The following is a 144,179-nucleotide window of genomic DNA, read 5'->3' on the forward strand; positions in this document are numbered from 1 at the left end:
TTGAAATAGAGGCTTCTGAGTAGTAGAAAAAGACTGCAAAAAATGCCAATTTTGGTCACATTGAGGCTTTAAAAAGTAGTTATTCAACATGAGGCACAATCCAAATGACATTTTGAATCAATTTTTCTACAGTCCAAAAAATCAATTTTCTGATGAAAAACGATGACCCGTGACCTGTCGAACTTTCTCCAGATGGTCAAAAATGGTAAATTTTTAATATTTAATTTTTTGACAGTAAATGACTATTGCATGTGAATTATCACTTTTGGAACTAATATAAGTGTGTTTAGAGTCATTTTAATGCCTGAAATTGGTTGAAATAGAGGCTTCTGAGTAGTAGAAAAAGACTGCAAAAAATGCCAATTTTGGTCACATTGAGGCTTTAAAAAGTAGTTATTCAACATGAGGCACAATCCAAATGACATTTTGAATCAATTTTTCTACAGTCCAAAAAATCAATTTTCTGATGAAAAACGATGACCCGTGACCTGTCGAACTTTCTCCAGATGGTCAAAAATGGTAAATTTTTAATATTTAATTTTTTGACTCAAAATGACTTTTGCATGTGAAATATCACTTTTGGAACAAAAATAAGTGTGTTTAGAGTCATTTTAATGCCTGAAATTGGTCGAAATAGAAGTTTCTGAGTAGGAGAAAAAGTCTGTAAAAATGCCAATTTTGGTCACATTGAGGCTTTAAAAAGTAGTTATTCAACATGAGGCACAATCCAAATTACATTTTGAATCAATTTTTCTACAGTCCAAAAAATCAATTTTCTGATGAAAAACGATGACCCGTGACCTGTCGAACTTTCTCCAGATGGTCAAAAATTGTAAATTTTTAATATTTAATTTTTTGACTGTAAATGACTTTTGCATGTGAAATATCAATTTTGGAACTAATATAAGTGTGTTTACAGTCATTTTAATGCCTGAAATTGGTCAAAATAGAAGCTCCTGAGTAGGAGAAAAAGTCTGTAAAAATGCCAATTTTGGTCACATTGAGGCTTAAAAAAGTAGTTATTCAACATGGGGCACAATCCAAATGACATTTTGAATCAATTTTTCTACAGTCCAAAAAATCAATTTTCTGATGAAAAACAATGACCCGTGACCTGTCGAACTTCCTTCAGATCGTCAAAAATGGTAATTTTTTAATATTTAATTTTTTGACTCAAAATGACTTTTGCATGTGAAATATCACTTTTGGAACAATAATAAGTGTGTTTAGAGCCATTTTAATGCCTGAAATTGGTCGAAATAAAAGTTTCTGAGTAGGAGAAAATGTCTGTAAAAATGCCAATTTTGGTCACATTGAGGCTTTAATAAGTAGTTATTCAACATGAGGCACAATCCAAATGACATTTTGAATCAATTTTTCTACAGTCCAAAAAAACTATTTTCTGATGAAATTGATGACCCGTGACCTGTCGAACTTTCTCCAGATGGTCAAAAATGGTAAATTTTTAATATTTAATTTTTTGACTCAAAATGACTTTTGCATGTGAAATATCACGTTTGGAACAAAAATAAGTCTGTTTAGAGTCATTTTAATGCCTGAAATTGGTCGAAATAGAAGTTTCTGAGTAGGAGAAAAAGTCTGTAAAAATGCCAATTTTGGTCACATTGAGGCTTTAAAAAGTAGTTATTCAACATGAGGCACAATCCAAATGACATTTTGAATCAATTTTTCTACAGTCCAAAAAAACTATTTTCTGATGAAAAACGATGACCCATGACCTGTCGAACTTTCTCCAGATGGTCAAAAATGGTAATTTTTTATTATTTAATTTTTTGACAGTAAATGACTATTGCATGTGAATTATCACTTTTGGAACTAATATAAGTGTGTTTAGAGTCATTTTAATGCCTGAAATTGGTTGAAATAGAGGCTTCTGAGTAGTAGAAAAAGTCTGCAAAAAATGCCAATTTTGGTCACATTGAGGCTTTAAAAAGTACTTATTCAACATGAGGCACAATCCAAATGACATTTTGACTCAATTTTTCTACAGTCCAAAAAATCAATTTTCTGATGAAAAACGATGACCCGTGACCTGTCGAACTTTTTTCAGATCGTCAAAAATGGTAATTTTTTTATATTTAATTTTTTGACTCAAAATGACTTTTGCATGTGAAATATCACTTTTGGAACAATAATAAGTGTGTTTAGAGCCATTTTAATGCCTGAAATTGGTCGAAATAGAAGTTTCTGAGTAGGAGAAAATGTCTGTAAAAATGCCAATTTTGGTCACATTGAGGCTTTAATAAGTAGTTATTTAACATGAGGCACAATCCAAATGACATTTTGAATCAATTTTTCTACAGTCCAAAAAATCAATTTTCTGATGAAATTGATGACCCGTGACCTGTCGAACTTTCTCCAGATGGTCAAAAATGGTAAATTTTTAATATTTAATTTTTTGACAGTAAATGACTATTGCATGTGAATTATCACTTTTGGAACTAATATAAGTGTGTTTAGAGTCATTTTAATGCCTGAAATTGGTTGAAATAGAGGCTTCTGAGTAGTAGAAAAAGACTGCAAAAAATGCCAATTTTGGTCACATTGAGGCTTTAAAAAGTAGTTATTCAACATGAGGCACAATCCAAATGACATTTTGAATCAATTTTTCTACAGTCCAAAAAATCAATTTTCTGATGAAAAACGATGACCCGTGACCTGTCGAACTTTCTCCAGATGGTCAAAAATGGTAAATTTTTAATATTTAATTTTTTGAGTCAAAATGACTTTTGCATGTGAAATATCACTTTTGGACCAAAAATAAGTGTGTTTAGAGTCATTTTAATGCCTGAAATTGGTCGAAATAGAAGTTTCTGAGTAGGAGAAAAAGTCTGTAAAAATGCCAATTTTGGTCACATTGAGGCTTTAAAAAGTAGTTATTCAACATGAGGCACAATCCAAATTACATTTTGAATCAATTTTTCTACAGTCCAAAAAATCAATTTTCTGATGAAAAACGATGACCCGTGACCTGTCGAACTTTCTCCAGATGGTCAAAAATGGTAAATTTTTAATATTTAATTTTTTGACTCAAAATAACTTTTGCATGTGAAATATCACTTTTGGAACAAAAATAAGTGTGTTTAGAGTCATTTTAATGCCTGAAATTGGTCGAAATACCAGTTTCTGAGAAGGAGAAAATGTCTGTAAAAATGCCAATTTTGGTCACATTGAGGCTTTAAAAAGTAGTTATTCAACATGAGGCACAATCTAAATGACATTTTGAATCAATTTTTCTACAGTCCAAAAAATCAATTTTCTGATGAAAAACGATGACCCGTGACCTGTCGAACTTTCTCCAGATGGTCAAAAATTGTAAATTTTTAATATTTAATTTTTTGACTGTAAACGACTTTTGCATGTGAAATATCAATTTTGGAACTAATAAAAGTGTGTTTAGAGTCATTTTAATGCCTGAAATTGGTCAAAATAGAAGCTTCTGAGAAGGAGAAAAAGTCTGTTAAAATGGCAATTTTGGTCACATTGAGGCTTTAAAAAGTAGTTATTCAACATGAGGCACAATCCAAATGACATTTTGAATCAATTTTTCTACAATCCAAAAAATCAATTTTCTGATGAAAAACAATGACCCGTGACCTGTCGAACTTTCTTCAGATCGTCAAAAATGGTAATTTTTTAATATTTAATTTCTTGACTCTAAATGACTATTGCTTGTGAATTATCACTTTTGGAACTGAAATAAGTGTGTTTAGAGTCATTTTAATGCCTGAAATTGGTCGAAATACCAGTTTCTGAGTAGGAGAAAATGTCTGTAAAAATGCCAATTTTGGTCACATTGAGGCTTTAAAAAGTAGTTATTCAACATGAGGCACAATCTAAATGACATTTTGAATCAATTTTTCTACAGTCCAAAAAATCAATTTTCTGATGAAAAACGATGACCCGTGACCTGTCAAACTTTCTCCAGATGGTCAAAAATTGTAAATTTTTAATATTTAATTTTTTGACTGTAAATGACTTTTGCATGTGAAATATCAATTTTGGAACTAATATAAGTGTGTTTAGAGTCATTTTAATGCCTGAAATTGGTCAAAATAGAAGCTCCTGAGTAGGAGAAAAAGTCTGTAAAAATGCCAATTTTGGTCACATTGAGGCTTAAAAAAGTAGTTATTCAACATGGGGCACAATCCAAATGACATTTTGAATCAATTTTTCTACAGTCCAAAAAATCAATTTTCTGATGAAAAACAATGACCCATGACCTGTCGAACTTTCCTCAGATGGTCAAAAATGGTAATTTTTTAATATTTAATTTTTTGACTGTAAATGACTATTGCTTGTGAATTATCACTTTTGGAACTGAAATAAGTGTGTTTAGAGTAATTTTAGTGCCTGAAATTGGTTGAAATAGAGGCTTCTGAGTAGTAGAAAAATTCTGCCAAAAATGGCAATTTTGGTCACATTGAGGCTTTAAAAAGTAGTTATTCAACATGAGGCACAATCCAAATGACATTTTGAATCAATTTTTCTACAGTCCAAAAAAACAATTTTCTGATGAAAAACGATGACCCGTGACCTGTCGAACTTTCCTCAGATGGTCAAAAATGGTAATTTTTTAATATTTAATTTTTTGACAGTAAATGACTATTGCATGTGAATTATCACTTTTGGAACTAATATAAGTGTATTTAGAGTCATTTTAATGCCTGAAATTGGTCAAAATAGAAGCTTCTGAGAAAGAGAAAAAGTCTGTAAAAATGGCAATTTTGGTCACATTGGGGCTTTAAAAAGTAGTTATTCAACATGAGGCACAATCCAAATGACATTTTGAATAAATTTTTCTACAGTCCAAAAAAACTATTTTCTGATGAAAAACGATGACCCATGACCTGTCGAACTTTCTCCAAATGGTCAAAAATGGTAATTTTTTATTATTTAATTTTTTGACAGTAAATGACTATTGCATGTGAATTATCACTTTTGGAACTAATATAAGTGTGTTTAGAGTCATTTTAATGCCTGAAATTGGTTAAAATAGAGGCTTCTGAGTAGTAGAAAAAGTCTGCAAAAAATGCCAATTTTGGTCACATTGAGGCTTTAAAAAGTACTTATTCAACATGAGGCACAATCCAAATGACATTTTGAATCAATTTTTCTACAGTCCAAAAAAACTATTTTCTGATGAAAAACGATGACCCATGACCTGTCGAACTTTCTCCAGATGGTCAAAAATGGTAAATTTTTATTATTTAATTTTTTGACAGTAAATGACTATTGCATGTGAATTATCACTTTTGGAACTAATATACGTGTGTTTAGAGTCATTTTAATGCCTGAAATTAGTTGAAATAGAGGCTTCTGAGTAGTAGAAAAAGTCTGCAAAAAATTCCAATTTTGGTCACATTGAGGCTTTAAAAAGTACTTATTCAACATGAGGCACAATCCAAATGACATTTTGAATCAATATTTCTACAGTCCAAAAAATCAATTTTCTGATGAAAAACGATGACCCGTGACCTGTCGAACTTTCTTCAGATCGTCAAAAATGGTAATTTTTTAATATTTAATTTCTTGACTGTAAATGACTATTGCATGTGAATTATCACTTTTGGAACTGAAATAAGTGTGTTTAGAGCCATTTTAATGCCTGAAATTGGTCGAAATAGAAGTTTCTGAGTAGGAGAAAATGTCTGTAAAAATGCCAATTTTGGTCACATTGAGGCTTTAATAAGTAGTTATTCAACATGAGGCACAATCCAAATGACATTTTGAATCAATTTTTCTACAGTCCAAAAAATCAATTTTCTGATGAAATTGATGACCCGTGACCTGTCGAACTTTCTCCAGATGGTCAAAAATGGTAAATTTTTAATATTTAATTTTTTGACAGTAAATGACTATTGCATGTGAATTATCACTTTTGGAACTAATATAAGTGTGTTTAGAGTCATTTTAATGCCTGAAATTGGTTGAAATAGAGGCTTCTGAGTAGTAGAAAAAGACTGCAAAAAATGCCAATTTTGGTCACATTGAGGCTTTAAAAAGTAGTTATTCAACATGAGGCACAATCCAAATGACATTTTGAATCAATTTTTCTACAGTCCAAAAAATCAATTTTCTGATGAAAAACGATGACCCGTGACCTGTCGAACTTTCTCCAGATGGTCAAAAATGGTAAATTTTTAATATTTAATTTTTTGACAGTAAATGACTATTGCATGTGAATTATCACTTTTGGAACTAATATAAGTGTGTTTAGAGTCATTTTAATGCCTGAAATTGGTTGAAATAGAGGCTTCTGAGTAGTAGAAAAAGACTGCAAAAAATGCCAATTTTGGTCACATTGAGGCTTTAAAAAGTAGTTATTCAACATGAGGCACAATCCAAATGACATTTTGAATCAATTTTTCTACAGTCCAAAAAATCAATTTTCTGATGAAAAACGATGACCCGTGACCTGTCGAACTTTCTCCAGATGGTCAAAAATGGTAAATTTTTAATATTTAATTTTTTGACTCAAAATGACTTTTGCATGTGAAATATCACTTTTGGAACAAAAATAAGTGTGTTTAGAGTCATTTTAATGCCTGAAATTGGTCGAAATAGAAGTTTCTGAGTAGGAGAAAAAGTCTGTAAAAATGCCAATTTTGGTCACATTGAGGCTTTAAAAAGTAGTTATTCAACATGAGGCACAATCCAAATTACATTTTGAATCAATTTTTCTACAGTCCAAAAAAACTATTTTCTGATGAAAAACGATGACCCATGACCTGTCGAACTTTCTCCAGATGGTCAAAAATGGTAATTTTTTATTATTTAATTTTTTGACAGTAAATGACTATTGCATGTGAATTATCACTTTTGGAACTAATATAAGTGTGTTTAGAGTCATTTTAATGCCTGAAATTGGTTGAAATAGAGGCTTCTGAGTAGTAGAAAAAGTCTGCAAAAAATGCCAATTTTGGTCACATTGAGGCTTTAAAAAGTACTTATTCAACATGAGGCACAATCCAAATGACATTTTGACTTAATTTTTCTACAGTCCAAAAAATCAATTTTCTGATGAAAAACGATGACCCGTGACCTGTCGAACTTTTTTCAGATCGTCAAAAATGGTAATTTTTTTATATTTAATTTTTTGACTCAAAATGACTTTTGCATGTGAAATATCACTTTTGGAACAATAATAAGTGTGTTTAGAGCCATTTTAATGCCTGAAATTGGTCGAAATAGAAGTTTCTGAGTAGGAGAAAATGTCTGTAAAAATGCCAATTTTGGTCACATTGAGGCTTTAATAAGTAGTTATTCAACATGAGGCACAATCCAAATGACATTTTGAATCAATTTTTCTACAGTCCAAAAAATCAATTTTCTGATGAAATTGATGACCCGTGACCTGTCGAACTTTCTCCAGATGGTCAAAAATGGTAAATTTTTAATATTTAATTTTTTGACAGTAAATGACTATTGCATGTGAATTATCACTTTTGGAACTAATATAAGTGTGTTTAGAGTCATTTTAATGCCTGAAATTGGTTGAAATAGAGGCTTCTGAGTAGTAGAAAAAGACTGCAAAAAATGCCAATTTTGGTCACATTGAGGCTTTAAAAAGTAGTTATTCAACATGAGGCACAATCCAAATGACATTTTGAATCAATTTTTCTACAGTCCAAAAAATCAATTTTCTGATGAAAAACGATGACCCGTGACCTGTCGAACTTTCTCCAGATGGTCAAAAATGGTAAATTTTTAATATTTAATTTTTTGACAGTAAATGACTATTGCATGTGAATTATCACTTTTGGAACTAATATAAGTGTGTTTAGAGTCATTTTAATGCCTGAAATTGGTTGAAATAGAGGCTTCTGAGTAGTAGAAAAAGACTGCAAAAAATGCCAATTTTGGTCACATTGAGGCTTTAAAAAGTAGTTATTCAACATGAGGCACAATCCAAATGACATTTTGAATCAATTTTTCTACAGTCCAAAAAATCAATTTTCTGATGAAAAACGATGACCCGTGACCTGTCGAACTTTCTCCAGATGGTCAAAAATGGTAAATTTTTAATATTTAATTTTTTGACTCAAAATGACTTTTGCATGTGAAATATCACTTTTGGAACAAAAATAAGTGTGTTTAGAGTCATTTTAATGCCTGAAATTGGTCGAAATAGAAGTTTCTGAGTAGGAGAAAAAGTCTGTAAAAATGCCAATTTTGGTCACATTGAGGCTTTAAAAAGTAGTTATTCAACATGAGGCACAATCCAAATTACATTTTGAATCAATTTTTCTACAGTCCAAAAAATCAATTTTCTGATGAAAAACGATGACCCGTGACCTGTCGAACTTTCTCCAGATGGTCAAAAATTGTACATTTTTAATATTTAATTTTTTGACTGTAAATGACTTTTGCATGTGAAATATCAATTTTGGAACTAATATAAGTGTGTTTACAGTCATTTTAATGCCTGAAATTGGTCAAAATAGAAGCTCCTGAGTAGGAGAAAAAGTCTGTAAAAATGCCAATTTTGGTCACATTGAGGCTTAAAAAAGTAGTTATTCAACATGGGGCACAATCCAAATGACATTTTGAATCAATTTTTCTACAGTCCAAAAAATCAATTTTCTGATGAAAAACAATGACCCGTGACCTGTCGAACTTCCTTCAGATCGTCAAAAATGGTAATTTTTTAATATTTAATTTTTTGACTCAAAATGACTTTTGCATGTGAAATATCACTTTTGGAACAATAATAAGTGTGTTTAGAGCCATTTTAATGCCTGAAATTGGTCGAAATAAAAGTTTCTGAGTAGGAGAAAATGTCTGTAAAAATGCCAATTTTGGTCACATTGAGGCTTTAATAAGTAGTTATTCAACATGAGGCACAATCCAAATGACATTTTGAATCAATTTTTCTACAGTCCAAAAAAACTATTTTCTGATGAAATTGATGACCCGTGACCTGTCGAACTTTCTCCAGATGGTCAAAAATGGTAAATTTTTAATATTTAATTTTTTGACAGTAAATGACTATTGCATGTGAATTATCACTTTTGGAACTAATATAAGTGTGTTTAGAGTCATTTTAATGCCTGAAATTGGTTGAAATAGAGGCTTCTGAGTAGTAGAAAAAGACTGCAAAAAATGCCAATTTTGGTCACATTGAGGCTTTAAAAAGTAGTTATTCAACATGAGGCACAATCCAAATGACATTTTGAATCAATTTTTCTACAGTCCAAAAAATCAATTTTCTGATGAAAAACGATGACCCGTGACCTGTCGAACTTTCTCCAGATGGTCAAAAATGGTAAATTTTTAATATTTAATTTTTTGACTCAAAATGACTTTTGCATGTGAAATATCACTTTTGGAACAAAAATAAGTGTGTTTAGAGTCATTTTAATGCCTGAAATTGGTCGAAATAGAAGTTTCTGAGTAGGAGAAAAAGTCTGTAAAAATGCCAATTTTGGTCACATTGAGGCTTTAAAAAGTAGTTATTCAACATGAGGCACAATCCAAATGACATTTTGACTCAATTTTTCTACAGTCCAAAAAATCAATTTTCTGATGAAAAACGATGACCCGTGACCTGTCGAACTTTTTTCAGATCGTCAAAAATGGTAATTTTTTTATATTTAATTTTTTGACTCAAAATGACTTTTGCATGTGAAATATCACTTTTGGAACAATAATAAGTGTGTTTAGAGCCATTTTAATGCCTGAAATTGGTCGAAATAGAAGTTTCTGAGTAGGAGAAAATGTCTGTAAAAATGCCAATTTAGGTCACATTGAGGCTTTAATAAGTAGTTATTCAACATGAGGCACAATCCAAATGACATTTTGAATCAATTTTTCTACAGTCCAAAAAATCAATTTTCTGATGAAATTGATGACCCGTGACCTGTCGAACTTTCTCCAGATGGTCAAAAATGGTAAATTTTTAATATTTAATTTTTTGACAGTAAATGACTATTGCATGTGAATTATCACTTTTGGAACTAATATAAGTGTGTTTAGAGTCATTTTAATGCCTGAAATTGGTTGAAATAGAGGCTTCTGAGTAGTAGAAAAAGACTGCAAAAAATGCCAATTTTGGTCACATTGAGGCTTTAAAAAGTAGTTATTCAACATGAGGCACAATCCAAATGACATTTTGAATCAATTTTTCTACAGTCCAAAAAATCAATTTTCTGATGAAAAACGATGACCCGTGACCTGTCGAACTTTCTCCAGATGGTCAAAAATGGTAAATTTTTAATATTTAATTTTTTGAGTCAAAATGACTTTTGCATGTGAAATATCACTTTTGGACCAAAAATAAGTGTGTTTAGAGTCATTTTAATGCCTGAAATTGGTCGAAATAGAAGTTTCTGAGTAGGAGAAAAAGTCTGTAAAAATGCCAATTTTGGTCACATTGAGGCTTTAAAAAGTAGTTATTCAACATGAGGCACAATCCAAATTACATTTTGAATCAATTTTTCTACAGTCCAAAAAATCAATTTTCCGATGAAAAACGATGACCCGTGACCTGTCGAACTTTCTCCAGATGGTCAAAAATGGTAATTTTTTAATATTTAATTTTTTGACAGTAAATGACTATTGCATGTGAATTATCACTTTTGGAACTAATATAAGTGTGTTTAGAGTCATTTTAATGCCTGAAATTGGTCAAAATAGAAGCTTCTGAGAAGGAGAAAAAGTCTGTAAAAATGGCAATTTTGGTCACATTGAGGCTTTAAAAAGTAGTTATAAAGATGTCGAACTTTCTCCAGATGGTCAAAAATGGTAATTTTTTATTATTTAATTTTTTGACTCAAAATGACTTTTACATGTGAAATATCACTTTTGGAACAAAAATAAGTGTGTTTAGAGTCATTTTAATCCCTGAAATTGGTCGAAATAGAAGTTTCTGAGTAGGAGAAAATGTCTGTAAAAATGCCAATTTTGGTCACATTGAGGCTTAAAAAAGTAGTTTTTCAACATGAGGCACAATCCAAATGACATTTTGAATCAATTTTTCTACAGTCCAAAAAATCAATTTTCTGATGAAAAACGATGACCCGTGACCTGTCGGACTTTCTCCAGATGGTCAAAAATGGTAATTTTTTAATATTTAATTTTTTGACAGTAAATGACTATTGCATGTGAATTATCACTTTTGGAACTAATATAAGTGTTTTTAGAGTCATTTTAATGCCTGGAATTGGTCAAAATAGAAGCTTCTGAGAAGAAGAAAAAGTCTGTAAAAATGGCAATTTTGGTCACATTGAGGCTTTAAAAAGTAGTTATTCAACATGAGGCACAATCCAAATGACATTTTGAATCAATTTTTCTACAATCCAAAAAATCAATTTTCTGATGAAAAACAATGACCCGTGACGTGTCGAACTTTCTTCAGATCGTCAAAAATGGTAATTTTTTAATATTTAATTTTTTGACTGTAAATGACTTTTGCATGTGAAATATCAATTTTGGAACTAATAAAAGTGTATTTAGAGTCATTTTAATGCCTGAAATTGGTCAAAATAGTAGCTTCTGAGAAGGAGAAAAAGTCTGTAAAAATGGCAATTTTGGTCACATTGATGCTTTAAAAAGTAGTTATTCAACATGAGGCACAATCCAAATGACATTTTGAATACATTTTTCTACAATCCAAAAAATAAATTTTCTGATGAAAAACAATGACCCGTGACCTGTCGAACTTTCTTCAGATCGTCAAAAATGGTAATTTTTTAATATTTAATTTTTTGACTGTAAATGACTTTTGCATGTGAAATATCAATTTTGGAACTAATATAAGTGTGTTTAGAGTCATTTTAATGCCTGAATTTGGTCAAAATAGAAGCTCCTGAGTAGGAGAAAAAGTCTGTAAAAATGCCAATTTTGGTCACATTGAGGCTTAAAAAAGTAGTTATTCAACATGAGGCACAATCCAAATGACATTTTGAATCAATTTTTCTACAGTTCAAAAAATCAATTTTCTGATGAAAAACAATGACCCGTGACCTGTCGAACTTTCTTCAGATCGTCAAAAATGGTAATTTTTTAATATTTAATTTCTTGACTGTAAATGACTATTGCTTGTGAATTATCACTTTTGGAACTGAAATAGGTGTGTTTAGAGTAATTTTAGTGCCTGAAATTGGTTGAAATAGAGGCTTCTGAGTAGTAGAATAATTCTGCCAAAAATGGCAATTTTGGTCACATTGAGGCTTTAAAAAGTACTTATTCAACATGAGGCACAATCCAAATGACATTTTGAATCAATTTTTCTACAGTCCAAAAAATCAATTTTCTAATGAAATTGATGACCCGTGACCTGTCGAACTTTCTCCAGATGGTCAAAAATGGTAATTTTTTTATATTTAATTTTTTGACTCAAAATGACTTTTGCATGTGAAATATCACTTTTGGAACAATAATAAGTGTGTTTAGAGCCATTTTAATGCCTGAAATTGGTCGAAATAGAAGTTTCTGAGTAGGAGAAAATGTCTGTAAAAATGCCAATTTTGGTCACATTGAGGCTTTAATAAGTAGTTATTCAACATGAGGCACAATCCAAATGACATTTTGAATCAATTTTTCTACAGTCCAAAAAATCAATTTTCTGATGAAATTGATGACCCGTGACCTGTCGAACTTTCTCCAGATGGTCAAAAATGGTAAATTTTTAATATTTAATTTTTTGACAGTAAATGACTATTGCATGTGAATTATCACTTTTGGAACTAATATAAGTGTGTTTAGAGTCATTTTAATGCCTGAAATTGGTTGAAATAGAGGCTTCTGAGTAGTAGAAAAAGACTGCAAAAAATGCCAATTTTGGTCACATTGAGGCTTTAAAAAGTAGTTATTCAACATGAGGCACAATCCAAATGACATTTTGAATCAATTTTTCTACAGTCCAAAAAATCAATTTTCTGATGAAAAACGATGACCCGTGACCTGTCGAACTTTCTCCAGATGGTCAAAAATGGTAAATTTTTAATATTTAATTTTTTGAGTCAAAATGACTTTTGCATGTGAAATATCACTTTTGGAACAAAAATAAGTGTGTTTAGAGTCATTTTAATGCCTGAAATTGGTCGAAATAGAAGTTTCTGAGTAGGAGAAAAAGTCTGTAAAAATGCCAATTTTGGTCACATTGAGGCTTTAAAAAGTAGTTATTCAACATGAGGCACAATCCAAATTACATTTTGAATCAATTTTTCTACAGTCCAAAAAATCAATTTTCTGATGAAAAACGATGACCCGTGACCTGTCGAACTTTCTCCAGATGGTCAAAAATTGTAAATTTTTAATATTTAATTTTTTGACTGTAAATGACTTTTGCATGTGAAATATCAATTTTGGAACTAATATAAGTGTGTTTACAGTCATTTTAATGCCTGAAATTGGTCAAAATAGAAGCTCCTGAGTAGGAGAAAAAGTCTGTAAAAATGCCAATTTTGGTCACATTGAGGCTTAAAAAAGTAGTTATTCAACATGGGGCACAATCCAAATGACATTTTGAATCAATTTTTCTACAGTCCAAAAAATCAATTTTCTGATGAAAAACAATGACCCGTGACCTGTCGAACTTCCTTCAGATCGTCAAAAATGGTAATTTTTTAATATTTAATTTTTTGACTCAAAATGACTTTTGCATGTGAAATATCACTTTTGGAACAATAATAAGTGTGTTTAGAGCCATTTTAATGCCTGAAATTGGTCGAAATAAAAGTTTCTGAGTAGGAGAAAATGTCTGTAAAAATGCCAATTTTGGTCACATTGAGGCTTTAATAAGTAGTTATTCAACATGAGGCACAATCCAAATGACATTTTGAATCAATTTTTCTACAGTCCAAAAAATCAATTTTCTGATGAAAAACGATGACCCGTGACCTGTCGAACTTTCTCCAGATGGTCAAAAATGGTAAATTTTTAATATTTAATTTTTTGACTCAAAATGACTTTTGCATGTGAAATATCACTTTTGGAACAAAAATAAGTGTGTTTAGAGTCATTTTAATGCCTGAAATTGGTCGAAATAGAAGTTTCTGAGTAGGAGAAAAAGTCTGTAAAAATGCCAATTTTGGTCACATTGAGGCTTTAAAAAGTAGTTATTCAACATGAGGCACAATCCAAATTACATTTTGAATCAATTTTTCTACAGTCCAAAAAATCAATTTTCTGATGAAAAACGATGACCCGTGACCTGTCGAACTTTCTCCAGATGGTCAAAAATTGTAAATTTTTAATATTTAATTTTTTGACTGTAAATGACTTTTGCATGTGAAATATCAATTTTGGAACTAATATAAGTGTGTTTACAGTCATTTTAATGCCTGAAATTGGTCAAAATAGAAGCTCCTGAGTAGGAGAAAAAGTCTGTAAAAATGCCAATTTTGGTCACATTGAGGCTTAAAAAAGTAGTTATTCAACATGGGGCACAATCCAAATGACATTTTGAATCAATTTTTCTACAGTCCAAAAAATCAATTTTCTGATGAAAAACAATGACCCGTGACCTGTCGAACTTCCTTCAGATCGTCAAAAATGGTAATTTTTTAATATTTAATTTTTTGACTCAAAATGACTTTTGCATGTGAAATATCACTTTTGGAACAATAATAAGTGTGTTTAGAGCCATTTTAATGCCTGAAATTGGTCGAAATAAAAGTTTCTGAGTAGGAGAAAATGTCTGTAAAAATGCCAATTTTGGTCACATTGAGGCTTTAATAAGTAGTTATTCAACATGAGGCACAATCCAAATGACATTTTGAATCAATTTTTCTACAGTCCAAAAAATCAATTTTCTGATGAAATTGATGACCCGTGACCTGTCGAACTTTCTCCAGATGGTCAAAAATGGTAAATTTTTAATATTTAATTTTTTGACAGTAAATGACTATTGCATGTGAATTATCACTTTTGGAACTAATATAAGTGTGTTTAGAGTCATTTTAATGCCTGAAATTGGTTGAAATAGAGGCTTCTGAGTAGTAGAAAAAGACTGCAAAAAATGCCAATTTTGGTCACATTGAGGCTTTAAAAAGTAGTTATTCAACATGAGGCACAATCCAAATGACATTTTGAATCAATTTTTCTACAGTCCAAAAAATCAATTTTCTGATGAAAAACGATGACCCGTGACCTGTCGAACTTTCTCCAGATGGTCAAAAATGGTAAATTTTTAATATTTAATTTTTTGACAGTAAATGACTATTGCATGTGAATTATCACTTTTGGAACTAATATAAGTGTGTTTAGAGTCATTTTAATGCCTGAAATTGGTTGAAATAGAGGCTTCTGAGTAGTAGAAAAAGACTGCAAAAAATGCCAATTTTGGTCACATTGAGGCTTTAAAAAGTAGTTATTCAACATGAGGCACAATCCAAATGACATTTTGAATCAATTTTTCTACAGTCCAAAAAATCAATTTTCTGATGAAAAACGATGACCCGTGACCTGTCGAACTTTCTCCAGATGGTCAAAAATGGTAAATTTTTAATATTTAATTTTTTGACTCAAAATGACTTTTGCATGTGAAATATCACTTTTGGAACAAAAATATGTGTGTTTAGAGTCATTTTAATGCCTGAAATTGGTCGAAATAGAAGTTTCTGAGTAGGAGAAAAAGTCTGTAAAAATGCCAATTTTGGTCACATTGAGGCTTTAAAAAGTAGTTATTCAACATGAGGCACAATCCAAATTACATTTTGAATCAATTTTTCTACAGTCCAAAAAATCAATTTTCTGATGAAAAACGATGACCCGTGACCTGTCGAACTTTCTCCAGATGGTCAAAAATTGTAAATTTTTAATATTTAATTTTTTGACTGTAAATGACTTTTGCATGTGAAATATCAATTTTGGAACTAATATAAGTGTGTTTACAGTCATTTTAATGCCTGAAATTGGTCAAAATAGAAGCTCCTGAGTAGGAGAAAAAGTCTGTAAAAATGCCAATTTTGGTCACATTGAGGCTTAAAAAAGTAGTTATTCAACATGGGGCACAATCCAAATGACATTTTGAATCAATTTTTCTACAGTCCAAAAAATCAATTTTCTGATGAAAAACAATGACCCGTGACCTGTCGAACTTCCTTCAGATCGTCAAAAATGGTAATTTTTTAATATTTAATTTTTTGACTCAAAATGACTTTTGCATGTGAAATATCACTTTTGGAACAATAATAAGTGTGTTTAGAGCCATTTTAATGCCTGAAATTGGTCGAAATAAAAGTTTCTGAGTAGGAGAAAATGTCTGTAAAAATGCCAATTTTGGTCACATTGAGGCTTTAATAAGTAGTTATTCAACATGAGGCACAATCCAAATGACATTTTGAATCAATTTTTCTACAGTCCAAAAAAACTATTTTCTGATGAAATTGATGACCCGTGACCTGTCGAACTTTCTCCAGATGGTCAAAAATGGTAAATTTTTAATATTTAATTTTTTGACTCAAAATGACTTTTGCATGTGAAATATCACGTTTGGAACAAAAATAAGTCTGTTTAGAGTCATTTTAATGCCTGAAATTGGTCGAAATAGAAGTTTCTGAGTAGGAGAAAAAGTCTGTAAAAATGCCAATTTTGGTCACATTGAGGCTTTAAAAAGTAGTTATTCAACATGAGGCACAATCCAAATGACATTTTGAATCAATTTTTCTACAGTCCAAAAAAACTATTTTCTGATGAAAAACGATGACCCATGACCTGTCGAACTTTCTCCAGATGGTCAAAAATGGTAATTTTTTATTATTTAATTTTTTGACAGTAAATGACTATTGCATGTGAATTATCACTTTTGGAACTAATATAAGTGTGTTTAGAGTCATTTTAATGCCTGAAATTGGTTGAAATAGAGGCTTCTGAGTAGTAGAAAAAGTCTGCAAAAAATGCCAATTTTGGTCACATTGAGGCTTTAAAAAGTACTTATTCAACATGAGGCACAATCCAAATGACATTTTGACTCAATTTTTCTACAGTCCAAAAAATCAATTTTCTGATGAAAAACGATGACCCGTGACCTGTCGAACTTTTTTCAGATCGTCAAAAATGGTAATTTTTTTATATTTAATTTTTTGACTCAAAATGACTTTTGCATGTGAAATATCACTTTTGGAACAATAATAAGTGTGTTTAGAGCCATTTTAATGCCTGAAATTGGTCGAAATAGAAGTTTCTGAGTAGGAGAAAATGTCTGTAAAAATGCCAATTTTGGTCACATTGAGGCTTTAATAAGTAGTTATTTAACATGAGGCACAATCCAAATGACATTTTGAATCAATTTTTCTACAGTCCAAAAAATCAATTTTCTGATGAAATTGATGACCCGTGACCTGTCGAACTTTCTCCAGATGGTCAAAAATGGTAAATTTTTAATATTTAATTTTTTGACAGTAAATGACTATTGCATGTGAATTATCACTTTTGGAACTAATATAAGTGTGTTTAGAGTCATTTTAATGCCTGAAATTGGTTGAAATAGAGGCTTCTGAGTAGTAGAAAAAGACTGCAAAAAATGCCAATTTTGGTCACATTGAGGCTTTAAAAAGTAGTTATTCAACATGAGGCACAATCCAAATGACATTTTGAATCAATTTTTCTACAGTCCAAAAAATCAATTTTCTGATGAAAAACGATGACCCGTGACCTGTCGAACTTTCTCCAGATGGTCAAAAATGGTAAATTTTTAATATTTAATTTTTTGAGTCAAAATGACTTTTGCATTTGAAATATCACTTTTGGACCAAAAATAAGTGTGTTTAGAGTCATTTTAATGCCTGAAATTGGTCGAAATAGAAGTTTCTGAGTAGGAGAAAAAGTCTGTAAAAATGCCAATTTTGGTCACATTGAGGCTTTAAAAAGTAGTTATTCAACATGAGGCACAATCCAAATTACATTTTGAATCAATTTTTCTACAGTCCAAAAAATCAATTTTCTGATGAAAAACGATGACCCGTGACCTGTCGAACTTTCTCCAGATGGTCAAAAATGGTAAATTTTTAATATTTAATTTTTTGACTCAAAATAACTTTTGCATGTGAAATATCACTTTTGGAACAAAAATAAGTGTGTTTAGAGTCATTTTAATGCCTGAAATTGGTCGAAATACCAGTTTCTGAGAAGGAGAAAATGTCTGTAAAAATGCCAATTTTGGTCACATTGAGGCTTTAAAAAGTAGTTATTCAACATGAGGCACAATCTAAATGACATTTTGAATCAATTTTTCTACAGTCCAAAAAATCAATTTTCTGATGAAAAACGATGACCCGTGACCTGTCGAACTTTCTCCAGATGGTCAAAAATTGTAAATTTTTAATATTTAATTTTTTGACTGTAAACGACTTTTGCATGTGAAATATCAATTTTGGAACTAATAAAAGTGTGTTTAGAGTCATTTTAATGCCTGAAATTGGTCAAAATAGAAGCTTCTGAGAAGGAGAAAAAGTCTGTTAAAATGGCAATTTTGGTCACATTGAGGCTTTAAAAAGTAGTTATTCAACATGAGGCACAATCCAAATGACATTTTGAATCAATTTTTCTACAATCCAAAAAATCAATTTTCTGATGAAAAACAATGACCCGTGACCTGTCGAACTTTCTTCAGATCGTCAAAAATGGTAATTTTTTAATATTTAATTTCTTGACTCTAAATGACTATTGCTTGTGAATTATCACTTTTGGAACTGAAATAAGTGTGTTTAGAGTCATTTTAATGCCTGAAATTGGTCGAAATACCAGTTTCTGAGTAGGAGAAAATGTCTGTAAAAATGCCAATTTTGGTCACATTGAGGCTTTAAAAAGTAGTTATTCAACATGAGGCACAATCTAAATGACATTTTGAATCAATTTTTCTACAGTCCAAAAAATCAATTTTCTGATGAAAAACGATGACCCGTGACCTGTCAAACTTTCTCCAGATGGTCAAAAATTGTAAATTTTTAATATTTAATTTTTTGACTGTAAATGACTTTTGCATGTGAAATATCAATTTTGGAACTAATATAAGTGTGTTTAGAGTCATTTTAATGCCTGAAATTGGTCAAAATAGAAGCTCCTGAGTAGGAGAAAAAGTCTGTAAAAATGCCAATTTTGGTCACATTGAGGCTTAAAAAAGTAGTTATTCAACATGGGGCACAATCCAAATGACATTTTGAATCAATTTTTCTACAGTCCAAAAAATCAATTTTCTGATGAAAAACAATGACCCATGACCTGTCGAACTTTCCTCAGATGGTCAAAAATGGTAATTTTTTAATATTTAATTTTTTGACTGTAAATGACTATTGCTTGTGAATTATCACTTTTGGAACTGAAATAAGTGTGTTTAGAGTAATTTTAGTGCCTGAAATTGGTTGAAATAGAGGCTTCTGAGTAGTAGAAAAATTCTGCCAAAAATGGCAATTTTGGTCACATTGAGGCTTTAAAAAGTAGTTATTCAACATGAGGCACAATCCAAATGACATTTTGAATCAATTTTTCTACAGTCCAAAAAAACAATTTTCTGATGAAAAACGATGACCCGTGACCTGTCGAACTTTCCTCAGATGGTCAAAAATGGTAATTTTTTAATATTTAATTTTTTGACAGTAAATGACTATTGCATGTGAATTATCACTTTTGGAACTAATATAAGTGTATTTAGAGTCATTTTAATGCCTGAAATTGGTCAAAATAGAAGCTTCTGAGAAAGAGAAAAAGTCTGTAAAAATGGCAATTTTGGTCACATTGGGGCTTTAAAAAGTAGTTATTCAACATGAGGCACAATCCAAATGACATTTTGAATAAATTTTTCTACAGTCCAAAAAAACTATTTTCTGATGAAAAACGATGACCCATGACCTGTCGAACTTTCTCCAAATGGTCAAAAATGGTAATTTTTTATTATTTAATTTTTTGACAGTAAATGACTATTGCATGTGAATTATCACTTTTGGAACTAATATAAGTGTGTTTAGAGTCATTTTAATGCCTGAAATTGGTTAAAATAGAGGCTTCTGAGTAGTAGAAAAAGTCTGCAAAAAATGCCAATTTTGGTCACATTGAGGCTTTAAAAAGTACTTATTCAACATGAGGCACAATCCAAATGACATTTTGAATCAATTTTTCTACAGTCCAAAAAAACTATTTTCTGATGAAAAACGATGACCCATGACCTGTCGAACTTTCTCCAGATGGTCAAAAATGGTAAATTTTTATTATTTAATTTTTTGACAGTAAATGACTATTGCATGTGAATTATCACTTTTGGAACTAATATACGTGTGTTTAGAGTCATTTTAATGCCTGAAATTAGTTGAAATAGAGGCTTCTGAGTAGTAGAAAAAGTCTGCAAAAAATTCCAATTTTGGTCACATTGAGGCTTTAAAAAGTACTTATTCAACATGAGGCACAATCCAAATGACATTTTGAATCAATATTTCTACAGTCCAAAAAATCAATTTTCTGATGAAAAACGATGACCCGTGACCTGTCGAACTTTCTTCAGATCGTCAAAAATGGTAATTTTTTAATATTTAATTTCTTGACTGTAAATGACTATTGCATGTGAATTATCACTTTTGGAACTGAAATAAGTGTGTTTAGAGTCATTGTAATGCCTGAAATTGGTCAAAATAGAAGCTTCTGAGTAGGAGAAAAAGTCTGTAAAAATGGCAATTTTGGTCACATTGAGGCTTTAAAAAGTAGTTATTCAACATGAGGCACCATCTAAATGACATTTTGAATCAATTTTTCTACAGTCCAAAAAATCAATTTTCTGATGAAAAACGATGACCCGTGACCTGTCGAACTTCCTTCAGATCGTCAAAAATGGTAATTTTTTAATATTTAATTTTTTGACTCAAAATGACTTTTGCATGTGAAATATCACTTTTGGAACAATAATAAGTGTGTTTAGAGCCATTTTAATGCCTGTAATTGGTCGAAATAAAAGTTTCTGAGTAGGAGAAAATGTCTGTAAAAATGCCAATTTTGGTCACATTGAGGCTTTAATAAGTAGTTATTCAACATGAGGCACAATCCAAATGACATTTTGAATCAATTTTTCTACAGTCCAAAAAATCAATTTTCTGATGAAATTGATGACCCGTGACCTGTCGAACTTTCTCCAGATGGTCAAAAATGGTAAATTTTTCATATTTAATTTTTTGACTCAAAATGACTTTTGCATGTGAAATATCACGTTTGGAACAAAAATAAGTCTGTTTAGAGTCATTTTAATGCCTGAAATTGGTCGAAATAGAAGTTTCTGAGTAGGAGAAAGAGTCTGTAAAAATGCCAGTTTTGGTCACATTGAGGCTTTAAAAAGTAGTTATTCAACATGAGGCACAATCCAAATGACATTTTGAATCAATTTTTCTACAGTCCAAAAAAACTATTTTCTGATGAAAAACGATGACCCATGACCTGTCGAACTTTCTCCAGATGGTCAAAAATGGTAATTTTTTATTATTTAATTTTTTGACAGTAAATGACTATTGCATGTGAATTATCACTTTTGGAACTAATATAAGTGTGTTTAGAGTCATTTTAATGCCTGAAATTGGTTGAAATAGAGGCTTCTGAGTAGTAGAAAAAGTCTGCAAAAAATGCCAATTTTGGTCACATTGAGGCTTTAAAAAGTACTTATTCAACATGAGGCACAATCCAAATGACATTTTGAATCAATTTTTCTACAGTCCAAAAAATCAATTTTCTGATGAAAAACGATGACCCGTGACCTGTCGAACTTTTTCAGATCGTCAAAAATGGTAATTTTTTTATATTTAATTTTTTGACTCAAAATGACTTTTGCATGTGAAATATCACTTTTGGAACAATAATAAGTGTGTTTAGAGCCATTTTAATGCCTGAAATTGGTCGAAATAGAAGTTTCTGAGTAGGAGAAAATGTCTGTAAAAATGCCAATTTTGGTCACATTGAGGCTTTAATAAGTAGTTATTCAACATGAGGCACAATCCAAATGACATTTTGAATCAATTTTTCTACAGTCCAAAAAATCAATTTTCTGATGAAATTGATGACCCGTGACCTGTCGAACTTTCTCCAGATGGTCAAAAATGGTAAATTTTTAATATTTAATTTTTTGACAGTAAATGACTATTGCATGTGAATTATCACTTTTGGAACTAATATAAGTGTGTTTAGAGTCATTTTAATGCCTGAAATTGGTTGAAATAGAGGCTTCTGAGTAGTAGAAAAAGTCTGCAAAAAATGCCAATTTTGGTCACATTGAGGCTTTAAAAAGTAGTTATTCAACATGAGGCACAATCCAAATTACTGGACTCCGGCCTCACCTAGTGATACAATCTGCCTAGGAGCTCCATTGGGAACATTGGGGAGCAACATTATCATAAAGCAACAGAACTGTGGGACCTCTTTAGTTAAGTGGTTATCCCCCCCTGGGGAACGACAGGGCGCGCTTTTGCCTGTAGCGGGCAAACAGTTTTACCTGTGTTCTGGTCTCCCAGCAGCAGTTTCTTGGAGGGCCCACGCCAGCAAGCTACGGTGTTCTTCTGCCGCTGCCACGGGTTGAATCCTCGCGGCCGCAGTGAGCAGACTACACATCCCAGCAACCTTAGCGGGAGACACCCGCCCACGTCAGCAACATCGCGCTCGAAGGCGCATAAATTAGCCGGGAGCCCCCGCGACGCGGGATCGCGCGCGGGTCGGCGCCGGGAGAAGCCCGGGACAAGGGCGGGACCGTTTGTGGCCGTTAGTGGCCGGAAGAGGCTGGGCTGGTCCATCCCTTTGAGTCCCACTCCCTTGAGCTCTGACAGTCTGAAAGGTTTGCCTAACTATTCGTAAATTCTGGCCATTGGTGTAGTACCTATATTCTGTGCTATAGCAAATTGTGATAGGGGAGTGGCTAATATCATATTGTAATTTATTTGTTGTGTATATGTATATGGTTATTTAGCTGGTTCACCATCCTGTATAATACGCTTTAGGTTTGTACTCTTTAATAGAACTTGCACAATGAGAAAGCGTAATACCCATAAAACCTTACTTGCTCACAACCAAAATGCGATTACACCACAGCTTCCTAGCTTAACAGCGATAGACCGTATGTTACAAAAGACGATTGGCGTGGTGGCAAACGCCATTGAAAGTACGGAACGTCGCTTATCATTGCCCATGGGTTGTGTCCCTCCCCTCCCCCATCCTGATCTGTCACTACTTACTACCAATTCTCAGGATTCTACCCTATTAGCTTCCTTTGTATTGCTTCCAATGACTCGTCAGGTTCCTGACACCGTAGTTGTGTCTTCTATGGATAATCATGTGTCCCCTAACCCTCCCCCTTTGCCATCCCACTCAAGGCTATCCCAGTCGCCGATCATATCAGCATCCCCTCCAGGTGGTTCCCAATTAATTACCAATTGTTCAAGGTCACTTAATTTGTCTGGGACCTCAGAGGATGCCCAAATCATGAGCTCGCCTCATGTAATTACCCGAGGTCAGTCTGCTAGGCTTAGATCTGAGTTATCTCATGGGGTAAATCCCTTTGACCAAAGATCTAGTGGGGGTAGGGGAAATGCAAAAAATAAAAAGTACCAAAAATCCAAGAAGCGCAAGATATCTCTTGAAAATTCTGATGTTAGTCATTTATCTGACAACCCTATTATAATACCAGAAACTGGTGGTGTTATTCCTGGAGACTCACCCTCACATAGGCTTGAAGCACTAGCAGGAAGACTCCCGGTACAACCCAACAACGAAACTATTAATACTAGTCCCACATTACTCCAGAGTGACGCTTCAAACCGGAAACATCCCCTAAGCCGTGCTCAAGAGGTTCCTCTAATTGACTGTATTGAAAAAACTATGAAGTCTCTTTTACTTCCGGTCAATGAGAGGCTTAAAGCTTTATCTACTAGGTTGGATAAGCTTGAGCAAGATATCCTTGACAACTTCTTCTCCTTAAAATCTCTTATTAAATTGCACGCAAAAAATAGTTCTATCTCACAGGAGCAGAAGTCACAAGATCCATTGCTAATGCATACTGTTGCTATCTTAGAAAATAATAATGTTACCCCGGGTAATGTGGGTAGTGACAACTCTTCTGCATTAAGCTCGAAAAAAGGAAATAAAACGAGCAAAAGTTTAGCAACAAAAACCAATAAGGTGTTCAGAGCCGACCAAGCTTCCCAACCTAAGGCCACCCTCAATATCCCTAACAATGGAGCTATTGCGGGAAGTGAGAGAGTCGGTCCTGCCACATCTTTACAAAATTCTGGTGATAAATCCACTCCTGAGAATGCAATTGCAGTGAGGGCAAAATTGTTAAATGGTGTAGGCAGGGGTGACAATGAACAGTCTAGTCCCCCTAATATTGACCTACCTTCAGCCAGCATGCCTTATGTAGTAGTATTGGTAGGAGTCCCTCAGCTGCCATCTGGTAAGATTGAAGCATACTCGGAATTGAAAAATAAAACTATTTATCACTTGAACAAAACCTGTCCTCTCCCTCGACAGCTAGATGGGAAGGTCCTGTTTGTTAGAAGGGTTGGCTGGTTAGGCAACAGACGCAAGGAGGTCCTTGGTGACTGTATTATAGTCAATTTTCGTGATGCTCAGGCCGTGAAGTTTATCTGTAACCACCAGAATGAGTCCTCTAGCAGCACAATCAGAGTAGTTGGTTTAGATTTCTTTTATCCCTGTCAAGCTTCCCAAATACCATGGCCAGTACAGGGCAATAGATTTCGGGTTAGGCATATGAATGAGCACCACCCTTGTGCTACTTCTACCTATGGCTATAAGGGGGAATTTTTTGACCACAACTTAGGGTTTTGACGTATCCATCAGTCCCCCTCGTATTTACAAATCAACCCTATTGATCCCTTCTCTTTGGTGTCCCATTTAGTGGATATAAGTAGCACTCTGGATCTGGAAACCTCTTCCCATTGTACTCCCACTCTCATTCAAACCAATGTAGTGGTTAACTCCCCTAGAGATCAATCCGATCCAACATTGAATTGCATTAGTCCTACCCTGGAACCACTTAAAATTATTAGTTGGAACTTGGCTGGCATAAATAGGAAGTTGGGCCTGCCAGAATGGAACTCTCTGGTAGAAGATCATAAGATCTGTATTTTCCAGGAGACCTGGAGTCTGAAGCCCCTCCACAGAGTCGGGTATGCTACCTTCTTTCTGCCCGCAATACCCTCAAGTACAGGGAAGGGCCGCCCATCCGGGGGTCTCCTTATATGGGTAAGCGTTACGCTTGGATGTAATATCTCGCAAAAAAATACCAATTGCCCGGATATAATGAGAATTTTACTGAGAGGTCCCAATAGGGGGAGAGCACTGGAAATAATCAATGTTTATGCCAGGGGTCCTAAAAATGGTTCCATTTCCCCTACAGTAACTCTCCTCGAAAATGAGCTCAGAGCCGGCAGTGATGGGGCTCAGGTGTTGGTCGCGGGAGATTTTAATTGCTCATTTGAGCCCCTTGCGACCAAAGATATTTTGGACCTGGTGGAAGATGATCTAAAAAGAGGCATACCACCATTAACCATTAAACCAATTAAAAAGTGGTCCCAAAGGGTGATACAACTAAACGCGTTGACTATGGAGTTCAGATTGAGAGCTGTAAATGGCCGCACTGTCTCAGACTCAATGGGTGCAGACACCTACAATAGGGTGAATTGCTCCTCACGGATCGATTATATCCTACTGGATTTCTCACTTTGGAACTCGGTTCAGGATATGACGGTCCTATCTACTATTGAGAGTGATCATAACCCGCTGTCTCTAACCCTTAATGATCTATGGCTCAGTAAGACAAATGGATTGAGTCATAAGCCTGCCCCTAAAGTTTTACTATCCAATTGTGGGCGGCGTCTAAAGTGGAACAAAATAGCTTTAGACGAAACTCAATCTTATAGACCAGACCTTGTTGACCTCTCAAACAGAGCTTGATGCTATTTCTCAAAGTCCCCTTGCAATAGGTAGGGTAACCCTAATCTTTGAAGAAGCAATCAAAACTATAGGGGAGATTTTCTTTAAACAAGTGCCCCGGGGCAAAGCCATAACAAATCCACAGCTGAAGGGCACCCACGATTGGTTTACCCCTGCATGTAGGCAGGCAAAAACAGCATTAATTAAAGCAATTAAGGGTAAAACACAATCCCTAATACAGTCCAATAGGACGAATTACAAACGGGTGATAGCTAGTGCCAAAAAGGATTGGGAGGATGAGTACTGGTATACCCTGAAGAAGGCTAGCTCTGCTAAGGATCCTAGACTTTTTTGGGATACTATCAGAGCTAGGAATAGACCTGATAGTAACCATATCACATGCAGTATTACTGGACAAGCATGGTTTACCCATTTCTCCCAACTGTATACTTGCCCACAGGGGTCTAGCATTGGAGCACCATTTGACTACTCTGATTTGGAGGGTGATATGACCGAGCCCGATTATACAACTAAAGAAGTAGAGTCTGCTATTAAAACTATCTTGCCCCAAAAAGCGGCAGGGCGTGACGGTATTCCTGGCGACTTGCTCCGCTATGATATTCCAACGTGGGGGAAGCTTATACATTCCCTGCTTGTTGCCATCCATAAAGGTGCGGCAGTCCCGGAATCATGGAAGGGCGCAGAGGTAGTCCCTATTTTTAAAAAGGGTATAAGGGACGAGCCTTCTAACTACCGCCCTATAAGCTTATTGGATACAACCCAGAAGGTAGTCGGGAAGGTCCTATTGGGGAGGATCCAACAATGGATTGAAGACAATGATATCCTCTCCAATTACCAAGCGGGGTTCAGAACAGGCACGGGAACAATTGAGCAAGTATTTAGATTAATGCTGATCTATTGGAAGGTCGTGGTTATAGGCAAAGGCAGTCTTTATCTCGCTTTTATTGACTTAAAGACTGCCTTTGACCTTGTGCCTAGGGAGATCCTATGGGAGGTCCTCTATAAAATGGGCCTCCCACGCTATATTCTTTCAATGTTGATGAGGCTCCACGATGGTAATTTTGCCCAAATTAGATGGGGTACACAGGGCGAGAAAACAAACAAAATCCCGGTGAATAGAGGGGTCCGTCAGGGATGTGTTCTTGCTCCCACCCTTTTTTCTCTATATGTCAACGGTGTGGTTGAGCATTTGTTAAAAGACCCTTCAGACGAACCATCCCTGGCGGGCGAGCGTGTTCCAACTCTCCTATTTGCGGATGACATGCTGTTGTTATCCAAATCCCCAATGGGCCTTCAGAAGCTCCTTAACAACTTTCAGACCTTTTGCTTGGAGCGGGGATTGGTCATTAATACTGACAAAACCAAATATTTGGTGATGAACCCCCCAAAAAAACTCGCCCGACCCCCTGTCCTGAATTCAGTACCCTTAGGTAGGGAGAGGGTATTTGATTACTTAGGAATACGCATCTCGCAAACAATGCAATGGACCTCCCACTTATCCAAAATGCTTCTAAATCATAAGAGGGTCACAGGGGCCCTACTAAAGGAACAGCGTCTCTGCACAATAAGACCGATAGCCCCGATTGTAGACATCTATAAAGCAAGAGGAGTTAGTTCAGCTCTATATGGAGCTGAACTATGGGGTACCCAAAATATAGATGAACTTTCCAAATCGGAAAACAAATTTTGTAGGTCATTGATGTTGCTCCCTCAGGGTACGCCAACTTTACCGTTGATGTTTGATTTAGGCTGTCGTTCTATAGCTGATCTTGCAAAACTCCGGCCATTGCTCTTATGGGCCCGGTTGTGGCGAGTCCCAGAACTCGCCAAATACGCTAAAGGACTGTCCGAAATAATGGCATCATCAGGATGGCACAAAATAAAGTGGTTGAGAGATGTTAAAGCTTTACTTATTGCTCTTGGACTAAGTGAAGCATGGGACAATAGATCATCTCCACCAAAGGCAACTCTAAAGTCTCTATACTGGAATTGGGTTATGTCCCGAACATATGCTGATCAGTCCCTGGGAAAATTAACGGAGGACTTCCTGAAGTTCAAGGACTTACCCATTCGGGAACTGTATCTGGACATTATTGAAAAACCGTTCGATAGAGCACTCTATTTTCAGTTTAGAGTTGGGACTCTCCCACTAAGAGCATTTACAGCACGGTGGAAAATCCCGGCACAGACAACTGCCTTTTGCCCTTTTTGTACAACTTGCACCGAGACCCTAGCGCATTTCTTGTTCCAATGCCCGGAATATGTAAAACCCAGGAAAAAGTGGCTCAAAGCATTGTGTCGGCTTTTAGGCACTAGGTCACACATTGAGGCCCTGCGTATCCTAACGTCAGATTCACGCCCACTTTATGTCTGTGGTTTATCTAAATTTTTATCATGGGCCTGGTATTTACGTAGCAAAAGGCTTAAAATTAATGTTTAATTCCTTTTTATTGTTAAATTGCTAATTGCTTTTAACTTGTACAGAATGTATTTATTTCTTTGTTGAAAATTGATGAAATCTAGTGATTCTTGTAAATGTTTTTAAAAAATGGAAAATCTATTTATATTCAGCTTTTATGATATGTTTTTATCGAAATAAAGCCTTTTTGACTTGACTTGACTTGAAATTACATGTTGAATCAATTTTTCTACAGTCCAAAAAATCAATTTTCTGATGAAAAACGATGACCCGTGACCTGTCGAACTTTCTCCAGATGGTCAAAAATGGTAAATTTTTAATATTTAATTTTTTGACTCAAAATAACTTTTGCATGTGAAATATCACTTTTGGAACAAAAATAAGTGTGTTTAGAGTCATTTTAATGCCTGAAATTGGTCTAAATAGAAGTTTCTGAGTAGGAGAAAAAGTCTGTAAAAATGCCAATTTTGGTCACATTGAGGCTTTAAAAAGTAGTTATTCAACATGAGGCACAATCCAAATGACATTTTGAATCAATTTTTCTACAGTCCAAAAAATCAATTTTCTGATGAAAAACGATGACCCGTGACCTGTCGAACTTTCTCCAGATGGTCAAAAATGGTAATTTTTTAATATTTAATTTTTTGACAGTAAATGACTATTGCATGTGAATTATCACTTTTGGAACTAATATAAGTGTGTTTAGAGTCATTTTAATGCCTGAAATTGGTCAAAATAGAAGCTTCTGAGAAGGAGAAAAAGTCTGTAAAAATGGCAATTTTGGTCACATTGAGGCTTTAAAAAGTAGTTATAAAGATGTCGAACTTTCTCCAGATGGTCAAAAATTGTAATTTTTTATTATTTAATTTTTTGAGTCAAAATGACTTTTACAATTGAAATATCACTTTTGGAACAAAAATAAGTGTGTTTAGAGTCATTTTAATCCCTGAAATTGGTCGAAATAGAAGTTTCTGAGTAGGAGAAAAAGTCTGTAAAAATGCCAATTTTGGTCACATTGAGGCTTAAAAAAGTAGTTATTCAACATGAGGCACAATCCAAATGAGATTTTGAATCAATTTTTCTACAGTCCAAAAAATCAATTTTCTGATGAAAAACGATGACCCGTGACCTGTTGGACTTTCTCCAGATGGTCAAAAATGGTAATTTTTTAATATTTAATTTTTTGACAGTAAATGACTATTGCATGTGAATTATCACTTTTGGAACTAATATAAGTGTGTTTAGAGTCATTTTAATGCCTGAAATTGGTCAAAATAGAAGCTTCTGAGAAGGAGAAAAAGTCTGTAAAAATGGCAATTTTGGTCACATTGAGGCTTTAAAAAGTAGTTATTCAACATGAGGCACAATCCAAATGACATTTTGAATCAATTTTTCTACAATCCAAAAAATCAATTTTCTGATGAAAAACAATGACCCGTGACCTGTCGAACTTTCTTCAGATCGTCAAAAATGGTAATTTTTTAATATTTAATTTCTTGACTGTAAATGACTATTGCTTGTGAATTATCACTTTTGGAACTGAAATAAGTGTGTTTAGAGTCATTTTAATGCCTGAAATTGGTCGAAATACCAGTTTCTGAGTAGGAGAAAATGTCTGTAAAAATGCCAATTTTGGTCACATTGAGGCTTTAAAAAGTAGTTATTCAACATGAGGCACAATCTAAATGACATTTTGAATCAATTTTTCTACAGTCCAAAAAATCAATTTTCTGATGAAAAACGATGACCCGTGACCTGTCGAACTTTCTCCAGATGGTCAAAAATTGTGAATTTTTAATATTTAATTTTTTGACTGTAAATGACTTTTGCATGTGAAATATCAATTTTGGAACTAATATAAGTGTGTTTAGAGTCATTTTAATGCCTGAAATTGGTCAAAATAGAAGCTTCTGAGAAGGAGAAAAAGTCTGTAAAAATGGCAATTTTGGTCACATTGAGGCTTTAAAAAGTAGTTATTCAACATGAGGCACAATCCAAATGATATTTTGAATCAATTTTTCTACAATCCAAAAAATCAATTTTCTGATGAAAAACAATGACCCGTGACCTGTCGAACTTTCTTCAGATCGTCAAAAATGGTATTTTTTTAATATTTAATTTCTTGACTGTAAATGACTATTGCTTGTGAATTATCACTTTTGGAACTGAAATAAGTGTGTTTAGAGTCATTTTAATGCCTGAAATTGGTCGAAATAACAGTTTCTGAGTAGGAGAAAAGGTCTGTAAAAATGCCAATTTTGGTCACATTGAGGCTTTAAAAAGTAGTTATTCAACATGAGGCACAATCCAAATGACATTTTGAATCAATTTTTCTACAGTCCAAAAAATCAATTTTCTGATGAAAAACGATGACCCGTGACCTGTCGAACTTTCTCCAGATGGTCAAAAATGGTAAATTTTTAATATTTAATTTTTTGACAGTAAATGACTATTGCATGTGAATTATCACTTTTGGAACTAATATAAGTGTGTTTAGAGTCATTTTAATGCCTGAAATTGGTTGAAATAGAGGATTCTGAGTAGTAGAAAAAGACTGCAAAAAATGCCAATTTTGGTCACATTGAGGCTTTGAAAAGTAGTTATTCAACATGAGGCACAATCCAAATGACATTTTGAATCAATTTTTCTACAGTCCAAAAAATCAATTTTCTGATGAAAAACGATGACCCGTGACCTGTCGAACTTTCTCCAGATGGTCAAAAATGGTAAATTTTTAATATTTAATTTTTTGACAGTAAATGACTATTGCATGTGAATTATCACTTTTGGAACTAATATAAGTGTGTTTAGAGTCATTTTAATGCCTGAAATTGGTTGAAATAGAGGCTTCTGAGTAGTAGAAAAAGACTGCAAAAAATGCCAATTTTGGTCACATTGAGGCTTTAAAAAGTAGTTATTCAACATGAGGCACAATCCAAATGACATTTTGAATCAATTTTTCTACAGTCCAAAAAATAAAACGATGACCCGTGACCTGTCGAACTTTCTCCAGATGGTCAAAAATGGTAAATTTTTAATATTTAATTTTTTGACTCAAAATGACTTTTGCATGTGAAATATCACTTTTGGAACAAAAATAAGTGTGTTTAGAGTCATTTTAATGCCTGAAATTGGTCAAAATAGAAGCTCCTGAGTAGGAGAAAAAGTCTGTAAAAATGCCAATTTTGGTCACATTGAGGCTTAAAAAAGTAGTTATTCAACATGGGGCACAATCCAAATGACATTTTGAATCAATTTTTCTACAGTCCAAAAAATCAATTTTCTGATGAAAAACAATGACCCGTGACCTGTCGAACTTCCTTCAGATCGTCAAAAATGGTAATTTTTTAATATTTAATTTTTTGACTCAAAATGACTTTTGCATGTGAAATATCACTTTTGGAACAATAATAAGTGTGTTTAGAGCCATTTTAATGCCTGAAATTGGTCGAAATAAAAGTTTCTGAGTAGGAGAAAATGTCTGTAAAAATGCCAATTTTGGTCACATTGAGGCTTTAATAAGTAGTTATTCAACATGAGGCACAATCCAAATGACATTTTGAATCAATTTTTCTACAGTCCAAAAAAACTATTTTCTGATGAAATTGATGACCCGTGACCTGTCGAACTTTCTCCAGATGGTCAAAAATGGTAAATTTTTAATATTTAATTTTTTGACTCAAAATGACTTTTGCATGTGAAATATCACGTTTGGAACAAAAATAAGTCTGTTTAGAGTCATTTTAATGCCTGAAATTGGTCGAAATAGAAGTTTCTGAGTAGGAGAAAAAGTCTGTAAAAATGCCAATTTTGGTCACATTGAGGCTTTAAAAAGTAGTTATTCAACATGAGGCACAATCCAAATGACATTTTGAATCAATTTTTCTACAGTCCAAAAAAACTATTTTCTGATGAAAAACGATGACCCATGACCTGTCGAACTTTCTCCAGATGGTCAAAAATGGTAATTTTTTATTATTTAATTTTTTGACAGTAAATGACTATTGCATGTGAATTATCACTTTTGGAACTAATATAAGTGTGTTTAGAGTCATTTTAATGCCTGAAATTGGTTGAAATAGAGGCTTCTGAGTAGTAGAAAAAGTCTGCAAAAAATGCCAATTTTGGTCACATTGAGGCTTTAAAAAGTACTTATTCAACATGAGGCACAATCCAAATGACATTTTGACTCAATTTTTCTACAGGCCAAAAAATCAATTTTCTGATGAAAAACGATGACCCGTGGCGTGTCGAACTTTTATCAGATCGTCAAAAATGGTAATTTTTTTATATTTAATTTTTTGACTCAAAATGACTTTTGCATGTGAAATATCACTTTTGGAACAATAATAAGTGTGTTTAGAGCCATTTTAATGCCTGAAATTTGTCGAAATAGAAGTTTCTGAGTAGGAGAAAATGTCTGTAAAAATGCCAATTTTGGTCACATTGAGGCTTTAATAAGTAGTTATTCAACATGAGGCACAATCCAAATTACATTTTGAATCAATTTTTCTACAGTCCAAAAAATCAATTTTCCGATGAAAAACGATGATCCGTGACCTGTCGAACTTTCTCCAGATGGTCAAAAATGGTAATTTTTTAATATTTAATTTTTTGACAGTAAATGACTATTGCATGTGAATTATCACTTTTGGAACTAATATAAGTGTGTTTAGAGTCATTTTAATGCCTGAAATTGGTCAAAATAGAAGCTTCTGAGAAGGAGAAAAAGTCTGTAAAAATGGCAATTTTGGTCACATTGAGGCTTTAAAAAGTAGTTATAAAGATGTCGAACTTTCTCCAGATGGTCAAAAATGGTAATTTTTTATTATTTAATTTTTTGACTCAAAATGACTTTTACATGTGAAATATCACTTTTGGAACAAAAATAAGTGTGTTTAGAGTCATTTTAATCCCTGAAATTGGTCGAAATAGAAGTTTCTGAGTAGGAGAAAATGTCTGTAAAAATGCCAATTTTGGTCACATTGAGGCTTAAAAAAGTAGTTTTTCAACATGAGGCACAATCCAAATGACATTTTGAATCAATTTTTCTACAGTCCAAAAAATCAATTTTCTGATGAAAAACGATGACCCGTGACCTGTCGGACTTTCTCCAGATGGTCAAAAATGGTAATTTTTTAATATTTAATTTTTTGACAGTAAATGACTATTGCATGTGAATTATCACTTTTGGAACTAATATAAGTGTTTTTAGAGTCATTTTAATGCCTGAAATTGGTCAAAATAGAAGCTTCTGAGAAGAAGAAAAAGTCTGTAAAAATGGCAATTTTGGTCACATTGAGGCTTTAAAAAGTAGTTATTCAACATGAGGCACAATCCAAATGACATTTTGAATCAATTTTTCTACAATCCAAAAAATCAATTTTCTGATGAAAAACAATGACCCGTGACGTGTCGAACTTTCTTCAGATCGTCAAAAATGGTAATTTTTTAATATTTAATTTTTTGACTGTAAATGACTTTTGCATGTGAAATATCAATTTTGGAACTAATAAAAGTGTGTTTAGAGTCATTTTAATGCCTGAAATTGGTCAAAATAGTAGCTTCTGAGAAGGAGAAAAAGTCTGTAAAAATGGCAATTTTGGTCACATTGATGCTTTAAAAAGTAGTTATTCAACATGAGGCACAATCCAAATGACATTTTGAATACATTTTTCTACAATCCAAAAAATAAATTTTCTGATGAAAAACAATGACCCGTGACCTGTCGAACTTTCTTCAGATCGTCAAAAATGGTAATTTTTTAATATTTAATTTCTTGACTGTAAATGACTATTGCTTGTGAATTATCACTTTTGGAACTGAAATAAGTGTGTTTAGAGTCATTTTAATGCCTGAAATTGGTCGAAATAACAGTTTCTGAGTAGGAGAAAATGTCTGTAAAAATGCCAATTTTGGTCACATTGAGGCTTTAAAAAGTAGTTATTCAACATGAGGCACAATCTAAATGACATTTTGAATCAATTTTTCTACAGTCCAAAAAATCAATTTTCTGATGAAAAACGATGACCCGTGACCTATCGAACTTTCTCCAGATGGTCAAAAATTGTAAATTTGTAATATTTAATTTTTTGACTGTAAATGACTTTTGCATGTGAAATATCAATTTTGGAACTAATATAAGTGTGTTTAGAGTCATTTTAATGCCTGAATTTGGTCAAAATAGAAGCTCCTGAGTAGGAGAAAAAGTCTGTAAAAATGCCAATTTTGGTCACATTGAGGCTTAAAAAAGTAGTTATTCAACATGAGGCACAATCCAAATGACATTTTGAATCAATTTTTCTACAGTTCAAAAAATCAATTTTCTGATGAAAAACAATGACCCGTGACCTGTCGAACTTTCTTCAGATCGTCAAAAATGGTAATTTTTTAATATTTAATTTCTTGACTGTAAATGACTATTGCTTGTGAATTATCACTTTTGGAACTGAAATAGGTGTGTTTAGAGTAATTTTAGTGCCTGAAATTGGTTGAAATAGAGGCTTCTGAGTAGTAGAATAATTCTGCCAAAAATGGCAATTTTGGTCACATTGAGGCTTTAAAAAGTACTTATTCAACATGAGGCACAATCCAAATGACATTTTGAATCAATTTTTCTACAGTCCAAAAAATCAATTTTCTGATGAAATTGATGACCCGTGACCTGTCGAACTTTCTCCAGATGGTCAAAAATGGTAATTTTTTTATATTTAATTTTTTGACTCAAAATGACTTTTGCATGTGAAATATCACTTTTGGAACAATAATAAGTGTGTTTAGAGCCATTTTAATGCCTGAAATTGGTCGAAATAGAAGTTTCTGAGTAGGAGAAAATGTCTGTAAAAATGCCAATTTTGGTCACATTGAGGCTTTAATAAGTAGTTATTCAACATGAGGCACAATCCAAATGACATTTTGAATCAATTTTTCTACAGTCCAAAAAATCAATTTTCTGATGAAATTGATGACCCGTGACCTGTCGAACTTTCTCCAGATGGTCAAAAATGGTAAATTTTTAATATTTAATTTTTTGACAGTAAATGACTATTGCATGTGAATTATCACTTTTGGAACTAATATAAGTGTGTTTAGAGTCATTTTAATGCCTGAAATTGGTTGAAATAGAGGCTTCTGAGTAGTAGAAAAAGACTGCAAAAAATGCCAATTTTGGTCACATTGAGGCTTTAAAAAGTAGTTATTCAACATGAGGCACAATCCAAATGACATTTTGAATCAATTTTTCTACAGTCCAAAAAATCAATTTTCTGATGAAAAACGATGACCCGTGACCTGTCGAACTTTCTCCAGATGGTCAAAAATGGTAAATTTTTAATATTTAATTTTTTGACAGTAAATGACTATTGCATGTGAATTATCACTTTTGGAACTAATATAAGTGTGTTTAGAGTCATTTTAATGCCTGAAATTGGTTGAAATAGAGGCTTCTGAGTAGTAGAAAAAGACTGCAAAAAATGCCAATTTTGGTCACATTGAGGCTTTAAAAAGTAGTTATTCAACATGAGGCACAATCCAAATGACATTTTGAATCAATTTTTCTACAGTCCAAAAAATCAATTTTCTGATGAAAAACGATGACCCGTGACCTGTCGAACTTTCTCCAGATGGTCAAAAATGGTAAATTTTTAATATTTAATTTTTTGACTCAAAATGACTTTTGCATGTGAAATATCACTTTTGGAACAAAAATAAGTGTGTTTAGAGTCATTTTAATGCCTGAAATTGGTCAAAATAGAAGCTCCTGAGTAGGAGAAAAAGTCTGTAAAAATGCCAATTTTGGTCACATTGAGGCTTAAAAAAGTAGTTATTCAACATGGGGCACAATCCAAATGACATTTTGAATCAATTTTTCTACAGTCCAAAAAATCAATTTTCTGATGAAAAACAATGACCCGTGACCTGTCGAACTTCCTTCAGATCGTCAAAAATGGTAATTTTTTAATATTTAATTTTTTGACTCAAAATGACTTTTGCATGTGAAATATCACTTTTGGAACAATAATAAGTGTGTTTAGAGCCATTTTAATGCCTGAAATTGGTCGAAATAAAAGTTTCTGAGTAGGAGAAAATGTCTGTAAAAATGCCAATTTTGGTCACATTGAGGCTTTAATAAGTAGTTATTCAACATGAGGCACAATCCAAATGACATTTTGAATCAATTTTTCTACAGTCCAAAAAAACTATTTTCTGATGAAATTGATGACCCGTGACCTGTCGAACTTTCTCCAGATGGTCAAAAATGGTAAATTTTTAATATTTAATTTTTTGACTCAAAATGACTTTTGCATGTGAAATATCACGTTTGGAACAAAAATAAGTCTGTTTAGAGTCATTTTAATGCCTGAAATTGGTCGAAATAGAAGTTTCTGAGTAGGAGAAAAAGTCTGTAAAAATGCCAATTTTGGTCACATTGAGGCTTTAAAAAGTAGTTATTCAACATGAGGAACAATCCAAATGACATTTTGAATCAATTTTTCTACAGTCCAAAAAAACTATTTTCTGATGAAAAACGATGACCCATGACCTGTCGAACTTTCTCCAGATGGTCAAAAATGGTAATTTTTTATTATTTAATTTTTTGACAGTAAATGACTATTGCATGTGAATTATCACTTTTGGAACTAATATAAGTGTGTTTAGAGTCATTTTAATGCCTGAAATTGGTTGAAATAGAGGCTTCTGAGTAGTAGAAAAAGTCTGCAAAAAATGCCAATTTTGGTCACATTGAGGCTTTAAAAAGTACTTATTCAACATGAGGCACAATCCAAATGACATTTTGACTCAATTTTTCTACAGTCCAAAAAATCAATTTTCTGATGAAAAACGATGACCCGTGACCTGTCGAACTTTTTTCAGATCGTCAAAAATGGTAATTTTTTTATATTTAATTTTTTGACTCAAAATGACTTTTGCATGTGAAATATCACTTTTGGAACAATAATAAGTGTGTTTAGAGCCATTTTAATGCCTGAAATTGGTCGAAATAGAAGTTTCTGAGTAGGAGAAAATGTCTGTAAAAATGCCAATTTTGGTCACATTGAGGCTTTAATAAGTAGTTATTCAACATGAGGCACAATCCAAATGACATTTTGAATCAATTTTTCTACAGTCCAAAAAATCAATTTTCTGATGAAATTGATGACCCGTGACCTGTCGAACTTTCTCCAGATGGTCAAAAATGGTAAATTTTTAATATTTAATTTTTTGACAGTAAATGACTATTGCATGTGAATTATCACTTTTGGAACTAATATAAGTGTGTTTAGAGTCATTTTAATGCCTGAAATTGGTTGAAATAGAGGCTTCTGAGTAGTAGAAAAAGACTGCAAAAAATGCCAATTTTGGTCACATTGAGGCTTTAAAAAGTAGTTATTCAACATGAGGCACAATCCAAATGACATTTTGAATCAATTTTTCTACAGTCCAAAAAATCAATTTTCTGATGAAAAACGATGACCCGTGACCTGTCGAACTTTCTCCAGATGGTCAAAAATGGTAAATTTTTAATATTTAATTTTTTGAGTCAAAATGACTTTTGCATGTGAAATATCACTTTTGGACCAAAAATAAGTGTGTTTAGAGTCATTTTAATGCCTGAAATTGGTCGAAATAGAAGTTTCTGAGTAGGAGAAAAAGTCTGTAAAAATGCCAATTTTGGTCACATTGAGGCTTTAAAAAGTAGTTATTCAACATGAGGCACAATCCAAATTACATTTTGAATCAATTTTTCTACAGTCCAAAAAATCAATTTTCCGATGAAAAACGATGATCCGTGACCTGTCGAACTTTCTCCAGATGGTCAAAAATGGTAATTTTTTAATATTTAATTTTTTGACAGTAAATGACTATTGCATGTGAATTATCACTTTTGGAACTAATATAAGTGTGTTTAGAGTCATTTTAATGCCTGAAATTGGTCAAAATAGAAGCTTCTGAGAAGGAGAAAAAGTCTGTAAAAATGGCAATTTTGGTCACATTGAGGCTTTAAAAAGTAGTTATAAAGATGTCGAACTTTCTCCAGATGGTCAAAAATGGTAATTTTTTATTATTTAATTTTTTGACTCAAAATGACTTTTACATGTGAAATATCACTTTTGGAACAAAAATAAGTGTGTTTAGAGTCATTTTAATCCCTGAAATTGGTCGAAATAGAAGTTTCTGAGTAGGAGAAAATGTCTGTAAAAATGCCAATTTTGGTCACATTGAGGCTTAAAAAAGTAGTTTTTCAACATGAGGCACAATCCAAATGACATTTTGAATCAATTTTTCTACAGTCCAAAAAATCAATTTTCTGATGAAAAACGATGACCCGTGACCTGTCGGACTTTCTCCAGATGGTCAAAAATGGTAATTTTTTAATATTTAATTTTTTGACAGTAAATGACTATTGCATGTGAATTATCACTTTTGGAACTAATATAAGTGTTTTTAGAGTCATTTTAATGCCTGAAATTGGTCAAAATAGAAGCTTCTGAGAAGAAGAAAAAGTCTGTAAAAATGGCAATTTTGGTCACATTGAGGCTTTAAAAAGTAGTTATTCAACATGAGGCACAATCCAAATGACATTTTGAATCAATTTTTCTACAATCCAAAAAATCAATTTTCTGATGAAAAACAATGACCCGTGACGTGTCGAACTTTCTTCAGATCGTCAAAAATGGTAATTTTTTAATATTTAATTTTTTCACTGTAAATGACTTTTGCATGTGAAATATCAATTTTGGAACTAATAAAAGTGTGTTTAGAGTCATTTTAATGCCTGAAATTGGTCAAAATAGTAGCTTCTGAGAAGGAGAAAAAGTCTGTAAAATTGGCAATTTTGGTCACATTGATGCTTTAAAAAGTAGTTATTCAACATGAGGCACAATCCAAATGACATTTTGAATACATTTTTCTACAATCCAAAAAATAAATTTTCTGATGAAAAACAATGACCCGTGACCTGTCGAACTTTCTTCAGATCGTCAAAAATGGTAATTTTTTAATATTTAATTTCTTGACTGTAAATGACTATTGCTTGTGAATTATCACTTTTGGAACTGAAATAAGTGTGTTTAGAGTCATTTTAATGCCTGAAATTGGTCGAAATAACAGTTTCTGAGTAGGAGAAAATGTCTGTAAAAATGCCAATTTTGGTCACATTGAGGCTTTAAAAAGTAGTTATTCAACATGAGGCACAATCTAAATGACATTTTGAATCAATTTTTCTACAGTCCAAAAAATCAATTTTCTGATGAAAAACGATGACCCGTGACCTATCGAACTTTCTCCAGATGGTCAAAAATTGTAAATTTGTAATATTTAATTTTTTGACTGTAAATGACTTTTGCATGTGAAATATCAATTTTGGAACTAATATAAGTGTGTTTAGAGTCATTTTAATGCCTGAATTTGGTCAAAATAGAAGCTCCTGAGTAGGAGAAAAAGTCTGTAAAAATGCCAATTTTGGTCACATTGAGGCTTAAAAAAGTAGTTATTCAACATGAGGCACAATCCAAATGACATTTTGAATCAATTTTTCTACAGTTCAAAAAATCAATTTTCTGATGAAAAACAATGACCCGTGACCTGTCGAACTTTCTTCAGATCGTCAAAAATGGTAATTTTTTAATATTTAATTTCTTGACTGTAAATGACTATTGCTTGTGAATTATCACTTTTGGAACTGAAATAGGTGTGTTTAGAGTAATTTTAGTGCCTGAAATTGGTTGAAATAGAGGCTTCTGAGTAGTAGAATAATTCTGCCAAAAATGGCAATTTTGGTCACATTGAGGCTTTAAAAAGTACTTATTCAACATGAGGCACAATCCAAATGACATTTTGAATCAATTTTTCTACAGTCCAAAAAATCAATTTTCTGATGAAATTGATGACCCGTGACCTGTCGAACTTTCTCCAGATGGTCAAAAATGGTAATTTTTTTATATTTAATTTTTTGACTCAAAATGACTTTTGCATGTGAAAAATCACTTTTGGAATAATAATAAGTGTGTTTAGAGCCATTTTAATGCCTGAAATTGGTCGAAATAGAAGTTTCTGAGTAGGAGAAAATGTCTGTAAAAATGCCAATTTTGGTCACATTGAGGCTTTAATAAGTAGTTATTCAACATGAGGCACAATCCAAATGACATTTTGAATCAATTTTTCTACAGTCCAAAAAATCAATTTTCTGATGAAATTGATGACCCGTGACCTGTCGAACTTTCTCCAGATGGTCAAAAATGGTAAATTTTTAATATTTAATTTTTTGACAGTAAATGACTATTGCATGTGAATTATCACTTTTGGAACTAATATAAGTGTGTTTAGAGTCATTTTAATGCCTGAAATTGGTTGAAATAGAGGCTTCTGAGTAGTAGAAAAAGACTGCAAAAAATGCCAATTTTGGTCACATTGAGGCTTTAAAAAGTAGTTATTCAACATGAGGCACAATCCAAATGACATTTTGAATCAATTTTTCTACAGTCCAAAAAATCAATTTTCTGATGAAAAACGATGACCCGTGACCTGTCGAACTTTCTCCAGATGGTCAAAAATGGTAAATTTTTAATATTTAATTTTTTGAGTCAAAATGACTTTTGCATGTGAAATATCACTTTTGGACCAAAAATAAGTGTGTTTAGAGTCATTTTAATGCCTGAAATTGGTCGAAATAGAAGTTTCTGAGTAGGAGAAAAAGTCTGTAAAAATGCCAATTTTGGTCACATTGAGGCTTTAAAAAGTAGTTATTCAACATGAGGCACAATCCAAATTACATTTTGAATCAATTTTTCTACAGTCCAAAAAATCAATTTTCCGATGAAAAACGATGATCCGTGACCTGTCGAACTTTCTCCAGATGGTCAAAAATGGTAATTTTTTAATATTTAATTTTTTGACAGTAAATGACTATTGCATGTGAATTATCACTTTTGGAACTAATATAAGTGTGTTTAGAGTCATTTTAATGCCTGAAATTGGTCAAAATAGAAGCTTCTGAGAAGGAGAAAAAGTCTGTAAAAATGGCAATTTTGGTCACATTGAGGCTTTAAAAAGTAGTTATAAAGATGTCGAACTTTCTCCAGATGGTCAAAAATGGTAATTTTTTATTATTTAATTTTTTGACTCAAAATGACTTTTACATGTGAAATATCACTTTTGGAACAAAAATAAGTGTGTTTAGAGTCATTTTAATCCCTGAAATTGGTCGAAATAGAAGTTTCTGAGTAGGAGAAAATGTCTGTAAAAATGCCAATTTTGGTCACATTGAGGCTTAAAAAAGTAGTTTTTCAACATGAGGCACAATCCAAATGACATTTTGAATCAATTTTTCTACAGTCCAAAAAATCAATTTTCTGATGAAAAACGATGACCCGTGACCTGTCGGACTTTCTCCAGATGGTCAAAAATGGTAATTTTTTAATATTTAATTTTTTGACAGTAAATGACTATTGCATGTGAATTATCACTTTTGGAACTAATATAAGTGTTTTTAGAGTCATTTTAATGCCTGAAATTGGTCAAAATAGAAGCTTCTGAGAAGAAGAAAAAGTCTGTAAAAATGGCAATTTTGGTCACATTGAGGCTTTAAAAAGTAGTTATTCAACATGAGGCACAATCCAAATGACATTTTGAATCAATTTTTCTACAATCCAAAAAATCAATTTTCTGATGAAAAACAATGACCCGTGACGTGTCGAACTTTCTTCAGATCGTCAAAAATGGTAATTTTTTAATATTTAATTTTTTGACTGTAAATGACTTTTGCATGTGAAATATCAATTTTGGAACTAATAAAAGTGTGTTTAGAGTCATTTTAATGCCTGAAATTGGTCAAAATAGTAGCTTCTGAGAAGGAGAAAAAGTCTGTAAAATTGGCAATTTTGGTCACATTGATGCTTTAAAAAGTAGTTATTCAACATGAGGCACAATCCAAATGACATTTTGAATACATTTTTCTACAATCCAAAAAATAAATTTTCTGATGAAAAACAATGACCCGTGACCTGTCGAACTTTCTTCAGATCGTCAAAAATGGTAATTTTTTAATATTTAATTTCTTGACTGTAAATGACTATTGCTTGTGAATTATCACTTTTGGAACTGAAATAAGTGTGTTTAGAGTCATTTTAATGCCTGAAATTGGTCGAAATAACAGTTTCTGAGTAGGAGAAAATGTCTGTAAAAATGCCAATTTTGGTCACATTGAGGCTTTAAAAAGTAGTTATTCAACATGAGGCACAATCTAAATGACATTTTGAATCAATTTTTCTACAGTCCAAAAAATCAATTTTCTGATGAAAAACGATGACCCGTGACCTATCGAACTTTCTCCAGATGGTCAAAAATTGTAAATTTGTAATATTTAATTTTTTGACTGTAAATGACTTTTGCATGTGAAATATCAATTTTGGAACTAATATAAGTGTGTTTAGAGTCATTTTAATGCCTGAATTTGGTCAAAATAGAAGCTCCTGAGTAGGAGAAAAAGTCTGTAAAAATGCCAATTTTGGTCACATTGAGGCTTAAAAAAGTAGTTATTCAACATGAGGCACAATCCAAATGACATTTTGAATCAATTTTTCTACAGTTCAAAAAATCAATTTTCTGATGAAAAACAATGACCCGTGACCTGTCGAACTTTCTTCAGATCGTCAAAAATGGTAATTTTTTAATATTTAATTTCTTGACTGTAAATGACTATTGCTTGTGAATTATCACTTTTGGAACTGAAATAGGTGTGTTTAGAGTAATTTTAGTGCCTGAAATTGGTTGAAATAGAGGCTTCTGAGTAGTAGAATAATTCTGCCAAAAATGGCAATTTTGGTCACATTGAGGCTTTAAAAAGTACTTATTCAACATGAGGCACAATCCAAATGACATTTTGAATCAATTTTTCTACAGTCCAAAAAATCAATTTTCTGATGAAATTGATGACCCGTGACCTGTCGAACTTTCTCCAGATGGTCAAAAATGGTAATTTTTTTATATTTAATTTTTTGACTCAAAATGACTTTTGCATGTGAAAAATCACTTTTGGAATAATAATAAGTGTGTTTAGAGCCATTTTAATGCCTGAAATTGGTCGAAATAGAAGTTTCTGAGTAGGAGAAAATGTCTGTAAAAATGCCAATTTTGGTCACATTGAGGCTTTAATAAGTAGTTATTCAACATGAGGCACAATCCAAATGACATTTTGAATCAATTTTTCTACAGTCCAAAAAATCAATTTTCTGATGAAATTGATGACCCGTGACCTGTCGAACTTTCTCCAGATGGTCAAAAATGGTAAATTTTTAATATTTAATTTTTTGACAGTAAATGACTATTGCATGTGAATTATCACTTTTGGAACTAATATAAGTGTGTTTAGAGTCATTTTAATGCCTGAAATTGGTTGAAATAGAGGCTTCTGAGTAGTAGAAAAAGACTGCAAAAAATGCCAATTTTGGTCACATTGAGGCTTTAAAAAGTAGTTATTCAACATGAGGCACAATCCAAATGACATTTTGAATCAATTTTTCTACAGTCCAAAAAATCAATTTTCTGATGAAAAACGATGACCCGTGACCTGTCGAACTTTCTCCAGATGGTCAAAAATGGTAAATTTTTAATATTTAATTTTTTGAGTCAAAATGACTTTTGCATGTGAAATATCACTTTTGGACCAAAAATAAGTGTGTTTAGAGTCATTTTAATGCCTGAAATTGGTCGAAATAGAAGTTTCTGAGTAGGAGAAAAAGTCTGTAAAAATGCCAATTTTGGTCACATTGAGGCTTTAAAAAGTAGTTATTCAACATGAGGCACAATCCAAATTACATTTTGAATCAATTTTTCTACAGTCCAAAAAATCAATTTTCCGATGAAAAACGATGATCCGTGACCTGTCGAACTTTCTCCAGATGGTCAAAAATGGTAATTTTTTAATATTTAATTTTTTGACAGTAAATGACTATTGCATGTGAATTATCACTTTTGGAACTAATATAAGTGTGTTTAGAGTCATTTTAATGCCTGAAATTGGTCAAAATAGAAGCTTCTGAGAAGGAGAAAAAGTCTGTAAAAATGGCAATTTTGGTCACATTGAGGCTTTAAAAAGTAGTTATAAAGATGTCGAACTTTCTCCAGATGGTCAAAAATGGTAATTTTTTATTATTTAATTTTTTGACTCAAAATGACTTTTACATGTGAAATATCACTTTTGGAACAAAAATAAGTGTGTTTAGAGTCATTTTAATCCCTGAAATTGGTCGAAATAGAAGTTTCTGAGTAGGAGAAAATGTCTGTAAAAATGCCAATTTTGGTCACATTGAGGCTTAAAAAAGTAGTTTTTCAACATGAGGCACAATCCAAATGACATTTTGAATCAATTTTTCTACAGTCCAAAAAATCAATTTTCTGATGAAAAACGATGACCCGTGACCTGTCGGACTTTCTCCAGATGGTCAAAAATGGTAATTTTTTAATATTTAATTTTTTGACAGTAAATGACTATTGCATGTGAATTATCACTTTTGGAACTAATATAAGTGTTTTTAGAGTCATTTTAATGCCTGAAATTGGTCAAAATAGAAGCTTCTGAGAAGAAGAAAAAGTCTGTAAAAATGGCAATTTTGGTCACATTGAGGCTTTAAAAAGTAGTTATTCAACATGAGGCACAATCCAAATGACATTTTGAATCAATTTTTCTACAATCCAAAAAATCAATTTTCTGATGAAAAACAATGACCCGTGACGTGTCGAACTTTCTTCAGATCGTCAAAAATGGTAATTTTGTAATATTTAATTTTTTGACTGTAAATGACTTTTGCATGTGAAATATCAATTTTGGAACTAATAAAAGTGTGTTTAGAGTCATTTTAATGCCTGAAATTGGTCAAAATAGTAGCTTCTGAGAAGGAGAAAAAGTCTGTAAAAATGGCAATTTTGGTCACATTGATGCTTTAAAAAGTAGTTATTCAACATGAGGCACAATCCAAATGACATTTTGAATACATTTTTCTACAATCCAAAAAATAAATTTTCTGATGAAAAACAATGACCCGTGACCTGTCGAACTTTCTTCAGATCGTCAAAAATGGTAATTTTTTAATATTTAATTTCTTGACTGTAAATGACTATTGCTTGTGAATTATCACTTTTGGAACTGAAATAAGTGTGTTTAGAGTCATTTTAATGCCTGAAATTGGTCGAAATAACAGTTTCTGAGTAGGAGAAAATGTCTGTAAAAATGCCAATTTTGGTCACATTGAGGCTTTAAAAAGTAGTTATTCAACATGAGGCACAATCTAAATGACATTTTGAATCAATTTTTCTACAGTCCAAAAAATCAATTTTCTGATGAAAAACGATGACCCGTGACCTATCGAACTTTCTCCAGATGGTCAAAAATTGTAAATTTGTAATATTTAATTTTTTGACTGTAAATGACTTTTGCATGTGAAATATCAATTTTGGAACTAATATAAGTGTGTTTAGAGTCATTTTAATGCCTGAATTTGGTCAAAATAGAAGCTCCTGAGTAGGAGAAAAAGTCTGTAAAAATGCCAATTTTGGTCACATTGAGGCTTAAAAAAGTAGTTATTCAACATGAGGCACAATCCAAATGACATTTTGAATCAATTTTTCTACAGTTCAAAAAATCAATTTTCTGATGAAAAACAATGACCCGTGACCTGTCGAACTTTCTTCAGATCGTCAAAAATGGTAATTTTTTAATATTTAATTTCTTGACTGTAAATGACTATTGCTTGTGAATTATCACTTTTGGAACTGAAATAGGTGTGTTTAGAGTAATTTTAGTGCCTGAAATTGGTTGAAATAGAGGCTTCTGAGTAGTAGAATAATTCTGCCAAAAATGGCAATTTTGGTCACATTGAGGCTTTAAAAAGTACTTATTCAACATGAGGCACAATCCAAATGACATTTTGAATCAATTTTTCTACAGTCCAAAAAATCAATTTTCTGATGAAATTGATGACCCGTGACCTGTCGAACTTTCTCCAGATGGTCAAAAATGGTAATTTTTTTATATTTAATTTTTTGACTCAAAATGACTTTTGCATGTGAAATATCACTTTTGGAACAATAATAAGTGTGTTTAGAGCCATTTTAATGCCTGAAATTGGTCGAAATAGAAGTTTCTGAGTAGGAGAAAATGTCTGTAAAAATGCCAATTTTGGTCACATTGAGGCTTTAATAAGTAGTTATTCAACATGAGGCACAATCCAAATGACATTTTGAATCAATTTTTCTACAGTCCAAAAAATCAATTTTCTGATGAAATTGATGACCCGTGACCTGTCGAACTTTCTCCAGATGGTCAAAAATGGTAAATTTTTAATATTTAATTTTTTGACTCAAAATGACTTTTGCATGTGAAATATCACGTTTGGAACAAAAATAAGTGTGTTTAGAGTCATTTTAATGCCTGAAATTGGTCGAAATAGAAGTTTCTGAGTAGGAGAAAAAGTCTGTAAAAATGCCAATTTTGGTCACATTGAGGCTTTAAAAAGTAGTTATTCAACATGAGGCACAATCCAAATTACATTTTGAATCAATTTTTCTACAGTCCAAAAAATCAATTTTCTGATGAAAAACGATGACCCGTGACCTGTCGAACTTTCTCCAGATGGTCAAAATTGTAAATTTTTAATATTTAATTTTTTGACTGTAAATGACTTTTGCATGTGAAATATCAATTTTGGAACTAATATAAGTGTGTTTACAGTCATTTTAATGCCTGAAATTGGTCAAAATAGAAGCTCCTGAGTAGGAGAAAAAGTCTGTAAAAATGCCAATTTTGGTCACATTGAGGCTTAAAAAAGTAGTTATTCAACATGGGGCACAATCCAAATGACATTTTGAATCAATTTTTCTACAGTCCAAAAAATCAATTTTCTGATGAAAAACAATGACCCGTGACCTGTCGAACTTCCTTCAGATCGTCAAAAATGGTAATTTTTTAATATTTAATTTTTTGACTCAAAATGACTTTTGCATGTGAAATATCACTTTTGGAACAATAATAAGTGTGTTTAGAGCCATTTTAATGCCTGAAATTGGTCGAAATAAAAGTTTCTGAGTAGGAGAAAATGTCTGTAAAAATGCCAATTTTGGTCACATTGAGGCTTTAATAAGTAGTTATTCAACATGAGGCACAATCCAAATGACATTTTGAATCAATTTTTCTACAGTCCAAAAAAACTATTTTCTGATGAAATTGATGACCCGTGACCTGTCGAACTTTCTCCAGATGGTCAAAAATGGTAAATTTTTAATATTTAATTTTTTGACTCAAAATGACTTTTGCATGTGAAATATCACGTTTGGAACAAAAATAGGTCTGTTTAGAGTCATTTTAATGCCTGAAATTGGTCGAAATAGAAGTTTCTGAGTAGGAGAAAAAGTCTGTAAAAATGCCAATTTTGGTCACATTGAGGCTTTAAAAAGTAGTTATTCAACATGAGGCACAATCCAAATGACATTTTGAATCAATTTTTCTACAGTCCAAAAAAACTATTTTCTGATGAAAAACGATGACCCATGACCTGTCGAACTTTCTCCAGATGGTCAAAAATGGTAATTTTTTATTATTTAATTTTTTGACAGTAAATGACTATTGCATGTGAATTATCACTTTTGGAACTAATATAAGTGTGTTTAGAGTCATTTTAATGCCTGAAATTGGTTGAAATAGAGGCTTCTGAGTAGGAGAAAAAGTCTGTAAAAATGCCAATTTTGGTCACATTGAGGCTTTAAAAAGTAGTTATTCAACATGAGGCACAATCCAAATTACATTTTGAATCAATTTTTCTACAGTCCAAAAAATCAATTTTCTGATGAAAAACGATGACCCGTGACCTGTCGAACTTTCTCCAGATGGTCAAAAATTGTAAATTTTTAATATTTAATTTTTTGACTGTAAATGACTTTTGCATGTGAAATATCAATTTTGGAACTAATATAAGTGTGTTTACAGTCATTTTAATGCCTGAAATTGGTCAAAATAGAAGCTCCTGAGTAGGAGAAAAAGTCTGTAAAAATGCCAATTTTGGTCACATTGAGGCTTAAAAAAGTAGTTATTCAACATGGGGCACAATCCAAATGACATTTTGAATCAATTTTTCTACAGTCCAAAAAATCAATTTTCTGATGAAAAACAATGACCCGTGACCTGTCGAACTTCCTTCAGATCGTCAAAAATGGTAATTTTTTAATATTTAATTTTTTGACTCAAAATGACTTTTGCATGTGAAATATCACTTTTGGAACAATAATAAGTGTGTTTAGAGCCATTTTAATGCCTGAAATTGGTCGAAATAAAAGTTTCTGAGTAGGAGAAAATGTCTGTAAAAATGCCAATTTTGGTCACATTGAGGCTTTAATAAGTAGTTATTCAACATGAGGCACAATCCAAATGACATTTTGAATCAATTTTTCTACAGTCCAAAAAAACTATTTTCTGATGAAATTGATGACCCGTGACCTGTCGAACTTTCTCCAGATGGTCAAAAATGGTAAATTTTTAATATTTAATTTTTTGACTCAAAATGACTTTTGCATGTGAAATATCACGTTTGGAACAAAAATAAGTCTGTTTAGAGTCATTTTAATGCCTGAAATTGGTCGAAATAGAAGTTTCTGAGTAGGAGAAAAAGTCTGTAAAAATGCCAATTTTGGTCACATTGAGGCTTTAAAAAGTAGTTATTCAACATGAGGCACAATCCAAATGACATTTTGAATCAATTTTTCTACAGTCCAAAAAAACTATTTTCTGATGAAAAACGATGACCCATGACCTGTCGAACTTTCTCCAGATGGTCAAAAATGGTAATTTTTTATTATTTAATTTTTTGACAGTAAATGACTATTGCATGTGAATTATCACTTTTGGAACTAATATAAGTGTGTTTAGAGTCATTTTAATGCCTGAAATTGGTTGAAATAGAGGCTTCTGAGTAGTAGAAAAAGTCTGCAAAAAATGCCAATTTTGGTCACATTGAGGCTTTAAAAAGTACTTATTCAACATGAGGCACAATCCAAATGACATTTTGACTCAATTTTTCTACAGTCCAAAAAATCAATTTTCTGATGAAAAACGATGACCCGTGACCTGTCGAACTTTTTTCAGATCGTCAAAAATGGTAATTTTTTTATATTTAATTTTTTGACTCAAAATGACTTTTGCATGTGAAATATCACTTTTGGAACAATAATAAGTGTGTTTAGAGCCATTTTAATGCCTGAAATTGGTCGAAATAGAAGTTTCTGAGTAGGAGAAAATGTCTGTAAAAATGCCAATTTTGGTCACATTGAGGCTTTAATAAGTAGTTATTCAACATGAGGCACAATCCAAATGACATTTTGAATCAATTTTTCTACAGTCCAAAAAATCAATTTTCTGATGAAATTGATGACCCGTGACCTGTCGAACTTTCTCCAGATGGTCAAAAATGGTAAATTTTTAATATTTAATTTTTTGACAGTAAATGACTATTGCATGTGAATTATCACTTTTGGAACTAATATAAGTGTGTTTAGAGTCATTTTAATGCCTGAAATTGGTTGAAATAGAGGCTTCTGAGTAGTAGAAAAAGACTGCAAAAAATGCCAATTTTGGTCACATTGAGGCTTTAAAAAGTAGTTATTCAACATGAGGCACAATCCAAATGACATTTTGAATCAATTTTTCTACAGTCCAAAAAATCAATTTTCTGATGAAAAACGATGACCCGTGACCTGTCGAACTTTCTCCAGATGGTCAAAAATGGTAAATTTTTAATATTTAATTTTTTGAGTCAAAATGACTTTTGCATGTGAAATATCACTTTTGGACCAAAAATAAGTGTGTTTAGAGTCATTTTAATGCCTGAAATTGGTCGAAATAGAAGTTTCTGAGTAGGAGAAAAAGTCTGTAAAAATGCCAATTTTGGTCACATTGAGGCTTTAAAAAGTAGTTATTCAACATGAGGCACAATCCAAATTACATTTTGAATCAATTTTTCTACAGTCCAAAAAATCAATTTTCTGATGAAAAACGATGACCCGTGACCTGTCGAACTTTCTCCAGATGGTCAAAAATGGTAAATTTTTAATATTTAATTTTTTGACTCAAAATAACTTTTGCATGTGAAATATCACTTTTGGAACAAAAATAAGTGTGTTTAGAGTCATTTTAATGCCTGAAATTGGTCGAAATAACAGTTTCTGAGAAGGAGAAAATGTCTGTAAAAATGCCAATTTTGGTCACATTGAGGCTTTAAAAAGTAGTTATTCAACATGAGGCACAATCTAAATGACATTTTGAATCAATTTTTCTACAGTCCAAAAAATCAATTTTCTGATGAAAAACGATGACCCGTGACCTGTCGAACTTTCTCCAGATGGTCAAAAATTGTAAATTTTTAATATTTAATTTTTTGACTGTAAACGACTTTTGCATGTGAAATATCAATTTTGGAACTAATAAAAGTGTGTTTAGAGTCATTTTAATGCCTGAAATTGGTCAAAATAGAAGCTTCTGAGAAGGAGAAAAAGTCTGTTAAAATGGCAATTTTGGTCACATTGAGGCTTTAAAAAGTAGTTATTCAACATGAGGCACAATCCAAATGACATTTTGAATCAATTTTTCTACAATCCAAAAAATCAATTTTCTGATGAAAAACAATGACCCGTGACCTGTCGAACTTTCTTCAGATCGTCAAAAATGGTAATTTTTTAATATTTAATTTCTTGACTCTAAATGACTATTGCTTGTGAATTATCACTTTTGGAACTGAAATAAGTGTGTTTAGAGTCATTTTAATGCCTGAAATTGGTCGAAATACCAGTTTCTGAGTAGGAGAAAATGTCTGTAAAAATGCCAATTTTGGTCACATTGAGGCTTTAAAAAGTAGTTATTCAACATGAGGCACAATCTAAATGACATTTTGAATCAATTTTTCTACAGTCCAAAAAATCAATTTTCTGATGAAAAACGATGACCCGTGACCTGTCGAACTTTCTCCAGATGGTCAAAAATTGTAAATTTTTAATATTTAATTTTTTGACTGTAAATGACTTTTGCATGTGAAATATCAATTTTGGAACAAAAATAGGTCTGTTTAGAGTCATTTTAATGCCTGAAATTGGTCGAAATAGAAGTTTCTGAGTAGGAGAAAAAGTCTGTAAAAATGCCAATTTTGGTCACATTGAGGCTTTAAAAAGTAGTTATTCAACATGAGGCACAATCCAAATGACATTTTGAATCAATTTTTCTACAGTCCAAAAAAACTATTTTCTGATGAAAAACGATGACCCATGACCTGTCGAACTTTCTCCAGATGGTCAAAAATGGTAATTTTTTATTATTTAATTTTTTGACAGTAAATGACTATTGCATGTGAATTATCACTTTTGGAACTAATATAAGTGTGTTTAGAGTCATTTTAATGCCTGAAATTGGTTGAAATAGAGGCTTCTGAGTAGGAGAAAAAGTCTGTAAAAATGCCAATTTTGGTCACATTGAGGCTTTAAAAAGTAGTTATTCAACATGAGGCACAATCCAAATTACATTTTGAATCAATTTTTCTACAGTCCAAAAAATCAATTTTCTGATGAAAAACGATGACCCGTGACCTGTCGAACTTTCTCCAGATGGTCAAAAATTGTAAATTTTTAATATTTAATTTTTTGACTGTAAATGACTTTTGCATGTGAAATATCAATTTTGGAACTAATATAAGTGTGTTTACAGTCATTTTAATGCCTGAAATTGGTCAAAATAGAAGCTCCTGAGTAGGAGAAAAAGTCTGTAAAAATGCCAATTTTGGTCACATTGAGGCTTAAAAAAGTAGTTATTCAACATGGGGCACAATCCAAATGACATTTTGAATCAATTTTTCTACAGTCCAAAAAATCAATTTTCTGATGAAAAACAATGACCCGTGACCTGTCGAACTTCCTTCAGATCGTCAAAAATGGTAATTTTTTAATATTTAATTTTTTGACTCAAAATGACTTTTGCATGTGAAATATCACTTTTGGAACAATAATAAGTGTGTTTAGAGCCATTTTAATGCCTGAAATTGGTCGAAATAAAAGTTTCTGAGTAGGAGAAAATGTCTGTAAAAATGCCAATTTTGGTCACATTGAGGCTTTAATAAGTAGTTATTCAACATGAGGCACAATCCAAATGACATTTTGAATCAATTTTTCTACAGTCCAAAAAAACTATTTTCTGATGAAATTGATGACCCGTGACCTGTCGAACTTTCTCCAGATGGTCAAAAATGGTAAATTTTTAATATTTAATTTTTTGACTCAAAATGACTTTTGCATGTGAAATATCACGTTTGGAACAAAAATAAGTCTGTTTAGAGTCATTTTAATGCCTGAAATTGGTCGAAATAGAAGTTTCTGAGTAGGAGAAAAAGTCTGTAAAAATGCCAATTTTGGTCACATTGAGGCTTTAAAAAGTAGTTATTCAACATGAGGCACAATCCAAATGACATTTTGAATCAATTTTTCTACAGTCCAAAAAAACTATTTTCTGATGAAAAACGATGACCCATGACCTGTCGAACTTTCTCCAGATGGTCAAAAATGGTAATTTTTTATTATTTAATTTTTTGACAGTAAATGACTATTGCATGTGAATTATCACTTTTGGAACTAATATAAGTGTGTTTAGAGTCATTTTAATGCCTGAAATTGGTTGAAATAGAGGCTTCTGAGTAGTAGAAAAAGTCTGCAAAAAATGCCAATTTTGGTCACATTGAGGCTTTAAAAAGTACTTATTCAACATGAGGCACAATCCAAATGACATTTTGACTCAATTTTTCTACAGTCCAAAAAATCAATTTTCTGATGAAAAACGATGACCCGTGACCTGTCGAACTTTTTTCAGATCGTCAAAAATGGTAATTTTTTTATATTTAATTTTTTGACTCAAAATGACTTTTGCATGTGAAATATCACTTTTGGAACAATAATAAGTGTGTTTAGAGCCATTTTAATGCCTGAAATTGGTCGAAATAGAAGTTTCTGAGTAGGAGAAAATGTCTGTAAAAATGCCAATTTTGGTCACATTGAGGCTTTAATAAGTAGTTATTCAACATGAGGCACAATCCAAATGACATTTTGAATCAATTTTTCTACAGTCCAAAAAATCAATTTTCTGATGAAATTGATGACCCGTGACCTGTCGAACTTTCTCCAGATGGTCAAAAATGGTAAATTTTTAATATTTAATTTTTTGACAGTAAATGACTATTGCATGTGAATTATCACTTTTGGAACTAATATAAGTGTGTTTAGAGTCATTTTAATGCCTGAAATTGGTTGAAATAGAGGCTTCTGAGTAGTAGAAAAAGACTGCAAAAAATGCCAATTTTGGTCACATTGAGGCTTTAAAAAGTAGTTATTCAACATGAGGCACAATCCAAATGACATTTTGAATCAATTTTTCTACAGTCCAAAAAATCAATTTTCTGATGAAAAACGATGACCCGTGACCTGTCGAACTTTCTCCAGATGGTCAAAAATGGTAAATTTTTAATATTTAATTTTTTGAGTCAAAATGACTTTTGCATGTGAAATATCACTTTTGGACCAAAAATAAGTGTGTTTAGAGTCATTTTAATGCCTGAAATTGGTCGAAATAGAAGTTTCTGAGTAGGAGAAAAAGTCTGTAAAAATGCCAATTTTGGTCACATTGAGGCTTTAAAAAGTAGTTATTCAACATGAGGCACAATCCAAATTACATTTTGAATCAATTTTTCTACAGTCCAAAAAATCAATTTTCTGATGAAAAACGATGACCCGTGACCTGTCGAACTTTCTCCAGATGGTCAAAAATGGTAAATTTTTAATATTTAATTTTTTGACTCAAAATAACTTTTGCATGTGAAATATCACTTTTGGAACAAAAATAAGTGTGTTTAGAGTCATTTTAATGCCTGAAATTGGTCGAAATAACAGTTTCTGAGAAGGAGAAAATGTCTGTAAAAATGCCAATTTTGGTCACATTGAGGCTTTAAAAAGTAGTTATTCAACATGAGGCACAATCTAAATGACATTTTGAATCAATTTTTCTACAGTCCAAAAAATCAATTTTCTGATGAAAAACGATGACCCGTGACCTGTCGAACTTTCTCCAGATGGTCAAAAATTGTAAATTTTTAATATTTAATTTTTTGACTGTAAACGACTTTTGCATGTGAAATATCAATTTTGGAACTAATAAAAGTGTGTTTAGAGTCATTTTAATGCCTGAAATTGGTCAAAATAGAAGCTTCTGAGAAGGAGAAAAAGTCTGTTAAAATGGCAATTTTGGTCACATTGAGGCTTTAAAAAGTAGTTATTCAACATGAGGCACAATCCAAATGACATTTTGAATCAATTTTTCTACAATCCAAAAAATCAATTTTCTGATGAAAAACAATGACCCGTGACCTGTCGAACTTTCTTCAGATCGTCAAAAATGGTAATTTTTTAATATTTAATTTCTTGACTCTAAATGACTATTGCTTGTGAATTATCACTTTTGGAACTGAAATAAGTGTGTTTAGAGTCATTTTAATGCCTGAAATTGGTCGAAATACCAGTTTCTGAGTAGGAGAAAATGTCTGTAAAAATGCCAATTTTGGTCACATTGAGGCTTTAAAAAGTAGTTATTCAACATGAGGCACAATCTAAATGACATTTTGAATCAATTTTTCTACAGTCCAAAAAATCAATTTTCTGATGAAAAACGATGACCCGTGACCTGTCGAACTTTCTCCAGATGGTCAAAAATTGTAAATTTTTAATATTTAATTTTTTGACTGTAAATGACTTTTGCATGTGAAATATCAATTTTGGAACTAATATAAGTGTGTTTAGAGTCATTTTAATGCCTGAAATTGGTCAAAATAGAAGCTCCTGAGTAGGAGAAAAAGTCTGTAAAAATGCCAATTTTGGTCACATTGAGGCTTAAAAAAGTAGTTATTCAACATGGGGCACAATCCAAATGACATTTTGAATCAATTTTTCTACAGTCCAAAAAATCAATTTTCTGATGAAAAACAATGACCCATGACCTGTCGAACTTTCCTCAGATGGTCAAAAATGGTAATTTTTTAATATTTAATTTTTTGACTGTAAATGACTATTGCTTGTGAATTATCTCTTTTGGAACTGAAATAAGTGTGTTTAGAGTAATTTTAGTGCCTGAAATTGGTTGAAATAGAGGCTTCTGAGTAGTAGAAAAATTCTGCCAAAAATGGCAATTTTGGTCACATTGAGGCTTTAAAAAGTAGTTATTCAACATGAGGCACAATCCAAATGACATTTTGAATCAATTTTTCTACAGTCCAAAAAAACAATTTTCTGATGAAAAACGATGACCCGTGACCTGTCGAACTTTCCTCAGATGGTCAAAAATGGTAATTTTTTAATATTTAATTTTTTGACAGTAAATGACTATTGCATGTGAATTATCACCTTTGGAACTAATATAAGTGTATTTAGAGTCATTTTAATGCCTGAAATTGGTCAAAATAGAAGCTTCTGAGAAAGAGAAAAAGTCTGTAAAAATGGCAATTTTGGTCACATTGGGGCTTTAAAAAGTAGTTATTCAACATGAGGCACAATCCAAATGACATTTTGAATACATTTTTCTACAGTCCAAAAAAACTATTTTCTGATGAAAAACGATGACCCATGACCTGTCGAACTTTCTCCAAATGGTCAAAAATGGTAAATTTTTATTATTTAATTTTTTGACAGTAAATGACTATTGCATGTGAATTATCACTTTTGGAACTAATATACGTGTGTTTAGAGTCATTTTAATGCCTGAAATTAGTTGAAATAGAGGCTTCTGAGTAGTAGAAAAAGTCTGCAAAAAATTCCAATTTTGGTCACATTGAGGCTTTAAAAAGTACTTATTCAACATGAGGCACAATCCAAATGACATTTTGAATCAATATTTCTACAGTCCAAAAAATCAATTTTCTGATGAAAAACGATGACCCGTGACCTGTCGAACTTTCTTCAGATCGTCAAAAATGGTAATTTTTTAATATTTAATTTCTTGACTGTAAATGACTATTGCATGTGAATTATCACTTTTGGAACTGAAATAAGTGTGTTTAGAGTCATTGTAATGCCTGAAATTGGTCAAAATAGAAGCTTCTGAGTAGGAGAAAAAGTCTGCAAAAATGGCAATTTTGGTCACATTGAGGCTTTAAAAAGTAGTTATTTAACATGAGGCACCATCTAAATGACATTTTGAATCAATTTTTCTACAGTCCAAAAAATCAATTTTCTGATGAAAAACGATGACCCGTGACCTGTCGAACTTCCTTCAGATCGTCAAAAATGGTAATTTTTTAATATTTAATTTTTTGACTCAAAATGACTTTTGCATGTGAAATATCACTTTTGGAACAATAATAAGTGTGTTTAGAGCCATTTTAATGCCTGAAATTGGTCGAAATAAAAGTTTCTGAGTAGGAGAAAATGTCTGTAAAAATGCCAATTTTGGTCACATTGAGGCTTTAATAAGTAGTTATTCAACATGAGGCACAATCCAAATGACATTTTGAATCAATTTTTCTACAGTCCAAAAAATCAATTTTCTGATGAAATTGATGACCCGTGACCTGTCGAACTTTCTCCAGATGGTCAAAAATGGTAAATTTTTCATATTTAATTTTTTGACTCAAAATGACTTTTGCATGTGAAATATCACGTTTGGAACAAAAATAAGTCTGTTTAGAGTCATTTTAATGCCTGAAATTGGTCGAAATAGAAGTTTCTGAGTAGGAGAAAAAGTCTGTAAAAATGCCAGTTTTGGTCACATTGAGGCTTTAAAAAGTAGTTATTCAACATGAGGCACAATCCAAATGACATTTTGAATCAATTTTTCTACAGTCCAAAAAATCAATTTTCTGATGAAAAACGATGACCCGTGACCTGTCGAACTTTCTCCAGATGGTCAAAAATGGTAATTTTTTAATATTTAATTTTTTGACAGTAAATGACTATTGCATGTGAATTATCACTTTTGGAACTAATATAAGTGTGTTTAGAGTCATTTTAATGCCTGAAATTGGTCAAAATAGAAGCTTCTGAGAAGGAGAAAAAGTCTGTAAAAATGGCAATTTTGGTCACATTGGGGCTTTAAAAAGTAGTTATTCAACATGAGGCACAATCCAAATGACATTTTGAATCAATTTTTCTACAGTCCAAAAAAACTATTTTCTGATGAAAAACGATGACCCATGACCTGTCGAACTTTCTCCAAATGGTCAAAAATGGTAATTTTTTATTATTTAATTTTTTGACAGTAAATGACTATTGCATGTGAATTATCACTTTTGGAACTAATATAAGTGTGTTTAGAGTCATTTTAATGCCTGAAATTGGTTAAAATAGAGGCTTCTGAGTAGTAGAAAAAGTCTGCAAAAAATGCCAATTTTGGTCACATTGAGGCTTTAAAAAGTACTTATTCAACATAAGGCACAATCCAAATGACATTTTGAATCAATTTTTCTACAGTCCAAAAAAACTATTTTCTGATGAAAAACGATGACCCATGACCTGTCGAACTTTCTCCAGATGGTCAAAAATGGAAATTTTTTATTATTTAATTTTTTGACAGTAAATGACTATTGCATGTGAATGATCACTTTTGGAACTAATATAAGTGTGTTTAGAGTCATTTTAATGCCTGAAATTAGTTGAAATAGAGGCTTCTGAGTAGTAGAAAAAGTCTGCAAAAAATTCCAATTTTGGTCACATTGAGGCTTTAAAAAGTACTTATTCAACATGAGGCACAATCCAAATGACATATTGAATCAATATTTCTACAGTCCAAAAAATCAATTTTCTGATGAAAAACGATGACCCGTGACCTGTCGAACTTTCTTCAGATCGTCAAAAATGGTAATTTTTTAATATTTAATTTCTTGACTGTAAATGACTATTGCATGTGAATTATCACTTTTGGAACTGAAATAAGTGTGTTTAGAGTCATTTTAATGCCTGAAATTGGTCAAAATAGAAGCTTCTGAGTAGGAGAAAAAGTCTGTAAAAATGGCAATTTTGGTCACATTGAGGCTTTAAAAAGTAGTTATTCAACATGAGGCACCATCTAAATGACATTTTGAATCAATTTTTCTACAGTCCAAAAAAATCAATTTTCTGATGAAAAATGATGACCCGTGACCTGTCGAACTTCCTTCAGATCGTCAAAAATGGTAATTTTTTAATATTTAATTTTTTGACTCAAAATGACTTTTGCATGTGAAATTTCACTTTTGGAACTGAAATAAGTGTGTTTAGAGTCATTTTAATGCCTGAAATTGGTCAAAATAGAAGCTTCTGAGTAGGAGAAAAAGTCTGTAAAAATGGCAATTTTGGTCACATTGAGGCTTTAAAAAGTAGTTATTCAACACGAGGCACCATCCAAATGACATTTTGAATCAATTTTTCTACAGTCCAAAAAATCAATTTTCTGATGAAAAACAATGACCCGTGACCTCTCGAACTTTCTTCAGATCGTCAAAAATGGTAATTTTTTAATATTTAATTTTTTGACTCAAAATGACTTTTGCATGTGAAATATCACTTTTGGAACTAATACAAGTGTGAGAGTCATTTTAATGCCTGAAATTGGTTGAAATAGAGGCTTCTGAGTAGTAGAAAAAGTCTGCAAAAAATTCCAATTTTGGTCACATTGAGGCTTTAAAAAGTACTTATTCAACATGAGGCACAAACCAAATGACATTTTGAATCAATATTTCTACAGTCCAAAAAATCAATTTTCTGATGAAAAACGATGACCCGTGACCTGTCAAACTTTCTTCAGATCGTCAAAAATGGTAATTTTTTAATATTTAATTTCTTGACTGTAAATGACTATTGCATGTGAATTATCACTTTTGGAACTGAAATAAGTGTGTTTAGAGTCATTTTAATGCCTGTAATTGGTCAAAATAGAAGCTCCTGAGTAGGAGAAAAAGTCTGTAAAAATGCCAATTTTGGTCACATTGAGGCTTAAAAAAGTAGTTATTCAACATGAGGCACAATCCAAATGACATTTTGAATCAATTTTTCTACAGTCCAAAAAATCAATTTTCTGATGAAAAACAATGACCTTGACCTGTCGAACTTTCTTCAGATCGTCAAAAATGGTAATTTTTTAATATTTAATTTTTTGACAGTAAATGACTATTGCATGTGAATTATCACTTTTGGAACTAATATAAGTGTGTTTAGAGTAATTTTAATGCCTGAAATTGGTCAAAATAGAAGCTTCTGAGAAGGAGAAAAAGTCTGTAAAAATGGCAATTTTGGTCACATTGGGGCTTTAAAAAGTAGTTATTCAACATGAGGCACAATCCAAATGACATTTTGAATCAATTTTTCTACAGTCCAAAAAAACTATTTTCTGATGAAAAACGATGACCCATGACCTGTCGAACTTTCTCCAAATGGTCAAAAATGGTAATTTTTTATTATTTAATTTTTTGACAGTAAATGACTATTGCATGTGAATTATCACTTTTGGAACTAATATAAGTGTGTTTAGAGTCATTTTAATGCCTGAAATTGGTTAAAATAGAGGCTTCTGAGTAGTAGAAAAAGTCTGCAAAAAATGCCAATTTTGGTCACATTGAGGCTTTAAAAAGTACTTATTCAACATAAGGCACAATCCAAATGACATTTTGAATCAATTTTTCTACAGTCCAAAAAAACTATTTTCTGATGAAAAACGATGACCCATGACCTGTCGAACTTTCTCCAGATGGTCAAAAATGGAAATTTTTTATTATTTAATTTTTTGACAGTAAATGACTATTGCATGTGAATGATCACTTTTGGAACTAATATAAGTGTGTTTAGAGTCATTTTAATGCCTGAAATTAGTTGAAATAGAGGCTTCTGAGTAGTAGAAAAAGTCTGCAAAAAATTCCAATTTTGGTCACATTGAGGCTTTAAAAAGTACTTATTCAACATGAGGCACAATCCAAATGACATATTGAATCAATATTTCTACAGTCCAAAAAATCAATTTTCTGATGAAAAACGATGACCCGTGACCTGTCGAACTTTCTTCAGATCGTCAAAAATGGTAATTTTTTAATATTTAATTTCTTGACTGTAAATGACTATTGCATGTGAATTATCACTTTTGGAACTGAAATAAGTGTGTTTAGAGTCATTTTAATGCCTGAAATTGGTCAAAATAGAAGCTTCTGAGTAGGAGAAAAAGTCTGTAAAAATGGCAATTTTGGTCACATTGAGGCTTTAAAAAGTAGTTATTCAACATGAGGCACCATCTAAATGACATTTTGAATCAATTTTTCTACAGTCCAAAAAATCAATTTTCTGATGAAAAATGATGACCCGTGACCTGTCAAACTTCCTTCAGATCGTCAAAAATGGTAATTTTTTAATATTTAATTTTTTGACTCAAAATGACTTTTGCATGTGAAATATCACTTTTGGAACAATAATAAGTGTGTTTAGAGCCATTTTAATGCCTGAAATTGGTTGAAATAAAAGTTTCTGAGTAGGAGAAAATGTCTGTAAAAATGCCAATTTTGGTCACATTGAGGCTTTAATAAGTAGTTATTCAACATGAGGCACAATCCAAATGACATTTTGAATCAATTTTTCTACAGTCCAAAAAATCAATTTTCTGATGAAAAATGATGACCCGTGACCTGTCGAACTTTCTCCAGATCGTCAAAAATGGTAATTTTTTAATATTTAATTTTTTGACTCAAAATGACTTTTGCATGTGAAATATCACTTTTGGAACTGAAATAAGTGTGTTTAGAGTCATTTTAATGCCTGAAATTGGTCAAAATAGAAGCTTCTGAGTAGGAGAAAAAGTCTGTAAAAATGGCAATTTTGGTCACATTGAGGCTTTAAAAAGTAGTTATTCAACACGAGGCACCATCCAAATGACATTTTGAATCAATTTTTCTACAGTCCAAAAAATCAATTTTCTGATGAAAAACAATGACCCGTGACCTCTCGAACTTTCTTCAGATCGTCAAAAATGGTAATTTTGTAATATTTAATTTTTTGACTCAAAATGACTTTTGCATGTGAAATATCAATTTTGGAACAATAATAAGTGTGTTTAGAGCCATTTTAATGCCTGAAATCGGTTGAAATAGAAGTTTCTGAGTAGGAGAAAATGTCTGTAAAAATGCCAATTTTGGTCACATTGAGGCTTTAATAAGTAGTTATTCAACATGAGGCACAATCCAAATGACATTTTGAATCAATTTTTCTACAATCCAAAAAATCAATTTTCTGATGAAAAACAATGACCCGTGACCTGTCGAACTTTCTTCAGATCGTCAAAAATAGTAATTTTTTAATATTTAATTTCTTGACTGTAAATGACCATTGCTTGTGAATTATCACTTTTGGAACTGAAATAAGTGTGTTTAGAGTCATTTTAGTGCCTGAAATTGGTTGAAATAGAGGCTTCTGAGTAGTAGAAAAAGTCTGCAAAAAATGGCAATTTTGGTCACATTGAGGCTTTAAAAAGTAGTTATTCAACATGAGGCACCATCTAAATGACATTTTGAATCAATTTTTCTACAGTCCAAAAAATCAATTTTCTGATGAAAAATGATGACCCGTGACCTGTCAAACTTCCTTCAGATCGTCAAGAATGGTAATTTTTTAATATTTAATTTTTTGACTCAAAATGACTTTTGCATGTGAAATATCACTTTTGGAACAATAATAAGTGTGTTTAGAGCCATTTTAATGCCTGAAATTGGTCGAAATAAAAGTTTCTGAGTAGGAGAAAATGTCTGTAAAAATGCCAATTTTGGTCTCATTGAGGCTTTAATAAGTAGTTATTCAACATGAGGCACAATCCAAATGACATTTTGAATCAATTTTTCTACAGTCCAAAAAATCAATTTTCTGATGAAATTGATGACCCGTGACCTGTCGAACTTTCTCCAGATGGTCAAAAATGGTAAATTTTTAATATTTAATTTTTTGACTCAAAAAGTCAAAATGACTTTTGCATGTGAAATATCACGTTTGGAACAAAAATAAGTCTGTTTAGAGTCATTTTAATGCCTGAAATTGGTCGAAATAGAAGTTTCTGAGTAGGAGAAAAAGTCTGTAAAAATGCCAATTTTGGTCACATTGAGGCTTTAAAAAGTAGTTATTCAACATGAGGCACAATCCAAATGACATTTTGAATCAATTTTTCTACAGTCCAAAAAAACTATTTTCTGATGAAAAACGATGACCCATGACCTGTCGAACTTTCTCCAGATGGTCAAAAATGGTAATTTTTTATTATTTAATTTTTTGACAGTAAATGACTATTGCATGTGAATTATCACTTTTGGAACTAATATAAGTGTGTTTAGAGTCATTTTAATGCCTGAAATTGGTTGAAATAGAGGCTTCTGAGTAGTAGAAAAAGTCTGCAAAAAATGCCAATTTTGGTCACATTGAGGCTTTAAAAAGTACTTATTCAACATGAGGCACAATCCAAATGACATTTTGAATCAATTTTTCTACAGTCCAAAAAATCAATTTTCTGATGAAAAACGATGACCCGTGACCTGTCGAACTTTTTTCAGATCGTCAAAAATGGTAATTTTTTTATATTTAATTTTTTGACTCAAAATGACTTTTGCATGTGAAATATCACTTTTGGAACAATAATAAGTGTGTTTAGAGCCATTTTAATGCCTGAAATTGGTCGAAATAGAAGTTTCTGAGTAGGAGAAAATATCTGTAAAAATGCCAATTTTGGTCACATTGAGGCTTTAATAAGTAGTTATTCAACATGAGGCACAATCCAAATGACATTTTGAATCAATTTTTCTACAGTCCAAAAAATCAATTTTCTGATGAAATTGATGACCCGTGACCTGTCGAACTTTCTCCAGATGGTCAAAAATGGTAAATTTTTAATATTTAATTTTTTGACAGTAAATGACTATTGCTTGTGAATTATCACTTTTGGAACTAATATAAGTGTGTTTAGAGTCATTTTAATGCCTGAAATTGGTTGAAATAGAGGCTTCTGAGTAGTAGAAAAATTCTGCCAAAAATGCCAATTTTGGTCACATTGAGGCTTTAAAAAGTAGTTATTCAACATGAGGCACAATCCAAATGACATTTTGAATCAATTTTTCTACAGTCCAAAAAATCAATTTTCTGATGAAAAACGATGACCCGTGACCTGTCGAACTTTCTCCAGATGGTCAAAAATGGTAATTTTTTAATATTTAATTTTTTGACAGTAAATGACTATTGCATGTGAATTATCACTTTTGGAACTAATATAAGTGTATTTAGAGTCATTTTAATGCCTGAAATTGGTCAAAATAGAAGCTTCTGAGAAAGAGAAAAAGTCTGTAAAAATGGCAATTTTGGTCACATTGGGGCTTTAAAAAGTAGTTATTCAACATGAGGCACAATCCAAATTACATTTTGAATCAATTTTTCTACAGTCCAAAAAAACTATTTTCTGATGAAAAACGATGACCCATGACCTGTTGAACTTTCTCCAAATGGTCAAAAATGGTAATTTTTTAATTTTAAATTTTTTGACAGTAAATGACTATTGCATGTGAATTATCACTTTTGGAACTAATATAAGTGTGTTTAGAGTCATTTTAATGCCTGAAATTGGTTAAAATAGAGGCTTCTGAGTAGTAGAAAAAGTCTGCAAAAAATGCCAATTTTGGTCACATTGAGGCTTTAAAAAGTACTTATTCAACATGAGGCACAATCCAAATGACATTTTGAATAAATTTTTCTACAGTCCAAAAAAACTATTTTCTGATGAAAAACGATGACCCATGACCTGTCGAACTTTCTCCAGATGGTCAAAAATGGTAAATTTTTATTATTTAATTTTTTGACAGTAAATGACTATTGCATGTGAATTATCACTTTTGGAACTAATATACGTGTGTTTAGAGTCATTTTAATGCCTGAAATTAGTTGAAATAGAGGCTTCTGAGTAGTAGAAAAAGTCTGCAAAAAATTCCAATTTTGGTCACATTGAGGCTTTAAAAAGTACTTATTCAACATGAGGCACAATCCAAATGACATTTTGAATCAATATTTCTACAGTCCAAAAAATCAATTTTCTGATGAAAAACGATGACCCGTGACCTGTCGAACTTTCTTCAGATCGTCAAAAATGGTAATTTTTTAATATTTAATTTCTTGACTGTAAATGACTATTGCATGTGAATTATCACTTTTGGAACTGAAATAAGTGTGTTTAGAGTCATTGTAATGCCTGAAATTGGTCAAAATAGAAGCTTCTGAGTAGGAGAAAAAGTCTGTAAAAATGGCAATTTTGGTCACATTGAGGCTTTAAAAAGTAGTTATTCAACATGAGGCACCATCTAAATGACATTTTGAATAAATTTTTCTACAGTCCAAAAAATCAATTTTCTGATGAAAAACGATGACCCGTGACCTGTCGAACTTCCTTCAGATCGTCAAAAATGGTAATTTTTTAATATTTAATTTTTTGACTCAAAATGACTTTTGCATGTGAAATATCACTTTTGGAACAATAATAAGTGTGTTTAGAGCCATTTTAATGCCTGAAATTGGTCGAAATAAAAGTTTCTGAGTAGGAGAAAATGTCTGTAAAAATGCCAATTTTGGTCACATTGAGGCTTTAATAAGTAGTTATTCAACATGAGGCACAATCCAAATGACATTTTGAATCAATTTTTCTACAGTCCAAAAAATCAATTTTCTGATGAAATTGATGACCCGTGACCTGTCGAACTTTCTCCAGATGGTCAAAAATGGTAAATTTTTCATATTTAATTTTTTGACTCAAAATGACTTTTGCATGTGAAATATCACGTTTGGAACAAAAATAAGTCTGTTTAGAGTCATTTTAATGCCTGAAATTGGTCGAAATAGAAGTTTCTGAGTAGGAGAAAAAGTCTGTAAAAATGCCAATTTTGGTCACATTGAGGCTTTAAAAAGTAGTTATTCAACATGAGGCACAATCCAAATGACATTTTGAATCAATTTTTCTACAGTCCAAAAAAACTATTTTCTGATGAAAAACGATGACCCATGACCTGTCGAACTTTCTCCAGATGGTCAAAAATGGTAATTTTTTATTATTTAATTTTTTGACAGTAAATGACTATTGCATGTGAATTATCACTTTTGGAACTAATATAAGTGTGTTTAGAGTCATTTTAATGCCTGAAATTGGTTGAAATAGAGGCTTCTGAGTAGTAGAAAAAGTCTGCAAAAAATGCCAATTTTGGTCACATTGAGGCTTTAAAAAGTACTTATTCAACATGAGGCACAATCCAAATGACATTTTGAATCAATTTTTCTACAGTCCAAAAAATCAATTTTCTGATGAAAAACGATGACCCGTGACCTGTCGAACTTTTTTCAGATCGTCAAAAATGGTAATTTTTTTATATTTAATTTTTTGACTCAAAATGACTTTTGCATGTGAAATGTCACTTTTGGAACAATAATAAGTGTGTTTAGAGCCATTTTAATGCCTGAAATTGGTCGAAATAGAAGTTTCTGAGTAGGAGAAAATGTCTGTAAAAATGCCAATTTTGGTCACATTGAGGCTTTAATAAGTAGTTATTCAACATGAGGCACAATCCAAATGACATTTTGAATAAATTTTTCTACAGTCCAAAAAATCAATTTTCTGATGAAATTGATGACCCGTGACCTGTCGAACTTTCTCCAGATGGTCAAAAATGGTAAATTTTTAATATTTAATTTTTTGACAGTAAATGACTATTGCATGTGAATTATCACTTTTGGAACTAATATAAGTGTGTTTAGAGTCATTTTAATGCCTGAAATTGGTTGAAATAGAGGCTTTTGAGTAGTAGAAAAAGTCTGCAAAAAATGCCAATTTTGGTCCCATTGAGGCTTTAAAAAGTAGTTATTCAACATGAGGCACAATCCAAATTACATTTTGAATCAATTTTTCTACAGTCCAAAAAATCAATTTTCTGATGAAAAACGATGACCCGTGACCTGTCGAACTTTCTCCAGATGGTCAAAAATGATAAATTTTTAATATTTAATTTTTTGACTCAAAATAACTTTTGCATGTGAAATATCACTTTTGGAACAAAAATAAGTGTGTTTAGAGTCATTTTAATGCCTGAAATTGGTCTAAATAGAAGTTTATGAGTAGGAGAAAAAGTCTGTAAAAATGCCAATATTGGTCACATCGAGGCTTTAAAAAGTAGTTATTCAACATGAGGCACAATCCAAATGACATTTTGAATCAATTTTTCTACAGTCCAAAAAATCAATTTTCTGATGAAAAACGATGACCCGTGACCTGTCGAACTTTCTCCAGATGGTCAAAAATGGTAATTTTTTAATATTTAATTTTTTGACAGTAAATGACTATTGCATGTGAATTATCACTTTTGGAACTAATATAAGTGTGTTTAGAGTCATTTTAATGCCTGAAATTGGTCAAAATAGAAGCTTCTGAGAAGGAGAAAAAGTCTGTAAAAATGGCAATTTTGGTCACATTGAGGCTTTAAAAAGTAGTTATAAAGATGTCGAACTTTCTCCAGATGGTCAAAAATTGTAATTTTTTATTACTTAATTTTTTGAGTCAAAATGACTTTTACATGTGAAATATCACTTTTGGAACAAAAATAAGTGTGTTTAGAGTCATTTTAGTCCCTGAAATTGGTCGAAATAGAAGTTTCTGAGTAGGAGAAAAAGTCTGTAAAAATGCCAATTTTGGTCACATTGAGGCTTAAAAAAGTAGTTATTCAACATGAGGCACAATCCAGATGACATTTTGAATCAATTTTTCTACAGTCCAAAAAATCAATTTTCTGATGAAAAACGATGACCCGTGACCTGTTGGACTTTCTCCAGATGGTCAAAAATGGTAATTTTTTAATATTTAATTTTTTGACAGTAAATGACTATTGCATGTGAATTATCACTTTTGGAACTAATATAAGTGTGTTTAGAGTCATTTTAATGCCTGAAATTGGTCAAAATAGAAGCTTCTGAGAAGGAGAAAAAGTCTGTAAAAATGGCAATTTTGGTCACATTGAGGCTTTAAAAAGTAGTTATTCAACATGAGGCACAATCCAAATGACATTTTGAATCAATTTTTCTACAATCCAAAAAATCAATTTTCTGATGAAAAACAACGACCCGTGACCTGTCGAACTTTCTTCAGATCGTCAAAAATGGTAATTTTTTAATATTTAATTTCTTGACTGTAAATGACTATTGCTTGTGAATTATCACTTTTGGAACTGAAATAAGTGTGTTTAGAGTCATTTTAATGCCTGAAATTGGTCGAAATACCAGTTTCTGAGTAGGAGAAAATGTCTGTAAAAATGCCAATTTTGGTCACATTGAGGCTTTAAAAAGTAGTTATTCAACATGAGGCACAATCTAAATGACATTTTGAATCAATTTTTCTACAGTCCAAAAAATCAATTTTCTGATGAAAAACGATGACCCGTGACCTGTCGAACTTTCTCCAGATGGTCAAAAATTGTAAATTTTTAATATTTAATTTTTTGACTGTAAATAACTTTTGCATGTGAAATATCAATTTTGGAACTAATATAAGTGTGTTTAGAGTAATTTTAATGCCTGAAAGTGGTCAAAATAGACGCTCCTGAGTAGGAGAAAAAGTCTGTAAAAATGCCAATTTTGGTCACATTAAGGCTTAAAAAAGTAGTTATTCAACATGAGGCACAATCCAAATGACATTTTGAATCAATTTTTCTACAGTCCAAAAAATCAATTTTCTGATGAAAAACAATGACCTTGACCTGTCGAACTTTCTTCAGATCGTCAAAAATGGTAATTTTTTAATATTTAATTTCTTGACTGTAAATGACTATTGCTTGTGAATTATCACTTTTGGAACTGAAATAAGTGTGTTTAGAGTAATTTTAGTGCCTGAAATTAGTTGAAATAGAGGCTTCTGAGTAGTAGAAAACTTCTGCCAAAAATGGCAATTTTGGTCACATTGAGGCTTTAAAAAGTAGTTATTCAACATGAGGCACAATCCAAAGGACATTTTGAATCAATTTTTCTACAGTCCAAAAAAACAATTTTCTGATGAAAAACGATGACCCGTGACCTGTCGAACTTTCTCCAGATGGTCAAAAATGGTAATTTTTTAATATTTAATTTTTTGACAGTAAATGACTATTGCATGTGAATTAGCACTTTTGGAACTAATATAAGTGTGTTTAGAGTCATTTTAATGCCTGAAATTGGTCAAAATAGAAGCTTCTGAGAAGGAGAAAAAGTCTGTAAAAATGGCAATTTTGGTCACATTGGGGCTTTAAAAAGTAGTTATTCAACATGAGGCACAATCCAAATGACATTTTGAATCAATTTTTCTACAGTCCAAAAAAACTATTTTCTGATGAAAAACGATGACCCATGACCTGTCGAACTTTCTCCAGATGGTCAAAAATGGTAATTTTTTATTATTTAATTTTTTGACAGTAAATGACTATTGCATGTGAATGATCACTTTTGGAACTAATATAAGTGTGTTTAGAGTCATTTTAATGCCTGAAATTAGTTGAAATAGAGGCTTCTGAGTAGTAGAAAAAGTCTGCAAAAAATTCCAATTTTGGTCACATTGAGGCTTTAAAAAGTACTTATTCAACATGAGGCACAATCCAAATGACATATTGAATCAATATTTCTACAGTCCAAAAAATCAATTTTCTGATGAAAAACGATGACCCGTGACCTGTCGAACTTTCTTCAGATCGTCAAAAATGGTAATTTTTTAATATTCAATTTCTTGACTGTAAATGACTATTGCATGTGAATTATCACTTTTGGAACTGAAATAAGTGTGTTTAGAGTCATTTTAATGCCTGAAATTGGTCAAAATAGAAGCTTCTGAGTAGGAGAAAAAGTCTGTAAAAATGGCAATTTTGGTCACATTGAGGCTTTAAAAAGTAGTTATTCAACATGAGGCACCATCTAAATGACATTTTGAATCAATTTTTCTACAGTCCAAAAAATCAATTTTCTGATGAAAAATGATGACCCGTGACCTGTCGAACTTCCTTCAGATCGTCAAAAATGGTAATTTTTTAATATTTAATTTTTTGACTCAAAATGACTTTTGCATGTGAAATATCACTTTTGGAACAATAATAAGTGTGTTTAGAGCCATTTTAATGCCTGAAATTGGTCGAAATAAAAGTTTCTGAGTAGGAGAAAATGTCTGTAAAAATGCCAATTTTGGTCACATTGAGGCTTTAATAAGTAGTTATTCAACATAAGGCACAATCCAAATGACATTTTGAATCAATTTTTCTACAGTCCAAAAAATCAATTTTCTGATGAAAAATGATGACCCGTGACCTGTCGAACTTTCTTCAGATCGTCAAAAATGGTAATTTTTTAATATTTAATTTTTTGACTCAAAATGACTTTTGCATGTGAAATATCAATTTTGGAACAATAATAAGTGTGTTTAGAGCCATTTTAATGCCTGAAATCGGTCGAAATAGAAGTTTCTGAGTAGGAGAAAATGTCTGTAAAAATGCCAATTTTGGTCACATTGAGGCTTTAATAAGTAGTTATTCAACATGAGGCACAATCCAAATGACATTTTGAATCAATTTTTCTACAGTCCAAAAAATCAATTTTCTGATGAAATTGATGACCCGTGACCTGTCGAACTTTCTCCAGATGGTCAAAAATGGTAAATTTTTCATATTTAATTTTTTGACTCAAAATGACTTTTGCATGTGAAATATCACGTTTGGAACAAAAATAAGTCTGTTTAGAGTCATTTTAATGCCTGAAATTGGTCGAAATAGAAGTTTCTGAGTAGGAGAAAAAGTCTGTAAAAATGCCAATTTTGGTCACATTGAGGCTTTAAAAAGTAGTTATTCAACATGAGGCACAATCCAAATGACATTTTGAATCAATTTTTCTACAGTCCAAAAAAACTATTTTCTGATGAAAAACGATGACCCATGACCTGTCGAACTTTCTCCAGATGGTCAAAAATGGTAATTTTTTATTATTTAATTTTTTGACAGTAAATGACTATTGCATGTGAATTATCACTTTTGGAACTAATATAAGTGTGTTTAGAGTCATTTTAATGCCTGAAATTGGTTGAAATAGAGGCTTCTGAGTAGTAGAAAAAGTCTGCAAAAAATGCCAATTTTGGTCACATTGAGGCTTTAAAAAGTACTTATTCAACATGAGGCACAATCCAAATGACATTTTGAATCAATTTTTCTACAGTCCAAAAAATCAATTTTCTGATGAAAAACGATGACCCGTGACCTGTCGAACTTTTTTCAGATCGTCAAAAATGGTAATTTTTTTATATTTAATTTTTTGACTCAAAATGACTTTTGCATGTGAAATGTCACTTTTGGAACAATAATAAGTGTGTTTAGAGTCATTTTAATGCCTGAAATTGGTCTAAATAGAAGTTTCTGAGTAGGAGAAAAAGTCTGTAAAAATGCCAATTTTGGTCACATCGAGGCTTTAAAAAGTAGTTATTCAACATGAGGCACAATCCAAATGACATTTTGAATAAATTTTTCTACAGTCCAAAAAATCAATTTTCTGATGAAATTGATGACCCGTGACCTGTCGAACTTTCTCCAGATGGTCAAAAATGGTAAATTTTTAATATTTAAGTTTTTTGACAGTAAATGACTATTGCATGTGAATTATCACTTTTGGAACTAATATAAGTGTGTTTAGAGTCATTTTAATGCCTGAAATTGGTTGAAATAGAGGCTTTTGAGTAGTAGAAAAAGTCTGCAAAAAATGCCAATTTTGGTCACATTGAGGCTTTAAAAATTAGTTATTCAACATGAGGCACAATCCAAATTGCATTTTGAATCAATTTTTCTACAGTCCAAAAAATCAATTTTCTGATGAAAAACGATGACCCGTGACCTGTCGAACTTTCTCCAGATGGTCAAAAATGATAAATTTTTAATATTTAATTTTTTGACTCAAAATAACTTTTGCATGTGAAATATCACTTTTGGAACAAAAATAAGTGTGTTTAGAGTCATTTTAATGCCTGAAATTGGTCTAAATAGAAGTTTCTGAGTAGGAGAAAAAGTCTGTAAAAATGCCAATTTTGGTCACATCGAGGCTTTAAAAAGTAGTTATTCAACATGAGGCACAATCCAAATGACATTTTGAATAAATTTTTCTACAGTCCAAAAAATCAATTTTCTGATGAAAAACGATGACCCGTGACCTGTCGAACTTTCTCCAGATGGTCAAAAATGGTAATTTTTTAATATTTAATTTTTTGACAGTAAATGACTATTGCATGTGAATTATCACTTTTGGAACTAATATAAGTGTGTTTAGAGTCATTTTAATGCCTGAAATTGGTCAAAATAGAAGCTTCTGAGAAGGAGAAAAAGTCTGTAAAAATGGCAATTTTGGTCACATTGAGGCTTTAAAAAGTAGTTATAAAGATGTCGAACTTTCTCCAGATGGTCAAAAATTGTAATTTTTTATTATTTAATTTTTTGAGTCAAAATGACTTTTACATGTGAAATATCACTTTTGGAACAAAAATAAGTGTGTTTAGAGTCATTTTAATCCCTGAAATTGGTCGAAATAGAAGTTTCTGAGTAGGAGAAAAAGTCTGTAAAAATGCCAATTTTGGTCACATTGAGGCTTAAAAAAGTAGTTATTCAACATGAGGCACAATCCAAATGACATTTTGAATCAATTTTTCTACAGTCCAAAAAATCAATTTTCTGATGAAAAACGATGACCCGTGACCTGTTGGACTTTCTCCAGATGGTCAAAAATGGTAATTTTTTAATATTTAATTTTTTGACAGTAAATGACTATTGCATGTGAATTATCACTTTTGGAACTAATATAAGTGTGTTTAGAGTCATTTTAATACCTGAAATTGGTCAAAATAGAAGCTTCTGAGAAGGAGAAAAAGTCTGTAAAAATGGCAATTTTGGTCACATTGAGGCTTTAAAAAGTAGTTATTCAACATGAGGCACAATCCAAATGACATTTTGAATCAATTTTTCTACAATCCAAAAAATCAATTTTCTGATGAAAAACAATGACCCGTGACCTGTCGAACTTTCTTCAGATCGTCAAAAATGGTAATTTTTTAATATTTAATTTCTTGACTGTAAATGACTATTGCTTGTGAATTATCACTTTTGGAACTGAAATAAGTGTGTTTAGAGTCATTTTAATGCCTGAAATTGGTCGAAATACCAGTTTCTGAGTAGGAGAAAATGTCTGTAAAAATGCCAATTTTGGTCACATTGAGGCTTTAAAAAGTAGTTATTCAACATGAGGCACAATCTAAATGACATTTTGAATCAATTTTTCTACAGTCCAAAAAATCAATTTTCTGATGAAAAACGATGACCCGTGACCTGTCGAACTTTCTCCAGATGGTCAAAAATTGTAAATTTTTAATATTTAATTTTTTGACTGTAAATGACTTTTGCATGTGAAATATCAATTTTGGAACTAATATAAGTGTGTTTAGAGTCATTTTAATGCCTGAAATTGGTCAAAATAGACGCTCCTGAGTAGGAGAAAAAGTCTGTAAAAATGCCAATTTTGGTCACATTGAGGCTTTAAAAAGTAGTTATTCAACATGAGGCACAATCCAAATGACATTTTGAATCAATTTTTCTACAGTCCAAAAAAACTATTTTCTGATGAAAAACGATGACCCATGACCTGTCGAACTTTCTCCAGATGGTCAAAAATGGTAATTTTTTATTATTTAATTTTTTGACAGTAAATGACTATTGCATGTGAATTATCACTTTTGGAACTAATATAAGTGTGTTTAGAGTCATTTTAATGCCTGAAATTGGTTGAAATAGAGGCTTCTGAGTAGTAGAAAAAGTCTGCAAAAAATGCCAATTTTGGTCACATTGAGGCTTTAAAAAGTACTTATTCAACATGAGGCACAATCCAAATGACATTTTGAATCAATTTTTCTACAGTCCAAAAAATCAATTTTCTGATGAAAAACGATGACCCGTGACCTGTCGAACTTTTTTCAGATCGTCAAAAATGGTAATTTTTTTATATTTAATTTTTTGACTCAAAATGACTTTTGCATGTGAAATGTCACTTTTGGAACAATAATAAGTGTGTTTAGAGTCATTTTAATGCCTGAAATTGGTCTAAATAGAAGTTTCTGAGTAGGAGAAAAAGTCTGTAAAAATGCCAATTTTGGTCACATCGAGGCTTTAAAAAGTAGTTATTCAACATGAGGCACAATCCAAATGACATTTTGAATAAATTTTTCTACAGTCCAAAAAATCAATTTTCTGATGAAATTGATGACCCGTGACCTGTCGAACTTTCTCCAGATGGTCAAAAATGGTAAATTTTTAATATTTAAGTTTTTTGACAGTAAATGACTATTGCATGTGAATTATCACTTTTGGAACTAATATAAGTGTGTTTAGAGTCATTTTAATGCCTGAAATTGGTTGAAATAGAGGCTTTTGAGTAGTAGAAAAAGTCTGCAAAAAATGCCAATTTTGGTCACATTGAGGCTTTAAAAAGTAGTTATTCAACATGAGGCACAATCCAAATTGCATTTTGAATCAATTTTTCTACAGTCCAAAAAATCAATTTTCTGATGAAAAACGATGACCCGTGACCTGTCGAACTTTCTCCAGATGGTCAAAAATGATAAATTTTTAATATTTAATTTTTTTTCTCAAAATAACTTTTGCATGTGAAATATCACTTTTGGAACAAAAATAAGTGTGTTTAGAGTCATTTTAATGCCTGAAATTGGTCTAAATAGAAGTTTCTGAGTAGGAGAAAAAGTCTGTAAAAATGCCAATTTTTGTCACATCGAGGCTTTAAAAAGTAGTTATTCAACATGAGGCACAATCCAAATGACATTTTGAATAAATTTTTCTACAGTCCAAAAAATCAATTTTCTGATGAAAAACGATGACCCGTGACCTGTCGAACTTTCTCCAGATGGTCAAAAATGGTAATTTTTTAATATTTAATTTTTTGACAGTAAATGACTATTGCATGTGAATTATCACTTTTGGAACTAATATAAGTGTGTTTAGAGTCATTTTAATGCCTGAAATTGGTCAAAATAGAAGCTTCTGAGAAGGAGAAAAAGTCTGTAAAAATGGCAATTTTGGTCACATTGAGGCTTTAAAAAGTAGTTATAAAGATGTCGAACTTTCTCCAGATGGTCAAAAATTGTAATTTTTTATTATTTAATTTTTTGAGTCAAAATGACTTTTACATGTGAAATATCACTTTTGGAACAAAAATAAGTGTGTTTAGAGTCATTTTAATCCCTGAAATTGGTCGAAATAGAAGTTTCTGAGTAGGAGAAAAAGTCTGTAAAAATGCCAATTTTGGTCACATTGAGGCTTAAAAAAGTAGTTATTCAACATGAGGCACAATCCAAATGACATTTTGAATCAATTTTTCTACAGTCCAAAAAATCAATTTTCTGATGAAAAACGATGACCCGTGACCTGTTGGACTTTCTCCAGATGGTCAAAAATGGTAATTTTTTAATATTTAATTTTTTGACAGTAAATGACTATTGCATGTGAATTATCACTTTTGGAACTAATATAAGTGTGTTTAGAGTCATTTTAATACCTGAAATTGGTCAAAATAGAAGCTTCTGAGAAGGAGAAAAAGTCTGTAAAAATGGCAATTTTGGTCACATTGAGGCTTTAAAAAGTAGTTATTCAACATGAGGCACAATCCAAATGACATTTTGAATCAATTTTTCTACAATCCAAAAAATCAATTTTCTGATGAAAAACAATGACCCGTGACCTGTCGAACTTTCTTCAGATCGTCAAAAATGGTAATTTTTTAATATTTAATTTCTTGACTGTAAATGACTATTGCTTGTGAATTATCACTTTTGGAACTGAAATAAGTGTGTTTAGAGTCATTTTAATGCCTGAAATTGGTCGAAATACCAGTTTCTGAGTAGGAGAAAATGTCTGTAAAAATGCCAATTTTGGTCACATTGAGGCTTTAAAAAGTAGTTATTCAACATGAGGCACAATCTAAATGACATTTTGAATCAATTTTTCTACAGTCCAAAAAATCAATTTTCTGATGAAAAACGATGACCCGTGACCTGTTGGACTTTCTCCAGATGGTCAAAAATTGTAAATTTTTAATATTTAATTTTTTGACTGTAAATGACTTTTGCATGTGAAATATCAATTTTGGAACTAATATAAGTGTGTTTAGAGTCATTTTAATGCCTGAAATTGGTCAAAATAGACGCTCCTGAGTAGGAGAAAAAGTCTGTAAAAATGCCAATTTTGGTCACATTAAGGCTTAAAAAAGTAGTTATTCAACATGAGGCACAATCCAAATGACATTTTGAATCAATTTTTCTACAGTCCAAAAAATCAATTTTCTGATGAAAAACAATGACCTTGACCTGTCGAACTTTCTTCAGATCGTCAAAAATGGTAATTTTTTAATATTTAATTTCTTGACTGTAAATGACTATTGCTTGTGAATTATCACTTTTGGAACTGAAATAAGTGTGTTTAGAGTAATTTTAGTGCCTGAAATTAGTTGAAATAGAGGCTTCTGAGTAGTAGAAAACTTCTGCCAAAAATGGCAATTTTGGTCACATTGAGGCTTTAAAAAGTAGTTATTCAACATGAGGCACAATCCAAAGGACATTTTGAATCAATTTTTCCACGGTCCAAAAAAACAATTTTCTGATGAAAAACGATGACCTGTCGAACTTTCTCCAGATGGTCAAAAATGGTAATTTTTTAATATTTAATTTTTTGACAGTAAATGACTATTGCATGTGAATTATCACTTTTGGAACTAATATAAGTGTGTTTAGAGTCATTTTAATGCCTGAAATTGGTCAAAATAGAAGCTTCTGAGAAGGAGAAAAAGTCTGTAAAAATGGCAATTTTGGTCACATTGGGGCTTTAAAAAGTAGTTATTCAACATGAGGCACAATCCAAATGACATTTTGAATCAATTTTTCTACAGTCCAAAAAAACTATTTTCTGATGAAAAACGATGACCCATGACCTGTTGAACTTTCTCCAGATGGTCAAAAATGGTAATTTTTTATTATTTAATTTTTTGACAGTAAATGACTATTGCATGTGAATGATCACTTTTGGAACTAATATAAGTGTGTTTAGAGTCATTTTAATGCCTGAAATTAGTTGAAATAGAGGCTTCTGAGTAGTAGAAAAAGTCTGCAAAAAATTCCAATTTTGGTCACATTGAGGCTTTAAAAAGAAGTTATTCAACATGAGGCACAATCCAAATGACATATTGAATCAATATTTCTACAGTCCAAAAAATCAATTTTCTGATGAAAAACGATGACCCGTGACCTGTCGAACTTTCTTCAGATCGTCAAAAATGGTAATTTTTTAATATTTAATTTCTTGACTGTAAATGACTATTGCATGTGAATTATCACTTTTGGAACTGAAATAAGTGTGTTTAGAGTCATTTTAATGCCTGAAATTGGTCAAAATAGAAGCTTCTGAGTAGGAGAAAAAGTCTGTAAAAATGGCAATTTTGGTCACATTGAGGCTTTAAAAAGTAGTTATTCAACATGAGGCACCATCTAAATGACATTTTGAATCAATTTTTCTACAGTCCAAAAAATCAATTTTCTGATGAAAAATGATGACCCGTGACCTGTCGAACTTCCTTCAGATCGTCAAAAATGGTAATTTTTTAATATTTAATTTTTTGACTCAAAATGACTTTTGCATGTGAAATATCACTTTTGGAACAATAATAAGTGTGTTTAGAGACATTTTAATGCCTGAAATTGGTCGAAATAAAAGTTTCTGAGTAGGAGAAAATGTCTGTAAAAATGCCAATTTTGGTCACATTGAGGCTTTAATAAGTAGTTATTCAACATAAGGCACAATCCAAATGACATTTTGAATCAATTTTTCTACAGTCCAAAAAATCAATTTTCTGATGAAAAATGATGACCCGTGACCTGTCGAACTTTCTTCAGATCGTCAAAAATGGTAATTTTTTAATATTTAATTTTTTGACTCAAAATGACTTTTGCATGTGAAATATCAATTTTGGAACAATAATAAGTGTGTTTAGAGCCATTTTAATGCCTGAAATCGGTCGAAATAGAAGTTTCTGAGTAGGAGAAAATGTCTGTAAAAATGCCAATTTTGGTCACATTGAGGCTTTAATAAGTAGTTATTCAACATGAGGCACAATCCAAATTACATTTTGAATCAATTTTTCTACAGTCCAAAAAATCAATTTTCTGATGAAAAACGATGACCCGTGACCTGTCGAACTTTCTCCAGATGGTCAAAAATGGTAAATTTTTAATATTTAATTTTTTGACTCAAAATGACTTTTGCATGTGAAATATCACTTTTGGAACAAAAATAAGTGTGTTTAGAGTCATTTTAATGCCTGAAATTGGTCTAAATAGAAGTTTCTGAGTAGGAGAAAAAGTCTGTAAAAATGCCAATTTTGGTCACATTGAGGCTTTAAAAAGTAGTTATTCAACATGAGGCACAATCCAAATGACATTTTGAATCAATTTTTCTACAGTCCAAAAAATCAATTTTCTGATGAAAAACGATGACCCGTGACCTGTCGAACTTTCTCCAGATGGTCAAAAATGGTAATTTTTTAATATTTAATTTTTTGACAGTAAATGACTATTGCATGTGAATTATCACTTTTGGAACTAATATAAGTGTGTTTAGAGTCATTTTAATGCCTGAAATTGGTCAAAATAGAAGCTTCTGAGAAGGAGAAAAAGTCTGTAAAAATGGCAATTTTGGTCACATTGAGGCTTTAAAAAGTAGTTATTCAACATGAGGCACAATCCAAATGACATTTTGAATCAATTTTTCTACAATCCAAAAAATCAATTTTCTGATGAAAAACAATGACCGTGACCTGTCGAACTTTCTTCAGATCGTCAAAAATGGTAATTTTTTAATATTTAATTTCTTGACTGTAAATGACTATTGCATGTGAATTATCACTTTTGGAACTGAAATAAGTGTGTTTAGAGTCATTTTTATGCCTGAAATTGGTCAAAATAGAAGCTTCTGAGTAGGAGAAAAAGTCTGTAAAAATGGCAATTTTGGTCACATTGAGGCTTTAAAAAGTAGTTATTCAACATGAGGCACCATCTAAATGACATTTTGAATCAATTTTTCTACAGTCCAAAAAATCAATTTTCTGATGAAAAATGATGACCCGTGACCTGTCGAACTTCCTTCAGATCGTCAAAAATGGTAATTTTTTAATATTTAATTTTTTGACTCAAAATGACTTTTGCATGTGAAATATCACTTTTGGAACAATAATAAGTGTGTTTAGAGCCATTTTAATGCCTGAAATTGGTCGAAATAAAAGTTTCTGAGTAGGAGAAAATGTCTGTAAAAATGCCAATTTTGGTCACATTGAGGCTTTAATAAGTAGTTATTCAACATGAGGCACAATCCAAATGACATTTTGAATCAATTTTTCTACAGTCCAAAAAATCAATTTTCTGATGAAAAATGATGACCCGTGACCTGTCGAACTTTCTTCAGATCGTCAAAAATGGTAATTTTTTAATATTTAATTTTTTGACTCAAAATGACTTTTGCATGTGAAATATCACTTTTGGAACTGAAATAAGTGTGTTTAGAGTCATTTTAATGCCTGAAATTGGTCAAAATAGAAGCTTCTGAGTAGGAGAAAAAGTCTGTAAAAATGGCAATTTTGGTCACATTGAGGCTTTAAAAAGTAGTTATTCAACACGAGGCACCATCCAAATGACATTTTGAATCAATTTTTCTACAGTCCAAAAAATCATTTTTCTGATGAAAAACAATGACCCGTGACCTCTCGAACTTTCTTCAGATCGTCAAAAATGGTAATTTTTTAATATTTAATTTTTTGACTCAAAATGACTTTTGCATGTGAAATATCAATTTTGGAACAATAATAAGTGTGTTTAGAGCCATTTTAATGCCTGAAATCGGTCGAAATAGAAGTTTCTGAGTAGGAGAAAATGTCTGTAAAAATGCCAATTTTGGTCACATTGAGGCTTTAATAAGTAGTTATTCAACATGAGGCACAATCCAAATGACATTTTGAATCAATTTTTCTACAATCCAAAAAATCAATTTTCTGATGAAAAACAATGACCCGTGACCTGTCGAACTTTCTTCAGATCGTCAAAAATAGCAATTTTTTAATATTTAATTTCTTGACTGTAAATGACTATTGCTTGTGAATTATCACTTTTGGAACTGAAATAAGTGTGTTTAGAGTCATTTTAGTGCCTGAAATTGGTTGAAATAGAGGCTTCTGAGTAGTAGAAAAAGTCTGCAAAAAATGGCAATTTTGGTCACATTGAGGCTTTAAAAAGTAGTTATTCAACATGAGGCACCATCTAAATGACAATTTGAATCAATTTTTCTACAGTCCAAAAAATCAATTTTCTGATGAAAAACGATGACCCGTGACCTGTCGAACTTCCTTCAGATCGTCAAAAATGGTAATTTTTTAATATTTAATTTTTTAACTCAAAATGACTTTTGCATGTGAAATATCACTTTTGGAACAATAATAAGTGTGTTTAGAGCCATTTTAATGCCTGAAATTGGTCGAAATAAAAGTTTCTGAGTAGGAGAAAATGTCTGTAAAAATGCCGATTTTGGTCACATTGAGGCTTTAATAAGTAGTTATTCAACATGAGGCACAATCCAAATGACATTTTGAATCAATTTTTCTACAGTCCAAAAAAACTATTTTCTGATGAAAAACGATGACCCATGACCTGTCGAACTTTCTCCAAATGGTCAAAAATGGTAATTTTTTATTATTTAATTTTTTGACAGTAAATGACTATTGCATGTGAATTATCACTTTTGGAACTAATATAAGTGTGTTTAGAGTCATTTTAATGCCTGAAATTGGTTAAAATAGAGGCTTCTGAGTAGTAGAAAAAGTCTGCAAAAAATGCCAATTTTGGTCACATTGAGGCTTTAAAAAGTACTTATTCAACATAAGGCACAATCCAAATGACATTTTGAATCAATTTTTCTACAGTCCAAAAAAACTATTTTCTGATGAAAAACGATGACCCATGACCAGTCGAACTTTCTCCAGATGGTCAAAAATGGTAATTTTTTATTATTAAATTTTTTGACAGTAAATGACTATTGCATGTGAATTATCACTTTTGGAACTAATATAAGTGTGTTTAGAGTCATTTTAATGCCTGAAATTAGTTGAAATAGATGCTTCTGAGTAGTAGAAAAAGTCTGCAAAAAATGCCAATTTTGGTCACATTGAGGCTTTAAAAAGTACTTATTCAACATAAGGCACAATCCAAATGACATTTTGAATCAATTTTTCTACAGTCCAAAAAAACTATTTTCTGATGAAAAACGATGACCCATGACCTGTCGAACTTTCTCCAGATGGTCAAAAATGGTAATTTTTTATTATTTAATTTTTTGACAGTAAATGACTATTGCATGTGAATTATCACTTTTGGAACTAATATAAGTGTGTTTAGAGTCATTTTAATGCCTGAAATTTGTTGAAATAGAGGCTTCTGATTAGTAGAAAAAGTCTGCAAAAAATGCCAATTTTGGTCACATTGAGGCTTTAAAAAGTACTTATTCAACATGAGGCACAATCCAAATGACATTTTGAATCAATTTTTCTACAGTCCAAAAAATCAATTTTCTGATGAAAAACGATGACCCGTGACCTGTCGAACTTTCTCCAGATGGTCAAAAATGGTAAATTTTTAATATTTAATTTTTTGACAGTAAATGACTATTGCATGTGAATTATCACTTTTGGAACTAATATAAGTGTGTTTAGAGTCATTTTAATGCCTGAAATTGGTTGAAATAGAGGCTTCTGAGTAGTAGAAAAAGTCTGCAAAAAATGCCAATTTTGGTCACATTGAGGCTTTAAAAAGTAGTTATTCAACATGAGGCACAATCCAAATGACATTTTGAATCAATTTTTCTACAGTCCAAAAAATCAATTTTCTGATGAAAAACGATGACCCGTGACCTGTCGAACTTTCTCCAGATGGTCAAAAATGGTAAATTTTTAATATTTAATTTTTTGAGTCAAAATGACTTTTGCATGTGAAATATCACTTTTGGAACAAAAATAAGTGTGTTTAGAGTCATTTTAATGCCTGAAATTGGTCGAAATAGAAGTTTCTGAGTAGGAGAAAAAGTCTGTAAAAATGCCAATTTTGGTCACATTGAGGCTTTAAAAAGTAGTTATTCAACATGAGGCACAATCCAAATTACATTTTGAATCAATTTTTCTACAGTCCAAAAAATCAATTTTCTGATGAAAAACGATGACCCGTGACCTGTCGAACTTTCTCCAGATGGTCAAAAATGGTAAATTTTTAATATTTAATTTTTTGACTCAAAATAACTTTTGCATGTGAAATATCACTTTTGGAACAAAAATAAGTGTGTTTAGAGTCATTTTAATGCCTGAAATTGGTCTAAATAGAAGTTTCTGAGTAGGAGAAAAAGTCTGTAAAAATGCCAATTTTGGTCACATTGAGGCTTTAAAAAGTAGTTATTCAACATGAGGCACAATCCAAATGACATTTTGAATCAATTTTTCTACAGTCCAAAAAATCAATTTTCTGATGAAAAACGATGACCCGTGACCTGTCGAACTTTCTCCAGATGGTCAAAAATGGTAATTTTTTAATATTTAATTTTTTGACAGTAAATGACTATTGCATGTGAATTATCACTTTTGGAACTAATATAAGTGTGTTTAGAGTCATTTTAATGCCTGAAATTGGTCAAAATAGAAGCTTCTGAGAAGGAGAAAAAGTCTGTAAAAATGGCAATTTTGGTCACATTGAGGCTTTAAAAAGTAGTTATTCAACATGGGGCACAATCCAAATGACATTTTGAATCAATTTTTCTACAATCCAAAAAATCAATTTTCTGATGAAAAACAATGACCCGTGACCTGTCGAACTTTCTTCAGATCGTCAAAAATGGTAATTTTTTAATATTTAATTTCTTGACTGTAAATGACTATTGCTTGTGAATTATCACTTTTGGAACTGAAATAAGTGTGTTTAGAGTCATTTTAATGACTGAAATTGGTCGAAATAACAGTTTCTGAGTAGGAGAAAATGTCTGTAAAAATGCCAATTTTGGTCACATTGAGGCTTTAAAAAGTAGTTATTCAACATGAGGCACAATCTAAATGACATTTTGAATCAATTTTTTTACAGTCCAAAAAATCAATTTTCTGATGAAAAACGATGACCCGTGACCTGTCGAACTTTCTCCAGATGGTCAAAAATTGTAAATTTTTAATATTTAATTTTTTGACTGTAAATGACTATTGCTTGTGAATTATCACTTTTGGAACTGAAATAAGTGTGTTTAGAGTAATTTTAGTGCCTGAAATTGGTTGAAATAGAGGCTTCTGAGTAGTAGAAAAATTCTGCCAAAAATGGCAATTTTGGTCACATTGTGGCTTTAAAAAGTAGTTATTCAACATGAGGCACAATCCAAATGACATTTTGAATCAATTTTTCTACAGTCCAAAAAAACAATTTTCTGATGAAAAACGATGACCCGTGACCTGTCGAACTTTCTCCAGATGGTCAAAAATGGAAATTTTTTAATATTTTATTTTTTGACAGTAAATGACTATTGCATGTGAATTATCACTTTTGGAACTAATATAAGTGTGTTTAGAGTCATTTTAATGCCTGAAATTGGTCAAAATAGAAGCTTCTGAGAAGGAGAAAAAGTCTGTAAAAATGGCAATTTTGGTCACATTGGGGCTTTAAAAAGTAGTTATTCAACATGAGGCACAATCCAAATGACATTTTGAATCAATTTTTTTACAGTCCAAAAAAACTATTTTCTGATGAAAAACGATGACCCATGACCTGTCGAACTTTCCCCAGATGGTCAAAAATGGTAATTTTTTATTTTTTAATTTTTTGACAGTAAATGACTATTGCATGTGAATTATCACTTTTGGAACTAATGTAAGTGTGTTTAGAGTCATTTTAATGCCTGAAATTAGTTGAAATAGAGGCTTCTGAGTAGTAGAAAAAGTCTGCAAAAAATTCCAATTTTGGTCACATTGAGGCTTTAAAAAGTACTTATTCAACATGAGGCACAATCCAAATGACATTTTGAATCAATATTTCTACAGTCCAAAAAATCAATTTTCTGATGAAAAACGATGACCCGTGACCTGTCGAACTTTCTTCAGATCGTCAAAAATGGTAATTTTTTATATTTAATTTCTTGACTGTAAATGACTATTGCATGTGAATTATCACTTTTGGAACTGAAATAAGTGTGTTTAGAGTCATTTTAATGCCTGAAATTGGTCAAAATAGAAGCTTCTGAGTAGGAGAAAAAGTCTGTAAAAATGGCAATTTTGGTCACATTGAGGCTTTAAAAAGTAGTTATTCAACATGAGGCACCATCTAAATGACATTTTGAATAAATTTTTCTACAGTCCAAAAAATCAATTTTCTGATGAAAAACGATGACCCGTGACCTGTCGAACTTCCTTCAGATCGTCAAAAATGGTAATTTTTTAATCTTTAATTTTTTGACTCAAAATGACTTTTGCATGTGAAATATCACTTTTGGAACAATAATAAGTGTGTTTAGAGCCATTTTAATGCCTGAAATTGGTCGAAATAAAAGTTTTTGAGTAGGAGAAAATGTCTGTAAAAATGCCAATTTTGGTCACATTGAGGCTTTAATAAGTAGTTATTCAACATGAGGCACAATCCAAATGACATTTTGAATCAATTTTTCTACAGTCCAAAAAATCAATTTTCTGATGAAATTGATGACCCGTGACTTGTCGAACTTTCTCCAGATGGTCAAAAATGGTAAATTTGTAATATTTAATTTTTTGACTCAAAATGACTTTTGCAAGTGAAATATCAATTTTGGAACAATAATAAGTGTGTTTAGAGCCATTTTAATGCCTGAAATCGGTCGAAATAGAAGTTTCTGAGTTGGAGAAAATGTCTGTAAAAATGCCAATTCTGGTCACATTGAGGCTTTAATAAGTAGTTATTCAACATGAGGCACAATCCAAATGACATTTTGAATCAATTTTTCTACAGTCCAAAAAATCAATTTTCTGATGAAAAACGATGACCCGTGACCTGTCGAACTTTCTCCAGATGGTCAAAAATGGTAATTTTTTAATATTTAATTTTTTGACAGTAAATGACTATTGCATGTGAATTATCACTTTTGGAACTAATATAAGTGTGTTTAGAGTCATTTTAATGCCTGAAATTGGTCAAAATAGAAGCTTCTGAGAAGGAGAAAAAGTCTGTAAAAATGGCAATTTTGGTCACATTGAGGGTTTAAAAAGTAGTTATAAAGATGTCGAACTTTCTCCAGATGGTCAAAAATGGTAATTTTTTAATATTTAATTTTTTGAATCAAAATGACTTTTACATGTGAAATATCACTTTTGGAACAAAAATAAGTGTGTTTAGAGTCATTTTAATCCCTGAAATTGGTCGAAATAGAAGTTTCTGAGTAGGAGAAAATGTCTGTAAAAATGCCAATTTTGGTCACATTGAGGCTTTAAAAAGTAGTTGTTCAACATGAGGCACAATCCAAATGACATTTTGAATCAATTTTTCTACAGTCCAAAAAATCAATTTTCTGATGAAAAACTATGACCCGTGACCTGTCGAACTTTCCTCAGATCGTCAAAAATAGTAATTTTTTAATATTTAATTTCTTGACTGTAAATGACTATTGCTTGTGAATTATCACTTTTGGAACTGAAATAAGTGTGTTTAGAGTCATTTTAGTGCCTGAAATTGGTTGAAATAGAGGCTTCTGAGTAGTAGAAAAAGTCTGCAAAAAATGGCAATTTTGGTCACATTGAGGCTTTAAAAAGTAGTTATTCAACATGAGGCACCATCTAAATGACATTTTGAATCAATTTTTCTACAGTCCAAAAAATCAATTTTCTGATGAAAAACGATGACCCGTGACCTGTCGAACTTCCTTCAGATCGTCAAAAATGGTAATTTTTTAATCTTTAATTTTTTGACTCAAAATGACTTTTGCATGTGAAATATCACTTTTGGAACAATAATAAGTGTGTTTAGAGCCATTTTAATGCCTGAAATTGGTCGAAATAAAAGTTTTTGAGTAGGAGAAAATGTCTGTAAAAATGCCAATTTTGGTCACATTGAGGCTTTAATAAGTAGTTATTCAACATGAGGCACAATCCAAATGACATTTTGAATCAATTTTTCTACAGTCCAAAAAATCAATTTTCTGATGAAATTGATGACCCGTGACTTGTCGAACTTTCTCCAGATGGTCAAAAATGGTAAATTTGTAATATTTAATTTTTTGACTCAAAATGACTTTTGCAAGTGAAATATCAATTTTGGAACAATAATAAGTGTGTTTAGAGCCATTTTAATGCCTGAAATCGGTCGAAATAGAAGTTTCTGAGTTGGAGAAAATGTCTGTAAAAATGCCAATTTTGGTCACATTGAGGCTTTAATAAGTAGTTATTCAACATGAGGCACAATCCAAATGACATTTTGAATCAATTTTTCTACAGTCCAAAAAATCAATTTTCTGATGAAAAACGATGACCCGTGACCTGTCGAACTTTCTCCAGATGGTCAAAAATGGTAATTTTTTAATATTTAATTTTTTGACAGTAAATGACTATTGCATGTGAATTATCACTTTTGGAACTAATATAAGTGTGTTTAGAGTCATTTTAATGCCTGAAATTGGTCAAAATAGAAGCTTCTGAGAAGGAGAAAAAGTCTGTAAAAATGGCAATTTTGGTCACACTGAGGGTTTAAAAAGTAGTTATAAAGATGTCGAACTTTCTCCAGATGGTCAAAAATGGTAATTTTTTAATATTTAATTTTTTTAATCAAAATGACTTTTACATGTGAAATATCACTTTTGGAACAAAAATAAGTGTGTTTAGAGTCATTTTAATCCCTGAAATTGGTCGAAATAAAAGTTTCTGAGTAGGAGAAAATGTCTGTAAAAATGCCAATTTTGGTCACATTGAGGCTTTAAAAAGTAGTTGTTCAACATGAGGCACAATCCAAATGACATTTTGAATCAATTTTTCTACAGTCCAAAAAATCAATTTTCTGATGAAAAACTATGACCCGTGACCTGTCGAACTTTCCTCAGATCGTCAAAAATAGTAATTTTTTAATATTTAATTTCTTGACTGTAAATGACTATTGCTTGTGAATTATCACTTTTGGAACTGAAATAAGTGTGTTTAGAGTCATTTTAGTGCCTGAAATTGGTTGAAATAGAGGCCTCTGAGTAGTAGAAAAAGTCTGCAAAAAATGGCAATTTTGGTCACATTGAGGCTTTAAAAAGTAGTTATTCAACATGAGGCACCATCTAAATGACATTTTGAATCAATTTTTCTACAGTCCAAAAAATCAATTTTCTGATGAAATTGATGACCCGTGACCTGTCGAACTTTCTCCAGATGGTCAAAAATGGTAAATATTTCATATTTAATTTTTTGACTCAAAATGACTTTTGCATGTGAAATATCACGTTTGGAAAAAAAATAAGTCTGTTTAGAGTCATTTTAATGCCTGAAATTGGTTGAAATAGAGGCTTCTGAGTAGTAGAAAAAGTCTGCAAAAAATGCCAATTTTGGTCACATTGAGGCTTTAAAAAGTACTTATTCAACATGAGGCACAATCCAAATGACATTTTGAATCAATTTTTCTACAGTCCAAAAAATCAATTTTCTGATGAAAAACGATGACCCGTGACCTGTTGAACTTTTTTCAGATCGTCAAAAATGGTAATTTTTTTATATTTAATTTTTCGACTCAAAATGACTTTTGCATGTGAAATATCACTTTTGGAACAATAATAAGTGTGTTTAGAGCCATTTTAATGCCTGAAATTGGTCGAAATAGAAGTTTCTGAGTAGGAGAAAATGTCTGTAAAAATGCCAATTTTGGTCACATTGAGGCTTTAATAAGTAGTTATTCAACATGAGGCACAATCCAAATGACATTTTGAATCAATTTTTCTACAGTCCAAAAAATCAATTTTCTGATGAAATTGATGACCCGTGACCTGTCGAACTTTCTCCAGATGGTCAAAAATGGTAAATTTTTAATATTTAATTTTTTGACAGTAAATGACTATTGCATGTGAATTATCACTTTTGGAACTAATATAAGTGTGTTTAGAGTCATTTTAATGCCTGAAAGTGGTTGAAATAGAGGCTTCTGAGTAGTAGAAAAAGTCTGCAAAAAATGCCAATTTTGGTCACATTGAGGCTTTAAAAAGTAGTTATTCAACATGAGGCACAATCCAAATGACATTTTGAATCAATTTTTCTACAGTCCAAAAAATCAATTTTCTGATGAAAAACGATGACCCGTGACCTGTCGAACTTTCTCCAGATGGTCAAAAATGGTAAATTTTTAATATTTAATTTTTTGACTCAAAATAACTTTTGCATGTGAAATATCACTTTTGGAACAAAAATAAGTGTGTTTAGAGTCATTTTAATGCCTGAAATTGGTCTAAATAGAAGTTTCTGAGTAGGAGAAAAAGTCTGTAAAAATGCCAATTTTGGTCACATTGAGGCTTTAAAAAGTAGTTATTCAACATGAGGCACAATCCAAATGACATTTTGAATCAATTTTTCTACAGTCCAAAAAAATCAATTTTCTGATGAAAAACGATGACCCGTGACCTGTCGAACTTTCTCCAGATGGTCAAAATGGTAATTTTTTTAATATTTAATTTTTTGACAGTAAATGACTATTGCATGTGAATTATCACTTTTGGAACTAATATAAGTGTGTTTAGAGTCATTTTAATGCCTGAAATTGGTCAAAATAGAAGCTTCTGAGAAGGAGAAAAAGTCTGTAAAAATGGCAATTTTGGTCACAATGAGGCTTTAAAAAGTAGTTATAAAGATGTCGAACTTTCTCCAGATGGTCAAAAATAGTAATTTTTTAATATTTAATTTCTTGACTGTAAATGACTATTGCTTGTGAATTATCACTTTTGGAACTGAAATAAGTGTGTTTAGAGTCATTTTAATGCCTGAAATTGGTCGAAATAACAGTTTCTGAGTAGGAGAAAAAGTCTGTAAAAATGCCAATTTTGGTCACATTGAGGCTTAAAAAAGTAGTTATTCAACATGAGGCACAATCCAAATGACATTTTGAATCAATTTTTCTACAGTCCAAAAAATCAATTTTCTGATGAAAAACAATGACCCGTGACCTGTCGAACTTTCTTCAGATCGTCAAAAATGGTAATTTTTTAATATTTAATTTCTTGACTGTAAATGACTATTGCTTGTGAATTATCACTTTTGGAACTGAAATAAGTGTGTTTAGAGTAATTTTAGTGCCTGAAATTGATTGAAATAGAGGCTTCTGAATAGTAGAAAAATTCTGCCAAAAATGGCAATTTTGGTCACATTGAGGCTTTAAAAAGTAGTTATTCAACATGAGGCACAATCCAAATGACATTTTGAATCAATTTTTCTACAGTCCAAAAAAACAATTTTCTGATGAAAAACGATGACCCGTGACCTGTCGAACTTTCTCCAGATGGTCAAAAATGGTAATTTTTTAATATTTAATTTTTTGACAGTAAATGACTATTGCATGTGAATTATCACTTTTGGAACTAATATAAGTGTGTTTAGAGTCATTTTAATGCCTGAAATTGGTCAAAATAGAAGCTTCTGAGAAGGAGAAAAAGTCTGTAAAAATGGCAATTTTGGTCACATTGGGGCTTTAAAAAGTAGTTATTCAACATGAGGCACAATCCAAATGACATTTTGAATCAATTTTTTTACAGTCCAAAAAATCAATTTTCTGATGAAAAACGATGACCCGTGACCTGTCGAACTTCCTTCAGATCGTCAAAAATGGTAATTTTTTATTATTTAATTTTTTGACTCAAAATGACTTTTGCATGTGAAATATCACTTTTGGAACAATAATAAGTGTGTTTAGAGCCATTTTAATGCCTGAAATTGGTCGAAATAAAAGTTTCTGAGTAGGAGAAAAAGTCTGTAAAAATGCCAATTTTGGTCACATTGAGGCTTTAATAAGTAGTTATTCAACATGAGGCACAATCCAAATGACATTTTGAATCAATTTTTCTACAGTCCAAAAAATCAATTTTCTGATGAAAAACTATGACCCGTGACCTGTCGAACTTTCTTCAGATCGTCAAAAATAGTAATTTTTTAATATTTAATTTCTTGACTGTAAATGACTATTGCTTGTGAATTATCACTTTTGGAACTGAAATAAGTGTGTTTAGAGTCATTTTAATGCCTGAAATTGGTCGAAATAACAGTTTCTGAGTAGGAGAAAATGTCTGTAAAAATGCCAATTTTGGTCACATTGAGGCTTTAAAAAGTAGTTGTTCAACATGAGGCACAATCCAAATGACATTTTGAATCAATTTTTCTACAGTCCAAAAAATCAATTTTCTGATGAAAAACTATGACCCGTGACCTGTCGAACTTTCCTCAGATCGTCAAAAATAGTAATTTTTTAATATTTAATTTCTTGACTGTAAATGACTATTGCTTGTGAATTATCACTTTTGGAACTGAAATAAGTGTGTTTAGAGTCATTTTAGTGCCTGAAATTGGTTGAAATAGAGGCTTCTGAGTAGTAGAAAAAGTCTGCAAAAAATGGCAATTTTGGTCACATTGAGGCTTTAAAAAGTAGTTATTCAACATGAGGCACCATCTAAATGACATTTTGAATCAATTTTTCTACAGTCCAAAAAATCAATTTTCTGATGAAAAACGATGACCCGTGACCTGTCGAACTTCCTTCAGATCGTCAAAAATGGTAATTTTTTAATCTTTAATTTTTTAACTCAAAATGACTTTTGCATGTGAAATATCACTTTTGGAACAATAATAAGTGTGTTTAGAGCCATTTTAATGCCTGAAATTGGTCGAAATAAAAGTTTTTGAGTAGGAGAAAATGTCTGTAAAAATGCCAATTTTGGTCACATTGAGGCTTTAATAAGTAGTTATTCAACATGAGGCACAATCCAAATGACATTTTGAATCAATTTTTCTACAGTCCAAAAAATCAATTTTCTGATGAAATTGATGACCCGTGACTTGTCGAACTTTCTCCAGATGGTCAAAAATGGTAAATTTGTAATATTTAATTTTTTGACTCAAAATGACTTTTGCAAGTGAAATATCAATTTTGGAACAATAATAAGTGTGTTTAGAGCCATTTTAATGCCTGAAATCGGTCGAAATAGAAGTTTCTGAGTTGGAGAAAATGTCTGTAAAAATGCCAATTTTGGTCACATTGAGGCTTTAATAAGTAGTTATTCAACATGAGGCACAATCCAAATGACATTTTGAATCAATTTTTCTACAGTCCAAAAAATCAATTTTCTGATGAAAAACGATGACCCGTGACCTGTCGAACTTTCTCCAGATGGTCAAAAATGGTAATTTTTTAATATTTAATTTTTTGACAGTAAATGACTATTGCATGTGAATTATCACTTTTGGAACTAATATAAGTGTGTTTAGAGTCATTTTAATGCCTGAAATTGGTCAAAATAGAAGCTTCTGAGAAGGAGAAAAAGTCTGTAAAAATGGCAATTTTGGTCACATTGAGGGTTTAAAAAGTAGTTATAAAGATGTCGAACTTTCTCCAGATGGTCAAAAATGGTAATTTTTTAATATTTAATTTTTTTAATCAAAATGACTTTTACATGTGAAATATCACTTTTGGAACAAAAATAAGTGTGTTTAGAGTCATTTTAATCCCTGAAATTGGTCGAAATAAAAGTTTCTGAGTAGGAGAAAATGTCTGTAAAAATGCCAATTTTGGTCACATTGAGGCTTTAAAAAGTAGTTGTTCAACATGAGGCACAATCCAAATGACATTTTGAATCAATTTTTCTACAGTCCAAAAAATCAATTTTCTGATGAAAAACTATGACCCGTGACCTGTCGAACTTTCCTCAGATCGTCAAAAATAGTAATTTTTTAATATTTAATTTCTTGACTGTAAATGACTATTGCTTGTGAATTATCACTTTTGGAACTGAAATAAGTGTGTTTAGAGTCATTTTAGTGCCTGAAATTGGTTGAAATAGAGGCTTCTGAGTAGTAGAAAAAGTCTGCAAAAAATGGCAATTTTGGTCACATTGAGGCTTTAAAAAGTAGTTATTCAACATGAGGCACCATCTAAATGACATTTTGAATCAATTTTTCTACAGTCCAAAAAATCAATTTTCTGATGAAAAACGATGACCCGTGACCTGTCGAACTTCCTTCAGATCGTCAAAAATGGTAATTTTTTAATATTTAATTTTTTGACTCAAAATGACTTTTGCATGTGAAATATCACTTTTGGAACAATAATAAGTGTGTTTAGAGCCATTTTAATGCCTGAAATTGGTCGAAATAAAAGTTTCTGAGTAGGAGAAAATGTCTGTAAAAATGCCAATTTTGGTCACATTGAGGCTTTAATAAGTAGTTATTCAACATGAGGCACAATCCAAATGACATTTTGAATCAATTTTTCTACAGTCCAAAAAATCAATTTTCTGATGAAATTGATGACCCGTGACCTGTCGAACTTTCTCCAGATGGTCAAAAATGGTAAATATTTCATATTTAATTTTTTGACTCAAAATGACTTTTGCATGTGAAATATCACGTTTGGAACAAAAATAAGTCTGTTTAGAGTCATTTTAATGCCTGAAATTGGTTGAAATAGAGGCTTCTGAGTAGTAGAAAAAGTCTGCAAAAAATGCCAATTTTGGTCACATTGAGGCTTTAAAAAGTACTTATTCAACATGAGGCACAATCCAAATGACATTTTGAATCAATTTTTCTACAGTCCAAAAAATCAATTTTCTGATGAAAAACGATGACCCGTGACCTGTTGAACTTTTTTCAGATCGTCAAAAATGGTAATTTTTTTATATTTAATTTTTCGACTCAAAATGACTTTTGCATGTGAAATATCACTTTTGGAACAATAATAAGTGTGTTTAGAGCCATTTTAATGCCTGAAATTGGTCGAAATAGAAGTTTCTGAGTAGGAGAAAATGTCTGTAAAAATGCCAATTTTGGTCACATTGAGGCTTTAATAAGTAGTTATTCAACATGAGGCACAATCCAAATGACATTTTGAATCAATTTTTCTACAGTCCAAAAAATCAATTTTCTGATGAAATTGATGACCCGTGACCTGTCGAACTTTCTCCAGATGGTCAAAAATGGTAAATTTTTAATATTTAATTTTTTGACAGTAAATGACTATTGCATGTGAATTATCACTTTTGGAACTAATATAAGTGTGTTTAGAGTCATTTTAATGCCTGAAATTGGTTGAAATAGAGGCTTCTGAGTAGTAGAAAAAGTCTGCAAAAAATGCCAATTTTGGTCACATTGAGGCTTTAAAAAGTAGTTATTCAACATGAGGCACAATCCAAATGACATTTTGAATCAATTTTTCTACAGTCCAAAAAATCAATTTTCTGATGAAAAACGATGACCCGTGACCTGTCGAACTTTCTCCAGATGGTCAAAAATTGTAATTTTTTATTATTTAATTTTTTGACTCAAAATGACTTTTACATGTGAAATATCACTTTTGGAACAAAAATAAGTGTGTTTAGAGTCATTTTAATCCCTGAAATTGGTCTAAATAGAAGTTTCTGAGTAGGAGAAAAAGTCTGTAAAAATGCCAATTTTGGTCACATTGAGGCTTTAAAAAGTAGTTATTCAACATGAGGCACAATCCAAATGACATTTTGAATCAATTTTTCTACAGTCCAAAAAATCAATTTTCTGATGAAAAACGATGACCCGTGACCTGTCGAACTTTCTCCAGATGGTCAAAAATGGTAATTTTTTAATATTTAATTTTTTGACAGTAAATGACTATTGCATGTGAATTATCACTTTTGGAACTAATATAAGTGTGTTTAGAGTCATTTTAATGCCTGAAATTGGTCAAAATAGAAGCTTCTGAGAAGGAGAAAAAGTCTGTAAAAATGGCAATTTTGGTCACATTGAGGCTTTAAAAAGTAGTTATTCAACATGGGGCACAATCCAAATGACATTTTGAATCAATTTTTCTACAATCCAAAAAATCAATTTTCTGATGAAAAACAATGACCCGTGACCTGTCGAACTTTCTTCAGATCGTCAAAAATGGTAATTTTTTAATATTTAATTTCTTGACTGTAAATGACTATTGCTTGTGAATTATCACTTTTGGAACTGAAATAAGTGTGTTTAGAGTCATTTTAATGACTGAAATTGGTCGAAATAACAGTTTCTGAGTAGGAGAAAATGTCTGTAAAAATGCCAATTTTGGTCACATTGAGGCTTTAAAAAGTAGTTATTCAACATGAGGCACAATCTAAATGACATTTTGAATCAATTTTTTTACAGTCCAAAAAATCAATTTTCTGATGAAAAACGATGACCCGTGACCTGTCGAACTTTCTCCAGATGGTCAAAAATTGTAAATTTTTAATATTTAATTTTTTGACTGTAAATGACTATTGCTTGTGAATTATCACTTTTGGAACTGAAATAAGTGTGTTTAGAGTAATTTTAGTGCCTGAAATTGGTTGAAATAGAGGCTTCTGAGTAGTAGAAAAATTCTGCCAAAAATGGCAATTTTGGTCACATTGTGGCTTTAAAAAGTAGTTATTCAACATGAGGCACAATCCAAATGACATTTTGAATCAATTTTTCTACAGTCCAAAAAAACAATTTTCTGATGAAAAACGATGACCCGTGACCTGTCGAACTTTCTCCAGATGGTCAAAAATGGAAATTTTTTAATATTTAATTTTTTGACAGTAAATGACTATTGCATGTGAATTATCACTTTTGGAACTAATATAAGTGTGTTTAGAGTCATTTTAATGCCTGAAATTGGTCAAAATAGAAGCTTCTGAGAAGGAGAAAAAGTCTGTAAAAATGGCAATTTTGGTCACATTGGGGCTTTAAAAAGTAGTTATTCAACATGAGGCACAATCCAAATGACATTTTGAATCAATTTTTTTACAGTCCAAAAAAACTATTTTCTGATGAAAAACGATGACCCATGACCTGTCGAACTTTCCCCAGATGGTCAAAAATGGTAATTTTTTATTTTTTAATTTTTTGACAGTAAATGACTATTGCATGTGAATTATCACTTTTGGAACTAATGTAAGTGTGTTTAGAGTCATTTTAATGCCTGAAATTAGTTGAAATAGAGGCTTCTGAGTAGTAGAAAAAGTCTGCAAAAAATTCCAATTTTGGTCACATTGAGGCTTTAAAAAGTACTTATTCAACATGAGGCACAATCCAAATGACATTTTGAATCAATATTTCTACAGTCCAAAAAATCAATTTTCTGATGAAAAACGATGACCCGTGACCTGTCGAACTTTCTTCAGATCGTCAAAAATGGTAATTTTTTTATATTTAATTTCTTGACTGTAAATGACTATTGCATGTGAATTATCACTTTTGGAACTGAAATAAGTGTGTTTAGAGTCATTTTAATGCCTGAAATTGGTCAAAATAGAAGCTTCTGAGTAGGAGAAAAAGTCTGTAAAAATGGCAATTTTGGTCACATTGAGGCTTTAAAAAGTAGTTATTCAACATGAGGCACCATCTAAATGACATTTTGAATAAATTTTTCTACAGTCCAAAAAATCAATTTTCTGATGAAAAACGATGACCCGTGACCTGTCGAACTTCCTTCAGATCGTCAAAAATGGTAATTTTTTAATCTTTAATTTTTTGACTCAAAATGACTTTTGCATGTGAAATATCACTTTTGGAACAATAATAAGTGTGTTTAGAGCCATTTTAATGCCTGAAATTGGTCGAAATAAAAGTTTTTGAGTAGGAGAAAATGTCTGTAAAAATGCCAATTTTGGTCACATTGAGGCTTTAATAAGTAGTTATTCAACATGAGGCACAATCCAAATGACATTTTGAATCAATTTTTCTACAGTCCAAAAAATCAATTTTCTGATGAAATTGATGACCCGTGACTTGTCGAACTTTCTCCAGATGGTCAAAAATGGTAAATTTGTAATATTTAATTTTTTGACTCAAAATGACTTTTGCAAGTGAAATATCAATTTTGGAACAATAATAAGTGTGTTTAGAGCCATTTTAATGCCTGAAATCGGTCGAAATAGAAGTTTCTGAGTTGGAGAAAATGTCTGTAAAAATGCCAATTCTGGTCACATTGAGGCTTTAATAAGTAGTTATTCAACATGAGGCACAATCCAAATGACATTTTGAATCAATTTTTCTACAGTCCAAAAAATCAATTTTCTGATGAAAAACGATGACCCGTGACCTGTCGAACTTTCTCCAGATGGTCAAAAATGGTAATTTTTTAATATTTAATTTTTTGACAGTAAATGACTATTGCATGTGAATTATCACTTTTGGAACTAATATAAGTGTGTTTAGAGTCATTTTAATGCCTGAAATTGGTCAAAATAGAAGCTTCTGAGAAGGAGAAAAAGTCTGTAAAAATGGCAATTTTGGTCACATTGAGGGTTTAAAAAGTAGTTATAAAGATGTCGAACTTTCTCCAGATGGTCAAAAATGGTAATTTTTTAATATTTAATTTTTTGAATCAAAATGACTTTTACATGTGAAATATCACTTTTGGAACAAAAATAAGTGTGTTTAGAGTCATTTTAATCCCTGAAATTGGTCGAAATAGAAGTTTCTGAGTAGGAGAAAATGTCTGTAAAAATGCCAATTTTGGTCACATTGAGGCTTTAAAAAGTAGTTGTTCAACATGAGGCACAATCCAAATGACATTTTGAATCAATTTTTCTACAGTCCAAAAAATCAATTTTCTGATGAAAAACTATGACCCGTGACCTGTCGAACTTTCCTCAGATCGTCAAAAATAGTAATTTTTTAATATTTAATTTCTTGACTGTAAATGACTATTGCTTGTGAATTATCACTTTTGGAACTGAAATAAGTGTGTTTAGAGTCATTTTAGTGCCTGAAATTGGTTGAAATAGAGGCTTCTGAGTAGTAGAAAAAGTCTGCAAAAAATGGCAATTTTGGTCACATTGAGGCTTTAAAAAGTAGTTATTCAACATGAGGCACCATCTAAATGACATTTTGAATCAATTTTTCTACAGTCCAAAAAATCAATTTTCTGATGAAAAACGATGACCCGTGACCTGTCGAACTTCCTTCAGATCGTCAAAAATGGTAATTTTTTAATCTTTAATTTTTTGACTCAAAATGACTTTTGCATGTGAAATATCACTTTTGGAACAATAATAAGTGTGTTTAGAGCCATTTTAATGCCTGAAATTGGTCGAAATAAAAGTTTTTGAGTAGGAGAAAATGTCTGTAAAAATGCCAATTTTGGTCACATTGAGGCTTTAATAAGTAGTTATTCAACATGAGGCACAATCCAAATGACATTTTGAATCAATTTTTCTACAGTCCAAAAAATCAATTTTCTGATGAAATTGATGACCCGTGACTTGTCGAACTTTCTCCAGATGGTCAAAAATGGTAAATTTGTAATATTTAATTTTTTGACTCAAAATGACTTTTGCAAGTGAAATATCAATTTTGGAACAATAATAAGTGTGTTTAGAGCCATTTTAATGCCTGAAATCGGTCGAAATAGAAGTTTCTGAGTTGGAGAAAATGTCTGTAAAAATGCCAATTTTGGTCACATTGAGGCTTTAATAAGTAGTTATTCAACATGAGGCACAATCCAAATGACATTTTGAATCAATTTTTCTACAGTCCAAAAAATCAATTTTCTGATGAAAAACGATGACCCGTGACCTGTCGAACTTTCTCCAGATGGTCAAAAATGGTAATTTTTTAATATTTAATTTTTTGACAGTAAATGACTATTGCATGTGAATTATCACTTTTGGAACTAATATAAGTGTGTTTAGAGTCATTTTAATGCCTGAAATTGGTCAAAATAGAAGCTTCTGAGAAGGAGAAAAAGTCTGTAAAAATGGCAATTTTGGTCACACTGAGGGTTTAAAAAGTAGTTATAAAGATGTCGAACTTTCTCCAGATGGTCAAAAATGGTAATTTTTTAATATTTAATTTTTTTAATCAAAATGACTTTTACATGTGAAATATCACTTTTGGAACAAAAATAAGTGTGTTTAGAGTCATTTTAATCCCTGAAATTGGTCGAAATAAAAGTTTCTGAGTAGGAGAAAATGTCTGTAAAAATGCCAATTTTGGTCACATTGAGGCTTTAAAAAGTAGTTGTTCAACATGAGGCACAATCCAAATGACATTTTGAATCAATTTTTCTACAGTCCAAAAAATCAATTTTCTGATGAAAAACTATGACCCGTGACCTGTCGAACTTTCCTCAGATCGTCAAAAATAGTAATTTTTTAATATTTAATTTCTTGACTGTAAATGACTATTGCTTGTGAATTATCACTTTTGGAACTGAAATAAGTGTGTTTAGAGTCATTTTAGTGCCTGAAATTGGTTGAAATAGAGGCCTCTGAGTAGTAGAAAAAGTCTGCAAAAAATGGCAATTTTGGTCACATTGAGGCTTTAAAAAGTAGTTATTCAACATGAGGCACCATCTAAATGACATTTTGAATCAATTTTTCTACAGTCCAAAAAATCAATTTTCTGATGAAATTGATGACCCGTGACCTGTCGAACTTTCTCCAGATGGTCAAAAATGGTAAATATTTCATATTTAATTTTTTGACTCAAAATGACTTTTGCATGTGAAATATCACGTTTGGAAAAAAAATAAGTCTGTTTAGAGTCATTTTAATGCCTGAAATTGGTTGAAATAGAGGCTTCTGAGTAGTAGAAAAAGTCTGCAAAAAATGCCAATTTTGGTCACATTGAGGCTTTAAAAAGTACTTATTCAACATGAGGCACAATCCAAATGACATTTTGAATCAATTTTTCTACAGTCCAAAAAATCAATTTTCTGATGAAAAACGATGACCCGTGACCTGTTGAACTTTTTTCAGATCGTCAAAAATGGTAATTTTTTTATATTTAATTTTTCGACTCAAAATGACTTTTGCATGTGAAATATCACTTTTGGAACAATAATAAGTGTGTTTAGAGCCATTTTAATGCCTGAAATTGGTCGAAATAGAAGTTTCTGAGTAGGAGAAAATGTCTGTAAAAATGCCAATTTTGGTCACATTGAGGCTTTAATAAGTAGTTATTCAACATGAGGCACAATCCAAATGACATTTTGAATCAATTTTTCTACAGTCCAAAAAATCAATTTTCTGATGAAATTGATGACCCGTGACCTGTCGAACTTTCTCCAGATGGTCAAAAATGGTAAATTTTTAATATTTAATTTTTTGACAGTAAATGACTATTGCATGTGAATTATCACTTTTGGAACTAATATAAGTGTGTTTAGAGTCATTTTAATGCCTGAAAGTGGTTGAAATAGAGGCTTCTGAGTAGTAGAAAAAGTCTGCAAAAAATGCCAATTTTGGTCACATTGAGGCTTTAAAAAGTAGTTATTCAACATGAGGCACAATCCAAATGACATTTTGAATCAATTTTTCTACAGTCCAAAAAATCAATTTTCTGATGAAAAACGATGACCCGTGACCTGTCGAACTTTCTCCAGATGGTCAAAAATGGTAAATTTTTAATATTTAATTTTTTGACTCAAAATAACTTTTGCATGTGAAATATCACTTTTGGAACAAAAATAAGTGTGTTTAGAGTCATTTTAATGCCTGAAATTGGTCTAAATAGAAGTTTCTGAGTAGGAGAAAAAGTCTGTAAAAATGCCAATTTTGGTCACATTGAGGCTTTAAAAAGTAGTTATTCAACATGAGGCACAATCCAAATGACATTTTGAATCAATTTTTCTACAGTCCAAAAAAATCAATTTTCTGATGAAAAACGATGACCCGTGACCTGTCGAACTTTCTCCAGATGGTCAAAATGGTAATTTTTTTAATATTTAATTTTTTGACAGTAAATGACTATTGCATGTGAATTATCACTTTTGGAACTAATATAAGTGTGTTTAGAGTCATTTTAATGCCTGAAATTGGTCAAAATAGAAGCTTCTGAGAAGGAGAAAAAGTCTGTAAAAATGGCAATTTTGGTCACAATGAGGCTTTAAAAAGTAGTTATAAAGATGTCGAACTTTCTCCAGATGGTCAAAAATAGTAATTTTTTAATATTTAATTTCTTGACTGTAAATGACTATTGCTTGTGAATTATCACTTTTGGAACTGAAATAAGTGTGTTTAGAGTCATTTTAATGCCTGAAATTGGTCGAAATAACAGTTTCTGAGTAGGAGAAAAAGTCTGTAAAAATGCCAATTTTGGTCACATTGAGGCTTAAAAAAGTAGTTATTCAACATGAGGCACAATCCAAATGACATTTTGAATCAATTTTTCTACAGTCCAAAAAATCAATTTTCTGATGAAAAACAATGACCCGTGACCTGTCGAACTTTCTTCAGATCGTCAAAAATGGTAATTTTTTAATATTTAATTTCTTGACTGTAAATGACTATTGCTTGTGAATTATCACTTTTGGAACTGAAATAAGTGTGTTTAGAGTAATTTTAGTGCCTGAAATTGATTGAAATAGAGGCTTCTGAATAGTAGAAAAATTCTGCCAAAAATGGCAATTTTGGTCACATTGAGGCTTTAAAAAGTAGTTATTCAACATGAGGCACAATCCAAATGACATTTTGAATCAATTTTTCTACAGTCCAAAAAAACAATTTTCTGATGAAAAACGATGACCCGTGACCTGTCGAACTTTCTCCAGATGGTCAAAAATGGTAATTTTTTAATATTTAATTTTTTGACAGTAAATGACTATTGCATGTGAATTATCACTTTTGGAACTAATATAAGTGTGTTTAGAGTCATTTTAATGCCTGAAATTGGTCAAAATAGAAGCTTCTGAGAAGGAGAAAAAGTCTGTAAAAATGGCAATTTTGGTCACATTGGGGCTTTAAAAAGTAGTTATTCAACATGAGGCACAATCCAAATGACATTTTGAATCAATTTTTTTACAGTCCAAAAAATCAATTTTCTGATGAAAAACGATGACCCGTGACCTGTCGAACTTCCTTCAGATCGTCAAAAATGGTAATTTTTTATTATTTAATTTTTTGACTCAAAATGACTTTTGCATGTGAAATATCACTTTTGGAACAATAATAAGTGTGTTTAGAGCCATTTTAATGCCTGAAATTGGTCGAAATAAAAGTTTCTGAGTAGGAGAAAAAGTCTGTAAAAATGCCAATTTTGGTCACATTGAGGCTTTAATAAGTAGTTATTCAACATGAGGCACAATCCAAATGACATTTTGAATCAATTTTTCTACAGTCCAAAAAATCAATTTTCTGATGAAAAACTATGACCCGTGACCTGTCGAACTTTCTTCAGATCGTCAAAAATAGTAATTTTTTAATATTTAATTTCTTGACTGTAAATGACTATTGCTTGTGAATTATCACTTTTGGAACTGAAATAAGTGTGTTTAGAGTCATTTTAATGCCTGAAATTGGTCGAAATAACAGTTTCTGAGTAGGAGAAAATGTCTGTAAAAATGCCAATTTTGGTCACATTGAGGCTTTAAAAAGTAGTTATTCAACATGAGGCACAATCCAAATGACATTTTGAATCAATTTTTCTACAATCCAAAAAATCAATTTTCTGATGAAAAACAATGACCCGTGAGCTGTCGAACTTTCTTCAGATCGTCAAAAATGGTAATTTTTTAATATTTAATTTCTTGACTGTAAATGACTATTGCTTGTGAATTATCACTTTTGGAACTGAAATAAGCGTGTTTAGAGTCATTTTAATGCCTGAAATTGGTCGAAATAACAGTTTCTGAGTAGGAGAAAATGTCTGTAAAAATGCCAATTTTGGTCACATTGAGGCTTTAAAAAGTAGTTATTCAACATGAGGCACAATCTAAATGACATTTTGAATCAATTTTTCTACAGTCCAAAAAATCAATTTTCTGATGAAAAACGATGACCCGTGACCTGTCGAACTTTCTCCAGATGGTCAAAAATTGTAAATTTTTAATATTTAATTTTTTGACTGTAAATGACTTTTGCATGTGAAATATCAATTTTGGAACTAATATAAGTGTGTTTAGAGTCATTTTAATGCCTGAAATTGGTCAAAATAGAAGCTTCTGAGAAGGAGAAAAAGTCTGTAAAAATGGCAATTTTGGTCACATTGAGGCTTTAAAAAGTAGTTATTCAACATGAGGCACAATCCAAATGACATTTTGAATCAATTTTTCTACAATCCAAAAAATCAATTTTCTGATGAAAAACAATGACCCGTGACCTGTCGAACTTTCTTCAGATCGTCAAAAATGGTAATTTTTTAATATTTAATTTCTTGACTGTAAATGACTATTGCTTGTGAATTATCACTTTTGGAACTGAAATAAGTGTGTTTAGAGTCATTTTAATGCCTGAAATTGGTCGAAATAACAGTTTCTGAGTAGGAGAAAATGTCTGTAAAAATGCCAATTTTGGTCACATTGAGGCTTTAAAAAGTAGTTATTCAACATGAGGCACAATCCAAATGACATTTTGAATCAATTTTTCTACAATCCAAAAAATCAATTTTCTGATGAAAAACGATGACCCGTGACCTGTCGAACTTTCTCCAGGTGGTCAAAAATTGTAAATTTTTAATATTTAATTTTTTGACTGTAAATGACTTTTGCATGTGAAATATCAATTTTGGAACTAATATAAGTGTGTTTAGAGTCATTTTAATGCCTTAAATTGGTCAAAATAGAAGTTCCTGAGTAGGAGAAAAAGTCTGTAAAAATGCCAATTTTGGTCACATTGAGGCTTAAAAAAGTAGCTTTCAACATGAGGCACAATCCAAATGACATTTTGAATCAATTTTTCTACAGTCCAAAAAATCAATTTTCTGATGAAAAACAATGACCCGTGACCTGTCGAACTTTCTTCAGATCGTCAAAAATGGTAATTTTTTAATATTTAACTTCTTGACTGTAAATGACTATTGCTTGTGAATTATCACTTTTGGAACTGAAATAAGTGTGTTTAGAGTAATTTTAGTGCCTGAAATTGGTTGAAATAGAGGCTTCTGAGTAGTAGAAAAATTCTGCCAAAAATGGCAATTTTGGTCACATTGAGGCTTTAAAAAGTAGTTATTCAACATGAGGCACAATCCAAATGACATTTTGAATCAATTTTTCTACAGTCCAAAAAAACAATTTTCTGATGAAAAACGATGACCCGTGACCTGTCGAACTTTCTCCAGATGGTCAAAAATGGTAATTTTTTAATATTTAATTTTTTGACAGTAAATGACTATTGCATGTGAATTATCACTTTTGGAACTAATATAAGTGTGTTTAGAGTCATTTTAATGCCTGAAATTGGTCAAAATAGAAGCTTCTGAGAAGGAGAAAAAGTCTGTAAAAATGTCAATTTTGGTCACATTGAGGCTTTAAAAAGTACTTATTCAACATGAGGCACAATCCAAATGACATTTTGAATCAATATTTCTACAGTCCAAAAAATCAATTTTCTGATGAAAAACGATGACCCGTGACCTGTCGAACTTCCTTCAGATCGTCAAAAATGGTAATTTTTTAATATTTAATTTTTTGACTCAAAATGACTTTTGCATGTGAAATATCACTTTTGGAACAATAATAAGTGTGTTTAGAGCCATTTTAATGCCTGGAATTGGTCGAAATAAAAGTTTCTGAGTAGGAGAAAATGTCTGTAAAAATGCCAATTTTGGTCACATTGAGGCTTTAAAAAGTAGTTATTCAACATGAGGCACAATCCAAATGACATTTTGAATCAATTTTTCTACAATCCAAAAAATCAATTTTCTGATGAAAAACAATGACCCGTGACCTGTCGAACTTTCTTCAGATCGTCAAAAATGGTAATTTTTTAATATTTAATTTCTTGACTGTAAATGACTATTGCTTGTGAATTATCACTTTTGGAACTGAAATAAGTGTGTTTAGAGTCATTTTAATGCCTGAAATTGGTCGAAATAACAGTTTCTGAGTAGGAGAAAATGTCTGTAAAAATGCCAATTTTGGTCACATTGAGGCTTTAAAAAGTAGTTGTTCAACATGAGGCACAATCTAAATGACATTTTGAATCAATTTTTCTACAGTCCAAAAAATCAATTTTCTGATGAAAAATGATGACCCGTTACCTGTCGAACTTTCTTCAGATCGTCAAAAATGGTAATTTTTTATTATTTAATTTTTTGACTCAAAATGACTTTTGCATGTGAAATATCACTTTTGGAACTGAAATAAGTGTGTTTAGAGTCATTTTAATGCCTGAAATTGGTCAAAATAGAAGCTTCTGTGTAGGAGAAAAAGTCTGTAAAAATGGCAATTTTGGTCACATTGAGGCTTTAAAAAGTAGTTATTCAACACGAGGCACCATCCAAATGACATTTTGAATCAATTTTTTACAGTCCAAAAAATCAATTTTCTGATGAAAAACAATGACCCGTGACCTCTCGAACTTTCTTCAGATCGTCAAAAATGGTAATTTTTTAATATTAAATTTTTTGACTCAAAATGACTTTTGGATGTGAAATATCAATTTTGGAACAATAATAAGTGTGTTTAGAGCCATTTTAATGCCTGAAATCGGTCGAAATAGAAGTTTCTGAGTAGGGGAAAATGTCTGTAAAAATGCCAATTTTGGTCACATTGAGGCTTTAATAAGTAGTTATTCAACATGAGGCACAATCCAAATGACATTTTGAATCAATTTTTCTACAGTCCAAAAAATCAATTTTCTGATGAAAAACGATGACCCGTGACCTGTCGAACTTTCTCCAGATGGTCAAAAATGGTAATTTTTTAATATTTAAGTTTTTTGACAGTAAATGACTATTGCATGTGAATTATCACTTTTGGAACTAATATAAGTGTGTTTAGAGTCATTTTAATGCCTGAAGATGGTCAAAATAGAAGCTTCTGAGAAGGAGAAAAAGTCTGTAAAAATGGCAATTTTGGTCACATTGAGGCTTTAAAAAGTAGTTATAAAGATGTCGAACTTTCTCCAGATGGTCAAAAATGGTAATTTTTAATTATTTAATTTTTTGACTCAAAATGACTTTTACATGTGAAATATCACTTTTGGAACAAAAATAAGTGTGTTTAGAGTCATTTTAATCCCTGAAATTGGTCGAAATAGAAGTTTCTGAGTAGGAGAAAATGTCTGTAAAAATGCCAATTTTGGTCACATTGAGGCTTTAAAAAGTAGTTGTTCAACATGAGGCACAATCCAAATGACATTTTGAATCAATTTTTCTACAGTCCAAAAAATCAATTTTCTGATGAAAAACTATGACCCGTGACCTGTCGAACTTTCTTCAGATCGTCAAAAATAGTAATTTTTTAATATTTAATTTCTTGACTGTAAATGACTATTGCTTGTGAATTATCACTTTTGGAACTGAAATAAGTGTGTTTAGAGTCATTTTAGTGCCTGAAATTGGTTGAAATAGAGGCTTCTGAGTAGTAGAAAAAGTCTGCAAAAAATGCCAATTTTGGTCACATTGAGGCTTTAAAAAGTACTTATTCAACATGAGGCACAATCCAAATTACATTTTGAATCAATTTTTCTACAGTCCAAAAAATCAATTTTTTGATGAAAAACAATGACCCGACCTGTCGAACTTTCTCCAGATGGTCAAAAATGGTAATTTTTTAATATTTAATTTTTTGACATTAAATGACTATTGCATGTGAATTATCACTTTTGGACCTAATATAAGTGTGTTTAGAGTAATTTTAATGCCTGAAATTGGTCAAAATAGAAGCTTCTGAGAAGGAGAAAAAGTCTGTAAAAATGGCAATTTTGGTCACATTGAGGCTTTAAAAAGTAGTTATAAAGATGTCAAACTTTCTCCAGATGGTCAAAAATGGTAATTTTTTATTATTTAATTTTTTGACTCAAAATGACTTTTACATGTGAAATATCACTTTTGGAACAAAAATAAGTGTGTTTAGAGTCATTTTAATCCCTGAAATTGGTCGAAATAGAAGTTTCTGAGTACGAGAAAATGTCTGTAAAAATGCCAATTTTGGGTACATTGAGGCTTTAAAAAGTAGTTATTCAACATGAGGCACAATCCAAATGACATTTTGAATCAATTTTTCTACAGTCCAAAAAATCAATTTTCTGATGAAAAACGATGACCCGTGACCTGTCGAACTTTCTCCAGATAGTCAAAAATGGTAATTTTTTAATATTTAATTTTTTGACAGTAAATGACTATTGCATGTGAATTATCACTTTTGGAACTAATATAAGTGTGTTTAGAGTCATTTTAATGCCTGAAATTGGTCAAAATAGAAGCTTCTGAGAAGGAGAAAAAGTCTGTAAAAATGGCAATTTTGGTCACATTGAGGCTTTAAAAAGTAGTTACTCAACATGAGGCACAATCCAAATGACATTTTGAATCAATTTTTCTACAGTCCAAAAAATCAATTTTCTGATGAAAAACAATGACCCGTGACCTGTCGAACTTTCTTCAGATCGTCAAAAATGGTAATTTTTTAATATTTAATTTCTTGACTGTAAATGACTATTGCTTGTGAACTATCACTTTTGGAACTGAAATAAGTGTGTTTAGAGTCATTTTAGTGCCTGAAATTGGTTGAAATAGAGGCTTCTGAGTAGTAGAAAAAGTCTGCAAAAAATGCCAATTTTGGTCACATTGAGGCTTTAAAAAGTACTTATTCAACATGAGGCACAATCCAAATTACATTTTGAATCAATTTTTCTACAGTCCAAAAAATCAATTTTCTGATGAAAAACGATGACCCGTGACCTGTCGAACTTTCTTCAGATCGTCAAAAATGGTAATTTTTTAATATTTAATTTTTTGACTCAAAATGACTTTTGCATGTGAAATATCACTTTTGGAACAATAATAAGTGTGTTTAGAGACATTTTAATGCCTGAAATTGGTCGAAATAGAAGTTTCTGAGTAGGAGAAAATGTCTATAAAAATGCCAATTTTGGTCACATTGAGGCATCAATAAGTAGTTATTCAACATGAGGCACAACCCAAATGACATTTTGAATCAATTTTTCTACAGTCCAAAAAATCAATTTTCTGATGAAAAACGATGACCCGTGACCTGTCGAACTTTCTCCAGATGGTCAAAAATGGTAATTTTTTAATATTTAAGTTTTTTGACAGTAAATGACTATTGCATGTGAATTATCACTTTTGGAACTAATATAAGTGTGTTTAGAGTCATTTTAATGCCTGAAATTGGTCAAAATAGAAGCTTCTGAGAAGGAGAAAAAGTCTGTAAAAATGGCAATTTTGGTCACATTGAGGCTTTAAAAAGTAGTTATAAAGATGTCGAACTTTCTCCAGATGGTCAAAAATGGTAATTTTTAATTATTTAATTTTTTGACTCAAAATGACTTTTACATGTGAAATATCACTTTTGGAACAAAAATAAGTGTGTTTAGAGTCATTTTAATCCCTGAAATTGGTCGAAATAGAAGTTTCTGAGTAGGAGAAAATGTCTGTAAAAATGCCAATTTTGGTCACATTGAGGCTTTAAAAAGTAGTTGTTCAACATGAGGCACAATCCAAATGACATTTTGAATCAATTTTTCTACAGTCCAAAAAATCAATTTTCTGATGAAAAACTATGACCCGTGACCTGTCGAACTTTCTTCAGATCGTCAAAAATAGTAATTTTTTAATATTTAATTTCTTGACTGTAAATGACTATTGCTTGTGAATTATCACTTTTGGAACTGAAATAAGTGTGTTTAGAGTCATTTTAGTGCCTGAAATTGGTTGAAATAGAGGCTTCTGAGTAGTAGAAAAAGTCTGCAAAAAATGCCAATTTTGGTCACATTGAGGCTTTAAAAAGTACTTATTCAACATGAGGCACAATCCAAATTACATTTTGAATCAATTTTTCTACAGTCCAAAAAATCAATTTTTTGATGAAAAACAATGACCCGACCTGTCGAACTTTCTCCAGATGGTCAAAAATGGTAATTTTTTAATATTTAATTTTTTGACAGTAAATGACTATTGCATGTGAATTATCACTTTTGGACCTAATATAAGTGTGTTTAGAGTAATTTTAATGCCTGAAATTGGTCAAAATAGAAGCTTCTGAGAAGGAGAAAAAGTCTGTAAAAATGGCAATTTTGGTCACATTGAGGCTTTAAAAAGTAGTTATAAAGGTGTCAAACTTTCTCCAGATGGTCAAAAATGGTAATTTTTTATTATTTAATTTTTTGACTCAAAATGACTTTTACATGTGAAATATCACTTTTGGAACAAAAATAAGTGTGTTTAGAGTCATTTTAATCCCTGAAATTGGTCGAAATAGAAGTTTCTGAGTACGAGAAAATGTCTGTAAAAATGCCAATTTTGGTCACATTGAGGCTTTAAAAAGTAGTTATTCAACATGAGGCACAATCCAAATGACATTTTGAATCAATTTTTCTACAGTCCAAAAAATCAATTTTCTGATGAAAAACGATGACCCGTGACCTGTCGAACTTTCTCCAGATAGTCAAAAATGGTAATTTTTTAATATTTAATTTTTTGACAGTAAATGACTATTGCATGTGAATTATCACTTTTGGAACTAATATAAGTGTGTTTAGAGTCATTTTAATGCCTGAAATTGGTCAAAATAGAAGCTTCTGAGAAGGAGAAAAAGTCTGTAAAAATGGCAATTTTGGTCACATTGAGGCTTTAAAAAGTAGTTACTCAACATGAGGCACAATCCAAATGACATTTTGAATCAATTTTTCTACAGTCCAAAAAATCAATTTTCTGATGAAAAACAATGACCCGTGACCTGTCGAACTTTCTTCAGATCGTCAAAAATGGTAATTTTTTAATATTTAATTTCTTGACTGTAAATGACTATTGCTTGTGAACTATCACTTTTGGAACTGAAATAAGTGTGTTTAGAGTCATTTTAGTGCCTGAAATTGGTTGAAATAGAGGCTTCTGAGTAGTAGAAAAAGTCTGCAAAAAATGCCAATTTTGGTCACATTGAGGCTTTAAAAAGTACTTATTCAACATGAGGCACAATCCAAATTACATTTTGAATCAATTTTTCTACAGTCCAAAAAATCAATTTTCTGATGAAAAACGATGACCCGTGACCTGTCGAACTTTCTTCAGATCGTCAAAAATGGTAATTTTTTAATATTTAATTTTTTGACTCAAAATGACTTTTGCATGTGAAATATCACTTTTGGAACAATAATAAGTGTGTTTAGAGACATTTTAATGCCTGAAATTGGTCGAAATAGAAGTTTCTGAGTAGGAGAAAATGTCTATAAAAATGCCAATTTTGGTCACATTGAGGCATCAATAAGTAGTTATTCAACATGAGGCACAACCCAAATGACATTTTGAATCAATTTTTCTACAGTCCAAAAAATCAATTTTCTGATGAAAACGATGACCCGTGACCTGTCGAACTTTCTCCAGATGGTCAAAGATGGTACATTTTTAATATTTAATTTTTTGACTCAAAATGACTTTTGCATGTGAAATATCACTTTTGGAACAAAAATAAGTGTGTTTAGAGTCATTTTAATGCCTGAAATTGGTCGAAATAGAAGTTTCTGAGTAGGAGAAAAAGTCTGTAAAAATGCCAATTTTGATCACATTGAGGCTTTAAAAAGTAGTTATTCAACATGAGGCACAATCCAAATGACATTTTGAATCAATTTTTCTACAGTCCAAAAAAACTATTTTCTGATGAAAAACGATGACCCGTGACCAGTCTAACTTTCTCCAGATGGTCAAAAATGGTAATTTTTTATTATTTAATTTTTTGACAGAAAATGACTATTGCATGTGAATTATTACTTTTTGAACTAATATAAGTGTGTTTAGAGTCATTTTAATGCCTGAAATTGGTTGAAATAGAGGCTTCTGAGTAGTAGAAAAAGTCTGCAAAAAATGCCAATTTTGGTCACATTGAGGCTTTAAAAAGTACTTATTCAACATGAGGCACAATCCAAATTACATTTTGAATCAATTTTTCTACAGTCCAAAAAATCAATTTTTTGATGAAAAACAATGACCCGACCTGTCGAACTTTCTCCAGATGGTCAAAAATGGTAATTTTTTAATATTTAATTTTTTGACAGTAAATGATTATTGCATGTGAATTATCACTTTTGGACCTAATATAAGTGTGTTTAGAGTAATTTTAATGCCTGAAATTGGTCAAAATAGAAGCTTCTGAGAAGGAGAAAAAGTCTGTAAAAATGGCAATTTTGGTCACATTGAGGCTTTAAAAAGTAGTTATAAAGATGTCAAACTTTCTCCAGATGGTCAAAAATGGTAATTTTTTATTATTTAATTTTTTGACTCAAAATGACTTTTACATGTGAAATATCACTTTTGGAACAAAAATAAGTGTGTTTAGAGTCATTTTAATCCCTGAAATTGGTCGAAATAGAAGTTTCTGAGTACGAGAAAATGTCTGTAAAAATGCCAATTTTGGTCACATTGAGGCTTTAAAAAGTAGTTATTCAACATGAGGCACAATCCAAATGACATTTTGAATCAATTTTTCTACAGTCCAAAAAATCAATTTTCTGATGAAAAACGATGACCCGTGACCTGTCGAACTTTCTCCAGATAGTCAAAAATGGTAATTTTTTAATATTTAATTTTTTGACAGTAAATGACTATTGCATGTGAATTATCACTTTTGGAACTAATATAAGTGTGTTTAGAGTCATTTTAATGCCTGAAATTGGTCAAAATAGAAGCTTCTGAGAAGGAGAAAAAGTCTGTAAAAATGGCAATTTTGGTCACATTGAGGCTTTAAAAAGTAGTTACTCAACATGAGGCACAATCCAAATGACATTTTGAATCAATTTTTCTACAGTCCAAAAAATCAATTTTCTGATGAAAAACAATGACCCGTGACCTGTCGAACTTTCTTCAGATCGTCAAAAATGGTAATTTTTTAATATTTAATTTCTTGACTGTAAATGACTATTGCTTGTGAACTATCACTTTTGGAACTGAAATAAGTGTGTTTAGAGTCATTTTAGTGCCTGAAATTGGTTGAAATAGAGGCTTCTGAGTAGTAGAAAAAGTCTGCAAAAAATGCCAATTTTGGTCACATTGAGGCTTTAAAAAGTACTTATTCAACATGAGGCACAATCCAAATTACATTTTGAATCAATTTTTCTACAGTCCAAAAAATCAATTTTCTGATGAAAAACGATGACCTGTCGAACTTTCTTCAGATCGTCAAAAATGGTAATTTTTTAATATTTAATTTTTTGACTCAAAATGACTTTTGCATGTGAAATATCACTTTTGGAACAATAATAAGTGTGTTTAGAGACATTTTAATGCCTGAAATTGGTCGAAATAGAAGTTTCTGAGTAGGAGAAAATGTCTATAAAAATGCCAATTTTGGTCACATTGAGGCATCAATAAGTAGTTATTCAACATGAGGCACAACCCAAATGACATTTTGAATCAATTTTTCTACAGTCCAAAAAATCAATTTTCTGATGAAAACGATGACCCGTGACCTGTCGAACTTTCTCCAGATGGTCAAAGATGGTACATTTTTAATATTTAATTTTTTGACTCAAAATGACTTTTGCATGTGAAATATCACTTTTGGAACAAAAATAAGTGTGTTTAGAGTCATTTTAATCCCTGAAATTGGTCGAAATAGAAGTTTCTGAGTAGGAGAAAATGTCTGTAAAAATGCCAATTTTGGTCACATTGAGGATTTAAAAAGTAGTTATTCAACATGAGGCACAATCCAAATGACATTCTGAATCAATTTTTCTACAGTCAAAAAATCAATTTTCTGATGAAAAACGATGACCCGTGACCTGTCGAACTTTCTCCAGATAGTCAAAAATGGTAATTTTTTAATATTTAATTTTTTGACAGTAAATGACTATTGCATGTGAATTATCACTTTTGGAACTAATATAAGTGTGTTTAGAGTCATTTTAATGCCTGAAATTGGTCAAAATAGAAGCTTCTGAGAAGGAGAAAAAGTCTGTAAAAATGGCAATTTTGGTCACAATGAGGCTTTAAAAAGTAGTTATAAAGATGTCGAACTTTCTCCAGATGGTCAAAAATTGTAATTTTTTTATTATTTAATTTTTTGACTCAAAATGACTTTTACATGTGAAATATCACTTTTGGAACAAAAATAAGTGTGTTTAGAGTCATTTTAATCCCTGAAATTGGTCGAAATAGAAGTTTCTGAGTAGGAGAAAAAGTCTGTAAAAATGCCAATTTTGGTGACATTGAGGCTTTAAAAAGTAGTTATTCAACATGAGGCACAATCCAAATGACATTTTGAATCAATTTTTCTACAGTCCAAAAAATCAATTTTCTGATGAAAAACGCTGACCCGTGACCTGTCGAACTTTCTCCAGATGGTCAAAAATGGTAATTTTTTAATATTTAATTTTTTGACAGTAAATGACTATTGCATGTGAATTATCACTTTTGGAACTAATATAAGTGTGTTTAGAGTCATTTTAATGCCTGAAATTGGTCAAAATAGAAGCTTCTGAGAAGGAGAAAAAGTCTGTAAAAATGTCAATTTTGGTCACATTGAGGCTTTAAAAAGTAGTTATAAAGATGTCAAACTTTCTCCAGATGGTCAAAAATGGTAATTTTTTAATTTTTAATTTTTTGACTCAAAATGACTTTTGCATGTGAAATATCACTTTTGGAACAAAAATAAGTGTGTTTAGAGTCATTTTAATCCCTGAAATTGGTCGAAATAGAAGTTTCTGAGTAGGAGAAAATGTCATGTAAAAATGCCAATTTTGGTCACATTGAGGCTTTAAAAAGAAGTTATTCAACATGAGGCACAATCCAAATGACATTTTGAATCAATTTTTCTACAGTCCAAAAAATCAATTTTCTGATGAAAAACGATGACCCGTGACCTGTCTAACTTTCTCCAGATAGTCAAAAATGGTAATTTTTTAATATTTAATTTTTTGACAGTAAATGACTATTGCATGTGAATTATCACTTTTGGAACTAATATAAGTGTGTTTAGAGTCATTTTAATGCCTGAAATTGGTCAAAATAGAAGCTTCTGAGAAGGAGAAAAAGTCTGTAAAAATGGCAATTTTGGTCACATTGAGGCTTTAAAAAGTACTTATTCAACATGAGGCACAATCCAAATGACATTTTGAATCAATTTTTCTACAGTCCAAAAAATCAATTTTCTGATGAAAAACGATGACCCGTGACCTGTCGAACTTTCTTCAGATCGTCAAAAATGGTAATTTTTTAATATTTAATTTCTTGACTGTAAATGACTATTGCATGTGAATTATCACTTTTGGAACTGAAATAAGTGTGTTTAGAGTCATTTTAATGCCTGAAATTGGTCAAAATAGAAGCTTCTGAGTAGGAGAAAAAGTCTGAAAAATGGCAATTTTGGACACATTGAGGCTTTAAAAAGTAGTTATTCAACATGAGGCACCATCCAAATGACATTTTGAATCAATTTTTCTACAGTCCAAAAAATCAATTTTCTGATGAAAAACGATGACCCGTGACCTGTCGAACTTTCTTCAGATCGTCAAAAATGGTAATTTTTTAATATTTAATTTTTTGACTCAAAATGACTTTTGCATGTGAAATATCACTTTTGGAACAATAATAAGTGTGTTTAGAGCCATTTTAATGCCTGAAATTGGTCGAAATAGAAGTTTCTGAGTAGGAGAAAATGTCTGTAAAAATGCCAATTTTGGTCACATTGAGGCTTCAATAAGTAGTTATTCAACATGAGGCACAACCCAAATGACATTTTGAATCAATTTTTCTACAGTCCAAAAAATCAATTTTCTGATGAAAACGATGACCCGTGACCTGTCGAACTTTCTCCAGATGGTCAAAGATGGTAAATTTTTAATATTTAATTTTTTGACTCAAAATGACTTTTGCATGTGAAATATCACTTTTGGAACAAAAATAAGTGTGTTTAGAGTCATTTTAATGCCTGAAATTGGTCGAAATAGAAGTTTCTGAGTAGGAGAAAAAGTCTGTAAAAATGCCAATTTTGATCACATTGAGGCTTTAAAAAGTAGTTATTCAACATGAGGCACAATCCAAATGACATTTTGAATCAATTTTTCTACAGTCCAAAAAAACTATTTTCTGATGAAAAACGATGACCCGTGACCTGTCGAACTTTCTCCAGATGGTCAAAAATGGTACATTTTTAATATTTAATTTTTTGACAGAAAATGACTATTGTATGTGAATTATTACTTTTGGAACTAATATAAGTGTGTTTAGAGTCATTTTAATGCCTGAAATTGGTCGAAATAGAAGTTTCTGAGTAGGAGAAAAAGTCTGCAAAAAATGCCAATTTTGGTCACATTGAGGCTTTAAAAAGTAGTTATTCAACATGAGGCACAATCCAAATGACATTTTGAATCAATTTTTCTACAGTCCAAAAAAACTATTTTCTGATGAAAAACAATGACCCGACCTGTCGAACTTTCTCCAGATGGTCAAAAATGGTAATTTTTTATTATTTAATTTTTTGACAGAAAATGACTATTGCATGTGAATTATCACTTTTGGAACTAATATAAGTGTGTTTAGAGTAATTTTAATGCCTGAAATTGGTCAAAATAGAAGCTTCTGAGAAGGAGAAAAAGTCTGTAAAAATGGCAATTTTGGTCACATTGAGGCTTTAAAAAGTAGTTATAAAGATGTCAAACTTTCTCCAGATGGTCAAAAATGGTAATTTTTTATTATTTAATTTTTTGACTCAAAATGACTTTTACATGTGAAATATCACTTTTGGAACAAAAATAAGTGTGTTTAGAGTCATTTTAATCCCTGAAATTGGTCGAAATAGAAGTTTCTGAGTAGGAGAAAATGTCTGTAAAAATGCCAATTTTGGTCACATTGAGGCTTTAAAAAGTAGTTATTCAACATGAGGCACAATCCAAATGACATTTTGAATCAATTTTTCTACAGTCCAAAAAATCAATTTTCTGATGAAAAACGATGACCCGTGACCTGTCGAACTTTCTCCAGATAGTCAAAAATGGTAATTTTTTAATATTTAATTTTTTGACAGTAAATGACTATTGCATGTGAATTATCACTTTTGGAACTAATATAAGTGTGTTTAGAGTCATTTTAATGCCTGAAATTGGTCAAAATAGAAGCTTCTGAGAAGGAGAAAAAGTCTGTAAAAATGGCAATTTTGGTCACATTGAGGCTTTAAAAAGTAGTTATAAAGATGTCGAACTTTCTCCAGATGGTCAAAAATGGTAATTTTTTAATTTTTATTTTTTGACTCAAAATGACTTTTGCATGTGAAATATCACTTTTGGAACAAAAATAAGTGTGTTTAGAGTCATTTTAATCCCTGAAATTGGTGGAAATAGAAGTTTCTGAGTAGGAGAAAATGTCTGTAAAAATGCCAATTTTGGTCACATTGAGGCTTTAAAAAGTAGTTATTCAACATGAGGCACAATCCAAATGACATTTTGAATCAATTTTTCTACAGTCCAAAAAATCAATTTTCTGATGAAAAACGATGACCCGTGACCTGTCGAACTTTCTCCAGATGGTCAAAAATTGTAATTTTTTAATATTTAAGTTTTTGGACTGTAAATTACTTTTGCATGTGAAATATCAATTTTGGAACTAATATAAGTGTGTTTAGAGTCATTTTAATGCCTGAAATTGGTCAAAATAGAAGCTTCTGAGTAGGAGAAAAAGTCTATAAAAATGCCAATTTTGGTCACATTGAGGCTTAAAAAAGTAGTTATTCAACATGAGGCACAATCCAAATGACATTTTCAATCAATTTATCTACAGTCCAAAAAATCAATTTTCTGATGAAAAACAATGACCCGTGACCTGTCGAACTTTCTTCAGATCGTCAAAAATGGTAATTTTTTAATATTTAATTTCTTGACTGTAAATGACTATTGCTTGTGAATTATCATTTTTGGAACTGAAATTAGTCTGTTTAGAGTCATTTTAGTGCCTGAAATTGGTTGAAATAGAGGCTTCTGAGTAGCAGAAAAAGTCTGCAAAAAATGCCAATTTTGGTCACATTGAGGCTTTAAAAAGTACTTATTCAACATGAGGCACAATCCAAATGACATTTTGAATCAATTTTTCTGCAGTCCAAAAAATCAATTTTCTGATGAAAAACAATGACCCATGACCTGTCGAACTTTCTCCAGATGGTCAAAAATGGTAATTTTTTATTATTTAATTTTTTGACAGTAAATGACTATTGCATGTGAATTATCACTTTTGGAACTAATATAAGTGTGTTTAGAGTCATTTTAATGCCTGTAATTAGTTGAAATAGAGGCTTCTGAGTAGTAGAAAAAGTCTGCAAAAAATTCCAATTTTGGTCACATTGAGGCTGTAAAAAGTACTTATTCAACATGAGGCACAATCCAAATGACATTTTGAATCAATTTTTCTACAGTCCAAAAAATCAATTTTCTGATGAAAAACGATGACCCGTGACCTGTCGAACTTCCTTCAGATCGTCAAAAATGGTAATTTTTTAATATTTAATTTTTTAACTCAAAATGACTTTTGCATGTGAATTATCACTTTTGGAACTGAAAGTAAGTGTGTTTAGAGTCATTTTAATGCCTGAAATTGGTCAAAATAGAAGCTTCTGAGTAGGAGAAAAAGTCTGTAAAAATGGCAATTTTGGTCACATTGAGGCTTTAAAAAGTAGTTATTCAACATGAGGCACCATCCAAATGACATTTTGAATCAATTTTTCTACAGTCCAAAAAATCAATTTTCTGATGAAAAACGATGACCCGTGACCTGTCGAACTTTCTTCAGATCGTCAAAAATGGTAATTTTTTAATATTAAATTTTTTGACTCAAAATGACTTTTGCATGTGAAATATCACTTTTGGAACTGAAATAAGTGTGTTTAGAGTCAATTTAATGCCTGAAATTGGTCGAAATAGAAGTTTCTGAGTAGGAGAAAAAGTCTGTAAAAATGCCAATTTTGATCACATTGAGGCTTTAAAAAGTAGTTATTCAACATGAGGCACAATCCAAATGACATTTTGAATCAATTTTTCTACAGTCCAAAAAAACTATTTTCTGATGAAAAACGATGACCCGTGACCAGTCTAACTTTCTCCAGATGGTCAAAAATAGTAATTTTTTATTATTTAATTTTTTGACAGAAAATGACTATTGTATGTGAATTATTACTTTTGGAACTAATACAAGTGTGTTTAGAGTCATTTTAATGCCTGAAATTGGTTGAAATAGAGGCTTCTGAGTAGTAGGAAAAGTCTGCAAAAAATGCCAATTTTGGTCACATTGAGGCTTTAAAAAGTAGTTATTCAACATGAGGCACAATCCAAATGACATTCTGAATCAATTTTTCTACAGTCCAAAAAATCAATTTTCTGATGAAAAACGATGACCCGTGACCTGTCGAACTTTCTCCAGATGGTCAAAAATGGTAAATTTTTAATATTTAATTTTTTGACTCAAAATAACTTTTGCATGTGAAATATCACTTTTGGAACAAAAATAAGTGTGTTTAGAGTCATTTTAATGCCTGAAATTGGTCTAAATAGAAGTTTCTGAGTAGGAGAAAAAGTCTGTAAAAATGCCAATTTTGGTCACATTGAGGCTTTAAAAAGTAGTTATTCAACATGAGGCACAATCCAAATGACATTTTGAATCAATTTTTCTACAGTCCAAAAAAATCAATTTTCTGATGAAAAACGATGACCCGTGACCTGTCGAACTTTCTCCAGATGGTCAAAAATGGTAATTTTTTTAATATTTAATTTTTTGACAATAAATGACTATTGCATGTGAATTATCACTTTTGGAACTAATATAAGTGTGTTTAGAGTCATTTTAATGCCTGAAATTGGTCAAAATAGAAGCTTCTGAGAAGGAGAAAAAGTCTGTAAAAATGGCAATTTTGGTCACAATGAGGCTTTAAAAAGTAGTTATAAAGATGTCGAACTTTCTCCAGATGGTCAAAAATTGTAATTTTTTATTATTTAATTTTTTGACTCAAAATGACTTTTACATGTGAAATATCACTTTTGGAACAAAAATAAGTGTGTTTAGAGTCATTTTAATCCCTGAAATTGGTCGAAATAGAAGTTTCTGAGTAGGAGAAAATGTCATGTAAAAATGCCAATTTTGGTCACATTGAGGCTTTAAAAAGTAGTTATTCAACATGAGGCACAATCCAAATGACATTTTGAATCAATTTTTCTACAGTCCAAAAAATCAATTTTCTGATGAAAAACGATGACCCGTGACCTGTCGAACTTTCTCCAGATAGTCAAAAATGGTAATTTTTTAATATTTAATTTTTTGACAGTAAATGACTATTGCATGTGAATTATCACTTTTGGAACTAATATAAGTGTGTTTAGAGTCATTTTAATGCCTGAAATTGGTCAAAATAGAAGCTTCTGAGAAGGAGAAAAAGTCTGTAAAAATGGCAATTTTGGTCACATTGAGGCTTTAAAAAGTACTTATTCAACATGAGGCACAATCCAAATGACATTTTGAATCAATTTTTCTACAGTCCAAAAAATCAATTTTCTGATGAAAAACGATGACCCGTGACCTGTCGAACTTTCTTCAGATCGTCAAAAATGGTAATTTTTTAATATTTAATTTCTTGACTGTAAATGACTATTGCATGTGAATTATCACTTTTGGAACTGAAATAAGTGTGTTTAGAGTCATTTTAATGCCTGAAATTGGTCAAAATAGAAGCTTCTGAGTAGGAGAAAAAGTCTGAAAAATGGCAATTTTGGACACATTGAGGCTTTAAAAAGTAGTTATTCAACATGAGGCACCATCCAAATGACATTTTGAATCAATTTTTCTACAGTCCAAAAAATCAATTTTCTGATGAAAGACGATGACCCGTGACCTGTCGAACTTTCTTCAGATCGTCAAAAATGGTAATTTTTTAATATTTAATTTTTTGACTCAAAATGACTTTTGCATGTGAAATATCACTTTTGGAACAATAATAAGTGTGTTTAGAGCCATTTTAATGCCTGAAATTGGTCGAAATAGAAGTTTCTGAGTAGGAGAAAATGTCTGTAAAAATGCCAATTTTGGTCACATTGAGGCTTCAATAAGTAGTTATTCAACATGAGGCACAACCCAAATGACATTTTGAATCAATTTTTCTACAGTCCAAAAAATCAATTTTCTGATGAAAACGATGACCCGTGACCTGTCGAACTTTCTCCAGATGGTCAAAGATGGTAAATTTTTAATATTTAATTTTTTGACTCAAAATGACTTTTGCATGTGAAATATCACTTTTGGAACAAAAATAAGTGTGTTTAGAGTCATTTTAATGCCTGAAATTGGTCGAAATAGAAGTTTCTGAGTAGGAGAAAAAGTCTGTAAAAATGCCAATTTTGATCACATTGAGGCTTTAAAAAGTAGTTATTCAACATGAGGCACAATCCAAATGACATTTTGAATCAATTTTTCTACAGTCCAAAAAAACTATTTTCTGATGAAAAACGATGACCCGTGACCTGTCGAACTTTCTCCAGATGGTCAAAAATGGTACATTTTTAATATTTAATTTTTTGACAGAAAATGACTATTGTATGTGAATTATTACTTTTGGAACTAATATAAGTGTGTTTAGAGTCATTTTAATGCCTGAAATTGGTCGAAATAGAAGTTTCTGAGTAGGAGAAAAAGTCTGCAAAAAATGCCAATTTTGGTCACATTGAGGCTTTAAAAAGTAGTTATTCAACATGAGGCACAATCCAAATGACATTTTGAATCAATTTTTCTACAGTCCAAAAAAACTATTTTCTGATGAAAAACAATGACCCGACCTGTCGAACTTTCTCCAGATGGTCAAAAATGGTAATTTTTTATTATTTAATTTTTTGACAGAAAATGACTATTGCATGTGAATTATCACTTTTGGAACTAATATAAGTGTGTTTAGAGTAATTTTAATGCCTGAAATTGGTCAAAATAGAAGCTTCTGAGAAGGAGAAAAAGTCTGTAAAAATGGCAATTTTGGTCACATTGAGGCTTTAAAAAGTAGTTATAAAGATGTCAAACTTTCTCCAGATGGTCAAAAATGGTAATTTTTTATTATTTAATTTTTTGACTCAAAATGACTTTTACATGTGAAATATCACTTTTGGAACAAAAATAAGTGTGTTTAGAGTCATTTTAATCCCTGAAATTGGTCGAAATAGAAGTTTCTGAGTAGGAGAAAATGTCTGTAAAAATGCCAATTTTGGTCACATTGAGGCTTTAAAAAGTAGTTATTCAACATGAGGCACAATCCAAATGACATTTTGAATCAATTTTTCTACAGTCCAAAAAATCAATTTTCTGATGAAAAACGATGACCCGTGACCTGTCGAACTTTCTCCAGATAGTCAAAAATGGTAATTTTTTAATATTTAATTTTTTGACAGTAAATGACTATTGCATGTGAATTATCACTTTTGGAACTAATATAATTGTGTTTAGAGTCATTTTAATGCCTGAAATTGGTCAAAATAGAAGCTTCTGAGAAGGAGAAAAACTCTGTAAAAATGGCAATTTTGGTCACATTGAGGCTTTAAAAAGTAGTTACTCAACATGAGGCACAATCCAAATGACATTTTGAATCAATTTTTCTACAGTCCAAAAAATCAATTTTCTGATGAAAAACAATGACCCGTGACCTGTCGAACTTTCTTCAGATCGTCAAAAATGGTAATTTTTTAATATTTAATTTCTTGACTGTAAATGACTATTGCTTGTGAACTATCACTTTTGGAACTGAAATAAGTGTGTTTAGAGTCATTTTAGTGCCTGAAATTGGTTGAAATAGAGGCTTCTGAGTAGTAGAAAAAGTCTGCAAAAAATGCCAATTTTGGTCACATTGAGGCTTTAAAAAGTACTTATTCAACATGAGGCACAATCCAAATTACATTTTGAATCAATTTTTCTACAGTCCAAAAAATCAATTTTCTGATGAAAAACGATGACCCGTGACCTGTCGAACTTTCTTCAGATCGTCAAAAATGGTAATTTTTTAATATTTAATTTTTTGACTCAAAATGACTTTTGCATGTGAAATATCACTTTTGGAACAATAATAAGTGTGTTTAGAGACATTTTAATGCCTGAAATTGGTCGAAATAGAAGTTTCTGAGTAGGAGAAAATGTCTGTAAAAATGCCAATTTTGGTCACATTGAGGCTTTAAAAAGTAGTTGTTCAACATGAGGCACAATCCAAATGACATTTTGAATCAATTTTTCTACAGTCCAAAAAATCAATTTTCTGATGAAAAACTATGACCCGTGACCTGTCGAACTTTCTTCAGATCGTCAAAAATAGTAATTTTTTAATATTTAATTTCTTGACTGTAAATGACTATTGCTTGTGAATTATCACTTTTGGAACTGAAATAAGTGTGTTTAGAGTCATTTTAGTGCCTGAAATTGGTTGAAATAGAGGCTTCTGAGTAGTAGAAAAAGTCTGCAAAAAATGCCAATTTTGGTCACATTGAGGCTTTAAAAAGTACTTATTCAACATGAGGCACAATCCAAATTACATTTTGAATCAATTTTTCTACAGTCCAAAAAATCAATTTTTTGATGAAAAACAATGACCCGACCTGTCGAACTTTCTCCAGATGGTCAAAAATGGTAATTTTTTAATATTTAATTTTTTGACAGTAAATGATTATTGCATGTGAATTATCACTTTTGGACCTAATATAAGTGTGTTTAGAGTAATTTTAATGCCTGAAATTGGTCAAAATAGAAGCTTCTGAGAAGGAGAAAAAGTCTGTAAAAATGGCAATTTTGGTCACATTGAGGCTTTAAAAAGTAGTTATAAAGATGTCAAACTTTCTCCAGATGGTCAAAAATGGTAATTTTTTATTATTTAATTTTTTGACTCAAAATGACTTTTACATGTGAAATATCACTTTTGGAACAAAAATAAGTGTGTTTAGAGTCATTTTAATCCCTGAAATTGGTCGAAATAGAAGTTTCTGAGTACGAGAAAATGTCTGTAAAAATGCCAATTTTGGTCACATTGAGGCTTTAAAAAGTAGTTATTCAACATGAGGCACAATCCAAATGACATTTTGAATCAATTTTTCTACAGTCCAAAAAATCAATTTTCTGATGAAAAACGATGACCCGTGACCTGTCGAACTTTCTCCAGATAGTCAAAAATGGTAATTTTTTAATATTTAATTTTTTGACAGTAAATGACTATTGCATGTGAATTATCACTTTTGGAACTAATATAAGTGTGTTTAGAGTCATTTTAATGCCTGAAATTGGTCAAAATAGAAGCTTCTGAGAAGGAGAAAAAGTCTGTAAAAATGGCAATTTTGGTCACATTGAGGCTTTAAAAAGTAGTTACTCAACATGAGGCACAATCCAAATGACATTTTGAATCAATTTTTCTACAGTCCAAAAAATCAATTTTCTGATGAAAAACAATGACCCGTGACCTGTCGAACTTTCTTCAGATCGTCAAAAATGGTAATTTTTTAATATTTAATTTCTTGACTGTAAATGACTATTGCTTGTGAACTATCACTTTTGGAACTGAAATAAGTGTGTTTAGAGTCATTTTAGTGCCTGAAATTGGTTGAAATAGAGGCTTCTGAGTAGTAGAAAAAGTCTGCAAAAAATGCCAATTTTGGTCACATTGAGGCTTTAAAAAGTACTTATTCAACATGAGGCACAATCCAAATTACATTTTGAATCAATTTTTCTACAGTCCAAAAAATCAATTTTCTGATGAAAAACGATGACCTGTCGAACTTTCTTCAGATCGTCAAAAATGGTAATTTTTTAATATTTAATTTTTTGACTCAAAATGACTTTTGCATGTGAAATATCACTTTTGGAACAATAATAAGTGTGTTTAGAGACATTTTAATGCCTGAAATTGGTCGAAATAGAAGTTTCTGAGTAGGAGAAAATGTCTATAAAAATGCCAATTTTGGTCACATTGAGGCATCAATAAGTAGTTATTCAACATGAGGCACAACCCAAATGACATTTTGAATCAATTTTTCTACAGTCCAAAAAATCAATTTTCTGATGAAAACGATGACCCGTGACCTGTCGAACTTTCTCCAGATGGTCAAAGATGGTACATTTTTAATATTTAATTTTTTGACTCAAAATGACTTTTGCATGTGAAATATCACTTTTGGAACAAAAATAAGTGTGTTTAGAGTCATTTTAATCCCTGAAATTGGTCGAAATAGAAGTTTCTGAGTAGGAGAAAATGTCTGTAAAAATGCCAATTTTGGTCACATTGAGGATTTAAAAAGTAGTTATTCAACATGAGGCACAATCCAAATGACATTCTGAATCAATTTTTCTACAGTCAAAAAATCAATTTTCTGATGAAAAACGATGACCCGTGACCTGTCGAACTTTCTCCAGATAGTCAAAAATGGTAATTTTTTAATATTTAATTTTTTGACAGTAAATGACTATTGCATGTGAATTATCACTTTTGGAACTAATATAAGTGTGTTTAGAGTCATTTTAATGCCTGAAATTGGTCAAAATAGAAGCTTCTGAGAAGGAGAAAAAGTCTGTAAAAATGGCAATTTTGGTCACAATGAGGCTTTAAAAAGTAGTTATAAAGATGTCGAACTTTCTCCAGATGGTCAAAAATTGTAATTTTTTTATTATTTAATTTTTTGACTCAAAATGACTTTTACATGTGAAATATCACTTTTGGAACAAAAATAAGTGTGTTTAGAGTCATTTTAATCCCTGAAATTGGTCGAAATAGAAGTTTCTGAGTAGGAGAAAAAGTCTGTAAAAATGCCAATTTTGGTGACATTGAGGCTTTAAAAAGTAGTTATTCAACATGAGGCACAATCCAAATGACATTTTGAATCAATTTTTCTACAGTCCAAAAAATCAATTTTCTGATGAAAAACGCTGACCCGTGACCTGTCGAACTTTCTCCAGATGGTCAAAAATGGTAATTTTTTAATATTTAATTTTTTGACAGTAAATGACTATTGCATGTGAATTATCACTTTTGGAACTAATATAAGTGTGTTTAGAGTCATTTTAATGCCTGAAATTGGTCAAAATAGAAGCTTCTGAGAAGGAGAAAAAGTCTGTAAAAATGTCAATTTTGGTCACATTGAGGCTTTAAAAAGTAGTTATAAAGATGTCAAACTTTCTCCAGATGGTCAAAAATGGTAATTTTTTAATTTTTAATTTTTTGACTCAAAATGACTTTTGCATGTGAAATATCACTTTTGGAACAAAAATAAGTGTGTTTAGAGTCATTTTAATCCCTGAAATTGGTCGAAATAGAAGTTTCTGAGTAGGAGAAAATGTCATGTAAAAATGCCAATTTTGGTCACATTGAGGCTTTAAAAAGAAGTTATTCAACATGAGGCACAATCCAAATGACATTTTGAATCAATTTTTCTACAGTCCAAAAAATCAATTTTCTGATGAAAAACGATGACCCGTGACCTGTCTAACTTTCTCCAGATAGTCAAAAATGGTAATTTTTTAATATTTAATTTTTTGACAGTAAATGACTATTGCATGTGAATTATCACTTTTGGAACTAATATAAGTGTGTTTAGAGTCATTTTAATGCCTGAAATTGGTCAAAATAGAAGCTTCTGAGAAGGAGAAAAAGTCTGTAAAAATGGCAATTTTGGTCACATTGAGGCTTTAAAAAGTACTTATTCAACATGAGGCACAATCCAAATGACATTTTGAATCAATTTTTCTACAGTCCAAAAAATCAATTTTCTGATGAAAAACGATGACCCGTGACCTGTCGAACTTTCTTCAGATCGTCAAAAATGGTAATTTTTTAATATTTAATTTCTTGACTGTAAATGACTATTGCATGTGAATTATCACTTTTGGAACTGAAATAAGTGTGTTTAGAGTCATTTTAATGCCTGAAATTGGTCAAAATAGAAGCTTCTGAGTAGGAGAAAAAGTCTGAAAAATGGCAATTTTGGACACATTGAGGCTTTAAAAAGTAGTTATTCAACATGAGGCACCATCCAAATGACATTTTGAATCAATTTTTCTACAGTCCAAAAAATCAATTTTCTGATGAAAAACGATGACCCGTGACCTGTCGAACTTTCTTCAGATCGTCAAAAATGGTAATTTTTTAATATTTAATTTTTTGACTCAAAATGACTTTTGCATGTGAAATATCACTTTTGGAACAATAATAAGTGTGTTTAGAGCCATTTTAATGCCTGAAATTGGTCGAAATAGAAGTTTCTGAGTAGGAGAAAATGTCTGTAAAAATGCCAATTTTGGTCACATTGAGGCTTCAATAAGTAGTTATTCAACATGAGGCACAACCCAAATGACATTTTGAATCAATTTTTCTACAGTCCAAAAAATCAATTTTCTGATGAAAACGATGACCCGTGACCTGTCGAACTTTCTCCAGATGGTCAAAGATGGTAAATTTTTAATATTTAATTTTTTGACTCAAAATGACTTTTGCATGTGAAATATCACTTTTGGAACAAAAATAAGTGTGTTTAGAGTCATTTTAATGCCTGAAATTGGTCGAAATAGAAGTTTCTGAGTAGGAGAAAAAGTCTGTAAAAATGCCAATTTTGATCACATTGAGGCTTTAAAAAGTAGTTATTCAACATGAGGCACAATCCAAATGACATTTTGAATCAATTTTTCTACAGTCCAAAAAAACTATTTTCTGATGAAAAACGATGACCCGTGACCTGTCGAACTTTCTCCAGATGGTCAAAAATTGTACATTTTTAATATTTAATTTTTTGACAGAAAATGACTATTGTATGTGAATTATTACTTTTGGAACTAATATAAGTGTGTTTAGAGTCATTTTAATGCCTGAAATTGGTCGAAATAGAAGTTTCTGAGTAGGAGAAAAAGTCTGCAAAAAATGCCAATTTTGGTCACATTGAGGCTTTAAAAAGTAGTTATTCAACATGAGGCACAATCCAAATGACATTTTGAATCAATTTTTCTACAGTCCAAAAAAACTATTTTCTGATGAAAAACAATGACCCGACCTGTCGAACTTTCTCCAGATGGTCAAAAATGGTAATTTTTTATTATTTAATTTTTTGACAGAAAATGACTATTGCATGTGAATTATCACTTTTGGAACTAATATAAGTGTGTTTAGAGTAATTTTAATGCCTGAAATTGGTCAAAATAGAAGCTTCTGAGAAGGAGAAAAAGTCTGTAAAAATGGCAATTTTGGTCACATTGAGGCTTTAAAAAGTAGTTATAAAGATGTCAAACTTTCTCCAGATGGTCAAAAATGGTAATTTTTTATTATTTAATTTTTTGACTCAAAATGACTTTTACATGTGAAATATCACTTTTGGAACAAAAATAAGTGTGTTTAGAGTCATTTTAATCCCTGAAATTGGTCGAAATAGAAGTTTCTGAGTAGGAGAAAATGTCTGTAAAAATGCCAATTTTGGTCACATTGAGGCTTTAAAAAGTAGTTATTCAACATGAGGCACAATCCAAATGACATTTTGAATCAATTTTTCTACAGTCCAAAAAATCAATTTTCTGATGAAAAACGATGACCCGTGACCTGTCGAACTTTCTCCAGATAGTCAAAAATGGTAATTTTTTAATATTTAATTTTTTGACAGTAAATGACTATTGCATGTGAATTATCACTTTTGGAACTAATATAAGTGTGTTTAGAGTCATTTTAATGCCTGAAATTGGTCAAAATAGAAGCTTCTGAGAAGGAGAAAAAGTCTGTAAAAATGGCAATTTTGGTCACATTGAGGCTTTAAAAAGTAGTTATAAAGATGTCGAACTTTCTCCAGATGGTCAAAAATGGTAATTTTTTAATTTTTATTTTTTGACTCAAAATGACTTTTGCATGTGAAATATCACTTTTGGAACAAAAATAAGTGTGTTTAGAGTCATTTTAATCCCTGAAATTGGTGGAAATAGAAGTTTCTGAGTAGGAGAAAATGTCTGTAAAAATGCCAATTTTGGTCACATTGAGGCTTTAAAAAGTAGTTATTCAACATGAGGCACAATCCAAATGACATTTTGAATCAATTTTTCTACAGTCCAAAAAATCAATTTTCTGATGAAAAACGATGACCCGTGACCTGTCGAACTTTCTCCAGATGGTCAAAAATTGTAATTTTTTAATATTTAAGTTTTTGGACTGTAAATTACTTTTGCATGTGAAATATCAATTTTGGAACTAATATAAGTGTGTTTAGAGTCATTTTAATGCCTGAAATTGGTCAAAATAGAAGCTTCTGAGTAGGAGAAAAAGTCTATAAAAATGCCAATTTTGGTCACATTGAGGCTTAAAAAAGTAGTTATTCAACATGAGGCACAATCCAAATGACATTTTCAATCAATTTATCTACAGTCCAAAAAATCAATTTTCTGATGAAAAACAATGACCCGTGACCTGTCGAACTTTCTTCAGATCGTCAAAAATGGTAATTTTTTAATATTTAATTTCTTGACTGTAAATGACTATTGCTTGTGAATTATCATTTTTGGAACTGAAATTAGTCTGTTTAGAGTCATTTTAGTGCCTGAAATTGGTTGAAATAGAGGCTTCTGAGTAGCAGAAAAAGTCTGCAAAAAATGCCAATTTTGGTCACATTGAGGCTTTAAAAAGTACTTATTCAACATGAGGCACAATCCAAATGACATTTTGAATCAATTTTTCTGCAGTCCAAAAAATCAATTTTCTGATGAAAAACAATGACCCATGACCTGTCGAACTTTCTCCAGATGGTCAAAAATGGTAATTTTTTATTATTTAATTTTTTGACAGTAAATGACTATTGCATGTGAATTATCACTTTTGGAACTAATATAAGTGTGTTTAGAGTCATTTTAATGCCTGTAATTAGTTGAAATAGAGGCTTCTGAGTAGTAGAAAAAGTCTGCAAAAAATTCCAATTTTGGTCACATTGAGGCTGTAAAAAGTACTTATTCAACATGAGGCACAATCCAAATGACATTTTGAATCAATTTTTCTACAGTCCAAAAAATCAATTTTCTGATGAAAAACGATGACCCGTGACCTGTCGAACTTCCTTCAGATCGTCAAAAATGGTAATTTTTTAATATTTAATTTTTTAACTCAAAATGACTTTTGCATGTGAATTATCACTTTTGGAACTGAAAGTAAGTGTGTTTAGAGTCATTTTAATGCCTGAAATTGGTCAAAATAGAAGCTTCTGAGTAGGAGAAAAAGTCTGTAAAAATGGCAATTTTGGTCACATTGAGGCTTTAAAAAGTAGTTATTCAACATGAGGCACCATCCAAATGACATTTTGAATCAATTTTTCTACAGTCCAAAAAATCAATTTTCTGATGAAAAACGATGACCCGTGACCTGTCGAACTTTCTTCAGATCGTCAAAAATGGTAATTTTTTAATATTAAATTTTTTGACTCAAAATGACTTTTGCATGTGAAATATCACTTTTGGAACTGAAATAAGTGTGTTTAGAGTCAATTTAATGCCTGAAATTGGTCGAAATAGAAGTTTCTGAGTAGGAGAAAAAGTCTGTAAAAATGCCAATTTTGATCACATTGAGGCTTTAAAAAGTAGTTATTCAACATGAGGCACAATCCAAATGACATTTTGAATCAATTTTTCTACAGTCCAAAAAAACTATTTTCTGATGAAAAACGATGACCCGTGACCAGTCTAACTTTCTCCAGATGGTCAAAAATAGTAATTTTTTATTATTTAATTTTTTGACAGAAAATGACTATTGTATGTGAATTATTACTTTTGGAACTAATACAAGTGTGTTTAGAGTCATTTTAATGCCTGAAATTGGTTGAAATAGAGGCTTCTGAGTAGTAGGAAAAGTCTGCAAAAAATGCCAATTTTGGTCACATTGAGGCTTTAAAAAGTAGTTATTCAACATGAGGCACAATCCAAATGACATTCTGAATCAATTTTTCTACAGTCCAAAAAATCAATTTTTTGATGAAAAACAATGACCCGACCTGTCGAACTTTCTCCAGATGGTCAAAAATTGTAATTTTTTAATATTTAATTTTTTGACAGTAAATGACTATTGCATGTGAATTATCACTTTTGGAACTAATATAAGTGTGTTTAGAGTCATTTTAATGCCTGAAATTGGTTGAAATAGAGGCTTCTGAGTAGTAGAAAAAGTCTGCAAAAAATGCCAATTTTGGTCACATTGAGGCTTTAAAAAGTAGTTATTCAACATGAGGCACAATCCAAATGACATTTTGAATCAATTTTTCTACAGTCCAAAAAATCAATTTTCTGATGAAAAACGATGACCCGTGACCTGTCGAACTTTCTCCAGATGGTCAAAAATGGTAAATTTTTAATATTTAATTTTTTGACTCAAAATAACTTTTGCATGTGAAATATCACTTTTGGAACAAAAATAAGTGTGTTTAGAGTCATTTTAATGCCTGAAATTGGTCTAAATAGAAGTTTCTGAGTAGGAGAAAAAGTCTGTAAAAATGCCAATTTTGGTCACATTGAGGCTTTAAAAAGAGTTATTCAACATGAGGCACAATCCAAATGACATTTTGAATCAATTTTTCTACAGTCCAAAAAAATCAATTTTCTGATGAAAAACGATGACCCGTGACCTGTCGAACTTTCTCCAGATGGTCAAAAATGGTAATTTTTTTAATATTTAATTTTTTGACAATAAATGACTATTGCATGTGAATTATCACTTTTGGAACTAATATAAGTGTGTTTAGAGTCATTTTAATGCCTGAAATTGGTCAAAATAGAAGCTTCTGAGAAGGAGAAAAAGTCTGTAAAAATGGCAATTTTGGTCACAATGAGGCTTTAAAAAGTAGTTATAAAGATGTCGAACTTTCTCCAGATGGTCAAAAATTGTAATTTTTTATTATTTAATTTTTTGACTCAAAATGACTTTTACATGTGAAATATCACTTTTGGAACAAAAATAAGTGTGTTTAGAGTCATTTTAATCCCTGAAATTGGTCGAAATAGAAGTTTCTGAGTAGGAGAAAATGTCATGTAAAAATGCCAATTTTGGTCACATTGAGGCTTTAAAAAGTAGTTATTCAACATGAGGCACAATCCAAATGACATTTTGAATCAATTTTTCTACAGTCCAAAAAATCAATTTTCTGATGAAAAACGATGACCCGTGACCTGTCGAACTTTCTCCAGATAGTCAAAAATGGTAATTTTTTAATATTTAATTTTTTGACAGTAAATGACTATTGCATGTGAATTATCACTTTTGGAACTAATATAAGTGTGTTTAGAGTCATTTTAATGCCTGAAATTGGTCAAAATAGAAGCTTCTGAGAAGGAGAAAAAGTCTGTAAAAATGGCAATTTTGGTCACATTGAGGCTTTAAAAAGTACTTATTCAACATGAGGCACAATCCAAATGACATTTTGAATCAATTTTTCTACAGTCCAAAAAATCAATTTTCTGATGAAAAACGATGACCCGTGACCTGTCGAACTTTCTTCAGATCGTCAAAAATGGTAATTTTTTAATATTTAATTTCTTGACTGTAAATGACTATTGCATGTGAATTATCACTTTTGGAACTGAAATAAGTGTGTTTAGAGTCATTTTAATGCCTGAAATTGGTCAAAATAGAAGCTTCTGAGTAGGAGAAAAAGTCTGAAAAATGGCAATTTTGGACACATTGAGGCTTTAAAAAGTAGTTATTCAACATGAGGCACCATCCAAATGACATTTTGAATCAATTTTTCTACAGTCCAAAAAATCAATTTTCTGATGAAAGACGATGACCCGTGACCTGTCGAACTTTCTTCAGATCGTCAAAAATGGTAATTTTTTAATATTTAATTTTTTGACTCAAAATGACTTTTGCATGTGAAATATCACTTTTGGAACAATAATAAGTGTGTTTAGAGCCATTTTAATGCCTGAAATTGGTCGAAATAGAAGTTTCTGAGTAGGAGAAAAAGTCTGTAAAAATGCCAATTTTGATCACATTGAGGCTTTAAAAAGTAGTTATTCAACATGAGGCACAATCCAAATGACATTTTGAATCAATTTTTCTACAGTCCAAAAAAACTATTTTCTGATGAAAAACGATGACCCGTGACCAGTCTAACTTTCTCCAGATGGTCAAAAATAGTAATTTTTTATTATTTAATTTTTTGACAGAAAATGACTATTGTATGTGAATTATTACTTTTGGAACTAATACAAGTGTGTTTAGAGTCATTTTAATGCCTGAAATTGGTTGAAATAGAGGCTTCTGAGTAGTAGGAAAAGTCTGCAAAAAATGCCAATTTTGGTCACATTGAGGCTTTAAAAAGTAGTTATTCAACATGAGGCACAATCCAAATGACATTCTGAATCAATTTTTCTACAGTCCAAAAAATCAATTTTCTGATGAAAAACGATGACCCGTGACCTGTCGAACTTTCTCCAGATGGTCAAAAATGGTAAATTTTTAATATTTAATTTTTTGACTCAAAATAACTTTTGCATGTGAAATATCACTTTTGGAACAAAAATAAGTGTGTTTAGAGTCATTTTAATGCCTGAAATTGGTCTAAATAGAAGTTTCTGAGTAGGAGAAAAAGTCTGTAAAAATGCCAATTTTGGTCACATTGAGGCTTTAAAAAGTAGTTATTCAACATGAGGCACAATCCAAATGACATTTTGAATCAATTTTTCTACAGTCCAAAAAAATCAATTTTCTGATGAAAAACGATGACCCGTGACCTGTCGAACTTTCTCCAGATGGTCAAAAATGGTAATTTTTTTAATATTTAATTTTTTGACAATAAATGACTATTGCATGTGAATTATCACTTTTGGAACTAATATAAGTGTGTTTAGAGTCATTTTAATGCCTGAAATTGGTCAAAATAGAAGCTTCTGAGAAGGAGAAAAAGTCTGTAAAAATGGCAATTTTGGTCACAATGAGGCTTTAAAAAGTAGTTATAAAGATGTCGAACTTTCTCCAGATGGTCAAAAATTGTAATTTTTTATTATTTAATTTTTTGACTCAAAATGACTTTTACATGTGAAATATCACTTTTGGAACAAAAATAAGTGTGTTTAGAGTCATTTTAATCCCTGAAATTGGTCGAAATAGAAGTTTCTGAGTAGGAGAAAATGTCATGTAAAAATGCCAATTTTGGTCACATTGAGGCTTTAAAAAGTAGTTATTCAACATGAGGCACAATCCAAATGACATTTTGAATCAATTTTTCTACAGTCCAAAAAATCAATTTTCTGATGAAAAACGATGACCCGTGACCTGTCGAACTTTCTCCAGATAGTCAAAAATGGTAATTTTTTAATATTTAATTTTTTGACAGTAAATGACTATTGCATGTGAATTATCACTTTTGGAACTAATATAAGTGTGTTTAGAGTCATTTTAATGCCTGAAATTGGTCAAAATAGAAGCTTCTGAGAAGGAGAAAAAGTCTGTAAAAATGGCAATTTTGGTCACATTGAGGCTTTAAAAAGTACTTATTCAACATGAGGCACAATCCAAATGACATTTTGAATCAATTTTTCTACAGTCCAAAAAATCAATTTTCTGATGAAAAACGATGACCCGTGACCTGTCGAACTTTCTTCAGATCGTCAAAAATGGTAATTTTTTAATATTTAATTTCTTGACTGTAAATGACTATTGCATGTGAATTATCACTTTTGGAACTGAAATAAGTGTGTTTAGAGTCATTTTAATGCCTGAAATTGGTCAAAATAGAAGCTTCTGAGTAGGAGAAAAAGTCTGAAAAATGGCAATTTTGGACACATTGAGGCTTTAAAAAGTAGTTATTCAACATGAGGCACCATCCAAATGACATTTTGAATCAATTTTTCTACAGTCCAAAAAATCAATTTTCTGATGAAAGACGATGACCCGTGACCTGTCGAACTTTCTTCAGATCGTCAAAAATGGTAATTTTTTAATATTTAATTTTTTGACTCAAAATGACTTTTGCATGTGAAATATCACTTTTGGAACAATAATAAGTGTGTTTAGAGCCATTTTAATGCCTGAAATTGGTCGAAATAGAAGTTTCTGAGTAGGAGAAAATGTCTGTAAAAATGCCAATTTTGGTCACATTGAGGCTTCAATAAGTAGTTATTCAACATGAGGCACAACCCAAATGACATTTTGAATCAATTTTTCTACAGTCCAAAAAATCAATTTTCTGATGAAAACGATGACCCGTGACCTGTCGAACTTTCTCCAGATGGTCAAAGATGGTAAATTTTTAATATTTAATTTTTTGACTCAAAATGACTTTTGCATGTGAAATATCACTTTTGGAACAAAAATAAGTGTGTTTAGAGTCATTTTAATGCCTGAAATTGGTCGAAATAGAAGTTTCTGAGTAGGAGAAAAAGTCTGTAAAAATGCCAATTTTGATCACATTGAGGCTTTAAAAAGTAGTTATTCAACATGAGGCACAATCCAAATGACATTTTGAATCAATTTTTCTACAGTCCAAAAAAACTATTTTCTGATGAAAAACGATGACCCGTGACCTGTCGAACTTTCTCCAGATGGTCAAAAATGGTACATTTTTAATATTTAATTTTTTGACAGAAAATGACTATTGTATGTGAATTATTACTTTTGGAACTAATATAAGTGTGTTTAGAGTCATTTTAATGCCTGAAATTGGTCGAAATAGAAGTTTCTGAGTAGGAGAAAAAGTCTGCAAAAAATGCCAATTTTGGTCACATTGAGGCTTTAAAAAGTAGTTATTCAACATGAGGCACAATCCAAATGACATTTTGAATCAATTTTTCTACAGTCCAAAAAAACTATTTTCTGATGAAAAACAATGACCCGACCTGTCGAACTTTCTCCAGATGGTCAAAAATGGTAATTTTTTATTATTTAATTTTTTGACAGAAAATGACTATTGCATGTGAATTATCACTTTTGGAACTAATATAAGTGTGTTTAGAGTAATTTTAATGCCTGAAATTGGTCAAAATAGAAGCTTCTGAGAAGGAGAAAAAGTCTGTAAAAATGGCAATTTTGGTCACATTGAGGCTTTAAAAAGTAGTTATAAAGATGTCAAACTTTCTCCAGATGGTCAAAAATGGTAATTTTTTATTATTTAATTTTTTGACTCAAAATGACTTTTACATGTGAAATATCACTTTTGGAACAAAAATAAGTGTGTTTAGAGTCATTTTAATCCCTGAAATTGGTGGAAATAGAAGTTTCTGAGTAGGAGAAAATGTCTGTAAAAATGCCAATTTTGGTCACATTGAGGCTTTAAAAAGTAGTTATTCAACATGAGGCACAATCCAAATGACATTTTGAATCAATTTTTCTACAGTCCAAAAAATCAATTTTCTGATGAAAAACGATGACCCGTGACCTGTCGAACTTTCTCCAGATGGTCAAAAATTGTAATTTTTTAATATTTAAGTTTTTTGACTGTAAATGACTTTTGCATGTGAAATATCAATTTTGGAACTAATATAAGTGTGTTTAGAGTCATTTTAATGCCTGAAATTGGTCAAAATAGAAGCTTCTGAGTAGGAGAAAAAGTCTATAAAAATGCCAATTTTGGTCACATTGAGGCTTAAAAAAGTAGTTATTCAACATGAGGCACAATCCAAATGACATTTTCAATCAATTTATCTACAGTCCAAAAAATCAATTTTCTGATGAAAAACAATGACCCGTGACCTGTCGAACTTTCTTCAGATCGTCAAAAATGGTAATTTTTTAATATTTAATTTCTTGACTGTAAATGACTATTGCTTGTGAATTATCACTTTTGGAACTGAAATTAGTGTGTTTAGAGTCATTTTAGTGCCTGAAATTGGTTGAAATAGAGGCTTCTGAGTAGTAGAAAAAGTCTGCAAAAAATGCCAATTTTGGTCACATTGAGGCTTTAAAAAGTACTTATTCAACATGAGGCACAATCCAAATGACATTTTGAATCAATTTTTCTGCAGTCCAAAAAATCAATTTTCTGATGAAAAACAATGACCCATGACCTGTCGAACTTTCTCCAGATGGTCAAAAATGGTAATTTTTTATTATTTAATTTTTTGACAGTAAATGACTATTGCATGTGAATTATCACTTTTGGAACTAATATAAGTGTGTTTAGAGTCATTTTAATGCCTGTAATTAGTTGAAATAGAGGCTTCTGAGTAGTAGAAAAAGTCTGCAAAAAATTCCAATTTTGGTCACATTGAGGCTGTAAAAAGTACTTATTCAACATGAGGCACAATCCAAATGACATTTTGAATCAATTTTTCTACAGTCCAAAAAATCAATTTTCTGATGAAAAACGATGACCCGTGACCTGTCGAACTTCCTTCAGATCGTCAAAAATGGTAATTTTTTAATATTTAATTTTTTAACTCAAAATGACTTTTGCATGTGAATTATCACTTTTGGAACTGAAAGTAAGTGTGTTTAGAGTCATTTTAATGCCTGAAATTGGTCAAAATAGAAGCTTCTGAGTAGGAGAAAAAGTCTGTAAAAATGGCAATTTTGGTCACATTGAGGCTTTAAAAAGTAGTTATTCAACATGAGGCACCATCCAAATGACATTTTGAATCAATTTTTCTACAGTCCAAAAAATCAATTTTCTGATGAAAAACGATGACCCGTGACCTGTCGAACTTTCTTCAGATCGTCAAAAATGGTAATTTTTTAATATTTAATTTTTTAACTCAAAATGACTTTTGCATGTGAATTATCACTTTTGGAACTGAAAGTAAGTGTGTTTAGAGTCATTTTAATGCCTGAAATTGGTCAAAATAGAAGCTTCTGAGTAGGAGAAAAAGTCTGTAAAAATGCCAATTTTGATCACATTGAGGCTTTAAAAAGTAGTTATTCAACATGAGGCACAATCCAAATGACATTTTGAATCAATTTTTCTACAGTCCAAAAAAACTATTTTCTGATGAAAAACGATGACCCGTGACCAGTCTAACTTTCTCCAGATGGTCAAAAATGGTAATTTTTTATTATTTAATTTTTTGACAGAAAATGACTATTGTATGTGAATTATTACTTTTGGAACTAATACAAGTGTGTTTAGAGTCATTTTAATGCCTGAAATTGGTTGAAATAGAGGCTTCTGAGTAGTAGGAAAAGTCTGCAAAAAATGCCAATTTTGGTCACATTGAGGCTTTAAAAAGTAGTTATTCAACATGAGGCACAATCCAAATGACATTCTGAATCAATTTTTCTACAGTCCAAAAAATCAATTTTTTGATGAAAAACAATGACCCGACCTGTCGAACTTTCTCCAGATGGTCAAAAATGGTAATTTTTTAATATTTAATTTTTTGACAGTAAATGACTATTGCATGTGAATTATCACTTTTGGAACTAATATAAGTGTGTTTAGAGTCATTTTAATGCCTGAAATTGGTTGAAATAGAGGCTTCTGAGTAGTAGAAAAAGTCTGCAAAAAATGCCAATTTTGGTCACATTGAGGCTTTAAAAAGTAGTTATTCAACATGAGGCACAATCCAAATGACATTTTGAATCAATTTTTCTACAGTCCAAAAAATCAATTTTCTGATGAAAAACGATGACCCGTGACCTGTCGAACTTTCTCCAGATGGTCAAAAATGGTAAATTTTTAATATTTAATTTTTTGACTCAAAATAACTTTTGCATGTGAAATATCACTTTTGGAACAAAAATAAGTGTGTTTAGAGTCATTTTAATGCCTGAAATTGGTCTAAATAGAAGTTTCTGAGTAGGAGAAAAAGTCTGTAAAAATGCCAATTTTGGTCACATTGAGGCTTTAAAAAGTAGTTATTCAACATGAGGCACAATCCAAATGACATTTTGAATCAATTTTTCTACAGTCCAAAAAAATCAATTTTCTGATGAAAAACGATGACCCGTGACCTGTCGAACTTTCTCCAGATGGTCAAAAATGGTAATTTTTTTAATATTTAATTTTTTGACAATAAATGACTATTGCATGTGAATTATCACTTTTGGAACTAATATAAGTGTGTTTAGAGTCATTTTAATGCCTGAAATTGGTCAAAATAGAAGCTTCTGAGAAGGAGAAAAAGTCTGTAAAAATGGCAATTTTGGTCACAATGAGGCTTTAAAAAGTAGTTATAAAGATGTCGAACTTTCTCCAGATGGTCAAAAATTGTAATTTTTTATTATTTAATTTTTTGACTCAAAATGACTTTTACATGTGAAATATCACTTTTGGAACAAAAATAAGTGTGTTTAGAGTCATTTTAATCCCTGAAATTGGTCGAAATAGAAGTTTCTGAGTAGGAGAAAATGTCATGTAAAAATGCCAATTTTGGTCACATTGAGGCTTTAAAAAGTAGTTATTCAACATGAGGCACAATCCAAATGACATTTTGAATCAATTTTTCTACAGTCCAAAAAATCAATTTTCTGATGAAAAACGATGACCCGTGACCTGTCGAACTTTCTCCAGATAGTCAAAAATGGTAATTTTTTAATATTTAATTTTTTGACAGTAAATGACTATTGCATGTGAATTATCACTTTTGGAACTAATATAAGTGTGTTTAGAGTCATTTTAATGCCTGAAATTGGTCAAAATAGAAGCTTCTGAGAAGGAGAAAAAGTCTGTAAAAATGGCAATTTTGGTCACATTGAGGCTTTAAAAAGTACTTATTCAACATGAGGCACAATCCAAATGACATTTTGAATCAATTTTTCTACAGTCCAAAAAATCAATTTTCTGATGAAAAACGATGACCCGTGACCTGTCGAACTTTCTTCAGATCGTCAAAAATGGTAATTTTTTAATATTTAATTTTTTGACTCAAAATGACTTTTGCATGTGAAATATCACTTTTGGAACAATAATAAGTGTGTTTAGAGCCATTTTAATGCCTGAAATTGGTCGAAATAGAAGTTTCTGAGTAGGAGAAAATGTCTGTAAAAATGCCAATTTTGGTCACATTGAGGCTTCAATAAGTAGTTATTCAACATGAGGCACAACCCAAATGACATTTTGAATCAATTTTTCTACAGTCCAAAAAATCAATTTTCTGATGAAAACGATGACCCGTGACCTGTCGAACTTTCTCCAGATGGTCAAAGATGGTAAATTTTTAATATTTAATTTTTTGACTCAAAATGACTTTTGCATGTGAAATATCACTTTTGGAACAAAAATAAGTGTGTTTAGAGTCATTTTAATGCCTGAAATTGGTCGAAATAGAAGTTTCTGAGTAGGAGAAAAAGTCTGTAAAAATGCCAATTTTGATCACATTGAGGCTTTAAAAAGTAGTTATTCAACATGAGGCACAATCCAAATGACATTTTGAATCAATTTTTCTACAGTCCAAAAAAACTATTTTCTGATGAAAAACGATGACCCGTGACCTGTCGAACTTTCTCCAGATGGTCAAAAATGGTACATTTTTAATATTTAATTTTTTGACAGAAAATGACTATTGTATGTGAATTATTACTTTTGGAACTAATATAAGTGTGTTTAGAGTCATTTTAATGCCTGAAATTGGTCGAAATAGAAGTTTCTGAGTAGGAGAAAAAGTCTGCAAAAAATGCCAATTTTGGTCACATTGAGGCTTTAAAAAGTAGTTATTCAACATGAGGCACAATCCAAATGACATTTTGAATCAATTTTTCTACAGTCCAAAAAAACTATTTTCTGATGAAAAACAATGACCCGACCTGTCGAACTTTCTCCAGATGGTCAAAAATGGTAATTTTTTATTATTTAATTTTTTGACAGAAAATGACTATTGCATGTGAATTATCACTTTTGGAACTAATATAAGTGTGTTTAGAGTAATTTTAATGCCTGAAATTGGTCAAAATAGAAGCTTCTGAGAAGGAGAAAAAGTCTGTAAAAATGGCAATTTTGGTCACATTGAGGCTTTAAAAAGTAGTTATAAAGATGTCAAACTTTCTCCAGATGGTCAAAAATGGTAATTTTTTATTATTTAATTTTTTGACTCAAAATGACTTTTACATGTGAAATATCACTTTTGGAACAAAAATAAGTGTGTTTAGAGTCATTTTAATCCCTGAAATTGGTCGAAATAGAAGTTTCTGAGTAGGAGAAAATGTCTGTAAAAATGCCAATTTTGGTCACATTGAGGCTTTAAAAAGTAGTTATTCAACATGAGGCACAATCCAAATGACATTTTGAATCAATTTTTCTACAGTCCAAAAAATCAATTTTCTGATGAAAAACGATGACCCGTGACCTGTCGAACTTTCTCCAGATAGTCAAAAATGGTAATTTTTTAATATTTAATTTTTTGACAGTAAATGACTATTGCATGTGAATTATCACTTTTGGAACTAATATAAGTGTGTTTAGAGTCATTTTAATGCCTGAAATTGGTCAAAATAGAAGCTTCTGAGAAGGAGAAAAAGTCTGTAAAAATGGCAATTTTGGTCACATTGAGGCTTTAAAAAGTAGTTATAAAGATGTCGAACTTTCTCCAGATGGTCAAAAATGGTAATTTTTTAATTTTTATTTTTTGACTCAAAATGACTTTTGCATGTGAAATATCACTTTTGGAACAAAAATAAGTGTGTTTAGAGTCATTTTAATCCCTGAAATTGGTGGAAATAGAAGTTTCTGAGTAGGAGAAAATGTCTGTAAAAATGCCAATTTTGGTCACATTGAGGCTTTAAAAAGTAGTTATTCAACATGAGGCACAATCCAAATGACATTTTGAATCAATTTTTCTACAGTCCAAAAAATCAATTTTCTGATGAAAAACGATGACCCGTGACCTGTCGAACTTTCTCCAGATGGTCAAAAATTGTAATTTTTTAATATTTAAGTTTTTGGACTGTAAATTACTTTTGCATGTGAAATATCAATTTTGGAACTAATATAAGTGTGTTTAGAGTCATTTTAATGCCTGAAATTGGTCAAAATAGAAGCTTCTGAGTAGGAGAAAAAGTCTATAAAAATGCCAATTTTGGTCACATTGAGGCTTAAAAAAGTAGTTATTCAACATGAGGCACAATCCAAATGACATTTTCAATCAATTTATCTACAGTCCAAAAAATCAATTTTCTGATGAAAAACAATGACCCGTGACCTGTCGAACTTTCTTCAGATCGTCAAAAATGGTAATTTTTTAATATTTAATTTCTTGACTGTAAATGACTATTGCTTGTGAATTATCATTTTTGGAACTGAAATTAGTCTGTTTAGAGTCATTTTAGTGCCTGAAATTGGTTGAAATAGAGGCTTCTGAGTAGCAGAAAAAGTCTGCAAAAAATGCCAATTTTGGTCACATTGAGGCTTTAAAAAGTACTTATTCAACATGAGGCACAATCCAAATGACATTTTGAATCAATTTTTCTGCAGTCCAAAAAATCAATTTTCTGATGAAAAACAATGACCCATGACCTGTCGAACTTTCTCCAGATGGTCAAAAATGGTAATTTTTTATTATTTAATTTTTTGACAGTAAATGACTATTGCATGTGAATTATCACTTTTGGAACTAATATAAGTGTGTTTAGAGTCATTTTAATGCCTGTAATTAGTTGAAATAGAGGCTTCTGAGTAGTAGAAAAAGTCTGCAAAAAATTCCAATTTTGGTCACATTGAGGCTGTAAAAAGTACTTATTCAACATGAGGCACAATCCAAATGACATTTTGAATCAATTTTTCTACAGTCCAAAAAATCAATTTTCTGATGAAAAACGATGACCCGTGACCTGTCGAACTTCCTTCAGATCGTCAAAAATGGTAATTTTTTAATATTTAATTTTTTAACTCAAAATGACTTTTGCATGTGAATTATCACTTTTGGAACTGAAATAAGTGTGTTTAGAGTCATTTTAATGCCTGAAATTGGTCAAAATAGAAGCTTCTGAGTAGGAGAAAAAGTCTGTAAAAATGGCAATTTTGGTCACATTGAGGCTTTAAAAAGTAGTTATTCAACATGAGGCACCATCCAAATGACATTTTGAATCAATTTTTCTACAGTCCAAAAAATCAATTTTCTGATGAAAAACGATGACCCGTGACCTGTCGAACTTTCTTCAGATCGTCAAAAATGGTAATTTTTTAATATTAAATTTTTTGACTCAAAATGACTTTTGCATGTGAAATATCACTTTTGGAACTGAAATAAGTGTGTTTAGAGTCAATTTAATGCCTGAAATTGGTCGAAATAGAAGTTTCTGAGTAGGAGAAAAAGTCTGTAAAAATGCCAATTTTGATCACATTGAGGCTTTAAAAAGTAGTTATTCAACATGAGGCACAATCCAAATGACATTTTGAATCAATTTTTCTACAGTCCAAAAAAAATATTTTCTGATGAAAAACGATGACCCGTGACCAGTCTAACTTTCTCCAGATGGTCAAAAATGGTAATTTTTTATTATTTAATTTTTTGACAGAAAATGACTATTGTATGTGAATTATTACTTTTGGAACTAATACAAGTGTGTTTAGAGTCATTTTAATGCCTGAAATTGGTTGAAATAGAGGCTTCTGAGTAGTAGGAAAAGTCTGCAAAAAATGCCAATTTTGGTCACATTGAGGCTTTAAAAAGTAGTTATTCAACATGAGGCACAATCCAAATGACATTCTGAATCAATTTTTCTACAGTCCAAAAAATCAATTTTTTGATGAAAAACAATGACCCGACCTGTCGAACTTTCTCCAGATGGTCAAAAATGGTAATTTTTTAATATTTAATTTTTTGACAGTAAATGACTATTGCATGTGAATTATCACTTTTGGAACTAATATAAGTGTGTTTAGAGTCATTTTAATGCCTGAAATTGGTTGAAATAGAGGCTTCTGAGTAGTAGAAAAAGTCTGCAAAAAATGCCAATTTTGGTCACATTGAGGCTTTAAAAAGTAGTTATTCAACATGAGGCACAATCCAAATGACATTTTGAATCAATTTTTCTACAGTCCAAAAAATCAATTTTCTGATGAAAAACGATGACCCGTGACCTGTCGAACTTTCTCCAGATGGTCAAAAATGGTAAATTTTTAATATTTAATTTTTTGACTCAAAATAACTTTTGCATGTGAAATATCACTTTTGGAACAAAAATAAGTGTGTTTAGAGTCATTTTAATGCCTGAAATTGGTCTAAATAGAAGTTTCTGAGTAGGAGAAAAAGTCTGTAAAAATGCCAATTTTGGTCACATTGAGGCTTTAAAAAGTAGTTATTCAACATGAGGCACAATCCAAATGACATTTTGAATCAATTTTTCTACAGTCCAAAAAAATCAATTTTCTGATGAAAAACGATGACCCGTGACCTGTCGAACTTTCTCCAGATGGTCAAAAATGGTAATTTTTTTAATATTTAATTTTTTGACAATAAATGACTATTGCATGTGAATTATCACTTTTGGAACTAATATAAGTGTGTTTAGAGTCATTTTAATGCCTGAAATTGGTCAAAATAGAAGCTTCTGAGAAGGAGAAAAAGTCTGTAAAAATGGCAATTTTGGTCACAATGAGGCTTTAAAAAGTAGTTATAAAGATGTCGAACTTTCTCCAGATGGTCAAAAATTGTAATTTTTTATTATTTAATTTTTTGACTCAAAATGACTTTTACATGTGAAATATCACTTTTGGAACAAAAATAAGTGTGTTTAGAGTCATTTTAATCCCTGAAATTGGTCGAAATAGAAGTTTCTGAGTAGGAGAAAAAGTCTGTAAAAATGCCAATTTTGGTCACATTGAGGCTTTAAAAAGTAGTTATTCAACATGAGGCACAATCCAAATGACATTTTGAATAAATTTTTCTACAATCCCAAAAATCAATTTTCTGATGAAAAACGATGACCCGTGACCTGTCGAACTTTCTTCAGATCGTCAAAAATGGTAATTTTTTAATATTTAATTTCTTGACTGTAAATGACTATTGCTTGTGAATTATCACTTTTGGAACTGAAATAAGTGTGTTTAGAGTCATTTTAATGCCTTAAATTGGTCAAAATAGAAGCTCCTGAGTAGGAGAAAATGTCTGTAAAAATGCCAATTTTGGTCACATTGAGGCTTTAAAAAGTAGTTATTCAACATGAGGCATAATCTAAATGACATTTTGAATCAATTTTTCTACAGTCCAAAAAATCAATTTTCTGATGAAAAACGATGACCCGTGACCTGTCGAACTTTCTCCAGATGGTCAAAAATTGTACATTTTTAATATTTAATTTTTTGACTGTAAATGACTTTTGCATGTGAAATATCAATTTTGGAACTAATATAAGTGTGTTTAGAGTCATTTTAATGCCTTAAATTGGTCAAAATAGAAGCTGCTGAGTAGGAGAAAAAGTCTGTAAAAATGCCAATTTTGGTCACATTGAGGCTTAAAAAAGTAGTTATTCAACATGAGGCACAATCCAAATGACATTTTGAATCAATTTTTCTACAGTCCAAAAAATCAATTTTCTGATGAAAAACAATGACCCGTGACCTGTCGAACTTTCTTCAGATCGTCAAAAATGGTAATTTTTTAATATTTAATTTCTTGACTGTAAATGACTATTGCTTGTGAATTATCACTTTTGGAACTGAAATAAGTGTGTTTAGAGTAATTTTAGTGCCTGAAATTGATTGAAATAGAGGCTTCTGAATAGTAGAAAAATTCTGCCAAAAATGGCAATTTTGGTCACATTGAGGCTTTAAAAAGTAGTTATTCAACATGAGGCACAATCCAAATGACATTTTGAATCAATTTTTCTACAGTCCAAAAAAACAATTTTCTGATGAAAAACGATGACCCGTGACCTGTCGAACTTTCTCCAGATGGTCAAAAATGGTAATTTTTTAATATTTAATTTTTTGACAGTAAATGACTATTGCATGTGAATTATCACTTTTGGAACTAATATAAGTGTGTTTAGAGTCATTTTAATGCCTGAAATTGGTCAAAATAGAAGCTTCTGAGAAGGAGAAAAAGTCTGTAAAAATGGCAATTTTGGTCACATTTGGGGCTTTAAAAAGTAGTTATTCAACATGAGGCACAATCCAAATGACATTTTGAATCAATTTTTTTACAGTCCAAAAAATCAATTTTCTGATGAAAAACGATGACCCGTGACCTGTCGAACTTCCTTCAGATCGTCAAAAATGGTAATTTTTTATTATTTAATTTTTTGACTCAAAATGACTTTTGCATGTGAAATATCACTTTTGGAACAATAATAAGTGTGTTTAGAGCCATTTTAATGCCTGAAATTGGTCGAAATAAAAGTTTCTGAGTAGGAGAAAAAGTCTGTAAAAATGCCAATTTTGGTCACATTGAGGCTTTAATAAGTAGTTATTCAACATGAGGCACAATCCAAATGACATTTTGAATCAATTTTTCTACAGTCCAAAAAATCAATTTTCTGATGAAAAACTATGACCCGTGACCTGTCGAACTTTCTTCAGATCGTCAAAAATAGTAATTTTTTAATATTTAATTTCTTGACTGTAAATGACTATTGCTTGTGAATTATCACTTTTGGAACTGAAATAAGTGTGTTTAGAGTCATTTTAATGCCTGAAATTGGTCGAAATAACAGTTTCTGAGTAGGAGAAAATGTCTGTAAAAATGCCAATTTTGGTCACATTGAGGCTTTAAAAAGTAGTTATTCAACATGAGGCACAATCCAAATGACATT

The sequence above is a fragment of the Triturus cristatus genome, chromosome 7, assembly GCF_964204655.1.
Source record: "Triturus cristatus chromosome 7, aTriCri1.1, whole genome shotgun sequence".
In the NCBI taxonomy this organism is placed as follows: Eukaryota; Metazoa; Chordata; class Amphibia; order Caudata; family Salamandridae; genus Triturus; species Triturus cristatus.